Source organism: Lithobates pipiens, unplaced genomic scaffold (assembly GCF_037356315.1).
Source record: "Lithobates pipiens isolate NorthernLeopardFrog02 unplaced genomic scaffold, aLitPip1_a1.2 Scaffold_1, whole genome shotgun sequence".
NCBI lineage: Eukaryota > Metazoa > Chordata > Amphibia > Anura > Ranidae > Lithobates > Lithobates pipiens.
The window spans coordinates 171,822,113-171,966,291 of record NW_027507685.1 but is presented as its reverse complement, the minus strand read 5'-3'; the positions used below and the strand labels follow the sequence as shown (position 1 = coordinate 171,966,291).

The 144,179-nt window shown below is 45.3% G+C and overlaps 1 protein-coding gene and 1 long non-coding RNA gene across 2 annotated transcripts; one reads left to right on the top strand and one right to left on the bottom strand.

Moving 5' to 3' along the window:
* Positions 1-16,766: 16,766 nt before the first annotated feature.
* LOC143988509 (uncharacterized) lies at positions 16,767-25,904 on the top strand. Its single transcript, XR_013276877.1, has 2 exons — positions 16,767-17,050; positions 25,055-25,904. It is a non-coding gene; the product is annotated as an uncharacterized LOC143988509 (long non-coding RNA).
* A 24,602-nt stretch (positions 25,905-50,506) lies between these two features.
* LOC143988504 (uncharacterized) lies at positions 50,507-121,885 on the bottom strand. Its single transcript, XM_077488127.1, has 9 exons — positions 121,611-121,885; positions 107,210-107,383; positions 104,694-104,851; positions 101,688-101,886; positions 97,521-97,614; positions 73,115-73,286; positions 70,082-70,231; positions 66,780-66,904; positions 50,507-50,695 (listed from the first exon to the last, which is right to left on the bottom strand). The coding sequence occupies exons 1-9, from the start codon at positions 121,862-121,864 to the stop codon at positions 50,636-50,638; spliced, it is 1,386 nt and encodes a 461-aa protein (XP_077344253.1). The 5' UTR covers positions 121,865-121,885; the 3' UTR covers positions 50,507-50,635.
* Between the last annotated feature and the right edge of the window lie 22,294 nt (positions 121,886-144,179).

Below are 144,179 nucleotides of genomic sequence, written 5' to 3'. Positions count from 1 at the left end.
CCTTAATATATGGCATAAAAAAACAACAGAGTGCTGAGGAAAAAGATAGGGACTTGCATAAATACAGCCCCGCAAAAATTGATCAAATAATGCGAGATCATATTAAGGCCCCGTGCGCCCGTGCAAGCTTAGTCCAAAGGTGCCCCATAATAGTGGTAAATACCAAAAACAGAAACAAACAGGCCAGAAAAAATCATTTGACCATAATTTAAAAGTACTCTTCAAAATGGACTAAAAAAAAAAAAGGGGGAGTTTGTTTTAGATAAATAATATAGCATAGCAAGTATAGATGGATATTTCAGCCCCCCAGTCCCTCGACCATATTGAAATTAAATATATATAGAATAACATAATGCTTATTTAGTAATGAAATAGGAGAAAGAAATAAAAAAAAAATTCTAAATTACAGCCATCAAAGAAAAGGTTTATAACTCATAGAATCATTTAAACCAGGGGCACATGTAGCCCTTAGGGTGTAAATCCATCGTGCCTCTTTTTGTAAAAGTATACGGTCATAATTTCCACCTCTCTCACCTGGAGGGTATGATTCCAGTGAGAAAAAATGCATGCACATCTCATCAAAAGCATGAAAGAGACCCATATGTCTGCTTAATGGTGTCTCCATTTTCTTGGCTCGGACCAGGGATACATGATCCCTGATCCGGCAGAAAAAGGGACGCTTGGTCTTCCCTACATAGTAGGCCCCACAGTTACATATCATTAGATATACTATTCCAATGGATTGACATGTTACTAGGAATTTAGGTCTATAGACTTGACCATTAGGCAACAAAATATGCCTAGATGCAAAAAGAAAACGGCAGAAATACTTCAAACCAAGGAGAAAAAGTTTATGCGAGACAAGCTTTCATATGACAATGACACAGCCTATAATTGGTCCCCTTACAACAAAAGAAAAGGGAAAAAATCTAAACAATCTGCTTCCATTGACATCCACCCTGAGTTAACTGATTCTGATAATTCATCCTTATCTTTCTCTTCTTCTTCCCAGGTACCGGAACATGTCACTTCGGTTAGGAATCCTTCGGTTCACAGACGTAATGACGGTAACACCAAGTCACATAAAAGTAAATCTAAGGGGCTTCCTAACCCATCGCATACACCCATGAGCACACGGGCTTCATCGGTTAAATTGTCGAGTATCACTAAATCAGGAGGCCAATTAGACATTTCAGGTCCTCCAGAAATCACACCAACTGTATCTGCTCTTCCACCCCCTCTAATTAGAGGGGATGAAAGCACCACTGAGCCAATTTTTTGCACGGCCCCCCATCTTCACACAAACCCTTCACGATGCGAAGAAAGCATCAGATCCCAATCTCACTCAGTCCAAATCCCACAAGAGCACTTCGAAGTAGTCAATCTTTCCTCTTACTCACTCACTGAAGCACAGTTATCAGTTTTAAGTTTGGGCCTGACTTTTTGCCCGACCCAGGACATTGATGAATTTGAGTTGGTTAAAGATATAAATTTGTTTGCACGAAAACTCATGTTTCGGGTCCTTTGTGACAAACCCCAATCGGAGATTGATGCCCATAAACTTGCCAATCCGCATTGGCAAGGAATGAGCTTCAACAATATAAAAGCCATGGAGGAGCTTATGGAGCTATGGGAGGAGGGACACATTGACGAGACTGACTTATTGGAGGCTGAGGCTCTGTCTGCCTCCTCTTCTTCGGCTCGTCTGTCTGTCCCTCCTCCCCTGACTCCTGTGGCCAAAACATAGAAACCCAAATCTACTAACTTCCCAGCCCTTCAGAGGAACCCCAATATTTGTGCCTTCACCCAGCAGGTGATCGGTGAAATCAGAAAAACTCGTTGTCATAAATCTGGGATATAGAATCTTACGGTTGAGCAAAAGGAAGCCCTCCGTTCTTTATAATTACAAACACAAATCACAATTAAGCCGTCGGATAAGGGGGGCAATCTGGTGGTGTTGGACAATCGGCAATATGAGGACATGGTGACACAATTACTATCCAACAGGGAATGGTACAAGAAAATTCTCGACAGCCATGTCAAACATACCATTGATAGATTTAGGCATTTACTCAATGTAACTCATCATCAAGGCTTGATTACCAAACCTGGGAATTCTTGAGTCCCAGAGAACCCAAAACTCCCACCCTGTACGCATTGCCGAAAATCCATAAGCATGCCACCAGACCGCCTGGACGTCCTATTGTGTCTGGCAATGACTGATTGACCGAGAAGGCCAGTGAGCTCATGGATGATTTTATTCATCCTCATGTCGAGCGCCTGGCCTATCTACAAGATACGTTGGACTTATGCCCTCCAGGGCCTTCAATATCAGTCTCTCATGGTACATGGCTTGTTGCCCTCGATGTTGAGGCCCTCTACAACTCTATACCCCATGAGCTGGGGGTGCGAGTTGTGGAGGGCTTCATTTCCGAGGGCGGCAATTGCACCCCTGAATATTCTAATTTTGTTCTGAGTCTCCTTAAATTTATTTTGGAGAACAACATCTTTATGTTTGGTGGCTCCCACTACCTCCAGGTGCAGGGGGTTGTGATGGGGACAAAATGTGCCCCATCGTACGCCAACCTGTACACCTGGGGGGGTGGGAGTGACACCTTTTAGCGCAAGAGAATCTACGGGGTGCCTTTGACCAGGTCCCGATTTGGAGGCGCTACATAGATGATTTTTTTTTTTTGTTTGGACGGGGTCTGAGAAGGACCTTTTGACTTTTTTTGAGAGTTTAAAGATCAATCAGTTCAATTTAAAATTTACGTTGGAAAAGAGCCAAACGTCTCTTACTTTTCTAGATCTTCAAATTTTCGTCAATGTTGATGGCAGTTTGGGGTACACTTTATTTCGTAAGCCCTCAGCGGCAAACACGGTATTACATGCCACCAGTTCTCACCCTCCATCCTTGGTCTCTAGTATACCCTACAGTCAGTACCTCCGAGTGAGGAGGAACTGTAGTGATGATGTACTCTTCGAAAGAGAAGCAAAACTACTGCAAGAGCGGTTGCGGCAACGGGGTTACAGCCATAAGTGCCTCAAGTGCTCTTACCTTCGAGCCAAAAAACAAGATAGATCTACCTTGATCTATGGCAAAAAAACTCCTAAGAAGGATTTGTTCACCAGAGTTATTACTCGCTTTTCGGGGCAGCACCAGCAGATACATGATGTTGTAAACAAATATTGGTACCTGCTGCGTGCAGATCCTAAAATAGTTTGTAGGGGATTGTCCATCAATTACGTATAGACGGTCCCAATCGCTTTGTGACAAGTTGGTCCGGAGTCATTATACCCCGGCAGTTAAAATAAAGAGTAAAGAAACTGGCAGCAGACCTTGCCATAGGTGCAATTTCTTCCGTTTTCTTTTTGCATCTAGGCATATTTTGGTGCCTAATGGTCAAGTCTATAGACCTAAATTCCTAGTAACATGTCAATCCATTGGAATAGTATATCTAATGATATGCAACTGTGGGGCCTACTATGTAGGGAAGACCAAGCGTCCCTTTTTCTGCCGGATCAGGGATCATGTATCCCTGGTCCGAGCCAAGAAAATGGAGACACCAATAAGCAGACATATGGGTCTCTTTCATGCTTTTGATGAGATGTGCATGCATTTTTTCGCACTGGAATCATACCCTCCAGGTGAGAGAGGTGGAAATTATGACCGTATACTTTTACAAAAAGAGGCACGATGGATTTACACCTTAAGGGCTACATGTGCCCCTGGTTTAAATGATTCTATGAGTTATAAACCTTTTCTTTGATGGCTGTAATTTAGAAAAAAATATATATATTTTTTTTATTTCTTTCTCCTATTCCATTAATAAATAAGCATTATGTTATTCTATATACATTTCATTTCAATATGGTCGAGGGACTGGGGGGGCTGAAATATCCATCTATACTTGCTATGCTATATTATTTCTCCAAATCAAACTCCCCATTTTTTTTAGTCCATTTTGAAGAGTACTTTTAAATTATGGTCAAATGATTTTTTCTGGCCTGTTTGTTTCTGTTTTTGGTATTTACCACTATTATGGGGCACCTTTGGACTAAGCTTGCACGGGCGCACAGTGCCTTAATATGATCTTGCATTATTTGATCAATTTTTGCGGGGCTGTATTTATGCAAGTCCCTATCTTTTTCCTCAGCACTCTGTTGGTTGTTTATGCCATATATTAAGGATTCTTTCCCCTTCACCTAGGAGCGTTTAACACGCTCTTCGGTGTAGGTGGACGCGATCCTTTGCTGTGCTGTGTTTTTGGGCAGATGGCTTGTTCTCAGGCATTGCTCCTTCCCTCTGGGTTCGTCTTGGTGGTCAGTGGTTATACATTCTCAATGCCCGCTCCTTCCCCTCTGCTCTTCCATCCCAACCCATACACAGTATATTGTGGGTTTTCCCTCAGTCATTATGGCATATCCTGTGTTTTACCTTCTCACGCAGGCGCAGGAGTTGTATCATAGGAATCTTCCTGTTTGCCATCACTGTGGATGGCTGCAGGATTTTTCAAAATGGCCGCTGTGCACGGGTGACGACGGTCTACGTCATGGCGCGCATGTGCGGAACACTCCTCGGTTCGTTCCGAGACTGATTGCTGAGATACTTCCGCCCGCCCTCCGGCGGCGTTCCCAGACGCCGCTGTGTTGGGGGGGAAATGCTTTACAAGGCAGCGCTTCACTGCCTTTCACTCTTTCTGTGGAGGACTGGGTGCTTGTAAGGTCCATACGTTCGTATAACAAGGTAGGCAGCTGGCTGTCTTTGTTACATCTAGCTTAGCTTGTATCTCTATCTGATTTCTTATTATGATACCTATCAGAACTAACTTGTGGTCCTTGCTTGTTGGTTTGTTTTTTGTCTTTTATTTGTACCAGACTTGATATGCCTTAATGCAATACGAAGTTAATCCAATTCTCTATCTGAGCGGCCGGGGGATAACTCTCCTTTCTATTTATGAAGCCGCAGATCGGCTACGGCAGCCTTTGTCCCCTTTTTATGGGCCCATTTATTCAATTTGATCCCATCAGGTAATCACTTCAAATTATCTATATACCTATGTAGTCTATATATATCCCATTGGAATCGCTAAATTTGGCGATTCCCAAGAGGAATATCATGCTTTTTTTTTTAAACTACAGGGGGTTTGTTTCCCTCTTTCTGATTGTGTATTTAGACTGCTATCCTGAAGCGTTTCCCTGCAAGCACTTATAGCCCGGATGTCCCCCATCCACCATTGAGGCTCTTCATTTTTTGCAATACGGGGTTGCTTTGATTGAATTATTTTGTGAACCTACAGTGGGTGAGTATGTGATCTTTCAGCCCCTTTGATCTTGAACGATCTAAATGCCCTGTTCTTTGTGTATATATATATATATATATATATATAAACATATGATTTTTGATATTTTTTTCTTTTGTAGTAATCATATTTATCTGTTGGTTTCTTTTTGAAAACTTTATTGTGAATACTGGAACATGCACTTTATATTCAACTAATTCTCTTTATGTGTTTATCCATGCAGTATTATACTTGTCAATGATATTCAAAGCTCCTGAAGAAACTCGCCTATGAGTGAAACATGTTGAGCACCATATTACATTGACTGAGTTCGCAAATGATTCTTCAAGATCTCTATGTATTGTATGGATTTGTATCTGTATTGACCGTGTTGTTTTAACAAAATCTGTTATTTTTTTTGTATAATAAATTTCTAAGAATCTTTTTATTCAAAACTCTTTTTGAGTGATTACTATGTGATTCTCTTTATTACATGTAATGCCTGATACCGTTAAAAGTCCCTTGGGGTTGGTTACCTCTCCCTAAGCTTTATATTTCTAAATTAAATATTTGGGATGTGGTATCTTTATGTTTTGATGGTTTCACTTCATTCTTTAAACTTTTTTTTAAAACTTATTTGCTTGCTAATACCAGAACTTACTATCAAACAACAACTCAAAATAAATTCTCCTCCTGACGATGGCAGGAATACCACATGTGTATGTTTGTTGTTTTTTAGGGCCCAGAAACGATATTCACTATTTATTATCCTACCTAAAAATCACTGACACTAATTTTAAAAAATGCTTGGAAAAAAAAAAAAAAAAAAAAAAATTAAAGGAGTTCGATTTTGCCTAAACTTCTACTTTCATCTAGCTTTTTTTTTTATTTATTTTTTATTTATTTTTTTTGCACACTTTTGTTTGTATATATTTTGTCACGGAATCACTTCCCACACTCTGCTTAAGTGCTTAACTTCTTTCCCAACGGCCGGCTGTCGAATGACGGCCAGGCAGCGGACCTATTGTGGTGGGAGGGCGTCATATGACGTCCTCCCGTTTAAACCGAATGCACGCGATCGTGCGTGCGAATCCCTGTGTTTCTTCGGTGGCGGCGTGTCAATGCCCTCTTCTGTTTGTTTCATGATAATAAAGCTCTAGTTTTAAGCTCCACCCACCACAATGGCCCTATATTTATGCCGCTGATCTCAAAAACAACAAGTTTGCAAGTTCAAGTCCTCAAGCAACCACTAGGGATGGGCTTGAGCGTGTTTGCACACTCCACGTGCAGAGCCCGCTAGGAAGTTGGCATGGTGCTGCACTAATCACAGGCAGTGAGACATTTCCCGATCTCTGCATCCTCACATTGGGAAAATGTCTCACTGCCTGTGATTAGCGCAGTGCCGGGCCGACTTCCTGGCGTGCTCTGCACGTGGAGTGGGCGAACATGCCCGAGCCCATCCTTAGCAACCACCTTTTCATTATTAATTTATTAAAGTTACATAATCTGAAGAAGCCCTTAATAATCAACTTTCAGCCTAGGTATTCTTTCATCATGGTTGCTTTGGGTTATTGTACTTTGAAAGCAGCAAATTAAGTTAATGCTCAAGGTAATGTATTCTTGAAAATACAGTTTTACCAGATTTGAATATCCTTTGGAAGGTCAACTGGGAGATTAGTTTTTGTTAGATGATGGCGATTTAGTACAATGTTTGAACATTAATCCTGATCATATGGTATGTCATGATATTACAACTCTGGTTTGAGATACCATCCACCATTTGAGAGTATTGCACCATGGGAATAAAGCTTCAATTAAATGATTTCCAGCCATTTGACCATCAAGGGGATGTCCTTGAAACCATGTAAGTGAAAACCACAAGCATTGGATACAGTGCCACAAGCAAAGGGCAACTTGAACATAGAAAGCATGGGAATGTTAGTACAATGGGTGCTGAAGGTTTAGGAAAGAACCCACAAGCTCAAAGGTCAATAACTGCCAAGCAAAAAATCATCAGACTGAGAAAATAATTTGTGTGAGTTATTTTTAAGCATTTTGCCAATAAAACTCATTTTTCATCCAATTGCTCTTCTCCTTCACAGTATGTCTACCTCAAGTCTAGGCCCAACTGATGGAGGTCCACATCACCAACTTAGTCAAATTCTGACCGTTTAATCTTTACACTTTCAGCTGTCCTTCACACAATCCATAAGTGTTAATGCTATTTTGAGGAACCATCTTTGCTCACTCACAGGAATCAAACCTACAGCCCTTAGATTCAAACTTCACGAGCTTACATGCTGCACCACAGAAAAAGATTATATCAAGAGTAGTTGCTAGTGCACCTATATCATGGATCTAGACTCTCTAAGCCTTTGAAACATAACACTACTACTGAATCACAGATGCAAATAAAATATTCCAGGGCTTTCTGCATTCAACAGCAACACATGCCTGAGGCTCTAGCTGGCAATGCAACTTCTCTGCAGAACTGTATACTGAAGAAAACAGGAGGGAAGCAATTGGAAAACATTGTATGGCCTTGTATGTAAGACACTGGGCTAGCAAGTAATATGGTTGAGTTTGAATCCCCAGATGGCCAACTTTTCAGATTCATTTATTAAAAGTGCAAAAATCTAAAGTAACCAATCAACTTTCAGAGGATGTATCCTTTCTTGTAAATTTCGATGGATTACTGCACTGTGTAGGCAGTAGTTGAGGTAGTGCCCTGTGGTTCATGGCAATGGACTCTTAAAAGTACAGTTTTACCAAATGGGAATTTCCTCTAGGCCAAGTGACAGACTATTCTAGGGTCTGATGCTAACAATTTAGTAAAATATTAATACACTAGTGATATGGTATTCCATTAAATGAAAGGTCTCGTTTTGAACCACACCCACAAGCTGAGCCAGTTGCCTTGTATGTAAAGCACTGGGCTGGCAAGTGAAATGGTGGCAAGTTCAAATACCCAAGTGACTAATTTATTAAAATTGCAAGGGCTTATCCTTTCTTATTAATTGCTATGTGTTATTACACTTTGTAGGCAGCTGTTGAGATAGTGCCTTGTGGTTCACGACAATGCAAAGTACCGTTTTACTAAATGGGCCAAGTGGCGGACTAGTCTATGGTCTGATGGTAGTAACTTATTTATTTTCAAATATTAAGCCCATAGTCATGTTCTATTTCATGATATTAAATCTCTAATTTAACACTCCATCCACCATTCCAGACAGTGGCCTAGCATGTATGCTGCTAATTTCACAAATAAGGAGTCTGCAAGTTCAAAACCTCAAGAAACCACCCTTTCATGATTCATTTCTTAAATTTACATAAACTGAAGAATCCCATAATAACCAATCAACTTTCAGAATAAGTATTATTTCATTATGGCTGCCTAGGGTTATTTTACTTTGCAAGCAGCAATTAAGATTATTAACTGGGAGACTAGTTTCTGTTAGATGATGGCTATTTAGTACGTTGATCCACTGACCATATGGTATGCCATGATATTACAACTCTGGTTTTTGGGCAAAGTCTCCATCTGAGACTACAGCCTTGGGGATATGTTGGTGAACTCACATTCAGATTGTCATGAGTTTGAATCCTCAGGTGGTCACCTTTGTATATTTTATTATTAATGTACAAACCGCTGAAACCAATAGCAACCAATCCTCTTTTGAATCCTCTTCATATCGGTTTCTATGGGTTACTACACTTTGCAGTTTGAATCTTGGTTGAATTTAGTATGTACAGGCACTGCTGCCAGGCTTGAGCATCCTGGTCTGATGGTAGCAATTTAGTAAAATATTCAAATATTAATGCACGAGTATTCTATTAAATGAAAGGTCTAGTTTTGAGCCACACCCACCATCTGAGGCAGTGGTCTTGTATGTAACACACTGGGATAGCAAGTGAGATAGTTGCAAGTTCAAATTTCCAAGTGACTAATTTATTTCATGATATTAAAGCTCTAGTTTTAAGCTCCGCCCACCATCCAAGACAGGGGCCCTGCATGTATGCCGATGATCTCACAAACAATAAGTTTGCAAGTTCAAATCCTCAAGTGACCACTTTTTCATGATTCATTTATTAACGTTACATAAACTGAAGAAGCCCATAATAACCAATCAACTTTCAGACTAAGTATTATTTAATTATGGTTGCTTAGGGTTATTGTACTTTGCAAGCAGCAATTAAGATTATCCTTAGATCATATGATATGTCATGATATTACAACTCTGGATTGGGGTAAAATCCCCATCAGGGATTATAGCCTTGGGGATATTTTTGTGAACTCACATTCAGATGGTCGTAAGTTTGAATCCTCAGGTGGTTGCCTTTGTACATTTATTTATTATGTTGAACAAACTGCTGAAACCAATAGCAACCAATCCTCTTTTAATCCTCTTCATATCGGTTGCTACAGGCTACTACACTTTGCAGCTTGAATCTTGGTCGAATTTAGTATGTATAAGCACTGCTGTCATGCTTGAGCATCCAGGTCTGTCACACAGCATGGAGAGCGGTGAACACAGAATACGAGAGCCATGAGTTCGATTCCCAGAACAGGTGTCTACTTAGAGCTGTTTGGGGCACCAACCATGTGACAAGCAAGTGGATAACCTTGGCACTGTGTGAATGAAGCAAGGTAAGTCATGTAGCCTTGGTACCATGTGTAAATAAACCCTCAAAGATGCAAGGTCCAGCCATCAAGAGGATAAACTTGGAACCATGTGAATCATCCCTCAATGAAGTAAGTGACAAGTGGGTAACCTTGGCACCATGTGAATGAAACAAGCACCAACCATGTGAAAAGCAAGTGGGAACCTTGGAACCATCAATGAAGCAAGTGACACGTAAGTAACCTTGGCACCATGTGAAGCAACCCTCAATGAAGTGAGTGAAAAGTGGGTAACCTTTGCACCATGCAAATGAAAACCACAAGCAAGGAATAACTGTGCAACAAAGGATCCCTGTAATACTGTCCCCAGCTTTAGGGCCACAGGTTCACTCACACCCCACCGATGGTGGTCCGCACCACCAACTTAGTCAAGTACTGACTGCTTCATGGCAGTCTTTGCAATTTCAGCCACCAAAGTCTTGGTGCTACTTTAAGGAAGCATCTTTGCTCACATAGGAATCGAACCTACAACCCTCTGATTCAAACCTCAGGAACTTACAGACTGTGCCACTGAACCAGAAGACATAAGAAGTCGCTAGTGCACCTATATCATGGATCTAGACCAGTGGTTCTCAACCGGGGTTCTGCGGCAATCTGACTGTCAGTCAGGCAACTGACAAGAAGATCGCAGGGAAGTGGCTGGCATCCTATTGGCTGAAGCGCGCTGTTCCCTGCAGGCCCCTCCTCCCCTCTTTTCCTTCCTGAGTACATGACATCATCTGAGGTGGACACTGGACAGGATCGGAGGAGGAGGAGGGGCCCGTGGGGGAACAGCGTGCCACTGGAGAAGTTTAAAATGCGCTCTGAAGCCAGAAGAAGAAGAAGCAGCCGGTACTGTGCCCAGCTGCGTCTCCCCCTCCCCCCCCCACAATATGCCCAACAGTCTGCCCCATTTCATGTCCCCCACCCCATGTCATGTGCTCTGCCCCATGTCATGTGCCCTTTCCCATGTAATGTGCCCTGCCATGTGTCCAGCCCCATGTAATGTACCATGTAATGTGCCCTGCCCCATGTGATGTGCCCTGCCATGTGTCCAGCCCCATGTTATTTACCATGTAATGTGCCCTGCCATGTGTCCAGCCCCATGTTATGTGCCCTGCCATGTGTCCAGCCCCATGTAATGTGCCCTGCCATGTGTCCAGCCCCATGTAATGTACCATGTAATGTGCCCTGCCCCATGTGATGTGCCCTGCCCCATGTAATGTGCCCTGCCCCATGTAATGTGCCCTGCCCCATGTAATGTGCCCTGCCCCATGTAATGTGCCCTGCCCCATGTAATGTGCCCTGCCCCATGTAATGTGCCCTGCCCCATGTAATGTGCCCTGCCATGTGTCCAGCCCCATGTAATGTGCCCTGCCATGTGCCCTGCCCCATGTAATGTGCCCTGCCATGTGTCCAGCCCCATGTAATGTGCCCTGCCATGTGCCCTGCCCCATGTAATGTGCCCTGCCCCATGTAATGTGCCCTGCCCCATGTAATGTGCCCTGCCCCATGTAATGTGCCCTGCCATGTGTCCAGCCCCATGTAATGTACCATGTAATGTGCCCTGCCATGTGCCCTGCCCCATGTAATGTGCCCTGCCATGTGTCCAGCCCCATGTAATGTGCCCTGCCATGTGCCCTGCCCCATGTAATGTGCCCTGCCATGTGCCCTGCCCCATGTAATGTGCCCTGCCCCATGTAATGTGCCCTGCCCTGCCCCATGTAATGTGCCCTGCCCAATGTAATGTGCCCTGCCCCATGTAATGTGCCCTGCCATGTGTCCAGCCCCATGTAATGTACCATGTAATGTGCCCTGCCATGTGCCCTGCCCCATGTGATGTGCCCTGCCCCATGTGATGTGCCCTGCCCCATGTGATGTGCCCTGCCCCATGTAATGTGCCCTGCCCCATGTAATGTGCCCTGCCATGTGTCCAGCCCCATGTCCAGCCCCATGTAATGTACCATGTAATGTGCCCTGCCATGTGCCCCGCCCCATGTGATGTGCCCCGCCCCATGTGATGTGCCCCGCCCCATGTGATGTGCCCCGCCCCATGTAATGTGCCCTGCCATGTGTCCAGCCCCATGTAATGTGCCCTGCCATGTGCCCCGCCCCATGTAATGTGCCCCGCCCCATGTAATGTGCCCTGCCATGTGTCCAGCCCCGTGTCCAGCCCCATGTAATGTACCATGTAATGTGCCCTGCCATGTGCCCTGCCATGTGCCCTGCCCCATGTGATGTGCCCTGCCCCATGTGATGTGCCCTGCCCCATGTGATGTGCCCTGCCCCATGTAATGTGCCCTGCCATGTGCCCAGCCCCATGTAATGTGCCCTGCCATGTGCCCTGCCCCATGTGATGTGCCCTGCCCCATGTAATGTGCCCTGCCCCATGTAATGTGCCCTGCCCCATGTAATGTGCCCTGCCCCATGTAATGTGCCCTGCCCCATGTAATGTGCCCTGCCCCATGTAATGTGCCCTGCCCCATGTAATGTGCCCTGCCATGTGTCCAGCCCCATGTAATGTACCATGTAATGTGCCCTGCCATGTGCCCTGCCCCATGTAATGTGCCCTGCCCCATGTAATGTGCCCTGCCATGTGTCCAGCCCCATGTAATGTGCCCTGCCATGTGCCCTGCCCCATGTAATGTGCCCTGCCCCATGTAATGTGCCCTGCCCCATGTAATGTGCCCTGCCCCATGTAATGTGCCCTGCCATGTGTCCAGCCCCATGTAATGTGCCCTGCCATGTGTCCAGCCCCATGTAATGTACCATGTAATGTGCCCTGCCCCATGTGATGTGCCCTGCCCCATGTAATGTGCCCTGCCCCATGTAATGTGCCCTGCCCCATGTAATGTGCCCTGCCCCATGTAATGTGCCCTGCCCCATGTAATGTGCCCTGCCCCATGTAATGTGCCCTGCCATGTGTCCAGCCCCATGTAATGTACCATGTAATGTGCCCTGCCATGTGCCCTGCCCCATGTAATGTGCCCTGCCCCATGTAATGTGCCCTGCCATGTGTCCAGCCCCATGTAATGTGCCCTGCCATGTGCCCTGCCCCATGTAATGTGCCCTGCCCCATGTAATGTGCCCTGCCCCATGTAATGTGCCCTGCCCCATGTAATGTGCCCTGCCATGTGTCCAGCCCCATGTAATGTGCCCTGCCATGTGTCCAGCCCCATGTAATGTACCATGTAATGTGCCCTGCCCCATGTGATGTGCCCTGCCCCATGTAATGTGCCCTGCCCCATGTAATGTGCCCTGCCCCATGTAATGTGCCCTGCCCCATGTAATGTGCCCTGCCCCATGTAATGTGCCCTGCCCCATGTAATGTGCCCTGCCCCATGTAATGTGCCCTGCCCCATGTAATGTGCCCTGTTCCATGTAATGTGCCCTGCCATGTGCCCTGTCCCAAGTAATGTTTCCTGCCCCATGTAATTCCCATGTCATGTTTCCTGTCCCATGTAATGTGCCCTGCCCCATGTAATGTGCCCTGTCATGTGCCCTGCCCCATGTAATGTGCCATGTAATGTGTCCTGCCCCATGTAATGTGCCATGTCATGTGCCCTGTCATGTGCCCTGCCCCATGTAATGTGCCCTGTCATGTGCCCTGCCCCACGTAATGTGCCCTGTCATGTGCCCTGCCCCACGTAATGTGCCATGTCATGTGTCCTGCCCCACGTAATGTGCCATGTAATGTGTCCTGCCCCATGTAATGTGCCATGTAATGTGCCCTGTCCCATGTAATGTGCCCTGCCATATGCCCTGTCCCACGTAATGTGCCCTGCCATGTGCCCTGCCTCACGTAATGTGTCCTGTCCCATGTAATGTGCCCTGTCATGTGCCCTGCCCCATGTAATGTGCCCTGTCCCATGTAATGTACCCTGTCATGTGCCCTGCCCCATGTAACGTACCCTGCCATGTGCCCTGTCCCATGAAATGTGCTCTGCCCCATGTAAGGTCCTCTGGCATGTGTCCTGTCTCATGTAATGTTCCCTGTCCCATGTAATGTCCCCTGTCATGTGCCCTGCCCCATGTAATGTCCCCTGTAATGTGCTCTGAATGGATCAGCTCTGCAGGAAAAGAAAAGCAAAGTTTCAAATTAAATAGGTACATCTTAATATTTATGCTTTTATTTAATGCTATTTCTACAAATATTTTTTGTTAGCAACAGCTCACTGATCATACCAATGTTCCGTGAGCTGTAGATATGAACATTTCAGGGGTTCATCGAGATCTCAAACTTTTTGCTAGGGGTTCCTCCAAGGTAAAAAGGTTGAGAAACACTGATCTAGACTCTTTAAGCCAGTGAAACATAAAACTGTTACCACATCAGAGATTCGAAGCATGAAATCTAGGGCTTGCAGCCATGGGCGTCCGCAGCAGGGGGCAAGGGGGGTCAAGTGCCCCCCCCCTGGAATCCCCAAGGTGTTGCCACTGCCACCGCCGTCGCCATGCTGCATTATTATTTTTTTCTGAGTCCGCTCTCTCCTGTGTATCACAGCGCTGGATGGCTGTGTTCGGCGGCCGCTCTGTAACACAGTCCCGCCCCCCCAGACCATCTCGTGTGATAGTAGAGAGAATCAACGCTCCGCCTATCACATGAGCCGGTCTGGGGGGGGGGGCGGGACTGTATTACAGAGCGGCCGCCGAACACAGCCATCCAGCGCTGTGATACACAGGAGTAGATGTCCATCCGTGCTACAGTGCCTGGATAGGAGGATCGAGGGGGGGAGAGGGGCTGCAGTGCTCTCCTCCACCACCGCACTCTCCTGCCCCCCCCCTGCTCTTCTCTTCCACCACCGCACTCTCCTGACCCCCGTGCTCTCCTCCACCACCACACTCTCCTGACCCCCCCCCCCCAGTGCTCTCTACCACCACTGCACTCTCCTGCCCCCCCCCAGTGCTCTCCTCCACCACCGCACTCTCCTGCCCCCCCCAGTGCTCCTCTCCTCCACCACCGCACTCTCCTGCCCCCCCCGCTCTTCTCTTCCACCACCGCACTCTCCTGACCCCCCCCAGTGCTCTCCTCCACCACCGCACTCTCCTGCCCCTCCCAGTGCTCCTCTACTCCACCACCACACTCTCCTGCCCCCCGTGCTCTCCTCCACCACCACACTTTCCTGCCCCCCGTGCTCTCTTCCACCACCGCACTCTCCTGCCCCCCCCCCCAGTGCTCTCCTCCACCACTGCACTCTCCTGACCCCCCCAGTGCTCTCCTCCACCACTGCACTCTCCTGACCCCCCCAGGTGCTCTCCTCCACCACTGCACTCTCCTGCCCCCCCAGTGCTCTTCTCTTCCACCACCGCACTCTCCTGCCCCCCCCCCCCAGTGCTCTCCTCCACCACTGCACTCTCCTGACCCCCCCAGGTGCTCTCCTCCACCACTGCACTCTCCTGCCCCCCCCCAGTGCTCTCCTCCACCACCGCACTCTCCTGCCCCCCGTGCTCTCCTCCACCACCGCACTCTCCTGCCCCCCGTGCTCTCCTCCACCACCACACTCTCCTGCCCCCCCCCAGTGCTCTCTTCCACCACCACACTCTCCTGCCCCCCCAGTGCTCTCCTCCACCACCGCACTCTCCTGCCCCCCCCAGTGCTCTTCTCTTCCACCACCGCACTCTCCTGCCCCCCCAGTGCTCTCCTCCACCACTGCACTCTCCTGCCCCCCCCATGCTCTCCTCCACCACCGCACTCTCCTGCCCCCCCCAGTGCTCTCCTCCACCACCGCACTCTCCTGCCCCCCCAGTGCTCTCCTCCACCACTGCACTCTCCTGCCCCCCCATGCTCTCCTCCACCACCGCACTCTCCTGCCCCCCCAGTGCTCTCCTCCACCACCGCACTCTCCTGCCCCCCCCAGTGCTCTCCTCCACCACCGCACTCTCCTGCCCCCCATGCTCTCCTCCACCACTGTGCTCTCTTCCACCACCGCACTCTCCTGCCCCCCCCCAGTGCTCTTCTCTTCCACCACCGCACTCTCCTGCCCCCCCAGTGCTCTCCTCCACCACCGCACTCTCCTTCCCCCCCCAGTGGTCTCCTCTACCACCACACTCTCCTGCCACCCCCTCCAGTGCTCTCCTCCACCACCACACACTCCTGCCACCCCCTCCAGTGCTCTCCTCCACCACCACACTCTCCTGCCCCCCCCCCCCCCCAGTTTTCTCCTCCCCTGTTCTTGCTGCTCTCCAGCTCTCCCCATCCTTCTCTAGCCACCATCCCAGTGCTTCCCCCCCCAGTGCTCTCCGCCCCTGTTCCCCCCAGTGCTCTCCCTCCCCCGTGCCCTCCACTCCCCCCAGTGCTCTCCCCCAGTGCTCTCCTCTCTCCCCCTGTTCTTTCCCCTCCAGTGCTCTCCCCTCCCCCCAATGCTCCCCCCTGTTCTTCCCCCCCCAGTGCTCTTCAGCTCTCCCCATCACTCTCTAGCCCCCACCCCAGTGCTCTCCAGCCCTCCTTACTCCCCACCCCTGTTCTATCTGCCCCCCTGGTGCTCTCCAGCCCCCCCCTCCCAGTGCTCTCTACTCTCCGTGCTCTCCACCCCTGTTCTTTTTGGCTCCCCCTTAGCACCCTCCACTCCCCACCCCTGTACTCTCCTCTCCCCCTGCATTTTGCGCCCACCCATGTGCTCTCCACCCCCCATAGTGCTCTCCAGTCCCCCGTGCTTTCCACCCCTGTTCTTTCTGGCCCCCACTGGTGCTCTCAAGCTCCCCCCCATTGCTCTCCACTCACCCCTGCTCTTTGTGCCCCCCCAGTGCTCTTCACCACCCCACACTCTTAGCCCCCCCAGTGCTCTCAAGTTCCCCCCCCAAGCGCTCTCCGCTCCCCACCCCTGTGATCTCCACTCCCCCTCACTCTTTGCCCCCACCCATGTGTTCTCCAACCCCGCCAGTACTCTTTGCTCCCCCTTCTCTCCAACTCCCACTCAGTGCTCTCCACTTCCCCAGGACCAGAGGGCAGGCTGACTGTGGCCAGAAAATGAGGACGGCTGAAGGTGCAGGTGGCCAGGGACCACTCCATCTCACAGCAGACAGATCCTCTGGAAGGAGCACCGTCCCCATCCAAAACGAGAACAGACCCTGCCTGCTTCTGGCCGTCATGGATATCCTGCTGGCATGCAAGGTACTGTACCGAGCATAAACAACACACCTTCCCACAGACAGGGACTGCAGACTGGGACATGGGGCACAGGAGGGGCTGCAATGATGTGCACAGTGAGACTGCATTCACGGCACAGTAAAGCTGCATTTTATAGACACGGTGAGGCTGCATTTGGTGGGCACAGTGAGGCTGCATTTGGTGGGCACAGTGAGGCTGCATTTGGTGGGCACAGTGAGGCTGCATTTGGTGGGCACAGTGAGGCTGCATTTGGTGGGCACAGTGAGGCTGCATTTGGTGGGCACAGTGAGGCTGCATTTGGTGGGCACGGTGAGGCTGCATTTGGTGGGCACGGTGAGGCTGCATTTGGTGGGCACGGTGAGGCTGCATTTGATGGGCACTGGTGAGGCTGCATTTGATGGGCACTGGTGAGGCTGAATTTGATGGGCACTGGTGAGGCTGAATTTGATGGGCACTGGTGAGGCTGAATTTGATGGGCACTGGTGAGGCTGAATTTGATGGGCACTGGTGAGGCTGCATTGAGCTCTTGCATCAAGTCTGCAGTCTCTATCCATCTCCTGTAGCATGTCTGAAGTCTCTGAGGGAGTCTGGAGAGGAGTCAAAAGTGGGAGCACCGCCGGGATGGGGGTCATGGGAGATGTCAGACTTGTGTGGACTGTGGATAGGAGACTATAGGATAAAACCTCCAAGCTGGAGCCGACTGACTGAGCCCTGCACAGCGCACCTGAGAGGAGGTCAGTGAAAGCACCGCCAGGCCAGTCGGGGGTCACTGATGTAAGGGGGGAGTGAATACGATAATGTAAGGGGCACTGATATAAAGGGTTTCCTACTTATATTAGTAACCCACCCCCCTTACCTTAGAGTATTCTTTCTGCAGAAGGTGGTTCCCCCCCCCCCCCCCACGTTCTGAGTTTCTGGGGTCCCCCTTGATGATTGATCACTTACCACTATTAACTGGAATTTGAATATATATATATAAAAAGCCCTATGTGATTTCATATCTATATCTAATACTCTCTTCATCAAATGTGCTTTAAAATGCATGTTTTTTCCCTTTCATGAACAAGAAAATAATGACGTTATGCTGTTGGGCTGGTATAATAATGCTGTTGGGCTGGTATGAAATTTTTTCCAGGGCTGGTTTTTGAAAGCATGGGCGTCCGCAAGGTTACTCAGGTGGCTGCGTACCATGCCCATATAGCCTAGAGAATGTACATCTTTTTACATTGCAATACATCTGTTGTGGCCATATTTTTATCTTTATGAAAACAGTCTATACAGTGACAGTATGAGATCAAAATATGGCCACAACAGATGTATTGCAATGTAAAAAGATGTACATTCTCTAGGCTATATGGGCATGGAACACAGCGGTCAGAGTAACTTCCAATACAAAGTGAAGATGAATTATCTGGTATATAACACATATGTATTACCAGTGTAAAGATTTTCATGAGATTGTCGAAAAGGGGCGGAGCATGAGTGGCCTTGAAATGATGCCCCCCCTTGGAAAAAGTTCTGCGGACGCCCATGCTTGCAGCATTCAACGGCAGTACACCAATACCATGCACCACAAGCTCTAGAAAAATATAATGAAGATGACATGATGGATACAACTGAAAAACATTTACTAGCCCACAAAACACTTTACCGGTTACAAAAAATTTGAAAGTGAGTGACTAGGGAAAAAGAGAAGGCAAATTTATTAATCCATAATGGAGGTGGTATTGACAAAGCCCCAAATGATTCGCAATGGCGCAAAAGTGATATGGTCCAGAAATATTTAGACAGAATAGAGGTGGATAAAGCACCTGGACAAGATGGCATCCACCCATGAATCCTAAAAGAATTGAGCTCTGTCATTTCAAAGCCATTGTATCTCATTTTTAGGGACTCATTAACCACTTAAGCCCCGGACCATTTTGCTGGCCAAAGACCAGAACATTTGGACTCTATCGCCGCGGGCATACCCGCGATCGTCTCACGGGACGGCTGAATGGAGGAAATGCCGTGTAAACAGCATTTCTCCATTCTGCCTAGCAACTAGTGACGCTGATCTCTGCTCCATGTGATTGGAGCAGAGATCAGTGCTCACTAAATGAAAGCCTAGCCCCCCACAGTTAGTAACACACCCCTAGGAACACTTAACCCTTTCACTGCCAATGTCATTTACACAGGAATCACTGCATTTATATAGCAGTGATTACTGTATAAATGACAATGGTCCCAAAAATGTGTCAAAAATGTCCGATGTGTCTGCCTCAATGTCGCAATCACAATAAAAATCGCTGATCGCCGCCATTACTAGTAAAAAAAAAAAAAATAATAAAAAATGATTAATAAAAATGCCATAAAACTATCCCTATTTTGTAAACGCTATAACTTTTGCGTAAACCAATCAATCGCTTATTGCGATTTTTTTTACCAAAAATATGTAGAAGAATACGTATCGGCCTAAACTGAGGGAAAAAAAATTTTTTTATATATATTTTTGGGGGATATTTATTATAACAAAAAGTAAAAAATAATGCGTTTTCTTTCAAAATTGTCGCTCTATTTTTGTTTATAGCGCAAAAAATAAAAACCGCAGGGGTGATCAAATACCACCAAAAGAAAGCTTTATTTGTGGGAAAAAAGGACGTCAATTTTGTTTGGGAGCCAGGTCGCACGACCGCGCAATTGTCAGTTAAAGCGGCGCAGTGCCGAATCGCAAAAAGTGGTCTGGTCTTTGACCAGCAAAATAGTCCGGTCTGTAAGTGGTTAATGACAGGAATAGTACAACTGGATTGGTGTAGGGCCAATGTGGTGCCTATATTTAAAAAGGGAACAAAGTCCTTACCAAGTAACTATAGACCTGTCCGTTTAACTTCTATAGTTGGGAAGATACCAGAGAGTTTAATAAAAGATCACAGAGGAGTTCTTGCTGGAAAATTTTAAGCAAGACAGCATGAATTCATGAAAGACAAAAGTTGTCAAACAAACCTGATTTCTTTTTATGAGGAGGTAAGTAAAACCTTAGACAGAGGGGTGGCTGTGGACGTGGTATACTAGGATTTTGCAAAAGCATTTGACACAGTTCCCCACACATGGCTAATGTGTAATGTAAAGTCTACAGGCTTGGAAATATCAGTTTGTAAATGCATAGAAAACGGGCTAATTTACAAGCCAACCTCAATGCATTTAATTGGGCAACTATGTGGCAGATGAGGTTTAAAGTGGTTGTAAACCCTTACAAACCACTTTGACCTACAGGTAAGCCTAGATTAAGGCTTACCTGTAGGTCCAAGCAATATCTCCTAAACCTATATGGTTTAGGAGATATTTGCCCAAAAACGGGCACCGCTGTCTACGGCGCATGCGCCGTAGACAGCAGCGCGCAGGCGCACTGAACGCGGCAGTTCCAAGAATGGAGCTGCCGCATTTGTCGACTCCCGTGCGCATGCGCGGGAGTGACGTCATTGCGGCCAGCAAGATGGATGCGGCGGACTACAGGGGACAGCGGCGACTTCGCTGGCTCCTGTGTCAGGTAAGTGACACATAATGGACTACTATGCGATGCATAGTAGTCCATTATGCTTTACCTTTGCAGGGAAAAAAAGAGGAAGTAAACTCATCAGGGTTTACTTCCTCTTTAATGTTGATAAATGTAAAGTTATGAACTAGGGGCTAAGAATATGCATGCATTATACATACTAGGGGGAGTACAACTGGGAGGATTCGTAGTGGAAAAGGATCTGGGGGTTTTGGTAGAGCATACATTTAATAAAAGCATGCAATGCCAAGCTGCGGTTTGCAAAGCAAGCAAAGTCCCTTCTTGTATTAAGAGAGGTATGGACTCCAGAGTGAGAGATATTTTGCCCCTGTACAAATCATTAGTAAGACCTCATCTGGAATATGCAGTTCAGTTTTGGGCACCAGTTTTCAAAAATGATATGGGGGAACTGGAGAAAGTGCAGAGAAGGGAAACCAAACTGAGAAGAGGCATGGAGGAACTCAGCTATGAAGAAAGATCATTAGAGGAACTGAATTTATTCTCCCTTGAGAAGAGGAGAATAAGGGGGATATGATCAACATGTACAAATTTATAAGGGGTCCATATAGTGAACTTGATGTTGAGTTATTGACTATGCGGTCAACACAGAGGACAAGGGGGCACTTTTTACGTCTAGAGGAAAAGAGATTTCATCTCAAACTACGGAAAGGTTTCTTCACAGCAAGAGCTGTGAAAATGTGGAATAGACTCCCTCCAGCGGTGGTTCTGGCCAGCTCAGTAGATTGTTTTTAAGAAAGACCTGGATTCTTTCCTAAATGTACATAATGTAACTGCGAACTAACATTTATAGGTAAAGTTGATCCAGGGAAAATCTGATTGCCTCTCGGGGGTCAGGAAGGGATTTTTTCCCCTGCTGTAGCAAATTGGATCATGCTTTTCTAGGTATTTTCGCCTTCCTCTGGATCAACGGTGGGTATGATGAGAAGAAGTGAAAAGACATTTGGTGGCTTATGAAACACAAAACTGGGTTTTATGCCTACAGATTTTTTTTTATTACTACCGTATTTTCCGGCGTATAAGACGACATTTTACACTTAAAAAAACTGAGCAAAAAGGAGGGGGTCGTCTTATACGCCGGGTCAGCTGCTGGGATGCCTTCTAGATGTCCGGTAATACTGTATGTAGCTTCGGCTACATACAGTATATACCACTGAACCAATCCCAGTGAGCGATGTATTCAAATGAATACAGAGCCTGCTCGGATTGGAGTAGCAATCTCTGCCAATCCGAGCAGGCTACACACAGTAGCCTGCTCCGATTGGCTTTGAGAGTGAGGCGCGGGCTGATGATGTAACAGCCTCCGCCAATCCCAGCAGGCTTTGTATTCATTAATAGAATACATTGCTCGCCGTGATTGGCTCCAGCACCAGCAAGAAGGAAGAAGGAAATGGCTCCATCAAGAACGAAGAAGAGGGATATGAAGCGTCGGAAGCCTCGGAATGGGGGGGTCGTCTTAAACGGTGAGTACGGGCAAAACATTTTAACTGTGCAGGTTTTTAGGGGGTCGTCTTATATGCCGGGTCGTCTTATACGCCGGCAAATACGGTATTATTTATTTTGATTTATATCTACACACCAACACAGCAATAAAGTGCACAGTATACATTTTTCATCCCTTCAAAAATAACACTCCCATCCCCATCCCTATCCCCTCTGACCACATCCATCTCCAGTCTCGTTTTACATATTTTCACCTATTTCTCCTGGTTTAAGCTTGTTTTCTTCCACTTATAGCCTCCACATATCTCTTCATCTTCTTAAACACCTTCCAATCTTTACATCTGTTCACCACTCCCTCTATTTATTCCTCTTCACTATATCTCAGATATTCCAGATTGTGTATCCAATCGTTTAACATGCAAGCTTTAAGCTACAAGACAAGCACTGTACACATTGGGCTACATCAAGAGCACAATTTTCAACTCTGCAGACTTTTTTTTTTTTTGGGAGTTCAAAAATGCATTGCTCACTTCATTTTCTGCAAATCAATGCCGATTTAGAGATTTACTAAGCAGTAAAGCAAAAGGTAGGGCTTCCAAAATTAGAGGCCAGTAGTGGCTACCATATTTTCTTTTTTTTTTATCCTGGCAGGTATCTTTATAGGTACAGGATCAGCTGGAAAGCATTCACATGGACATTGGATGCAAAGCACGTCCAGAAGCTGAGTTTATTTTGGCCAACAACTCAAATTAGTTGCAATTTCTCCTTGGGCAGAAAGCTATTGGCCTAGCCCAGGCCAATACATGCATGTGACATTCAGATTAACAGAGAACTCTTCAGTGCCAGATGAACATATAGGCTTTCCAAGCTGACAGTCTGTGCTTTGCCAACTCTGAAAACTTGAGCAACTTGGGAGCCTCTGATCGCAGATTACACAATATGGAAATTTAAACTTTAGCACTGATTTGGAGAATGTACAGTTCCCACTCTAGAGACAGATGCAGACACTATATACTGAGCACAGGAACCCCATGAAGAACTTCAGATGGAAGAGTACATATAAGCGTCTTGAAGTTTGTACTTTTAGGTCCCTTTCTCTCAAACACAATTATCCAAGCGACAGCCTTGCTTTTAAAAAGCACTTTGTTAAAAAAAAAAAAAAAAAAAAACCTTTCGAAAGACCAAAAGAGCACATAGAATAGGAAAACCTTCAAACATGGCAAAAGAAGTTGCAAGAAATGTAATCATAAGATTCCATAATTATAAAGATAAAGAAGCGACCTGGGAGAAACTGAGAACATCAATAAAATATGAAGAAGCAGTGCTCCAGATATATGCAGATCTCGTTTCAGAAACTTTAATAAAAAGAAAATGTAAGCCTTTACTGGAGCAAATGAGATCATGTAAAATACAATATTTCTGAGGCTTTCCTGCGTGCCCAAAAGGACGGAATGGTCAGGGGTGGGTAGTGGGGTCCCACGAGCGTTTTTTCAGGGGGGGGGGCATCATTTTATTGACACCCACACTCAGCCCCTTTTCAGCAATGTCATGAAAGGGACGGGCTTAATCATTATCACATAAAGCTTAGGCAGGCAGGCAAAGGTTTGAGAAACCTGATGCAAAAGCTTAATAGAAGGATCAAGCTGCCATTGTCTGATTAGCAATTTCTAATCGTTTTTTTTGTTTACACTATTGAATGCACCAAATTATCCATACACACATGATCAAGGCACTACAAGTGAGTTATAAAAAGAAAACACATGTAGAAACTGCATTTGGTGTTAACAAAGGACAAATAAAATATATGATAAATGTATTTATTTTGGAATGTATTAACACACACACACACATATATATATATATATATATATATATATATATATATATATATATATATATATATTTGTTTGTTTAGAACTAAATAACTTATCATCCAAATTGGAAAATAAAACATATAAACTTTAATGGCAAATATCTGCACCCTTGATTAAATTTAGCAATCACATTTTTCAGAGTATTTTTTTTTGTACAATTTTTGTTCACTGGTTAGTGATCTCGAAAAAGAAACTGTAAACGTCTGTGGTCCTGTGCAAATTTATCAATGACTTTGTCAATCAACTGTTTGTTTTCAGCAATTTTTGCTCTATGTATGCTCATCATGCACAAACCAGATAAGCGGTCATCTGCCATTGTCGATCTCAGCCAGGTTTTCACCCTTCTCATTGTGCTGAAAGACCTTTCCACTGTACAAGTGGTCACTGGTAATGTGAGAGCAATGAGAATTGCTTGCTGGACTGACGGAAAAAAAATCTGTGTGGTTTAGCAAATCCAGAAATCCATTGTCAGCATTGGAGCATCACGGTTTATGTATCAATTTAAAATTGTATTTTTATAAAGATCATATTTGGCAGCCTAGTGAAGTTTGCACCACTGGTATATGCACATTGGTAATTAGGATTGCACTATTGGTTTATGCACCTAATAGTAGAGGCACATAGCACCTAACAAGTGAACAGGGTCTGTCACCTTTCATTATATAGGCATTGCCATTTACCCTCATACTTGCACTATTAAAACAAATGGCAGAAACAGCTAGAAGGGAAGTGTTCACCAACCCTGACCAGGTCTGTGCATGGTTTCCTGCTTATACAGGGTGGGGGCTTGAGCTTATGAAACGATTCCACAATTTCACATCCAGTGTGGATGGGATGTTCAATATAACCGTTGAAGCTACAAGGAAGATCCCACAGGAACAGCAGAAAATTAAGACCTTTCTATTAAAAGATGACCCATGATATATGTTGGAATCCAGGGGGGTTTTCTGTGAATTGGTAAAAATTGTTGTACCTGGATTAAGGGTACTAGTAACAAAGTTCAGGCCCATACGGATAAGGGTAGTGAAGGTTGGAATCCTTTTAAGGGTCTGGGAATCTTTGGGTTTTTTATTTTTGAGTGGGTCTTGGTTGAGAGAAGTAGGGAGTATATATACTCATATTTGTTTCTATTCCTTCTAGATGCCCTGATGAGGTGCTACTGTTGCCCGATTTGACAAGTGATCAGAGCCTGAGCAGATAACCCCATCTTCCTTGCTGAGATGCCCCCAAGCCCAACCCATGTACAAGACTCAGAGGATCCCAGATCTCTCATCTTTGTCCTCACTTAAATCATCCCTTCTGAAGAACAGTCTACAAATCAAGCTGTGTTTTCCTTTTTGTATGGACCGATTCATTTACAGGTATAAGAAGATCAAGATTCATCACAGGCCACATGGGAGCATATGACAAAGAGGGACTGTTGTGGACATTATTATTATTATTTTTTTTTTTTTTTTTTTTTTTTAAGATGTTCCCCAGTCAGTTTTGCTGTAATATGTTCATGCGAGCGTGTTTCCATATACAGATGTTGGTGGAAGACAATTGGCTGCGGATACCTTCCCGTGGAGATCGCATATCTGTTTGCGCTTTCAAGGATGTTCATTTATGCCTCATCAAGAGACTGGCCACTTCATGGCAACTGCATTAACGCTCCTAGTTAGCAGATCTGCGTACATGGGAACCATAGCATAACCATACAAAATTATGCCCCACTGAGCTTTGATAGAGTACGGCTTGTGTCATTGGTAGCAGAGGGAGCGTGCACACGGTCGTGGCCAGCCATGTAAGTAGTGTTCAAAATGTGAGACACTTGGTGCATGGCTCTTTACATGTCACTACTGTAATTCTTTGAATATGTACGTGTGGGATTGGTTCTTTTGAAAGAATACAAGTGTCTGGCTGATTCTGAAGCCACAACCTTCCTTTATCATGTTTACTGTATAAATAAAGCAGATCATTCTATTGCAGAATTCTGCTTAGCTCAATGTGATACCAGCGTCTGTTACTTGGACATATAGAAGCATGCTTTAAGCGCAAAGAAATGATTTGCTTATAGGAAAAGCTTAAAATTTACGGGACAAGATGATATATACATATATAGAATTGCATTATTGTTACAACATAATGGAATAAAAATAACTGGCATGATCATGACTGTAAACATGATGGTGGCATCAACGTAGTGTGATATTTCATGGATTACCTCCACTCATCAGGAGCAGAAGAGATGGATATTTTACAATTAAGTTGTACACATTAATAGTCACCATTTTATATTTTCCCATTAAACTTGGATATGGCATTTTCCCATACAATCTCACTTTCACATACTGCCCCTCGGTGATGGCATTGGGCCGCACTTTACCATGTTAAATGCGTACACTTCAAACTATATGCAATACAGTTTCAACACTATTGGGGACCTTACTCCCAGGGACATCAATCTCCTGGGTGTTTTTCCATCAAATGTCTTGGGTTTTCCACCTCAGCTCTTGGGGGTAGTGAATTGTTTGGCTGACCTGCAGCTCTATTTCAGACTCGTAGCTATATATATATAAAAAAATAAAAATAAAAAAACAGGAGCAGGGGTGCTGTAGGCCTAGCAAAGAACCCACACCCTCAAAGGTCAATAAGTGCTAAGCAAACACTTTTTAAGACCTAGCTAAGTATTTGGGAGGAGTTGATGTCCACCCCATATATACTAGGTGCTTCTGCAAACCGACATCCCTATGGAAATATAAACCAAAAACACTCAAATACGAGTGTATACCCTTTGTGGGAATTTAAATTGGGTTGCCAGCACTTGTTGAATAAAGAATTTTAATTGAAATTATATTTAACAAAAAGGCACTTAAAACAAGTGACCTATAACATTGCACATAAACATTACCTAGAAATGTTGTATAATCTTTATTGTACAAATTATTCACAATAGAGTGGGTCATTTACTGTTCCATGTATATATGCTATGTAATTCTAGTATACATCCAATTTTTATGTGCAATGCTATAGGTCACTTGTTTTTAGTGCCTTTTTGTTAAATATAATTTTAATTAAGATTCTTTTTTTTCCATCAATCAAGTGCTGGCAAACCAATTTAAATTCCCACAGAGGGTAAACACTCGTATTTGAATGTTTTTTTGTTTCTAGGTAAGTATTTGTTTTTATTTTTGGCTTTTTACCAATGTATTGCTTATTTTTCCAACTTCGCCTTTCAGGACAGCACCCTGGAGAGAGCGTAGCTCTACCTCTTCACAGCAAACAATGCGTGACAATGCCCCTTTTTAAAAGCAGCTGCTTCCACCATTCCGTCAGTTTTATAGTGTTTACTCTGCCATGGAAGCACTGCTGGGGAACCAGAGGGGCTGCGCTTTCTCCAAGAATAGTGTTTTGGCAGTACCTTCATGATTTTATGCTCAAGACCAGCCCAGCACCTTCCCACATGTGAGGGGGGTTTTCCGGTGTCCCTTCCTTTGTCAGCTCACAGCAGTAATGAACTGCTGGAGATTGTCCGCCCATGGTGTTCAGGGGGCCGCGGTTGTGCTTAGAACGAGCGTTGAATCCTGGATGGCGAGTGAAGCCTGTTCCGGTGCATGCAGACTTCTGGCAGGGCATAGCAGTGATTGGTTCTGGCTGCTGGAATGCAGGCGGCAGGGGCGGGTCCTCTGGCCAGGAATTCTTTTGTTTGGTACATGGAGGATACCATTCAAAAGCACATAGGCAGTGGCTGCAACGTTGGTTATGGAGGAAAAATCGTCAGCAGCAATGGCGGATGCAGGCACCCAGGTTCTCGGCCAGTCCCAGGCAGAAGAGGTACAGCGGTGCCTCTTTCCTTGTATATATCACTGGGTGTTTTTCTTCTTTTGTTGAAACAAAAACCTGCAGCTGTCTGCTTTAGTGTAAACGTTCCATTAGCAGTTCAGCAAGCAGTGAGAATCTGGGTGCTATGCGTTCTTTTTTTAGAGGCTATAGCTAAAGAAGGACCTTGGGGTTCTTTTGTTTTTTGGTTTCAGAAAGCTAGTGCCAAGTCAGAGAACATCAGGGCAAAAATCCTTTTAAGGGACTCTTGGCCCAAACCCCTGTGCAGATCTTGCATTGCCGATTTAGTAAAAGAAGAGCCCTCACAGGAGTGCAAGGAGCTCTTATATTCTGTAAAAAATAAAATAAAAAATAAAATAAAAAATAGTAGGAGGCCCTTGTGCAAAAGTGTGGCCAAAGTTCCAGTCAAGAACAGAGCTCTCAGTCCAGTCTCCATCCAGCCACTTCCATACAGGTGGAAAGTGTGTCTGAGGAAGAAAGGGAAATCATTCCTCCCTCAACCATTGATGAGGAGGAGGAAGAAGCAGCCAGATCATCTCGATACAAACTTTCACTTGAGGAGGTGGATGATCTATTCAAGGCAATTTATACTACCCTGGAGATCCAGGAAGAAAAAAACCCAGCTGTCGGTACATGACAAGATGTGCCAGGGGCTGGAGGAGATTAAACAGTCTTCTGTGTGCATAACGTTTTAACAGACATTATTAAAAAGGAGTGGAAGGATCCAGAAAAAGGGCATTTCTTCTCTAAAGAGGAAAATTAGGAATTTGTGTGGAATAAAAAAAACTAAAATATTTGCTGCCTTTTCACAAGTGTATACGAAGACTGATTTAGCCTTTGAGGATATGGGGATTCTCAAAGATAAGATGGACAAGAGGGCAGATGGGCTACTGAAGAGCCTGGGATTCATCTTTAGCCAATCTGAAACCCGCAATGGCAGCTACAGTTGTAGCTAGGAATTTGGAGTTTTGGCTAGCCCAACTTAAGAGTCATGTGGTAACGGGTACCTCCAGAAAAGATATATTGGAGTCCTTCCCTACATTGCTTAAGGCCATCAAATATATGGCAGATGCCTCTGCAGAGTATATCAGGATATCTGCCAGATCCTCAGTGCTCGTTAACTCAGCAAGAAGAGCCCTCTGGCTAAACACTGGGTCAGGGGATTTGGCTTCTAAAGTAAAACACTGTGGAATTCCCTTTTCAGGGGACCGGATGTTCAGGCCAGAACTGGAGGCTATCCTTGACAGGACTGCAGACAAAAAAAGCTTTCCCACAGAAAAAGTGGAGCAGCAGGGGAAGAATTTGACAAACTGATAAGGAAAAAGACCAGACAAAGAAAAGACCCTGGAATCCTCAGAGAGGCAGAGGCTGGGTACTGTTTAGAAACCCTGAGAAATCCCCTAAAAAACAATGACGCTCTCCCAGTAGGTGGGAGAGTTCAGGATTTCTTGCCAGTTTGGGAAGAAACGACAAGAAGTCCATTTGTTCTGGGGTTTATCAAACAGGGTTATCATCACAGTCGGCTTTACATCACAAACCTGCCAAGGGACCAGGAGAAGGCTATGGCTATGAAATATCTTCTACAAGAGCTGATGTAATAAAGTCAAGAGGGCAAAGGGTTTTACTCCCATAATTTTCTGGTCAAAAAAACATCCGGAAAGTTCCACCTGATTCTCAATTTGAAAGTTCTGAATCGATCCATAAAATACAAAAAATTCAGGATGGATACGATTTTCTCTGTGAGGAACTTACTGACCCCCAAGTGTTACATGGCTTCCATCAACTTGAGAGATGCCTATCTCCATATTCCAATAGCACTCCCATCACAAAGTTTCCTGCGTCTTGCAGTCAATCTGGGGGAAGGGGAGATTTGGCATTTGCAGTTCTGAGCTCTGCCCTTCGGCCTTTCCTCCTCTCCTAGAGTATTCACGAAGGTGATGGCAGAAGCCTTGGAGCCCGAGGCTGAAAGGGATTCCAATAGTTCCAATAGAAACTGCTACTGGTTTGCCGACTCAAGCGGTCAAGTAGAAGTCAATCTTAAAATAACTCAAGCACATCTAAAGAGTTTGGGTTGGTTTCTCAACCTTCAAAAGTCAAACCTAATAGCATCTCGAAGGGTAAGGTTTCTGGGGTACGAAGTAGATTCATTAGAACATAGAATATTTCTGCCCCAGGAGAAAATAGAGAAGATGCAGTTAGATCTGAAAGCACTTCACTTCAACTCTGAGATTTCCGCAAGACAAGCCATGTCGGCTCTGGGCCTGTTGACAGCGGCAATTCCCTTGGTACAGTGGGCCAGGTTCCATGCTCGTCCACTGCAGGCGGATATTTTGAGGAATTGGTTATACCAGGAACCTCTAGAGAAGAAGTTCTTCATAGGGGCAAGAGCAAAAAGATCGCTCTGGTGGCGAAACCAAAGACACATCTCAAAAGGGCTTCTCTGGTCCTTCCCGGTAACCAGAAGACTGACCACAGATGCCAGCGCATGGGGCTAGAAGAATAAAGAGTTCAGGGGGTTTGGTCCAAATGCAAAAGTACCAGACTTCTTCTCCCTTCAGAGGCAAGATCAAGCTCTCGGAATAGATGCATTGGCCCACAAGTGGGACTTTCAGCTGTTTTAAGCTTTTCCCCCATTTCAGCTGATTCCAAGGATTTTAGCCAAATTCAGGATGGAATCTACGGCACTAATCTTAATAGCTCCTTATTGGCCAAAAAGACCATGGTTTTCAATTATTTTTTTTATTTTTTTTACAGAAGAGTGTATTAGACAAATCAGCATTACATCCCAAAACAATACAGTAAGTCCGGTGTCAAAAAGGTATAGATAGGAGAAGCCACCTTCATCCGGCGGTCATCCTTTAGCTAGGGATCCAACAATACAGGTGTCACGAGTACCAATTACACACAATCATAAATGCATGACATCTTTAGTGAGATCTCACATTCATTATGTAGGTCATGTGAGCGCGGGGGTTTGGGGGGAGGGGGGGGAGGAGGTCAGGGTGGTAGTGGACTGGGGGGCGATCTCAACTGGTGTGGTCCAAATCTTAATTAGGGGGAGGGGGGATCGAGGTCAGCAGAGGCATCTATCCAAGAGGACCAGACTTTATCAAACTTCCCTGGGCATTGTCTACTTTCCTAGGTCAGCTTATACAGGGGGATATGGTTTTCAATCTTGATGAACCTCTCAGTGAAACCTCCTTGGAAGTTGTCAAGCAGGACAGATCTGCTGAGTAAGGGCCAGATCCTCCCTCCAGATCCAGCTTACCTCAATTTAACAGCCTGGATTCTGAAGAACAGATCTTAAAGAGGAAGTAAAGGCACTTTTTTTATAAAAATGGAACCTGCAAGGCAAAGGCATAATGAGCTAGTATGCATAGCATACTAGCTCATTATGAATAACTTACCTGAGAACTAAGCCCCGAAGCGGTCCTCCATCTTCACCGCTGCCATGTATCCCAGAGTGACTTCCAGGTCTCGCTGCTCCGGCGCTGTGATTCGCCGGAGCCGCGATGACGTCACTCGCATGCGCACAGGAGCTGACACGAGTGGCATATCGTCGTGATCTGGAGCCTGTTCAGTGCGCCTGCGCGCCGCAAACAGCAGTGCCTGTTTTTTTTGTAAATATCTCCTAAACGGTGTAGGCTTAGGAGATATTTCTTGGACCTACAGGTAAGCCTTAATCTAGGCTTACCTGTAGGTCAAAGTGGTTTGTAAGGGTTTACAACAACTTTAAGACAGAAGGGCTTATCAGAGAAACTTAATACTACCCTTCTTGCAAGTAGGTCAAAAGTGACAAGAGACATTTATTTCAAAGTCTGGAAGGTGTATAATACCTGGTGTTCCAGAAAAAACTTAAATTTGCTTAGTACAATTTCAGTTTTGGAATTTCTTCAAGAAGGATTAGTGAAGGGGTTAGCAGCAAGTACGCTCAAGACGCAGGTAGCTGATTTATCAGTTTGTTTGGAAAGGACCCTGTCAGGGCAACCTTTTAATAATCAGATTTTTTTTAGGGCTATGGCTAAAGTAAAACTGAGACCTATTGTTAGTTTTCCCAAATGGGATTTATCTTTAGTTCTTCGGGGACTGACAAAGACTCCGTTTGAACCTATAGAACAGGGATATGCAATTAGCGGACCTCCAGCTGTTGCAGAACTCCAAGTCCCATGAGGCATAGCAAGACTCTGACAGCCACAAGCATGACACCCAGAGGCAGAGGCATGATGGGACTTGTAGTTTGGCAACAGCTGGAGGTCCGCTAATTGCATATCCCTGCTATAGAAGGAGCATCGTTAAAGTTTTTGACACTCAAAACGGTTTTGTTAGTGTCGGTAACTTCTGCCCCTAGAATCAGTGAGTTACAAGCTCTATCAATTAAAGAACCCTTTATGAGATGTCTACCAGATAGGGTAGTCTTAAGGACGGATCCAGCCTTCCTGTGAAAAGTGGCTTCAGTCTCATCGTACACAGGAGATCATTCTCCCTACATTTTGCCCTTTACCTTTGGGGCCAGGGGAAGAAGCCTTCCATACTCTTGATGTCAGGAGGTGCCTTCTTAACTATTTGGAGACAACAAAGGACTTTAGAAAATCATCTTCACTTTAATGGAAGGTACTCACAAGGGATGTAAAGCTTCCAAAAAGCACCCTCGGAAGATGGTTAAAACAAGCCATTAAAGAGGCATACACCTCTGTGTCTGGAACCTCCAGAAGAGATTTTGCCTCATTCTACTCGAGCAGTACCGGCATCATGGGCAGAAAGGGCCGGGGCATCTCCTGAGCAAATTTTCAAGGCTGCCACATGGTCTAGTTTTTCAACCTTTATAAGGCACTATCGCTTAGATCTGCTTTCAGTCTCGGACCAATCCTTTGGTAGGAAGGTTTTACAGGCAGTAGTCCCACTCTGGAGTAAGTCTCTCGGTTATCCTCTCAAAGGTGCTGTCCTGAAAGGCGAAGGGAGAAAACCTTAGTTAGACTTACCGGTGACTATTTCTACGAGCCTTTCAGGACAGCAGCCTACTTCCCTCCCTAGGTGATTATGTATGTTTAATTATAGGGCTTGGTAACTATCTGCTTATATTTTACAGCATGTCAGAGGATTTCTTGGTAACAACTGATGGCATGGTGGAAGCAGCTGCTTTTAAAAAGGGGCATTGTTGTTACGCAGTGTTTCCTGTGAAGAGGTGGAGCTACGCTCTCTCCAAGGTGCTGTCCCGAAAGGCTCGTAGAAATACCGTCAAGTCTAACTAAGGTTTTTTCCATTAACATGCTATTCTTCCTCACAGAATTTCTACCCCAATTGTAGGTTCACTCAAGCTGAATTAATGGTGGTCTACACCACCAACTTAGTCAAGTTGTGACCACTTCATCGCACTCTTTACAATTTCTTCCACCCTTCACAGAACCTCCAAAGGCCTGATGCTACTTTGCGTAACCATCTTTACTCACTTATGAGGATCTAACCTATAGCTCTCCGATTCAAACTTCAGGAGCTTACATGCTGTGCACCTATATCATGGATCTAGACTCTTTAAGCCTCTGAAACCTAAAACTATTAACACATCAGAGATTCAAGCTAGAAGTCAGGGCTTTCCGTGTTGAACAACCCACACCACAGGCTCAAGTCCGGAATGTTACTCTGTAGAACTATATACTAAAGAAGATATGATAGGAACAATTGAATAACATTTATTGGCCCACAAGGCACAATTATTACCACATCAGATTCAAACTAAGAAATCCAGGCCTTTCAGCATTCAACAACCACCACAGGCTCTAGCCAGCAATCCATCTTCTATGTAGCACTATATACGACATAACAATTGAAAAACATGTGGTGGCGCATGAAAATTTGAACACACCACCTTTAACGCTACAAGACAAGAACTCTACCCATTGAGCTACAGGAAGAGCTCAGTCAGCCACGCTGCAGCCCTTTCTATTTTTCAGGAATTTATAAATGCAGTGCTCATTTTATTGGCTGCAAATCAGTGCTGGCTTAGAGATTCACTATGCATCAAAGCAAAAAGGGAAGGTTGCCGGCTTAGAAAATTAGATGCCAGTGGGTGGCTACTTTTTTTGGATATATCCTGGTGTTGCACTAACCCCCGAAGGAGCTACTGGTTAGATATGGGGTATGTATTGACCTCTGGCAATGGGCATCAACGTCCGCTATGGTAAACAATATTTTGGTAATTTTTATTTTAGTTTCACTTTCTCTTCTGTATCCCATGTATCCCTCCTGTGGCCTACCAATTACTGCCCAGAACTGTGAAGATGGCCTCATTCATTGAACCTAGGCAGTTTGCTTTTTCAAAGATATTGACTATTGTTGGTGAGATAGCTTTTATCTAATCTAGATTTAGATGAATGTACAAATATTTGCTGATTTTGTTATGCCAGGGCTCAAAATTTCAAGCCCTGAGCTACTAGCCAGGCCTTGAGGATTACTTGCCAGCATTTTCCCTACAAATTACACTTATTTTTCATGTAGAATTAAGTTATAAAAATAATTAACTTTTTCCATGTCCACCATGCAGCATACCTGTGCAGGAAAGGCAATTGGATAATCAGAGCACAGGCGACACAGCGATAACAGCTTTCATTTTATTTGCTGTGTTCCCGCTGCTCAATGTCAGTGCTTGCAATATAACATTGGGCCTTGATCAAGTAAGACCTGAGGACGGGGTAGAGGCTTCTTCCCACCCAAATCTACGAAGCCTCCGAGTCTCCAGACCCCAATCTGAGAAAACTAAAAACCTGGAGAAAAATGTTTTCTCCACTCAGAAAACTTTTCTGGAGACCCTCACATATGTGAGACCCCTGTGCTGTACAGTGGCAGGGCATATGATCAGTTCAGGAGGCAGGCAAAAAGCATGGTCATTTAACAGGCCAAGGTCAATTCACATTGATGGCAGAGGCATGGTCGTTAACAGTCCAGGTCATTCACAGAAATGGCAAATAGTGGAAACTAGAAAAAAAAAAATCATCTTCACTTTACTGATAGTGTAGTGAAGGATGATGGCTCCGAGAGCACTCTCCAATACAGAGGTCTGGCTGGGAGGGACATTGGGGACAGTAGTATCGGGTGTCATGGCGAATTCCTCTACTTGAACACACACATTTTTTGGGGGGTTTGCGACCTGTTTGGATAAGAGGGAGGATTTCGGAAAAGTGCCTTTCATGGGGTCTGGCTAATGTAGTGGAGCAAATTAGTTAAGGGGTTTGGCCATGGGGATAGAAAAGGGATGTGATAATGTATTCTTGGAATTTTAGATAGGTTAGAGAACTTTGTGTGCACTTAGAAAAAATATACAAAATTGAACAGTGCTAGTTGCAGCAAATAAATGGCGATTTTCTTGTACCAAAACAGTGATTTCCTGGTGGCCAAGTAGGGCTGCATCATCTGGTCATTCATATCCACCCCCCATGTATAGGTTATACTCATGCACATATTTTGGCTTCTGGATGGGGGTTTTTCTTCTCTAAAGTTCCACCAAGATGTCATCAATTTCTTTTAACCGTTCTCTGTGGGAAGCCTTTGCGGTTGGTCCGTGCTGTCCCACAGACCACAGTCTTCTTTTGGTACAAATGGAGGAAAAGTGGGAGACTCATGTAGAAATTGTCAAATGTAAAATGGTTCAATCAGCTGCCAGACAATTTTGCCACTTGTTCCCACGTAGGTAGGGCATCCAGGGGGGTTTAGCTGTCTTTTCCCTCAGAAATCTTACCCCTTAAATCATAAGTTTGAATTATCACTTGCTGAATCCACTTAGCGACAATGGATTTTGACTCTGCCGGTCCCATTTTAGGACCCTCTGGCAGAATAAAATAATGCCTTTAAAATGATTTCAAGAGAATATCTTGGTTCAGGTGAAAACCTGAGACCACTTTGGCAAAAAGCCTGGACAAAGTCGTAACACCACCCTGTCCTCAAAAAAAAGAAAAAAAAAAAAAACGGCTCTTTACAAGAAAGAGCAGCCAATTCCGAAACCCTCCTTGCTGAGGATATAGCAACCAAAAACACCAACTTCCTTTCAAAAGGACTAAGGGAATATGTTGTATCAGTTCAAATGGCTGTTTTTGTAACACAGACAAAACTAAGTTTAAGTCTCAAGGGTTTGACTGGCGGATTGGTTACCCCTTGTATAAAACCACAGACTAAAGAATGGGTAGCAAGTGGTCTTTGAAATAAGACCAATAAAGCTGAGACTTGGCTTTTAATAGTACTCAAGGCCAATTTCATTTCCACCCCTAATTGTAGAAAGGCAAGAATTCTGCCTATGATATCTTCCATGGGGGCCAACTCTTGGATTCACACCAGGAAACCTAAGCCCTCCAGACTATAATGTATATCCTTGCAGTAAACAAGGTAGAAATAACTGACCCGGAAAGCCCACGTTTCTTCAGAATGTGGGTTTCAATAGCCAAGCCGTTTAATTTAGAGACTGTAAGGAAGGATGGAATATCGTTCCCTGAGAAAGCAAATCTGGCCATAGTGGGAGGGACCATGGGCCATGCTGGTGCCACCAGAATTACCGGCTTTCTTTCCAGCTTGATCCTGCAAAGAAGTCGATGTCACAGATCAGCTGCGGAGCTGGCTGTAGAACCCGGCTTATTCTAATTACGTTGGCTGCAGCCCGCCCTGACCTTGGCTTACTATCCTGCTCTCCTTTGCTTCATCCATCCAACCTTGTCCAACAGGGGGTCATGACCTGGGGTCAGCACGCAGCTATGCCCAAACCCTGGCAGAATACTGGCTGGCCCTTAGAATCCACGCCCTGGGGAATCGCTGTAAGTAGTACTGCGACAGTCGAGGCAGCAACTGACTAGGGGGGAATGAATAGATCAGTGAGAACTGATCCCATGGGGTCACCAGAGCATCAGTTTGGCATGCTAGTGGATCCCTTGTTCTGGCCACAAAGTTGACTAACTTCATGTTGAATCTGGACGCTAGAAAATCTACATCTGGAGTCCCTCATCTTTGGGGAACAGCCCGAAATATGTCGGGGTGAAGAAACCATTCCCCTGGGAATAACTGCTGGCGACTTAAGTAGTCCGCCTGCCAACTCTCTATTCCCGGCATGAAGACTGCTGAAAGGCACGGAACATTCCTTTCTGCCCAAGTTAGAATATGGTTCACCTCTCTCTGCACTAAGATTTTTGGTGCCCCCTTGGTGATCGATATAGGTCACAGCTGTTTTGCTACAGTCTTGAATGAAACTGGGCATAGGGAACTTCTTCGAATGAAGCCACCATGGTTCCTAGTAACCTCATGCAAAGGCGAATGGAGGCGTCGCCATTTGACCTGACCATCCGCACCAGCTCCTTTATGGAGTTGATCTTTGCCTGAGGCAAGAACACCCATTCCTGGGCTGTGTCTATGATCAGACCCAAGTACTCCAGTCTCTTTAGCGGTATAAAGGAAGATTTCTCTAGGTTGAGAATCCAACCCAAACTTTCCTCCAAATGAGCCACCGACTGACCTATTAGCAATAGATCGTCTAGGTATGCTACAACTTATGCCCTGTGCCCTTAACCTGACTAGAGGTAGGGATAGCACTTTGGTGAACACCCAGAGTGCTGTGGCTATCCTGAAGGGCAGGGCTACGAATTGAAAATGCTGCTGTTCTAACTCAAACCGCAGAAACTTTTGACGAGCGGGAAATTTAGGGACATGCAGATATGCATCCCTGATGTTGATTGATGCCAGAAGTTCTCCTCTAAGAAGGATAGGAACTACTGACCTGAGGGGCGCATGCGCGCGATCGCCGAGATGGCTGCTTAGTCTCAGCGCTCCGCGCCACCGGCCGTTCTTCACTCGGTTAGCAAAACACTGCTACGAGCCAGACACACGAAATACAGCGTCCCAGGCAGCGGACAACGGCGGGGTCCCGCCTGAATGCACCATTCGCAGAAGGGCAGGCAGAAAACCCCTAAGAAGCACAAGATACTACAAGCAGCAGGGAAGGGCAAGATGGCGCCTGAGCCTCCCGAGCCAGACACCACGAGGCTCTCCGCAGCAGGACCTGCATCGCCCACTGACAGTCTGTAACAGTTTCCCTCGGATCTGGTATGCCCTAGCCAACAGACCTCAGAGGATATGCTAGTCAGGTTCAGGTCTATAGTGAGATGAAGTCTCGGTAGCCTCACGTAAACGTTCCTCTGACCTCATGCGACGTCTTAAAGAGATAGGCCATCGCACTAACCAGCTATAGCAAAGAATGGACTTAACCACAACAGTGCTAGAGGGCCATGAAGAGGAAATTGAAATACTGAATGGCGAGTTAGAGGGATTGCGGGATAAGTTGGAGGACTCTGAAAATAGAGCCCGCAGGGACAATTTGAGAATCTGTGGGATTCCGGAGGCCATTACAGATCTGCAAGGTACAGCCACGGCCTTTTTCCAAGAGCTGGCTCCAGAGATTCCTGTCGAACGCCTGGAGTTTGACCGCATTCATAGGTCCCTGGCTCCAAAACCCACAGCAGGCCCCCCCAGGGATGTCATTATTAAGTTACACTACTATCGCACAAAAGAAAGACTCCTGCAGGCAGCAAGGGAACGCCAAGACCTCAGCTTCCAGAATCTCCCCCTTCAACTGTTTGCAGATTTATCTCCAGTTATGATTGCCAAAAGAAGGGCCTTAAAACCTTACCTACTGATTCTGCAAAACCAAGGCATAAAATATAGGTGGGGGTTCCCTTTTAAGTTGTCCTTTAACTATCGGGGACACCAAGTTCGCGCTTCCTCTGTGTCCGACCTGAAACGTCACTTCCAAGACTTACAGTTGGATCTCCTACCGTCTCAGAGTGACCCGTCTGTATCGTCCTCTCGCACCCGACAGGGGCACCCCCCGCAACTCCTCACAGGCCTCTCAGCAGGGATCCCAGGCCCTGCGATCGCTTCGGGGCCCAACGCTACCAGGATGTCCCTACAGGATGACGACATTTGTTTTGCCTATGACCGGGTCGTTCATCTGGTCAGTGATGTGAACAGTATTTTTGCCACTTTATATATTATTTTATTTTTTCTACACATCTTGGTTCCAATTTATTTGGAGGTAAGGTTAATACCTACCTTGCCCTGTGCTCCAGGAGCAATTCTGTGGGGGCATGTTATGGGTATTGTACCCTTTGACCAGAGGGTGGCTTCCCTTGTCCCCCATCCCTCCCTCCCGCCTCTCCCTCCCCCTTTTTTTTTTTTTATGTGCTGAGGGCCTCCCCCGGGTTCCCCCGGGGCCCACCTGTTGTGATCATTAAGTTGCAAGTGAACACTCTACAGTTTGTTTGTGTAATACAATAGATGGATGCAGACCAGGGGTTAGGGTCGCCTCCGTCTTATGATGGCGGTCACCACCCCTGGTTCCTATTGGTTCTTCTGGCGGGTTCCTGGTCGCTGGGTTTCTATAACTCCCAGAGTCAATAATTATTACACTGTTCTATTTTTTATTTTTTTTTATTTGTTTGTTAGGCCTGGTTTTAGTGCCAGCTGTTTGTGTCTGACAAAATAACACGTTTTGTGCTATGTTTTTTTGACTACTATTGAGTAATCTAGTGCTTATGTCTAATGCTTATTTCATTTATAACTTTTTTAGATATGCCGAGTGGGCCTGGTGGACCACTGAGTCAGTACTTGCGTGGAATCATGGTCCCGCCCAACCACCGATCTCCAGGTGGACCCGCCAGTCCACGCTTAGTGGCAATGTTGCTTCACTTCATACATCTTGTCCGAGCTCTTCTCGGCTTTATTCTGTCTCTGCCTTTTCTCTCTTTCTACCGTTCCTTTCAGGCCCTCCTGGGCTTCCCTATTCCTATTCGCTTTCCCTCTCTCCCAGAGTCCAAGGGGGTTGCACACAGAGCCTATAATAAGCCTCCTTTTCTCTACTCAAGATGACACTACACTGGTTGTCCTTGAATGTACAAGGTATGAATTCGCCGCAGAAACGGGTTAAAGTGTTTAAATACCTTAGAAAACAACGTATTGACATAGCATGTCTGCAGGAAACTCACTTTTCCTCTGCTTCATATCCCAAATACTTTGATTCCCAATATCCCCAAGTATTCCAGGCCAATGGTCCGACCAAGCAACGGGGAGTTTTGATCGCTTTTCGCAAGACAGTTCCTTTCCTTTGCGATAGGCAGATAGCAGACCCCGCCGGTAGATAACTCCTGCTTTTAGGTAATATCCAGGATACCGAGGTTACTATTTTGACTTATTATGCCCCCAATTCTAACCCAGGCCCTTTCCTGTCCCATATCTGTGCTATGTTGGCATTACACCAGAGAGGGACTCTATTGCTAGCAGGAGATTCAAATGTGGCCCTAAATCCAACCTTAGATAAGTGCCCTTCGGAGAAGATGGCTCTCTTTTCAGCAGCTAAAATGTTTTCCCGCTCTTTACGTTCCCACGATTTAGTAGACCTCTGGCAGGAAATCCAGCCATCGCGCAGGGATTATACGTACTATTCCCACCCGCACCATTTACACTCTAGGATCGATCATGTAATAATGTATAGAAAACATCTTCCTTTGGTAGAGTCGGTATCTATCTTGGCAGCTCCCTGGACAGACCATGATCCCCTTCTAGTAGTCTGCCGGTCTTTAATGCGTAACCCACAACCTTCCCCTTGGGTCATGAATGATTTGTTACCATCGTTGCGAGATATTCAAGACAACTTAATTGAAGCGTCAATTGAGTATTTCTGCCTTAATTCCACCTCGGTTTCTTCCCCAGTGACGCTATGGGAAGCATACAAAGCCATTCTAAGGGGCCATATTATCCAGTTAGCATTGAAACGCAAGACAGACAAAAATTGCAGACAACATTGGAATCCCGCCTGGACTCCATTTCTGCTATTTTTAAGAAAACCCCTTCCCATGCTAACCGTAAGCTCCTGGACCAGGCTCGCATGGAATTAGACCTATGCTTGACTGATCAAGCTGAACGCACCTTGCGCTGGTCTCGCCAACACTGGTACATCAGGGCAAGTAAACCCACTGCGATGCTGGCTAGGAGATTACGGACATTTGATTCTAAGCCGTCTCCCAAAACCTTGCGCACTCGACATAATAAGCTCACGAGTAACCCGGTGTGTATACTGGATGAATTCCGTCAGACTTTCTATTCTATACTCTGCCCAGGACTCTGGATCGGAGCAAGATAGGACGGAATTTCTCCAGCGAATTTCACTCCCCTCCTTAACAGAGGCCCAGAAGGACCTTATGGACCGTGATATTCGGGAACCCGAGGTCAAGCAATGCATTAAGGATCTAAAAACAGGGAAGCGGCCGGGCCCCGATTGCTTTACGGCCCTTTACTATAGGAAGCTAGCAGACGTGGTAGCAGCCCCTTTGACGGCTGTGTATAACTCCATTAAGAATGGGCAGAACCTTTCACCTGAATTGCTAACAGCCAATATAGTGATGATACCGAAGCCTGATGGTGACCATAACTCCTGGGCGAACTTCCATCCTATATCCCTAATATAGACATGAAAATTCTCAAAAAAATACTGGCTAATCACCTGAATTCTTTCCTCCCCGACTAATTAAAAAAGATCACGTAGGCTCCGTTCCGATGAGACAGGCTGGGGACGCTATCCGGAGAATCATTCAAGTGCAGAACATTGCCCATAGCCGATCTTTAGAGTCCATGCTTTTGTCGCTGGATGTGAACAAAGCTTTCGACACGCTATCCTGGCCATATCTTATGACCGTGCTCCGCCACTATGGATTTGGAGTTTCATTTCTGCGTTGGTTGGCAGCACTGTACGACGCCCCTCAAGCCAAAGTTAAATACTACGGGTTTGAATCACCCAAGTTCCCTATCCGAAGGGGCACTCGTCAGGGCTGCCCACTTTCGCCCCTATTATTTGTTCTGGCTATGGAACCTCTAGCAGAGTCGATCCGTTCACATCCTGACATCAAGGGCATCGAAGTGGCCGGTTTTCCACATAAGATTTCGCTATTTGCTGATGATATTCTGTTGACTTTGACTTCACCCAGCCTCTCACTACCCAGCTTGTTTTCTCTCAGAGACTTTCGCGTCCCTTTCGGGCCTACGAGTTAACCCTACCAAGTCCAAAGCTATGTCGGTAAATCTCTCACCTCTAGAATTATCCTCTATAAAAGAAAATTTCCCTTTTCAATGGTTTCCTTCATTACCCTATCTGGGAATTCATATCACCCCTAGGTACGAAGGTTTGTACCAGGCCAATTTTCCTTCTCTTTTCCGTAAACTTGACGCATTGCTGTCCTCCTGGTCCCACTGTCCGATCTCCTGGTTTGGCAGAATTACAGCGGTCCGTATGACCCATCTTCCCAAGTTATTATATTTTTTTAGGGTTCTGCCCATTCTAATTGCCTCCCACGTACTGCGAATCCATCAGCGTAAACTTTTAAAATTTATATGTGGTTCCTCCCGTCCTCGAATCAACAGACAGACACTGTACGCCAGACAGATTGAGGGGGGCTTGTCGGTCCCTAATCTTCAGGCATATTATTTGGCGGCAAACATTGCCCCAATCACCCGCCTCCACGACAATTACCAAATGCCACTATGGACCACTATTGACCTGGTCGACTCACACCCTACACCAGTCTCATCCATACCATGGCTTCCCCCCACGAAGCATCCAAAGGGACTTGGACCCTGTATGGTTCATTCGTTAGGCCTCTGGGACTCGATAAAATATTCAGCAAGTCTCATATCCCCTCATTTGCCTTTACTGCGCCTTGCACACTGCCCAATGTTCCCACCTAGTTGCGAAAATCCTGGACAGTTTTCTTGGTGGGCGGATAGGGGGTTTACGGATGTTCACTCATTGCTTACCCCTACAAAAATAATCTCCTTTGAAACGCTTCGTTCCTCCCATGACATTCCCTTACGGGAACATTACAGTTACCTACAAATCAAGCACTTTCTCCAACTCCTTCGGGCCCAGCCCACTCTGTACACTTTGACCCCCTTTGAAAGGATATGTAGGGCTACTCCTCACTCCCCGGGGACCATATCCCTACTATACTCTTCAATCATTTCTATTAGCAAACCCCCCGTAAATAAATATCTTCAATGGGAGAAGGATCTAGCGAGACGGCTGGACCCGGAGGACTGGCAGACTATGACATTATCTCTGATGAAAAGTTCAAGGAATGTTCTTATTCTAGAAAACGCATATAAAGCCTTATAGGTGGTATTATATGCCCGACAGGCTAGCGAGATTAATCCCCTCATATTCCCCTCACTGTTTTAGGGGCTGCCCAATAACGGGGTCCATGGCACATATTTGGTGGACATGCCCAAAAGTCTGCAGACTCTGGGTCAGGGTCTATGGGCTGCTACGAAATATGTTTCATACCAACCTGAAAAGAGATCCATATGAAGCCCTACTGTGTAAACCTATCCAAGAGCTCCTTCGCCCAGAGCGCCAACTAGCCCAACACCTTTTTAATGCAACAAAACTGACCATTGCGCGCTCTTGGAAAACTCCTGTACTCAGCTTCGAGGCAGTCAAAAACCATATGAATGACATCATAGTCAACGAGAAACTAACGTCCCTAACCTCCGACATGCACAATAAAATTCTTAGAATCTGGAGTCCCTGGATATCTTGTAATCAATCCTCCAGATTTAATAGTTGCTTGCCATCAATCTGAAGGCTCTGTGTGCACCCCCCCTTCCCCTTGTGGGACGGACTCTCTCCCTCCTTTTTCTTCTGGCCTTTCCCATCTATCTTCTTTACCCTCCTTCTGCCTTTTGCTACTAACTTACTCTTTACTTTTTCTGTCTACATGTGTACTCCTTCCTCCGACCTAGGTTGTGAAGGACCCAAATTAGTCTTGATGGTTATGGAGGTTGGAAATAGCCAAACCCGACAGATTGCACTATATTTTAATCTTTTCTCTTCTTCTATATAACGATCTTTTATTCCATTTATAAGCATTTGTTCATTTTGTGTGTGTTTTCGTTTTTCAACGTTTCTCAGCACTCATATTGATGTACACAGTACTATATATGTAATATTTCGCTGTCGGGACTTTTTCTTGGTTGATAGCTAATGTAACCAGCAATCATTTGGATATTCTTGTTATATTTTATTCTTTAATAAAACTTTTGTAAAAGAAACTACTGACCTTATCGTCTCCATGCGAAAGGAGCAGCTCTTCAGGAACCGATTTAGATCTCTTAGATCTAGAATGGGTCTGACTTCTCCATTTGGTTTTGGTACCATGAAAAGATTTGAATAAAACCCCAGACCTTGCTCTTTTGAGGGGATCTGTATAATCACCCTTTGAGATATTGTCTCATCTCTAGATCTTTGGGAACGCTATACCTCAGGAAGTTAGACAGTGGAAAGTCCTGAAATTCCAGCTTGTACCCCAATGTTACCATCGAGATGACCCATCTGTCCTGAATCTCCTTTTTCCAGACTTCTGAAAACTGCAGAAGTCTTCCCCCCACCTTGATGAGAGGGGTTGCCTCTTCATAATGAGGCTTTAGGATTCTGCTTTGCAGGTTTCTGACCTCCAGACTTCTTTTGAGCCTGGGTCTGACCCTGAGGTTTTCCTCTAGAGTCTGATGGCGGAGACCATCGCCACTGTCTAGAGGCAGAAGCACCTGGTGCAGGGGAAAGAGCCGCTTGTTTGGATAGATTTATCCAAGTCTTCTCCAAATAATCGCTCCCCAAGAAAGGGGAACCCTGTAAGGAGGTTTTTACATGGTGCTTCAGCTGATCAATTTTTTAACCACAGTATTCTACACATATGCACAAGCATAAGCGCAAGGCTGGATGCCTGGTGAACAGAATCTTTAAATGGCATCTATTTCAAAGCATAGTGCCTTTGGTAGTTCCGCCAAATCCCTAGCTTGTTGTGCAGGAAGCTCTCCAAGGACCTGTTTAAATTAGTCTTTTAGGGATTGGCAGACACCTATTGAAGCCTATTAAAGAGATAGCTAAAGCGACTTTAGCAGGGATTCCAACATTTTATCTGTTGGATCCTTAAGCATCTGTGCATTGTCTACAGGACAAGTTAGGCTATTCGTCACATTGGAAATCGCACCGTCAACTTTCCATCTTTTGGAAAATCTCTTAGAAGGGAGAAAATGCTTATCTGGGTGATCCCATTCAGCAAAAATAAGCTTTCTAGTAATGCATGTGCAGGAAACACATGCAAAGGATTAGAAGGTTTTAAGGAACCCAACGGAGAAGATGAGCTTTCAGGAGACTCCATTAGGGGTAGCATGAAAGTAGAACAAACCATCTCTAAGAGTTTGTATCAGCAATTTCTACCACTGTTTGCTCCCCAGTGGAATCATCTGTTTGCTTTTCCTCCTGATCAGCTGAGGGTAACACCTCATCCTGTGCCCACTGTTCCACTTACAAAGGTTCAGAAGTTGAATGGAGGATGCGATTAAAGCCGCTTATCTTCCTTCCAGACGCTGCAGGGAGGAGGAAAGGACATCTTCAGTCACATATACAGGGGCTTAGATGTGAGATGCAGCTGCACCATCAATTTGTTCCAATGGCTCACCCCTGGCTTGCCATAACTGGTAATTCAGGCGAGGATGACAGCGTGGAAATGTGACTTTTTAGTATCTTTTTTGGCAGGCATAGTCCTAAGTACAAACAGAGGCACTATACAATTTGCACTTAAAGCGGAGGTCCATCCTAAAGTGGAGCTTCCGCTCATTGGAATCCTCCCCCCCTCCGGCGCCACAATTGGCACCTTTCAGGGGGGAGGGGGGGTGCAGGTACCTGTACAGTACAAGTATCTGCACCCACTTCCGGCATAGATTCTCCAGAAGGTACGCCCTTTCCGCAGAATCTACGCCCCTTTCCGAAGGTCCCCCGCTGCCTGCTGGGAAACACACGGATCCCAGAGACAGCGGGGACCATCCTTATTGCGCAGCGCGACTCGCGCATGCACAGTAGGGAACCGGGAAATGAAGCTGCAAGGCTCCACTTCTTGATTCCCATACCAAAGATGGCAGCAGCAGCACCCGAGAGACGATCGAGAGATCGGCTTCGGGTGCCGACATCGCGGGCACACTGGGCAGGTAAGTGTCATTATTTTAAAAGTCAGCAGCTGCAGTATTTGTAGCTGCTGGCTTTAAAAAAAAAAAAAAAAAAAAAAAGAAAACGGTGGACTCCCGCTTTAATTGCTGAAAATAGTCATAACTTTTAAATCCGCTATACAGTTCAGCCTAGTGCTGGAAAAAAAAAAGAGTATCGTATCTGTATTAGGAATGCCAGTTTTGCAACCCATACATGTCCCACCGCTCGTGTCCTTGTGTTGCAGGGCTGTTTGTCTCTTCCTCATCAGCCGAGGAAAGACTGTCACAGATGTGGTATTTATCTGTTCTTAGCCTGCCGTGCGTCCTCGTGGACATTCACGGCACCGCATTTAGGCCCCGCCCCTCCAAGAAAAAAATCCCCCCCTTTCCCCCCCCCCCATTTAAAATTTCTGGTGCCTGTGCGCTGCGTTTTTCGGATTTCAGACCCGACATGAATGGAGGGAGGCAGAGACCCATCCAGCAGTAGTAGTAAAATAAAATAAAACAGCCACAGTAAAACCTTAGCAGTATTAGCAGGACCTCCAAACCCCCCGGGGGCGGGGGGGGGGTAATGTTAAGGGGAACAGCGCACCTGTCCCCCTAACCCTTTGGTCCCATCAAGGGGGAGAACCCTTTTGCAGCTCTTACCTTGCAGAATCTCCCTCTACACCAGGGGTGCTCAACCTTTTGAGGAGCGAGGGCCACTTTAGCATCTTAGTAACCGACCACAGGCCACAATGAGCGTAGCGGGCAGATAGCAGGCCTGTGCCCACTCTGCATATGTAGAGCAGACACGGATGCAGCCCGCTCTACCCTAAGTGCCCTCCAATCTGCTCAGACAGAAGGGGACAGATCCCCCTTCTGCTTTTTAAGCAGATCTGATTGCAGATAGGCGGGTGTAAGCAGACACGAGTCTGTTTAGTTGTGCCGCTCTATAGAGGTGAATGGAGGGTCCGCCTGAAAAACAGACAGGCAGACCTGATCGGACAGATGATGTGAAAGGGGCCTAAGGCTGCTTTTACACTGATGCACAGCAGTTTACCTGCATCGCAACTGACCTTGATCTTCACTTCTTCCTCAGGATTCCTACAGCTGGTTGCTGCTGTCCCCCAGGTGGTTATAACTGGTGGCTGCTGCTGGCTGTCCTCCAGGGCTGGTACTGCTGTTGGGTACTGCCTGCTGGTACTGCTGGCAGATACCGTTGGCTGGTACTGCTGGCGGGGTACTGGTACTGCTGGCGGGTACTGGCGCTGCTGGCGGGTACTGATAGTGGGTACCGATACTGCTGGTGGGTTCTGATACTGCTGGCAGGTACTGGTGACTGGTACTGGCACTGCTGTCTGATATCACAGGAAGCATGTGGCTGCAGTAGCGAGCAGAGCCAAGGCTTCCTGTCACAGAAGGAGTACATTTGGTATCACTCCGCCTGTGAAGGAGCTGGCGCTATACAGGAAGCATTGGCTCTGCTTCCTTTAGCGGCGGTTGCTCCGAGTTGACGAGTCAGGAACACACGATCTGGGCTTGCCGACCTGCCATCTCAGAGCAAGATGGGGCAGGCCACAGCAGAGGGCGCCGCGGGCCACTGGTTGGGCACCCATGCTCTACACGCTGCTGCAACCACACACAGACTGAACTTACAATGAAGACAACAGAGTAAGGTATGTACATAGACTTCCTCTAGTGGAGAATTAAGGCATGACATTTTTTCCCAAATGGAAGAAATACATAGATATTTTTAATACCCAAGTTTATTCCCTTACCTTATCCTCGCCGCATGATTTGCTGAATTACCAAACAATCCAACCTTCACTCATCACGGTGGGCTGCGTAGCAAACCTTCAGACTGGGTCCCTAAAATGGAATTCCAACTGCATTGGACCTGTAAAGCACCCCATCAGGAAGTTTAGGTAATGTAACAAGACCTAAACCCTGGGTTCCTGGGGTCCAGACCTACAAAGAGAGGCGTTACAGGCAAAACCTTGTACTTTGGGTACAAGGCCCCAGGTACCATCCTTTTAGGCCTCGGTAGCACTTTGGATGGATCTGGTGTATGGAGGCCATTTAAATCCAGTATGGATCCCTCCTGGAGCTCCTCAGAGCACATCTTAACTCGTGACCAACACCTTTAGACACTGGCGAAAAAATGTATGTGCTCTTGGAAGGAGGAGGGGTTATATAGGAAGTAACATTCCTTGATTGGGTTTACCAGTGTCAACACCTGAAGGTAGCCTATAAGCTATTACTTAAGGCTCTGTGTCCCATGATGTACGATAAAGAAAAGGGGAATTACAGGTTGTACTGATGCACAGGGCAACCATGTTGGATACAGTAGAACATCTGGGAGGCTAGTATGGGCCCTGCCTCGTTGATGGGATGCTCCTTTGCAAGCATCTGTCCTATCCTCTAAGAATGTTGCAGAACTGCTGGTGGATGCCTGCCTATCCCGGAGTTCCCTGCTACTCTCGTTCAACATACTCTGGAGTATCTGGAGAGCCTCCTCTGCATTGTAGAATCCTTTAGTCACGTTGGTGGGCAGATGGGCCAAGATGGCGGGAGGCAGATGTGCCAGCTGTTGGCAGGCAGATGTTCACTGTATGACAGGTGCTTTCACAGTTTTGGTGACGCTGTGTTTTGAAGACACTAGCTGGGTGATCAGTGGGTAAACAGCAGACAAACAGCTAAAAACTCACTGATCTCCTGGCTACAGCACAGATCTCTCTTTCTGATGAGAGCAGTTACAACCGCTCTCTATTTACATTACATTACATTGATTGGACACAGTCGTCATGTGATCAGGAAGGCCAATCACAGAGCCCTCCTGCCGTATCAAAAGGAGGTGGGGACACCTGTGCGATCCCGCTCCTTCTGAGCACCTCTCCTGTCTCTGGGGGGCACAGGCAGATTGGGATCCCCTGTCAGATGCCACCCCTCCCCCTCTGTTTACATTACAATGGCTGTGATTAGACATAGCATTCGTGTGGATCAGGAGGGCAAATCACAGTGCCCTCCTGCTTTACCGAAAGGAGGTGTGTCGGGGGGGACACCTGCGCGATCCCGCTCCTTCTGAAGGACATTTGGGAACATACATTCAGAAGGAGGGAGCTCCCACCCGGCCACTGTACATATACGGCTGGTGGTCAATTCGATACCTAGGAGCCAGCTGCATAGGGTTAAAATAATCATTAGTGATCCACAACAATGTGAAGTAAGATTAAATGAAATGGAAGCCAGACTTGTTAAGCGAGGTTATCCAGTTTCATTAGTTAAAAAGGAACGTATACATTTAGCAGAGAATAGGCATCACTATAGAAATGATAGGAGAATTCCATTTGTGTCACAGTATCATCCATATTCACTTCGGATCCATAATATCCTTAAACATAGGGGTTTAGTAAGAGAGAATTATCCGAATATTAATGAATTCCAAGATTCCCCCTTATCCTCATATAGAAAAGGTAGAACACTAAGGGATTTAACCAATATACCCCTCCTAGCACATTAGTAACTTTTTTTAGGATCCCGTCATACCCATGTCTATCGTGTATGCAATGTAACTCCATGATAAAAGGCAAGAGTATATCCCATCCACATAAGGGGTATGATATTAAAATTAAAGGGGTTTACACTTGCCAATCGTCACATGTAATATATGCAATAAAATGTTCATGTGGCTTTACATAGGAGAAACCATTCAGAAAGTTAAAAGGTAGGAGAGCAAGGCACAAATATTCAATCCAAGACAAATTGGTACAGTTGCCTTTAGCAAGACATTTTTTGGAGAAAGGACATTCGATTTCCAAATTAAAATTCATGGTACTGGAGGAAATTAATAAGAATAGTGGATCCATTCTAAAAAAGCAAGAGTTACATTGGATTAATTTTCTTGATACGATTGCTCCTAAGGGTTTGAATAAAGATCTGGATTTAAATTTGTTGATTTAGGTGATAATTCATTCGATGTGATGGCCAGATAGGGATACATTGTGTACATGTTTGTTTTTGACAGATTAAAACGAGTTTAAGGCTTCTGTTGAAATATGGGAGGGCTCTACGTTTTGCTAACCATTTCCCCACCTGTGATATAAGGATGTATAAGAAAAGGATCCAATTTGTATACAATCGATTACTAATAACATACTGTAATTGATTCCAAATGTGTAAAATTATGGTATTTAAGCCATGTGTGTAACTATGACTTTAGATGTGTATGGTCTGAAGAAGGGTGTAAGCTTGTGAGTCCAAAACGTAATGAACTTACGCATCATGTAATGTTTGTTTGAACTTCGGTTCAATAAAGAAATTTTAAGTGCTGCGATCCTCTGGACTTTTTAATATATATATATATATATATATATATATATATATATATATATATATATATATATATATATATATATATATATATATATATATATATATATATATATATATATATACACACACACACACACACACACACACACACACACACACACATACACACACATATATACACCCCAGTGAATTTATTTTCCATTGGAAAAAAATTTTTTTTTGGGGTGGCCGCCCCCCCCCCCCCCCCCCCCCAGTTATTAGCCCAGAAAATTAACATTTTTAACTTGACACATTTAGCTCCCATTGATTTCAATAGGGTTTGGATTTGGCATGTGAACTTCTTTGAAGTTTGCTGAACCCTGCCCAAAACAAACCCAGGCGAGTTCAACTCAACACTATTTACTACAATATAAAAATGTTATGTTGTCCGGATATAAGTTGACAAAAACACATTTATTTCACACAATTAGAAATATATAAAATGAGTAAATCAATGACCTTGTCAGTAGTAACATGCCAGGCTATTCTCTGGTACATTTACAAAGCAGACGAGGACTTGTTCATTAACATGCTACTGCGGAGGTTGTATCGTGGAGTCTGAAATGAAGAGACACATAGGAGCATTTTCAGGAACCAGCTCTGCTTCTCTTATACAACATATAGACATAAAAATGTAATAATCGTGATCTAGAGTTTTTTTTTTTTGTATTATTGAAAACCATACAGAGAGAAATACAGCCATTTCCTATGCCAACTTCTGAAAATGCTAATTGTCAGCCTTTGGTGCATTGAGTGATTGACACCTGGAACTAGCACTCAACAAGTGAGAGCAGAATTCATTAGAATACCTGTTCTATGGTAGCAACTCTGAAAACAGTGAAATTGTTAAAAGGGGTTGTAAAGTTTGTGTTTTTTCACCTTAATGCATCCTATGCATTAGGGTGAAAAACACCTTGCAGTCACTGGCCCCCTAGCCCCCCCTCCATTTTACTTACCTGAGCCCCGAATTTCTGTTGGCACGTCCCCGCCATCCCTCTCTCCACAGGTTTTTTGGCTCTTGATTGGATAGTTCGAGAGCAGCGCAGGCATTGGCTCCCGTTGCTGTCAATCAAATCCAATGATGCTGGAACAGAGTCCTGAATTCGGCCTCTATGGACGCCGAATGCTGGACTCGGGAGTGCGCCCGCAAGGTAACCCCCTCGGGAGAGCACTTTTCCAAGGGGGTTATCTAATGCGGGGGGGGGAGCCGCAAGAGCTGCCGAGGGACCCCAGAAATGGATGTACTGCACAGTGGAAGTAAGTATGACATGTTTGTTATTTAAAAAAAGATTTAAATAAACGATCGTTTAGTATCACTTTAAAGCTGAATTCCAGGTATGGATTTTATTGCAGTTATGTTAGCGCACCTGGATCAATGTAGGAGATTCATATTTCATAGCTGTAGGACTGCTGCATTAGTAGTGGATCGCTTTAGCAGGTTCTGCTACTACAGCGATAGCCATAGTCTTCAGGTCCCTGTGCCCTGTTGCATAGTAACGACAGGGCAGGGGCAGACTGACAACTCATGGGGCCCCGGGGCAATAGGAGATTATGGGGCCACACAGTATACAATCACACAGGTTACACATATAGGTACACACAGATATGTGTCTATTGGCTGAGAAGGTACTGGAGACATGGGACAGCTATAATCTCTGGGTTTTTAGACCAAAAGGATGTTGGTAATGGACATTTCAGAGGCAGATGTAAAAAACAAAAACAAAAAAAAAAAAAACAAACAGATTTTTACATACTATCCCTTGTTTAACTGAGGCTGGCAACTCTGATGGGGCCCCCTAGTGGCCCGGGGGCCCTCGGGCAGTGCCCGAGTAGCTGAATGGTCAGTCCGCCCCTGCCACAGGGGGCACTTACTCAGCACAGATGACATTCACAGAACACCTTGCATTTTTCTCAAATAATTCAAAGTGACTGGACGAGGTGGGGAGTGAAGTGCAAAATTGTAGAGAGGTTAATTGTAAGCTGCCGTGCTTTTGGCAGGCACATTAACCACTTGCCGACTGCCGCACGCCGATGTACGTCGGCAGAATGGCACGGGCAGGCATATTGGCGTACAGGTACGTCCATGCCTTCCCGCGGGTGGGGGGCCCGATCGCCGCCCCCCCCCCAGTGCCAGCGGCGGTCGGATTCAGTGCAGAAGCGATCCGGGATGAGGGGGGCGGCCATTCATTCATGGCCACCCCCTCGCGATCGCTCCTGACGAATGAAATGCTTCCCCTACATCACTTCCTCTCCTGTATTGTAAACACAGGCAGAGGAAGTGATGTAATCTCTCCTCGTGTCTGTCTTTTTCGTTCTGGCACCGATGAGAGATGATCAGTGAGTTGCACCAACACACTACACTAATAGTAGAATATGCCAGGCACACTTTCACCCCCCCTTCACCCCCCCAATCACCCCTGCACCCCCAGTCACAGTGACACCAATTGCATTATTTTTTTTTATTATTGCATTGGTGTCATTTGTGACTGCAATAACTGTTAGGGCAGTTAGGGTTAGCCCCCTTTAGGTCTAAGGTACCCCCCTAACCCCCCCAATAAAGGTTTAACCCCGTGATCACCCCCCGTCGCCAGTGTCACTAATAAGCGATCGTTTTTCTGATCTCTGTATTAGTGTCACAGGTGACGCTAGTTAGGCAGGTAGGTATTTAGGTTCGACAACAGCTTTTTATAGCGTCAGGGACCCCCATATACTACCGCATAAAGCCCCCTAATTTCCCCCTAGTTAACCCTTTCACCAGTGATCACCATATAACTGTTACAGGTGACGCTGGTTGGTTGGTTATTTATTTTTTATAGTTTCAGGCACCCGCCATTGATTACCTAATAAAGGTTTAACCCCCTGATCCCCCGGCGGGTGATATAAGTTTGAGGGTCAGATAGGGTCTGCGTCGCCCCAGGCAGCGTCAGGTTAGTGCCAGTACCGCTAACACCCATGCGCAAAGCATACACCTCCCTTAGTAATATAGTATCTGATCAGATCTATATTAGCGTCGCCAGCAGTTTAGGTTCCCAAAAACGCATTGTTAGCGGGATCAGCCCAGATACCTGCTAGCACCTGCGTTTAGCTCCTCCGCCAAGCCCAGCCCACCCAAGTGCAGTATCGATCGATCACTGTCACTTACAAAACACTAAACACAACTGCAGACAATGAACTCTGTCGTCCTCGTGGAGACCCTGCATACGACCTTAGAAAGCCTGAAGGCGGTGCTTGGCTTTCGGGGCCCCGTACGCAGCTAGGCTCCCAAAAAATCCCACACATGTGGTATCTCCATACTCAGGAGAAGCAGCAGAATTTATTTTGGGGTGTCATTTCACATATGCCCATAGCATGTGTGAGCAATATATCATTTAGTGACAACTTTGTGAAAAAAAAAAAGTTTGTAATTTTCCCACAACTTGTGGCAAAATATAAAATATTCCATGGACTCAACATGCCTCTCAGCAAATAGCTTGGGGTGTCTACTTTCTAAAATGGGGTCATTTGGGGGAGTTTTGTGCCATCTTGGTATTTTATGGCCTTCAAAACTGTGATAGATAGTGAGGAGTGAAAATTACAAATGTATGCCATTAGAAGTCCTGAAGGCGGTGCTTGGATTTCGGGGCCCCGTACGTGGCTAGGCTTCCAAAAAGTCGACCACATGTGGTATCCCCGTACTCAGGAGAAGCAGCAGAATGTATTTTGGGGTACAATTCCACATATAACCATGGCATGTGTGAGCAATATATAATTTAGTGACAACTTTGTGTAAAAAAAATAAAATAATTATTTTTTTTTTGTCATTATTCAATCGCTTGAGGCAAAAAAAATATATATTCAATGGGCTCAACATGCCTCTTATCAATTTCCTTAGGGTGTCTACTTTCCAAAATGAGGTCATTTGGGGGGGGGGGTTTGTACTGCCCTGCCATTTTAGCACCTCAAGAAATGAGATGGGCAGTCAAACTAAAAGCTGCGTAAATTCCAGAAAATGTACCTTAGTTTGTAGACGTGACAACTTTTGTGCAAACCAATAAATATACACTTATTGACTTTTTTTTTTTTTACCAAAGACATGTGGCTGAATACATTTTGGCCTAAATGTATGACTAAAATTGAGTTTATTGGATTTTTCTAATAACAATAAAGTAGAAAATATTTTTTTTCAAAATTTTCGGTCTTTTTACGTTTATATCGCAAAAAAATAAATAAAAAAATATCGCACAGTCAGTCAAATACCTTTAAAAGAAAGCTCTATTTGTGGGAAAAAAAGGACGCAAATTTTGTTTGGGTACAACATTCCATGACCGTACAATTACCAGTGAAAGCAGCGCAGTGCCAAATTGTAAAAAGACCTCTGGTCATTTACCAGCAAAATGGTCCGTTCTGAAAGTGGTTAATGGTTGTCTTTGGGAAGGTAAAATAGAGGATCTCAAGGAAGGAACCGGACAATCAGAATTCTACCAACCTTTCGCTTCTTCTTTCTATCGCAGAATATTAGATTGTATTGCATAAGAATATTGTATTATACTGTATAAGAATATTGTTTAGAGCTTATATTGTTGTACATTACAAGAGGGTCTTCTAAGGTAAGACAACGGCCCTTTGGTAAGTTTGTATAAGTTGTTTGTAACCAAATCAAGAATGGGTAAGGGAGAAAGTAAAGAATACCCCCTATCTAATCCTAGAGAGATGTGTAAAGATATGTAAAGACATGTCGTCAGAGTATGCGAAACTGATTCTTTTTTGATAAATCCATTCATATACGATCTGGCTGGATAAACTGAAAGTATGTGCAGTAATGCGTATGTGTCAAAAGTGTCCGATGCGTTCGCCATAATGTCGCAGCCACGAAAAAAAAAAATGCCATAAATCTATCCTCTATATTGTAGATGCTATAACTTTTGCACAAACCAATCAATATACGCTTATTGCGATTTTTTTAACCAAAAATATGTAGAAGAATACGTATCAGCCTAAACTGAGGAAAAAAATTGTTTTTGTTTTTTAAAATGGGATATTTATTATAGCAAAAAGTAAAAAAAAAAAAAAAAAGAAAAAAAAAAAAAACACAAATTATCAGTCACACAATCAAGTCGTATACAGCGGTGGTTATCCCAGGTCTCATCGGCCTCTGCCTGTCAGTTCGTGAACACTTTGGGAGGAGAGCGGTGAGAATTAACTGATCGCAGCTGGATGATGATGATTTTAATGCAATGACTCAAAAATGTTTAAATGTAAGCAGTTTTTATAGCGCGTGGAGTGTGGTTTTTAAATAAACAGGTTTACACTATGGATTTTCTCGGTCTGTTTTTTCGGATTATGGTAATGAACTGACTGAGTCTAGTGGAATCCTGGGTGGAGTATAAGCAAAAGTTCCTGGGTGGAGACACCTTTGGTGGGCTGATGATTGCAGTGCAAGAGGACTTCTCAGTAAAAACCTTTTACAACGCCTAAGATTAAATCCTTAGGGGTAAGTGCATTGGCAAAGGGGGGATCAAACGGAGCACGAGGCTGTTTATATGCATGGTGTACTGTGGACTCTGAGAAGACTCTCCTATCAAACCTAAGGGCTTTGGGATCACAACACTCCTATTTCCTTTTCCATTCTTTGTCTTCCCTATACTGTAATATTATAATATATATATATATATATATATATATATATATATATATATATATATATATATATATATATATATATATATATATATATATATATTACTCATTTTATTTTTATAGCACTGTTAATGTGTAGGTACTGTGTTCAGCAGAATTTTGAGATTGTACCTGCGCATATATTTTATTTCATTTCAAAAAGTAAAAAATAGTGTTATTTTTCAAAATTGTCGCTCTTTTTTTGTTTATAGTGCAAAAAATAAAAACCGCTGAGGTGATCAAATACCACCAAAATAAAGCTCTATTTGTGGGACAAAAAGTACGTCAATTTTGTTTGGGTGCAACGTCGCATGACCGCGCAATTGTCAGTTAAAGCGACGCAGTGCCAAAATCGCAAAAAGTGCTCTGGTAAGGAAGGGGGTAAAATCCTCCGGGGCTGAAGTGGTTAAGTAATGTTTTTTTTCTCCATCCCTGTTGATGAAAAGACACAACTACTACTATTTTTTCTTCCTATAGAGGGTGCCAGATAACCTGGAATCTCTTGCAATGGCTATATAGACTCACCTGCAGTCTACTCAATAGCTCTCCAGGCAACCTTACAGTCTTAGGTACCTAGCCATGGTTCAGTCCATCTTCAATAACCTACTGTTGTGTAGTCCCTCTCAGGAAGCCTGCCAGAAATACTGTTTTACGGTTAGAACATTTAGCATAGAGAGGTCACAAAATGTCTAAATAAAAGTTGCAATGGTGTCAGGAAACTGTTGAGTGTCTTGATTTTACTCTGTACCATTGTGAAAGGAGAATCAGTCACAAGTGAGCTGCGGCTCTGTGGGTCTGCCCCGCCGATATACCAAGAAGGAAGCGTTAACCTTCTTAGGTATGATTGGTTACTGCCGCCAATGGATACCCGATTGCTCCTACTATGATAACTTGCTGAGACAAGCTGCTCTACCTAACAGTCCTGATCTTGTGAAATGAAATGGTTAATGCTTTTATGTATCTTAAAACTGCTATGGTAATGGCTCCTGGTCTGGGATTACTTGAATATTGTATAATGTTTCATTTTGTTTGCAAAGGACAACTGTAAAACCATGGCTGGGGTCCTTGCACAAGAGCATGGAGGAAAGCTGAGACCTGTGGCATTTTTTCTAGAGTAGTCCCAGTGGCTGTAGGAATGGCTACATCATTTACATTAGGTCACCTAACGGAAGCACACACACACAGTACTGATGACATTTCAAAGGGAAATGCATTGGCCGACGCCACTAAACAAGTTGATGGTCCCAGCTTTTATCCAAATGCCCCCCCCCCCCCCCCATTTACACCCCCAACTTTGCCCTGGGAACACGTTTTGCAGACCCTATAGCCTATGGCTTCACCAGAATATCTGGCTTTTGGGAATAAACTGGGTTTTACAATGTGTTCTGAGACAGGACTCATTGCCAAAGAGGGGAAACCAGGCATACCAAAAGCAAGCGCACCTTTATTCATCTCATAGTACCATGGCATAAGACAAAGGATGGAAAGCTACAGCTGAAATGTAAACACAAGACTTTGCAAATAGAGCAGAAATTCCATATCACCCACCGAGTTCAGGTATAGTGGAAAGAATGAACCAAACAATTAAAGATAAAATAAGGGAAGCTACGGATGGCACATTTGCCAAACGGAAAACTGTGCTGCTTGCGTTTTTAGCAGATATAAGAATGTCCACTTCCAAGACTAATCACTTGTCCCCTTTTAAGATCCTGCTGGGTCAACCAATTCTCACGCTCTGGTTTAAGAAACCATTGGTAATAAAGCAGAGAGATCAAAGTTTGATACAGGAAGAACATTGTAGAAACTTGATTATGAAGTTGAATGGCATCTACGGTAAAGTATTCTTTTTCATTACCCTCACAGGAACCAACACACGAGTTCCAAACCAAAGATGTGGTTGTAATTCACCACCTGAACCAGACCAAGAAGAAACATTATCCTTGCGGTCCCACTTGCGTAGTCAGTGACCAGAACCGCTGTCCTCATGGAACAATCCGGAGCCTGGATCCATGACGAGAGGATAAAGAAAGTACCACAAAAGGACCCCGAAGCAAGACACAGATAAGGAGGTCAAATAGGTGATGCAAATCCTTGAAGAACGAGTGAAACAGGTGATAATAAGACTCTGAAAAAGATGACATGACTTCTCTTACAACAGACTTTGCTAAAGCCTTGTGCCTACTCTTTATGCTGACACTGATGGTGTTTCTGCCCACATGGATCGTCACTAACCGCATCTATCATCCTGAGGACTTGGGCACCCTAAAGGCCATATGCAGCCCCCTTCTAATGGAACAGTAACTACACAAAGAAGGGAATCAAATGTGAAGGGCCAAAAGGACTCATACCCCTCTACTGATAAAATGGTGTTACTTCAGTATAAGTATTCTTTTTCTCAGAGATCAGGTTATGAGAATTGTTGGATATGTAGTAAACTGCATCCATACACACTCCAAATTCCTCTCTTAGCTGCCGCTATAAATATACAGTAACCCAGAACTTAATACAAATTTAAGAACCGTTTTGAATAGGGGACCTAGTACCAACAATCCTGTGAGTTTCATTTTGAACCAGTTGATCATGGCCACCGCTCTGAAAGTTTTCAGGATACTATAAGCCAACAATAACTTTCCCTAGGGGATAGTGTATATGTACGTTGCGGCAAAGAATGCTATCCATGGATACCGGTTGGTACCCATGGGTGGTGTCATTTGGCCTCATCGATTCCAGTTATGGGAATCATAAGGGATGAAAAAAGGAAAACACCAACATCTTTTGAAAGCTAGCACATACCCCAGGTACCTTCGGGACCACTTAACACGTAGTCATTATACACCTATTAATTCCATACGCAATGCTCCTAGGGGCCCATTTAAATGTAACAACTGCCTCCGTTGTCCGTGGGTCATGGAGGGTAAACAATTTGTTCTACCAAATGGTGAATTATTTTTACCACGCACATTCTCCAACTGTAGCACTAAAGGTGTTTATTTATAATTATATATATATATATATATATATACACACATATACATACACACATACATACATACATACATACATACATAGATTTGTAGGTGTAAAGCTTTTTATATTGGAAAGACCATCCGTGAATTTAGACAGAGGATTGGGGATCACCTTTATTACTTGGAAAGTGGTAAACTCATCATGATTGGCACACATATTGGTTTCCACCATCACCACCTCAGTGACCCAATTCTTCGTCCTCGACCTGGTCTTTCCAAATCCTAGGGGTGGCGATTGGGACCGAACGATCCTACAGAGGGAGACCCTGTGGATTGAACGGCTCAACGCCACCCTACCCCCGGGTCTTAATGAGACAATTTTCTATAAGCCCTTCTTATAAACCCTGGCCCAACACTTCATCCCTAACCTACCATGCCCTATCCATCTAAACAGTCACCTGGTCTACTGTGGATGACATAATTATTGGGGTATTATACACCCCCAATATATATTCTGTTCAATTATGTTTGCAAATCATAATTTATCTATTTCATATTATATTATCTTTATTATACAAGGAGCTCCGCTGGATCCTCATACTTGAAAAATAATATATATTTTTTTTCTCCTCTTCCCTCTCTCTTTTCCTTTTCTTTCTTTTTATCTTTTCATTTTTTTTGTCTTCTACTGCAGGTGGGAAATTAGGGACGCCTTCTTTATCCCCCCTCGGTGGACATGTGTTCCCCCTGGTTGGGACGATGTATGACTCCGCCCTAACTTGCAGGGGTTAACGCTGGGATCCATCAGCGTTCTTTTCCCCTGCGCAGCAGGAGTTGAGTACTGCACCTGCGCAGTGTGGAGGAACAGACCACACGACGTCAGACACCACCGGGAACGTCAGACCCGGCGGGCGTCCGGCGTGGAGTGCGTTGGAGAGCCTATTTAGCGGTCGGTTTGACCGCTGAACAGGCAGGTTTGCACGGACTCTCCCAGGGCTTAACACGTGGCAATTTTGACTGACAGGTAACTATTTATACTGGATCTATTATCTGCCAATATCCTTTGTACTTCTCTGGTGTTCGGGCTTTACATTGCTTGTTACTTCTTTGCTCCACAGATATAAATGCTCTAGTCTATCTCTTGCAGCATTGTGGTCGTGTTAGGCTTATTAGCCGCAGACCCAACACTGATATCCTTATAAACGTAACTTCATTGTCCTTAGCCCTTGTGCCCTGGTAATCTGATACTAATGGTTCTTTGGTAAGCCCTTTGTTACTACTACTGCTTTTTGGTGAAGAGTGTGGATCCTGGTGGCTAGTTCCTATATCTTTTTATATTGTTTGCATGTCCCTCTGGGTGTTGGTTTATTTTTTCCTTACAAGACTAGCATGATACATGCCTTTAATCAACTCTAATAAAATTGGTGCTGGTTTATTTATTTTTTCCCCCCAAGTTTTTCTTGGGCCATTTTATGAAACTTACAGTGAAAAAACTTCAATTCTATTAGTTAACCTAATATAAATTCCTTTTATTAGAGCCGGTTTAACCAATCCCCCATGTCTGCCATGGGTGGAAATTATGGGTCCTCCTGTCTGCAATTAATTTTTTAAGTTCAGGGTGAGCTGACCACCTTTAACCACACAATGAATTTGTTTATGTATAAAAGGCTACTTCTATGACATGTTGCTTTTTTTCGTATATGATCTATTTAAATGTTGTCTACTATGTTTTGTATAGATATCCGCCTGAGGAAGCGGTTTCTGCCGCGAAACTAGTAGAGGAAACCCTGTGCAATACTAGGTTTGAACTTTTCCTGTGGAAAACCTGTCAGGAACGCGCTAACTGCAGTGTACACACCATTGTATTTTAATGAGTGATGTTTTGTTATTGTTCTATATCTTTATTAAACTATATGAAATTTTAATAGGTTTTTGCTTTATTTATTATAAAGTATTGGTATAGTCCAATTTATGATATTGCTGTTTGAAACTGCTTAAGGGTTAGCGTGAGCAGCTACCCAGCACTTCTATACCAATCATTTCCTTAATCCCATTTAGGGAACACTTATATTTCATTATTGTGTATTGTTCACTATTCCCAGTCAGGGAACATGAATATTTGATTGTGCAGTCAGTATCTTGCTACATTGCAAGTTAATCATTTATTCTCATTTCAGGATTTATTGGTAGTTATTTAGGAAGTGCAACACTGTTTTGTTATGTATATTCTATATGTGAAGTGAGCGCATTTTCTGTGTGTGCAGCAGCCAGGTGTGTGGGGGGGTATTTTTAAAAAAAAAATTCGTGGGATTTTGTTATATCACCTACTACACATATCACTACATAGTGATTAAGGTTATTATTTGCGCTGATATAAATGAGTTTTATTGTTTTTTGTTTTTTTAAAGAAATCTTTTTATTGGTGTTAAAGCACATACAAATAGCATAGAACACAGTATAGAGGTAGAGTAGTGACTGTGACCAGGAAGCATAGGTGTACAACATCATAAACTCATTACATTTAAGCGGAAGTCACCATTATATTCAAATGAGGTGTGGATCGGAGATATAGCATGGACATTTACCCATTGCTCCCACTTATATGTGGTAGAGTGCAAAGGCCGAAGGAAGACCTTGCTCACAACCATTGACTCTCATGGAGGGTGTAGTGTCATATAGGTGTTCAGGCTAGGGGGGTTATTCTCAGTTCAGACCCATCTAGATTCCTCTAGACTGTAGATGGTTCTTCCAATCATTTGGACCATGGTTTCTGATACTTCAGGGGGCAGCCTCTGTTAAAGTATGTGTCCTTATATAGGGGTAAGCGCTCATTCACCAACTGCCTCCAAGAAGCGACCGTAGGTGGGGCCGACTTTCTCCAGTGAAGTGCTATGCTCTTTCTGGCGTAAAACATTAACAGGCTCACCAACATAGGTTCCGCCACAGTAGGAATCTGCTATTCAACAAGACACAATAGACAGACAAATATGGAAGGCTGCAAGGGGATAGCGCTAATAAGATGGATGCAAGACATAAGCTCCTTCCAAAACACCACGTTAGCTGAACAGGTCCAGAATATATGAATAAAATCCCCTGGGGTCCCCTCGTATCTCCAACATCCTGGGGAGAGATTAGCAACCATTTTATGTAGCCTAGAGGAGGGGAAATAGGCTCGGTGAACTACTTTGAATTGGAGCAGGCGGTCCCTGATGGAGACCAGGGACCTAAATGGGAAATCCCAAATATCATCCCAGTCGTCCTGGTCAAGGTCCGGGAGGTCCTGACAGCAACGGGCCCCAAGTTTATCCAAATCAGGAAGGGAGACTTTAAGGAGATGTAAGTATATCCGAGGGGTTGGCTTGTTGGTGCAGTCTAGCCTCAGGACCTCTTCGAGAGAAGGTTGTCTGTTTTATTGTTTAATAAGTATGGTATCACCTTCACAGGAGAATGGAGCCACCAACAGATTGACAATCTGGATTTGCAGATCTTGGAGTGAGTGAGGATGGTCTGCATACCAGAACATTATTCAAAACAGACCGTAATGGTTATGGTTATATACAAACTTTGAGCTGCCATCACCCTACGTGAAAAGGGAACATCCCTAAGGGCCAATTATTAAGATTGCACAGAAATTGTCATACACTGAAAGATTTTCAAGCACAAGCCGATATCATGATCAACAGATTTCAAGAAAAAGGGTACCAACAATAAAACCTGGTTAAGCTGAAGACAAAAAAAATGAAAACAGATAGGAATGCACTATTCACCAAGAAAACAAACAGCCCTTGAACATATAAAAAAATATTGGCCCATTTTGAAGAAAGATCGAGTACTACCAAAAATGCTACCAAAGAAACCAAAATTCTTATATAGAAGAGCTCTTACACTCCGAAAGCATCTAGTCCACAATGTGATTGACACCCCCCCTAAACTGGTCAAAATATTCTCAGAAATGAAGGGTTTCTACAAATGTCAAAGATGTCTACCATTCAAAGTGAGCAAAAAGCAACCATGAAAAAGAGAAACATGCAGATCAAGGTTCACCACAAAGAATATCAAATAAAATAATTACATGTAACAGCACCCATGTTTACATACGTTATTGAATGTCCATGCCATCTTCAGTATGTGGGCAGAACTACCTGACCCCTGTTCGTGAGAATTAGGGAGCATATTAATAACATAGGAAAAGGGTTCCAGAAACACAACCTGTCACGACACTTCAATGAAGTACATCATAGAGATCCTACAGGGATAATATTCCATGGAATAGACCATATTAAAGATCACTGGAGAGGGGGTAATAAGAAAATTCTCATCTCACAGAATGAAACAATATGGATATAGTGGTTGGGGTCTCTGGCGCCTGGGGGCCTTAACCTGGATATAGGCTTAAATTGATTTATATCCAACCCTTAAAACAACCCCTATTTCAATAAGGCACCCCAATACCATTAAGGCCTAGTGTATATTACAGGTGTGAGTATCCTTAGAGACCCACCATTAAAAGAGCAGAATATTTTGTGGAGTACGGGTTTATGCTCTGGGGATAAGCCAGGTACACGTAGCTCTAATACCCTATTTTAGTAGAACGGGGGCCTATAACCCTAAACATTAGGGCTTGAGCATACTAGCTAGGTTTGCCACTAGCTGGCTTTGGCACCTGCACTTTTATTATGACTATTACCAATGGCAACATCCCACCTGGGTGTGGGAGCCCTGAAGTGTAACTGGGTTATCAAGGTGTAGGTGAACCCTAGTGACAGCTGTTAGCCACTAGACCAGCCATGGCGTGAATTATAGGACTGACTCCACTTATTAACAAATCATATGTTGGGCTTGATAGTACCAGGTTAACTTACAAGTACCCATAAAAACGATAATTAATATTATCTATTAATATCAAAAAAAGCCCGTCATCTATTAGGTTTGCCAGGTAATATCTGGATTGCCAAAGTTTACCTAGCCATTAGCTAGGAACCCCCCAGCTATTTCTATAGCAATTCCCAATCCAACCACTGGGGTGGACTAGAGCAGTGGAATGTAGCTGTGGGAAGGGCGGTGGGGTTAATTTAATGGGGATTTCCCCAACATTGTTATTGCTGAAAGGATGTAGTGGTATTATTCCTAGTAACCTATACTCTATGGACGTTGTAAAATTTCGGGGCTGAAATAGCCCGAATGATTCTTCCCAATTGTATGTCTGTTTTACCTGCTAATACTAGGACTGGAATAGGAGAACGGTGATGCAGGATATTTTTTGATAATTGAACCCAAGGGATATAGTTTAGGAAGTATTGGTACCTGGAGTGCAGGACACTGTGTTGTTCGCACAAGGTTTATTTCTAATTGCCGGCGTATTGGGATTGGCGCAGTTTACTTTCACTGTCCACTCTTAATCAACCAATAGGGGGTGGATCCCGCACGGCCGCTCACCATAAATGACGTTAGGTGCACAAAGATGGCACCGCCTCAAGATGACGTCCAACGATGAAACACATAAGGCGGGGCTGCGCACACACCTCACTTCTGGTTTAGTGACCCGGATCGCTCATCTTTTTAAAAAAAAGCAAATTAGGATCGTCTATGCTGAGAAATCTTTTGTTTTAAATGTAACCTTTTAAATAAAATCATTTTTGGATTTACACTATGGGAACCCATCTTTCTTCTATATGAGGATACACTATCAGGGTCACAGAAAAGGAAACTACTATTTGATCCAGAGTTGAACAGTGCATCTGAGACTATTCCTTGAGGGTCTTGAGGCTCTGGTTTTTCCCAGGACTTGCTGGAAGGGTAAATGACCGGCTCAGCAGACGCCCCACACTCACCACATCTCTATTACTTGGCACAAGGATTAGAAGCAAGAGCCAATACAAGTCACTTCCATATTGCACAGCACTGGAAATATTGTTTTATTAACTTTTAAATTGGACTGCTTGCCTATACACCAATTTTCAATGAAATATTTATTTATATATATATATTATATATATATATATATATATATATATATATATATATATATATATATATATATATATATATATATATATATATATATATATATATATATATATATATATATTATTTTTTATTTTTTTTGGGGACATTGTCGTTGAAGCACCAAGGACACATTAATTTGAACGTGGGTTTATGTTGGTTTTTCCACATATAGTGGACGGTGAAGCACCAAGACACCAGTACTATTTTTAGGTTGGATGCCAATTGCAACATGAGTGTAATTACATCCGAGTACTCTCCCAGTCATGAGTGGATACTCCAAGGACATATATGTCTATAACAGATGTTGGTAACCTACTGGTAGTAGATGGAGTAGCAAGCCTACAAATTAATTTTTTGTCTTTACACATAGGTTTTAATAAGTTCTATCACTTTCGACAGGTGGAGTTTTCTCAAAAACACTTACAGCCAATTTGTGGTTTGTCATGAGAGTGCACTCTCAAATGTGGAGGGAAAATCATTAGAGTATATCATTAGAAGATCATTTAGTATACAGGCAGCAGAACCCCCCCGCCCATTCACCTAAAATTTCATAGAGTAATTCTCTGCTTCCCCAAAGGTGATATCTGCTTACAATAAAATCCATACCTGAAATTCAGCTTTAAAAAGTGTCATGGGAGCCAGGCAGCTAGTATTTTCAGAGGAGCAGCAGCCATTAGTCACCTTCCCATTTCTCTTGGTAAAATTGACCTTTAAATAGAAACCTGTCCTGAGAACAATATGGAGGTTGCCATTGCTGAACACCTACAAAACGATGTCTTGATGATCTTTGGTTACTGTTCTATAACAATCACACAGATCAGGAAAGTCACAAGGAAGTCCCAATCTTCAACTTATTCCAGGTCAAAGATCCTAACTGCCATCAGTATGACAGCCTGGCAACTAGAATGTCCAGATAACACAAAGCAATGGCAGGCCCCATGTTTCTTTCAGAACAGGTTTCCTTTAGTACATGTATTCAGGGATATTTTTTTGCCCTCAGAATAGGTGCAGGAACTACCTCCTTCTGAGTCACCTCGTGTCCACCCCCTACCCACCTCTAAGCACCATTCCTTGGTTCCACCCCCTACCCACCTCCGAGCACCATTCCTTGGTTCCACCGCCTACCCACCTCCGAGCACCATTCCTTGGTTCTACCCCATACCCACCTCCGAGCACCATTCCTTGGTTCCACCTCCCAGTAATGGATAAAGAATCAAGTATCAATTTGTGGTGCTAAGTAATTTGTATGTAATTTGTTAATGATAGGAAGTAAAATAGATCCCCTGCAACAATGGATCACCCCTAGCAACAATAGACCTCTCCCTCAACAGTGGATGTCTCCCAGTAGCATTAGAGTCCATCAGCAACAATAGATCCCCCACCAGCGACAACTGACCTCCCCAGCAACAACAGACTCTCCCCATGTAAAAATAGATCCCCCAACAGCCAACATCAATAGACTCTCCAGTACACCCAGCACCCCTTGCCATTATATACAGTCAGAGCTGGAGGTGCTGAACTGCGTTCCCCCGCGTTCCTGCTGAAGAAAAGCTCTGCATGCATTTCATTCCAGAGTTGCCAACACCGCACACCTACAATCGCCATATCAAGGGCGTTCCATTCTCATCGCTTGCTTCTAATCAATACTCCTAGTGCAACAGTAAGATCTATGATGCTACAGTGAGGTGCAGAGTCAGAAAAACATATATAACCCAGCTTGTCACTACTGGACTTCTACAAATACAAAGTAAACTGAATGTACCCCATGCTGTCGTGATACAAACAAGCAGCAAGTAAGTGCAAAATGCCTGATCTGCATATCTTCTCCAGGACAGCAGTTGGATGACAATGGCAGCCAGGCAGCTAAGATTTTTAGGAGGAGATTATTAGTAGGAGAGGGAATATTTTTGTCAGCACATGTCTCTTTAGATATCCTTTTCCTGCTCTGCCATCTTGAAGGGCAACGCCAATGATAGGGAAACCCAATGACAACTTGTTGGCTAATCATCACTTACTGTTGGTTGGGGGACTTCAATTTTGTAGACCCCTGGTTCCGCGGGTCTGCTGCTCCTCCTTCGTCCTCCACTACGGGATGGAGAGCGAGCTCTTCTCTTCGGTGTGCTGGTCACTTGCTGTGTCTCTGTACAAAGAACAATGAGAGTGAGGTGTATTAGAAAAGCATTTTACACTTTTGACATTCACAGGTCCATTTCTAAAGGTTACTCACAAAATTAAATAATGCCTCGCTATAACTAGGTACCAACCAGGAACCGAGGAGGATCACTGGGTCACTCATCTCTGGAAAGAGGGAACATCTACAGAGCTCTCTGCTGCTTGTGAGGAGCAGAGAGTAGGAGATCAGAGTTGTGAAAACCACTGAAAGACCCAACTGATGGAAGATTGTGGGAGCATGGTGTCGGCTGCCCTGAGCTGGTTCACATTAGGCAATCGGTCTACTGGTTGGGTGCTGGTGGATATTTGCTAAAGCACAAAATAACTCCCTGGGGCCCTCACTGTCCATTAAGGCGATAATTGGCAGCAAGGTGCAGACTGCACTGCTGTCAATACACCAAATAGTAGGCAGAGAAGAAAGGGTGAAGAAGGTCTACTAATACAAAGAAAACATTTTATTGTTGGGTTACATTCCTAGCAGTACAAAACAAAGACCTAATTGATAGGACGCAGGTAGAAATAGGATCTTCCACAATTGGGACCATGGTGTATGGTAGGCCTATGGGCATCTATAGACCCAGGAACCTGCCGCAACTTTATCACTGCTGTCATGAGGTGGCACAGTGGTGTAGTCATTAGCACTCTCACCTAGCAGTAAGAAGGGTCACTGGTTCAAATCCCTAACATGACACTACCTGCCTGGAGTTTGCATGTTCTCCATGTGCCTACGTGGGTTTCCTCCATGTGCTCTGGTTTCCTCCCACACTCCAAAGACATGCAGGTAGGTTAATTGGCTTCTGTCCAAAATTGGCACTACTATATGGATGGGGACCTTGGATTGTGGGCTCCTTGATGGTAGGGACCGATGTGAGTGTGCAATGTACAGGGATAGGGACAATTGTAAACACTCGCTCAGCTTGAACTGGATGGATTGGTGTCTTTATTCAATCTTACCAACTATGTAACTATGTCAGAGCTCCGACACAGAAGAGAGTAGACAGTGGAACAAAAACATAAGAACCCTCAGAAAGAACAGCTGAGAGAAGGAAGGGCCCTCGATCTGCTGTTCAAGGAGCTGAGGGAAATAAGGACCTCAACCTGCTGTGCTCCTATTCCTGGCTCCTCTTTGTCCAGGAGTAGTTTATGCCTGTACTGGCTGTTATGCCCACACATTATATGACTTGTAATCACTGCGATACTGTTCTATCCTGAGGAAGTGGACTCTGCAAAGCTTGCCAATGCTATGAAAACCCAACCCATCTCTCACTACATCATTGAGGAACCTACATTTTAGGTTACATTTTTGCTGAAATTTGAAACATGTTTATTCTGAGAAGGACATTAGACTTACCAGGAGGAATGGAATCTACACATATGTATTATTACGTTGCACCAATTTGTGTATTTATTTTTTACAGGACCACTTGGTACAATGTATTTTAAAATATTCACATCAATAAAAATAATAGTTAAAATTTCCGTCGCTATCTGGTACCAGTAAAGTATGCTCAAAGTTTATTGGAGATGTAGTTTATTGACCAAGACGACTGACTTAGTTGGCAAGTCCAATCCAAATGAAGCCCAAACTAGGGGAAAGGTAAGGTGTGACATGGCTATGCATTCACAGAGTTCTCAGTTTAGTGGGCTGCAGATCTTTCATGATCCTAGCAACACCCTTAAGGGTCTGCCACAAGCCACTCAACTGCCTCCAAACAGCAGGCAATTTGTGTCCCAGAAATATCCAGTCAGAAAGATAATGTACTAACATAACTTCTATGCTCACAGACTTATCTCCATATATCTTACAGCAGTTGTGCAGAAGGTCTAAATATTACTGTGCAGTCCCAGTGCATCCCAACAGACCTGGTCAGATACACTCTGGATAACTGTGATAAGGGATGTGGCTGGTACTCACCTATGCCAGAACACCCCATGAATGACAGGGCCAAATTATTATTTGTGCAAGTTTTTGTAGCTACACAGTGCCCCTCCGAAATTTGAGGGCTGTATTTATGGGCTTCGGTTTGCATCAGATGAGTTCCCATAAAAGTCTACAGCAATTTTGGAAGCAAGTCAAATGCAGGCCAAAAGAATGTCAATTGCATATCAATTACACCCGTCAATGAATTTTAAATGCTTTCAGTGTCTAAATGATATCAAACTGTCATGGACACAAGCCCAAAGCCTGTCGTTACTAGATGTAGGTAAGATGGGTGCTGCAATCTCACCCGTGGTCACATAGACCTGGACATGGCTCACGTGTATCTAGCTGTCCATGAATACACAATAAATAAGAGCTTTTATTTGGCTAGTAGTTCAGCCAGTTAGTAGTTGGTCTTGCATAGAAGTCCTCTGGGGACTCTACTTCTAATGCCGCGTACACACGATTGGACTTTCCGCCAACAAAACCGTGGATTTTTGTTCGAAGGATGTTGGCTCAAATGTGTCTTGCATACACACAGTCACACAAATGTTGGCCCAAAATTCCAAACGTGGGAACGTGGCGACATACGGCGAGCTGAGAAAAAGGAAGTTCAATAGCCAGTGAGGCTCCTTCTGGCTTGATTCAGAGCATGTGTGAACTTTTGTGCATTGGACTTGTGTACACATGATCGGACTTTCCAACAACAAAGTTATGTTGGCTGAAAATTCAGGAAACAAGCTCTCAAACATTTGTTGGCGGAAATTCCAACAGCAAATGTTCGATGGAGCATACACACAGTCAGACTTTCTGACAATAAGCTCACATCGAACATTTCCAGTCTGAAAATCTGACCAGGTGTACGCGGCATTACTGCCTGGAGAGAAGAGCATTAAGCACATTTCTAGTACGATGAACACATTGTATGCCATTTCCAATGAAAAACAGCTAAAAACCTAGAATTTGGCAATAAAAAATAAAAATAAAAATTAGTGAGACTTCAACATCTACAATGTGGCCCTCATGCCATTAGTAAAGGATTTTGTCAAAGTTGAATTGAACAAGCTGAAGCTAGAAGCTGACTGGCTACCATGCACAACTGCACCAGATTCTGATTGCGCCAGTTTTACTAAATCTCCCCCTTGGTGTCAAAACAAAATACGAGATCAGAACCAGGTTTCCAATTATGAATGGACAGTACAATAGTATTAAGCCAAAACTCACCAAGCTGTACACTGTATATTGAATCCAGTACACTGTCCTTCACAGGGAGCTCATTGAGAAATGAAGGATCTGGAATCCCAGAATCCCCAAACAGCTCTTCCTTCATCAGAACCTTGTCCAAAAAATACTCGGGTTTGTTCAACAACTTCTCTGCAGAGGACACAGAATGTACAACAAGCTGTTTCTATGATGGTAGAATTCTGACTTGTAATATCGCTTTACAAACCTCAAGTTAAAAAAGACTGTGTACCGTGTACTGTAGTGCAGCTGGATCTGTTGCCCACTCTGCTTGAGAAGGATACAGGTAAAGAAGGCCTAAAGATAAATTTTAGCTTTAGGTGTGATGCCCCATGGGCCCACTATTGTTATAAGCCTCATGCACCCAACTGTTACATAATTGACATTCTGTTTATAGTCAGAGTTTTAGGCTACTTGACCATCACATCTATACAAGCCTATTGGACATCTCTTTCAAAAACAGTAGACATAAATATGGCTGCACCCCCTCCTTCTCTCAATGTTGTGCTCTTTCAACCAAAACAGCCATTGGGACGTCAGGTACTGATATTGGGAGTTTAGATCTTGCAATTGACTGCCCAGTTTATCCTAAAAAATTTGTTCAGTAGGGTTAACCACCCCCTAGATCTGGGCCTGATTGTTACATTTTGTGCATCACTTCTATTTAAGCTTATTGGACATCATCTTTTTTGAAAATGGTGGGCGTATATATTGATGCGCTCCCTCCTCTAAAAATGTGTGCCTTTTCAGCCAGAAGAGCCTTTAGGGAGTCAGATACGGAGACTGAATGTGAATCTCTAGCTTTCAATTTACCATACATTAACTAGATAACCAAAGTGCCAATAGAAAAACACAGATAAGAAAAATGATAAAATATGTCGTGATACCACAATAGTTAACAGCTGCAGCGAAAATAAATTTGCTGTGCAAATCAATAACAAATGTAAAAAGGAAAAAAATAAAAATAAAAACATGCTCTTATGCTATAGGTATATAAAACAACAACATAGAACACATTGTATGATGGTGGCCTAAAGTTGCTAAAAATTGCAAAGTCACAAAAAAGTGCCGGTGCTCAAACTCGGATGACTTAAATCATTGAACAGTGAAGATTCTAAGTTCCAGATTAAGTGCTCGTGCTCAAAAAGATGCAGGATTCTGTACTCGATATGTGCTCAGACAAAGTGCCCCCACATAGATGTAAACTCACCCTTCAAAATGGACCAACTATCACTAGTATGGTCAAACGCACATGTGGGGCAGCCCCTGTAGACCTTCTTTAAACTGGCGTTTCCTGGGACAAATGTTCCTCATGTGGATAGATATGACAGGAAACACCTCATTGCTCAAATATCATTTAAAAATGTATTAAAAGATAAAACATATTAGTCAACTCACATGTAGGGGTACCTCAAGCCTGGCACCCGGTGTGAATAGCAGGCAAGTAATCCAGGAAATCTGCCCATAGGCAATAGTAGCAATAGTAGAATTGACCTTGACACGTTTCAGCCTATCAGATGGGCCATCATCAGGAAGTTGTGATGACGGCCCATCTGATAGGCTGAAACATGTCAAGGTTAATACGCATCAACAACTTCCACCCTAAGGTTTGTTTCTGGAAATCGAACCACAACCATGGCAGCAGGCTACTATTGCCTATGGGCAGATTTCCTGGATTACTTACCTGTCATTCACACCGGGTGCCAGGCTTGAGGCACCCCTACATCCGAGTTGACTAATATGTATTATCTCTTAATAAATATTTAAATGATATTTGCACAATGAGGTTTTTCTTGTCATATCTATCCACATGAGGAACATTTGTCCCAGGCAATGCCAGTATAAAGAAGATCTACAGGGGCTGCCCCACATGTGCGTTTGACCATACTAGTGATAGCTGATCCATTTTGAGGAGCGAGTTTACATCTATGTGGGGGCACCTTGTCTGATCACATATCAAGTACGGAATCCAGCATCTATTGAGCGCAAGGATTTTAATTTAATCTGGGACTTAGAATCTTCACTGTTCAATGATTTTAAGTCATCTGAGTTTGAGCACCAGCACTTTATTGGAACTTTGCAATTTTTAGCGACTTTAGGTCGCTACTGTACAATGCGGACTGGTGGGGTGGCCATATCTTTTGGACATATAGTAGGTGTGAAGGTCAGGTGTCCATAATATTTTATAGTACCTGACAGCTGGTGAGGGAGAGGTCCTACTAACTGCTGTCCATCATTTTTTCTTAAGGCCTGATTCACACCTATGCAGGTTGCAAATTGCAGGTGCATTTTGCAATGCACGCTTTTGATCCACTGAAGCCTATGGAACCGAAAAACAAGTCCCTGGACATTTACATAAAATGCAGATGTGAACTTTATCCATAGGAAACCATGTTAAATGAACTGTAGTGGGTTTCTGCAAAACTGAAAATGCACTAAAATAAATAAATAAAAAATGCATAGATGTGAACCAGTCTAAAAAGGGTACGTGTAAGGTTTTTATTGTGGTCTACATCCCCACTGGGGTGATCTCCCAGCACTTTTTCCTTCAAGGACTTCTCTTGATGTAAATCGTGAAAAAATAGAAAGAAAAAAAAAAAAAAAAAAAAAACACACACACACACACACACACACACACACACACACACACACACACACACACACCTAACACTACTGACAGAATTAGCGTGTTTTTTCTTTGCGTTCCTCTGTAAAATAAATTCTCATATCTTCAAGTGACAAATGGGAATCTCTGCTATGGGATAGTAGATAGAAACAAAAACCCTGACAGAGGATCTAAACCTTATGGCTTGCTTACCCCATTGCACAGCTGTAAGGTTCACATTCATCCACCTGCAACCGAGCGTTAGTGGCATGCCCTTCATTATAACTGTCACCCTAATGCACCTTTGTACATTTTTCCAGAAATCCGAAGTCAAGGAAGACTTTATTTCACAATTCAAGTAGCGCTGCTGAAATATAAAAAATTGAGTAAACGAGAGGTAGAGTACATACCTGCCTCCCGTATAATGGTCTGCAGTTCAGCTTTTGTTTCCTGAAGCCCCTGGAGCACCTCCAGACTCTGTCGCTGTACATCACGGTAAGTCACAGAGAAGTAGAGGAGGACCAATAGACCAAGTGAAATGGAGATCTTGCGGGCTATTCCAATCCAGAAAGCAACAGTCTCCTGGGAAACAGCCAGAGAAGTGACCATACATAAATAGCTCTATGGAGGTCCTAATAAAGCATTTAGTAAAAATAAATAAAAATGCACACCGCACTGAAAAAGCTATACATTTCCTTCAAAATACACAATGGAGGGAAAATGGAGATGACAAAGCCACATAAAAGGGGGATATTTACTAAAGCTAGTGCACACAGAATCTGGTGCAGCAGCTTATAGTAACCAATGAGCTTCTAACTTCAGCTTGTTCAATTAAGCTTTGACAAATTCTGAGCCCTTGTACACACAGTCGGACATTGCGATGCAAAATGTCTGATCGGACCGCGTTGTCCAATAATCTGACCATGTGTGGGCTTCATCTGACTTTTTCCGTTGGAATGTCCGACCAACAAAGTTTGAGAGCTGGATATAAAAAATTTCCGAACCATTTGTAGAGAATTCCGATTGGACAAAGTGCCACGTATGCTCAGATCGAATTCCTAGACCAAAGCTATTGGCTACTAGCCTGAACGTAGTCCCGTCGTAACGAAATAACATCATCACGTTCTGAACGTTCGGATTTTCCGACAACTTTGTCTGACCGTGTGTGTGCGCGCAACACCAGTTTTGGACAAAATCCGACGGATTTTGTTGTCGGAAGGTCCGACCATGTGTACAAGGGCTAAAAGCCAACTGGTTACTTTGCACAGCTGCACTAGATTCTATGTGCACCAGCTTTCGTAAATCTCCCCTATAGCGTTTCCCAACCCTGCAGTTAAAGGATCGGATGCAAATTATTCCCTGGAAGTTTATGGCTACAGAAGTTTGGGGAATAACTGCTGATATGCTCTAATGCTGCCACCTAAAGTCATTTCTTGCTGATCATGTGACTTAATGTGTTCGTTCACCTTTACCAAAAAACAAACAAACACACTACCTATTAAGATAAGGGGTGTCTGTAGAGAAAAAAAAAAAAAAAATTGTGCAGCTCTGACTAAAGTTGAATAATGCCCTTACTATAGGTGTAGGCCATTTACGTTCCTCATGAAGCCCGACCTGAAAACTCCCAGTACAGTGCAAAGAAAGGCCTAGCTATTAATGCTCACGTTCACCAAAAGGAGTGAGCTCTCAAACTGACTTACTGCATCGGGGCAGAGAAAGTGCATGCAAGACGATTTGGATCAGAGAAAACTTGTATCAGGGATGGTGGAGGTAAACCGTAATAGCTAGGCCTCTTAGCAACAGTGGCGGCTGGTGAGGTTTTTTGGGGAGCGGGGGGGGGGAGGAAAACAACCACCCAACAGGCCACCGGTAGAGCAGCACTATCACAACTGCCACCTACCCCCCACGGCACTAACATCCCCCCCCCCATACCACCTGCTGTCCTTAGCCTGGATGTTGGCGGTGAGAGCAGCTATCAGAACTGATGTGGCCATCTTACAGCCCTATCCTTAACCTCCCTGGCGGTAAGATCATTTCAGCTTTTTGGTGCTGAAAGTGGTACAATTATTTTGCGTGCAAATTTGGCGTTTTATATTTTAGGCCTGGAATTCTTAGGAAAAACTCACTTAAATCCGTCCAAGCCAGAGTCTAGTAGACATCCTGGGTATGATAGAGTTTGAAAAAGGAAATCATAATAAAATAACTATAAATAATTATACCAAATAATAATACAATAATAATAAAAATGATTCAATAATGTAATCAAACACACTGAAATTTGCTCAGTTGCAGAATTGTCACTGTCATTACTTTTCAGTATTTGATGAAGGATCTCCCCACAAATCGCTATCGCTCAATTCTGTGAGTGATTCTAATTTATTATCACTGTTTTCTAGCTGGTCTAAAACCACTGTTGATGTAAAGGGACGGTTTTAGTTGCTATGAACAAACTCCAGTTTCCAGTCAGAAAGAACAGTTTTTATAATATAAAACTGCATGCAGGGCACTGGAGAAACCACTGGGGACAAAAGGGATGTGAAATAATTACATACAGTAATTTAATTTGCAAGATTACAGTGCACTGTATGTATAGTGCGTGTTTCACTATTTGAATTTGGTGCCATTCTCCGTCTCCGTGCGTCACAACTCTCGCACAACTCTTGGCTCCGTGATGAATTGAGCGGAGGACAAGCTTCTCACACTGCGGGCAGGACATCGCAGGATCCAGGGGACAAGGCAAGTTCTTCCTGGATCCTGCGATGCTATCCCAAGTATGGCTCTGGGTTACCGCTTTTGGTTCTGAAATTCCACCCCGAGCCCGACTCGGGAATACAGCTAAGGTGGTTAAGCGTGACAGGCTAGGGGAAAGCTGCTCCAGTGTCCTCTCCTAGAGCAGCTTGTGCAGTGCATCTCCTCTCTGCTCCTCCCGATGCTAGGTGTCCAATAGGATCACCTGACGTTTTGGTCAATCGAGAAAACAGGTTTCATAATCACTTTCCGAATGGCCAGGAGGAGAATTAGTGTTCCAACAGTGAATATTCATTTGCTGCTGCAACACACCTGGGTGGGCTCCGATTGCATCCTCTGCGACCCGAGTTCACCTTATTTTGAAGCCTATTAGAGCATGTGGCTCTAATTGGTTGAAAAGAAACCATGGCTGTTGCAGCAATTCATATGCCCTGAAAGGGGCTGGACACATGAATAGGGGGCAGCCGTGGATAAATTCATGCTATGCATGAATCTATCCACTGCATATAGGGGGTGGGGAGGAGAGAGGGGGCGGCGCTCGGGTACCCCTAATTAACAGGCCGCCACTGCTTAGCAACATCCTGGAGTATTCAGGTCAGGGCTCCTGAGGTAAGTAAATGACCCACACCTATAGCAAGGGCATTATTCAGCTTTGGTCAGAGCTGCAGTCCGTTTTTCAGGCGGACCTTATGGAACCCTCCAGTCTTTTCCATGGAGTAGCGGATGTCACGAAACCCAACGCCATCCGATCCGGTCCGCCAAAAACAGATGGATGGTGGTCCATTGTCCAGCGGATTGGATGGAAACGAAAGGTGGTCTGTTTCCATCCGATAGCCCCATAGAGGAGAGCGGGACTGTGTCTGTGTCCACTCTGCATAGCAAAGTGGACATAGATCCGTCTCCCGTCTGCTCAGTGCCACTTTTAGGGGGGTGGCTTTTAGGGCTATAGCCCACAATCTGGGGCCCAGAGCCCCGAGTCTCTACAGGGGTCCCCAACCACAGGGCCACAGCTGCAGTGTAAATATAAATGAAAGTATAACTAAGAAGACAAAGCTTTTTGGATAGAGTAGAGAGGGATTAGAAAGCTTGTCAGGTTTATATGGCTGTGCAGCCCAGTTGAGATTCACCCTCTCCACTTACCACGATTACCATTATCACTGAAAGTGAAAGAAAATCCCAAATGTTGGGTTACACCCAAACAGTAATAGAGGAGGGGGAACTTGTGTTCCAAAGGGGACACAAGTTCTTATGATACCCTGGGATTCCATTGCTTTGGAGGCAATGCCTCTCACCTGTTGTGGTTAAGGGACAGGAACTAAAAAGGAAGTCTCCCAAAAGGGAAAAAAATAAAAATAAAAAAAAAGAGAATAAGTTGCGCCTTTAGTTTTTACTTTATGGCTTAAGGAGGTGTATGCCACTAGGTATGATTGTAATGTCTAATACTTTCACTAAGGCCAAAAGGTATGGTGAGAGCGGTTATGAGAGCTGCGTTTTTTTTACACGAGGGCCATAGTGGTATTTTTCCACCCCTCTTTCTCCTTGCCTATTTATAAAACAATTTGTAGTCCCAATGGTTCACAGAATACAAGGTGTTCTGTGAATGGGTAAGAGGAGACAAACAACCGTGCAGCTTTAGTGTATGAGAGCCACAGCTCCCTGTCTCCATGCCAGAAGCAAGCGTTCTACTAGTCTGGCCTGGGTAAATATTAAATAAATAACAAAGCTTAAAGCGGCATACACCTTGTGAAAATGACCTTATTTTTATATTAATAAAAAGAAACCTAAAAAAAAAGTTCATATATTTAATTCATGGGTTGAAGCAGCACTTAAAGGCAATATAAATAAACACAGAATGGTTATAAACAGCCCTATGAAGGGCAAGTCCAGCAAAGACTTCAAGGAATCCTAAAGAGTGTTCATAAGGAATCTCGTCAAAAAGGATGACAGGCCTTCACTGCAACGCAGCTCCCCTCAAATTTAACACTCACCAGAAGGATCTGATAACAGCTTTAGTGTATAAAGGGATCTTTAGCCAGCAGTGACTCCACTACGTTGAGTCCCTATTTGTAGTCACAAGGGGTTAGTGCATCATTCCCAATGGGTACGATCAATTATCAAGGATTTCCACATACAGGTTAATTGCTGGCTTATTGGCTGCTACATATGAACCTTCAGCCACAACAAGTATTTCACTTTGCTGCTTGCAGGCTGCTCCTCTTAGCCTCCCTACATACACGGTCAGACATTCCGACGGATTTAGTCCAGAAGTGGTCCGGAAGTGGTGTTGCATACACACAGTCAGACTCAGTTGTCGGAATTTACGGTTTCCAAGAACGCGGTGACGTAAGCCACGTATGACGGCACTAGAAAAGGGAAGTTCAGCACCACGTCTGGCACCCTTTGGGCTCCTTCTGCTGATCTCGTATTTATCTCGTGTTAGTAGAAGTTTGGTGAGAGACGATTCGCGCTTTTCGGATTAGTGCTTCGGTTCATTACTGCTCTTCAGTTTGTGCTTGTCGGTGCGTATCTGATTATCAGTGCGTGTAGTCCGTAAGCATTTGTTGCTCATTGTGGACTATATCTTGGTATAGTACGCTTTGATTTGCATTGCTTATTGTCTGCTCGTTTCTGCTTTACAGGACGTTCTTTCAGGCATTGCTGTTTATCGGTGCTTTCTGTTGTCTGTTCTGACCAGCCAACTTTTTTAAGCCATGTTTCGTGTACGTACTCATCGTAGAGTTTGTGCTGTGCAGGGGCTTGGTGTTGGGCTTTTAGCTTTGAAACAAGCCCGGTCCATAAACAGAGCGAGGAGGAGTTTGTGGACCAAGAATTGGTTGCGCCAGCACCAGTTCTGGCACATGCCTTTGCTCCGTGAGATCCGGGAGAATAATCCCGATGATTTCAGGAATTATCTCCAGATGACGGACCCCGTTTTTCACCGTCTGCTGGCTTTGCTGTCCCCTTATATCAGCAGGCAGGATACCTGCATGCGGCAAAACATCACTCCGGAGCAGAGGCTCATTGCCACGTTGCGCTACTTGGCAACAGGGAGAAGCCTTTAGGACCTCAAGTTCTCCACAGGCATCTCCCCCCAGGCTCTGGGGATCATTATTCCAGAGACCTGTCCTGCCATCTTTCAGGTCCTGCAGAAGGACTATATGAAGGTAAGTTTTCTCCTTTAACATCACATTGTATTTAATGATTGCTAATGTATTGGATTTCGTTCCTCATTCCCCAATTACCATGATTGCAATATGCTCTAATTGATATGCTGTGCCCCTTTGTCCTCATGCATGCTGGAAGCTTTTCAAGTTCCTTTTTTGTCCTTCATGCACATTTGCCTTCACTAACTTCCTCAGCATGCTCTTCTGGGGCCATAAACCTATAGTCTAGTCACTTAGCAATGTATTTTGTCAGCTCCATAGTTTTGCTTTCCCCTAAACACCCCCTAAAATGTGTACAAATGTTATGTGTGTGCTTAAATTCATGCAGAGTGCCAGAATTTTTTTTGGGGTTGGGCCAAACTCATTAGGAAACCCCCTCTCCTCAACTGCTAGGTCAGCTGATAGCAATCCTCTATCTGCTGACTTTGCCAAACCCAATACCCACTATACCTACCTTTTTCCTGGTCAGATTTATGGACGAATTCACCAAAGCTGTAGTGCAAGGGCCTGCCTCAATACTTTCAAATGCTACAGTTTCAAGTATTTTTTCTCCTATTATTATCTTGATAGGTAATAGCAGAATGTCAAAATGTGCTTCCATTTGTTCCACTTTTTTGGTATTATGACACTTCTTACCTGTCCGGTGGGCGGTGGGCTGCCAATAGTGTAAGTAAGGAGGGGCTGGCCAAAGTATCACACATTATTTCTGCATTAAGCTCTCAATGAAGTGGAGAGGGTTACCTGTCCAAAACACCCCCCCCCCCTCATTTTTTGCAAGGGCCCATCAGATGGGGGGGGGGGGGGGATGACTGATAACGGGACCTTATACTTTAGGCTTTAAATACTAATTTCCCAAAATGTTAAACTGATATTGTCCAAAAAAATTTGTGTCTAATCTGCTTGCAATGTTGATGTGTCAAATTACAAAATTTTTTTTCTTGTTTCACTCCACAGTTTCCTTCAATGCCACAGGAACGGCAGACTGTGGCCTCCCACTTTGCCAGCCGTTGGGACTTTCCCAATTGTGGAGGTGCAATTGATGGGAAACACGTCCGCATCGTCCCACCCCCCAACTTGGGGGTCGTCCTATTATAATTACAAGGGGGTTTAATAGTATCGTGATGTTGGCGGTGGTGTCAGCGACCTATGACTTCCTTTATGTGGACATGGGGCAAAATGGCCGGATGTCGGATGGTGGAGTGTTCGCATGGACGGAATTCTACTGGCGTCTCCAGAGTGGCAGTCTGGGCTTGCCACCCCCAGAGGAGAATGTATAAGAACTTCCGTTCGTTTTTGTAGCGGATGAGGCGTTTGCCCTGGCAAACCACCTGATGAGGCCTTTTCCGATGAGGACCCTCACCCTGGATTAGAGGATCTTTAATTTCCGGCTGGCCAGAGCCAGAAGAGTCGTGGAGAACACTTTTTGAATACTGGCCAGCCGGTTCTGCCTATTTTTGATGCCAATCCACATGGCGGAATATAAACTAAATCACATAGTGCTTGCCTGCTGTGTTCTGCAAATTTTTTGAAAAAACATTCCTAAAACATGTGGTCTCAGTTGGCCCAGATGCAGACTTGCCAGAAAATGACAATCTCACGGCCCTTGAAGCTGCTCGTCCTGGCTTGCCCCCCCAAAGCGCCCGCGAGGTCAGAACCCAATACATGGAGTACTTTGTGGGTAGGGGGGCCATTGATATGCCAGATAATGTCTGAGGCATTTTTTTAAAAAAAAATTTCTTTGAAACTACAATAACCTTTGTTTTCATTTACTGCTTGGCTTTGTTTTAGGCGTCTCCTAGGTATTTTTGCTGTTTTTTGGGGGCTTTCTACAACAGTGCAAACCCAAGTTCTGAGCAAGATGAGGTGACAGTCTCTTCTTCAGATAATCTTATTATGTTTTTGTTGCTAATGTATGTAGAGCATTACTGGACAAAAATATTGCTCATTTTCAGCACCATGGCAGAAATATGTGGGGTCAGGAAAATGGCGTGATTGGGGAAATGTAAACATCACTGTGGGTGTTATTTACTAAAGGCACATTCACTATGCACTACAAGTGCACTGCAAAAGTGCACCTGAAACTGCACTTGGAGTGCAAAGTGGATTTGCCTTTAGTAAATAACACCCATTGCCACAGAAACCAACAACTTTACTCCAAATACTGCTTTTGCGCATTGAAAAAGGAAGCCACACATTGTTGATAATTTCACTTTTTACTCAAAGCACATTCACAGGTGTGTTTAGAAAATAGGATTTTTATATACAGCTTACCTGTAAAATCCTTTTCTTGAAAGTACATCACGGGACACAGGAGCTTCATTACATAGTGGGTTATATAGGCATCTCTGGTGAGTGGACACTGGTTAACCCCAATTAAGGAGAATTCCTCCCCTATATAACCCCTCCCATATGGGAGGCACCTCGGTTTTGTAGCAAAGCAATAAGAAACCACGTAAAACCCAAGAGGGGCGGGAGCCCTGTGTCCCGTGATGTACTTTCAAGGATTTTACAGGTAAGCTGCATAATTCTCAACTTCCTCACTGGGAAGGAGGCCAAGCATCTGCTTAACCTGTTCCTTGAGGAACTGACACAATCCCGCAGCTGCGACTGTAGGTTGCACTACAGCGCCAGTCATGGAAAAGGAGGCTTTCAACAATGCTTCCAGCTTCTTATCAGTTGGATCTTTAAATACCTGAGCATTATCCAAAGGACAGGTCAGGTTTCTATTCACGCAATTAACAGCCACATCGACAGATGGGACCCCCCCATTTCTTGGTGAAACTTTCCTCCAGAGGATAAAGCATAGAAAACCTTTTAGGAGGCGCAAACAGTTTATCGAGATGTCCCCAATCCTTATACAAAAATGTATCCATTAAGGGATGAATTGGAAATGTAAAGGCAGTCTGTGGGATTTTCCTGACCCCCAGGGAAGAAACAGAGGATGTAGCAACCTCAGCAGAGGGTATTCTGAATGTGGTACGCACCAATTCAGTATAATATTGCACCTTTTTTCTGAGCGCCTGGGAGGAGGGGACTCTCTCCTCTTCCTCTGATTCATCCGACTGCTCAAGATCCCTGTCCCAAGATAGGGATCTCTCCTCATTGTCAGAAGTGTCACCTGAGAGAGGAATCTCAGCAGAGGGAGGGGATATACCCCTTTTCCTGCTATCTTTCAGGGAAGCTGAAATAAAATTCATGATTCTCCCTTCAAAACCCTCCAATGTAGCCCTAAGGGAGTCCTCAGTGACGTATACCGGGGCTGAAATATTAGGAGAGGCTGCAAAACCTGATAGGGGCACTGACTCATCCTGTGAGGCTGGCTCCAGTCTTGTAAGGGGGGGAAGGTAACCTACAGGCATTTTTAGAACCCCTAGACCTAGGCAGTGATTTACCAGTGCCCTTGTTACCTCCCCCTGAGACCCTCTTAGTCCTAAGCTACAAAGCAGAGGTACTAGTACAAAGTGCAATCACTGTTGTGCTCAAAGTCTCACAATAAATATATATGCTTAAACTGCACAACATGATGCTGAGTAGGTGTCTTAGGTTTGCCTGGATCCAATCCCTTGGAATGCTTACTGCCCACAGCTCCTGTGTCTCCACTTACAGCCCCCTGACGCTCTGGGCTTTTTAAAACTGCCGCCTGGTGCCTGCGCAGTATAGCGCCGTGCACACCGACGTGCACGGCTCGCAACCACACTCCCCCCCCCTCCATTAGCATGGGAGCGCACTCAGCGCACGAGGGCCGCCGGTCACCCAGGGGGGAAGTGGATCGCCATCGGAGCATCGTGGGACCCCCAGACTACGTGGGACCCCTGTATTACCTTCATTGTGGCAGAGATTGCAGTGGAGATGCGAGTCATCTGGGAGAACCAGGCTTCACTGAGATTTTGTATCTGAAAGGCATGCAAGTATGCATCAGGCTGCTCTTACTCCCTCTAGTGGTGGAAACCAGGTAAGACATACAACTACTCAATATAGAAATCCATAATATATAATTTATATAGGATTAACTTTCCTTACCTGCCCTCGCCGCAGAAATTGCTGAAAACAGACAGATTCCAGCCTTCACCCATCACGGCGGCAGAGTTGTGCCAACCTTCAGGATTTTTTGGGTTCCTTCTCAGAGGAACCTCTTACCTGGACCTTGTAAAAGACTCTGCCAGAAACTTTCGTGCCACTAAGTAAATAGTACACCAAGTCTGGTTTTCCCAGAGCCCAGTCTTCCAATAGGAGAGGACTTACAGGCAAAACCTTGTTTCTTCAGATGACGAGGCCCGGGTACCATACCCAGCTTAATTGGGGGGGGTTAACCAGTGTCCAATCACCAGAGGTGCCTATATAACCCACTATGTAATGAAGCTCCTGTGTCCTCTGATGTATGATCAAGAAAAGGGTTTTACAACAAACCAACATATTTGGTGTATAGAAAACATTATTTTGGGTAACATTTTTATAACCTGGCGCTTTTGTGTAAACAGGCATGTATCAAAGCATAACATACAGTACACAGGAACTTACAAAGTTCAACTTTGAAAAGTGAAGACAATATCAGACATGAGTATGTACAAACTGTGCTGATATTGTCTTCATCAGATGGGGTGTCACCCCTGGAAAAGACAAATTTGGAAGAAGCACACACTGAGAATACAAAAGTGGCCATTTTCCTCCTGATCCCATGCCTAATGTCAACATGTGCCATCTCCCATCATGGGGTATCAATGTATATGTTTTGGGGGTGCAACCCCTTCATCTCAGCCACTTTCCACAAAACACGTACATTGATCCCTCATAATGGGAGATAGTACATGTTGACACACTGTGTGCATCTTCCAAATCCGGCTTTTAGAAAAATATAAAAAAAATTGAAAAAATAAAAAACGATGCTAGCTAGTTTCAGACTCTCCCCAAAACATCAATGATGTTCTTCATTTTCTGTTGAACATCATTGATGTTTTTCTGTATACATTTTCTAAATCGCAATTGCACCTCATTATCTCCCCAATGAGGATCTGGGCACTTTCACTGGTAAAATGTGATTCTTCTTCCACATCACCTAAAAAAAATAAAAAATAAACACACCACGTATTATAAATATGCAGACATACATTGATTAGCTTACCAGAAGCTGTGGTCTCCGACACTCACCTGTTGTGGTGACAATTTGTCCAACTTCAACAATCTCTCCTTCCTCCTCCTCCTCTGCTTCTGGTGTTGGAATTTCCCCTTCTTTGGGGGGTGTGGGGTCCCTGGTGTCCTCAGACGTCCCGAGTCTTCTCTCCCCTATGGAGAATGTAAAAAAGGAATACTTAGCACACAGAGGGCAGAAATAGGAATATGAAACATTGCTTGGAAGTGTCGTACAATTGTGTTTTTTGGCCGAGTTCAAAAGGTGAGAACATTATTTTGGACACTTTCTAAAGCTGGAATACTTACCTGCAGTGTGAACAAATGTAGTGAAGAGTAATTTGTGAAAACATTGTTTTGGGAGTGGGCTAATGAGCGATGTTAATTACGAATGATTGAACCCATGAACTTGAAAGTGGCCATTTTAAACTGTACAACATTAAATCAAAGCACATGGAGCACCATGCAAGCAAAAATAATAATATGAACACACGACAACTACTTACTTTTTTGAAGAACTCGCTTGATCCTTCTGTACTGATCGTGCTCCCTCAGTTTCAGGTCTGACCAGCGTTTTCTCAGTTGACCCTTGGATCGTCGTACCCCAAAATTCTTCTGAAGACTCTTCACAACTTTAATCATGATCTTGGCCTTTCTGGTAAGGTCCATACTTCCCATCATAGTCGTTTCTCTTCAATATGTCCACCATCTCCAACATCTCTCTAAGAGACATATTTGAGGCCTTAAATCTTCTCCCCCGGGATCGGGACGTTTCAGGCTCCGGGCTTTCCTCGCCTTCCTCCTCGTTAGTGGAACTATGATTGTGCACCTGCATTGTCTCCGCCATGTGCTCTCCCCACTGCGCCGAAACAGAAGGGACGGGGAATAGTCTAGAAAGAACATCAGGGGCAAGCGGAGTTTCACACATGCACACTGTATATAAAAACACAACACGCGTGTGACGTACATACGATCTGTGAGTAGAGGAAGGAGGAACTGAAACACTGATCGTTCAAACGAAGGTACAATTTTAACTTCGTACATCACTAGCCTATACTGCTTCTAGATTGAGGCCTATATTGGCACAAGATTATAGAGAGTTTAGCCTGACATTATTAGGTTTTGTCTTGTGTTGTGTCTTGCAGACAAGATGGATCCGTTCAAGGAACCTAATTTTCTAGAAATAATCATTGATATGCTCAGGGAGCTGCCCTGCCTGTGGCAAATGAAAAACCCCCTAAAGGACCGAAGAAAGAGGAAGGCAGCCCTGGAGAAAGTGGTTGGTTTGGTTAAGATCATGCTTCCCACGGCAGACATGACCTATGTGATGGCCAAATTTGGTGCCCTGAGGAGTACTTATCTCAGAGAGCACAAGAAGTTCCAGGATTCCCTGAGATCAGGAGATCCAGATGCCATTTATATCCCCAGGATGTTGTACTACGAAATTGCATTGCTGCATTTTCTGGCAGACCAGGGTGAACCCAGGTCACCACTCTCCAGTCTTCTTTCAAGGCTTCCTTCACCCCAGCTGAGGCTTCCGATGTCCAACCTGGGCCTTCCAGGCAACAACATGTGGAGGGGCCCAGCTTGAGACAGGTATAGCATTGTTGAACATATTTCTTGTCGTACATTTAATGAGGTTAACTAGATGTTATTATTGATTAGTAAGTTGTGATTTAACAAAGTGGTTTACATCTCAATAGACAGTAGTGACCAAAAATGATTGGGACAAGAATGAAAAATGCTGGGCTCAGAATGATAGTCTATTTGGCAACATTCAATTTGCAACAGTCATGAACACAAAATTGTGGGATTGATGACCAAAAAACTAAAACTATGTCCTATTTTCCTACACAGGAAGATCTCAGCCAGGAGGAGGCTGTGGCAAGTGGCAGCCGGGAGATCCACCATCGCCCCCCTCCTCCTGTAACAACTATAGGAGCTGAGCCACAGCCTGGAAGGAAGCCTGGCGGGAAGTGCCTAGGGATGGCCTGGGTTCAGTCTGGTCTGACACAAGATGCAGCCTCTTGTAGAACCACAGCCTGGGGACATAGATTGCATCTGCTCTTCCTGATCTCTTGGACTTCTGGACCAGACTGTTCTCCCTGAGATATGTACTCCTCAGGCCACCAATTTAGCATTTTCTAATTAGTTCATGTCTGCCCTGGGGGCCAAAGGCTTCGCCAAATTGACCATTTTCTTCAGCGTTGCCTTCCTGTTTTTTTTGTTTGACACCTAAATAAAGTTTTTTTTGGTTGAAGAAATACTTGTATATGTGTTTTACTTCAAAAAGGACAGTTTGTGAGTAGGCAGGTACATTTCAAAAATACAAAGTCAAATGAATAACAAGGGGCACCCAGACCAAACAACCTCCTGTAGATTTTTTGTGGTAAGTTGACACACAAAACATACCAAAAAAAAATATGCAAAGATGAGCAAACTGTCAAAAAAGGAGATGCTGATTAAAAAAACCAACCACAAAATAAAAAATAAAAAAAATTGGGTAGATGTGACAAATTAAAATATTGTATTGCTGAAATGAGTAAAAAGTATAAAGAAATAAGTTTGGGAGAAGTGTGTGTGAATATGAGCATCAAAACAAGTTCATTCTTGTAGCATTGTAAAGAAAAAGAATGCGCTGCATGAAAGAATTTTTAACATTGCAGCGTGACAAATGTGCTATATTGATTACGAGCGGTGGTTTTACCTGAGCGAGTGCTTACTTCTCAGAATTTTATTGTGAGCATGCGTGGCACCTTGTCAGTCGGACTAGGCTACACACGATCGGAACTGACGTGATCGGATCATGTTGTCGGAAAATTTTATAGCCCAGCTGTAAAACTTGGTCCGTCGGATATTCCGAAGGAAACAGTCCGATGGAGCCCACACACTGTCGGATTATCCGACAACACGGTCCTAACGAACATTGTCCATCGGAATATTCGACCGTGTGTACAAGGGCTTAGGCAGCACTCCTTTTGGAAAGACACCATTAGATCCACAGACTGTATAATCATGGAGGCACTTGAACTGACAATCACATGTCACACTGTCTGATTCTTTTCATCCAAAAAAATAAATAAATAAAAAAATGTATTTTAGATTGGGTACATACAGTCCAAAAATCGACAGTAGTCCATATATAAAAAATGTTTATAATTATATATATATATATATATAGTGCCTTGCGAAAGTATTTGGCCCCCTTGAACTTTTCAACCTTTTGCCACATTTCAGGCTTCAAAACAAAGATATAAAATTTTCATTTTTTGTGAAGAATCACCACCAAGTGGGACACAATTGTGAAGTGGAACGAAATCTATTGGAGATTTTAAACTTTTTTAGCAAATAAAAAACTGAAAAGTGGTGCGTGCAAAATTATTCGGCCCCTTTACTTTCAGTGCAGCAAACTCACTCCAGAAGTTCAGCGAGGATCTCTGAATGATCCAATGTTGTCCTAAATGACTGATGGTGATAAATAAGAATCCACCTGCGTGTAATCAAGTCTCTGTATAAATGCACCTGCTCTGTGATAGTCTCAGGGTTCTGTTGAAAGCGCAGAGAGCATCATGAAGACCAAGGAACACACCAGGCAGGTCCGCAATACTGTTGTGGAGAAGTTTAAAGCCGGATTTGGATACAAAAAGATTTCCCAAGCTTTAAACATCCCAAAGGAGCACTGTACAAGCGATCATTTTGAAATGGGAGTATCAGACCACTGCAAATCTACCAAGACCTGGCCGTCCCTCTAAACTTTCAGCTCAGACAAGGAGAAGACTGATCAGAGATGCAGCCAAGAGGCCCATGATCACTCTGGATGAACTGCAGAGAACTACAGCTGAGGTGGGAAAGTCTGTCCATAGGACAACAATCAGTCATACACTGCATAAATCTGGCCTTTATGGAAGAGTGGCAAGAAGAAAGCAATTTCTCAAAGATATCCATAAAAAGTCTCGTCTAAAGTTTGCCACAAGCCACCTGGGAGACACACCAAACATGTGGAAGAAGGTGCTCTGGTCAGATGAAACCAAAATCGAACTTTTTGCCCACAATGCAAAACGATATGTTTGGCGTAAAAGCAACACAGCTCATCACCCTCAACACACCATCCCCACTGTCAAACATGGTGGTGGCAGCATCATGGTTTGGGCCTGCTTTTCTTCAGCAGGGACAGGGAAGATGGTTAAAATTGAGGGGGAAGATGGACGCAGCCAAATACAGGACCGTTCTGGATGAAAACCTGTTGGAGTCTGCAAAAGACCTGAAACTGGGACGGAGATTTATCTTCCAACAAGACAATGATCCCAAACATACAGCAAAATCTACAAAGGAATGGTTCACAAATAAACATATCCAGGTGTTAGAATGGCCAAGTCAAAGTCCAGACCTGAATCCAATCAAGAATCTGTGGAAAGAGCTGAAAACTGCTGTTCACAAACGCTCTCCATCCAACCTCACTGAGCTCGAGCTGTTTTGCAAGGAAGAATGGGCAAGAATTTCAGTCTCTCGATGTGCAAAACTGATAGAGACATACCCCAAGCGACTTGCAGCTGTAATCGCAGCAAAAGGTGGCTCTACAAAAGTATTAAACGCAAGGGGGCCGAATAATTTTGCACGCCCCACTTTTCATTTTTTTATTAGTTAAAAAAAGTTTCAAAAATCCAATAGATTTCGTTCCACTTCACAATTGTGTCCCACTTGTTGGTGATTCTTCACAAAAAATAAAAATGTTATATCTTTATGTTTGAAGCCTGAAATGTGGCAAAAGGTTGAAAAGTTCAAGGGGGCCGAATACTTTCGCAAGGCACTGTATATATATATTTCTAGATTGTAAGCTCTAACGAGCAGGGCCCTCTGATCCCTCCTGTATTGATTTGTATTGCAAGTGTACTGTCTGCCCTCATATTGTAAAGCGCTGCGCAAACTGTTGGCGCTATATAAATCCTGAATAATGATAATAATATTATATATATATATATATATATATATATATATATATATATATATATATATATATATATATATATATATATATATACACACACACACACACACACACATATATATATATATACACACACATACATATATATATATAATATATTCTCTATGTATATATCACTAACCCCCGAAGGAGCTGCTGGTTTTATTCTGGCATACCGTTACCTCTTCTGCTCACCTCTTCATCCTAGGGGGATCCTGTGGAAAGTAGCCCAAATGAAGATATATCAGACACGTGGTCTTTTTTGAAGATTTATTTAGGGGTAACACCAAGGAGAGACACAGTCCCTCAAAGGGTTAGAGGATAAGGGGGAGTTCAGGTACCTGGTAATTGCGGGTTAGAGGTCTCAGTCAGATCCAGAGGACAAACAGCTCCACAGACTGGATCCAGCAGTCATCGGATAGGCTCCTCTCACTTTACCGAGCAGCCGATGATATCCAAACAAAGTCCCTGCCACAGACTTGTTAATTGAACTTAGAGATTCTTGAGAGTTTTTAGGAAGAACTACCATACAGTACCAGATTCTTTCAGCTGACCTGGTGATACTGTAAGAATATTGATCCTGGATGCATCCTCAAACCGAGCCTCCGGGCTTCTCCAGAGACACGAGCCCTGCGCTCAGTCATCCACTGGAAAAGTCCTCCCCTGGATCCCTCAGCTTTCCTCGGCCTCTCCCCGCAGGCGAGACAGCACAGGACCACCCCCAGATCAGCAGGTCCCAAGACATTCCTGGGCCTACACTCTCAGTTGCAGAGCCTCGGGCCAGCAGGCCCTGAGGCGCAGGACCATGCATCGCAGACCCCAGGCCAAGAGGGCCCTGGGGTTGGGATCACGGAGCCCAGAAAACAACGAACCCTGAAAAAAATGACGTTGGTACCTTAAATACCCTCTCCCAGAATGCACAGCAGGAAAACCACACCCACTGAACCATTCCTGAGCAATACATCCAACCTGATGCTATTCCACTCCCACCGACGGCGACAGTGACACCTACGGTCAGGTGGGAATCAGTGCAACCCAGCTGAACTGGTACAGAAACCATAACTTTAGAGAAATTAGTCTGAGCCAAACTACAGCTTCAGATAATTACATTTAAAGCGGAGGTCCACCCTAAAGTGGACCTTCCGCTCATCGGAACCCTCCCCCCCTCCGGTGCCACAATCGGCACCTTTCAGGGGGAGGGGGGTGCAGTTACCTGGATAATCCAGGTAACTGCACCCACTTCCGGGACAGCTCTCTGCGGAAAGGGGCGTAACTTACGCCCCTTTCCGCAAGTGCCCGCCCCTTCCCGCAAGTGCTCCGCTGCCTGCTGGGAAACACACAGGTCCCAGAGGCAGCGGGGAGCGTCCTTATTGCACAGCACAATTCCCGCATGCGCAGTAGGGAACCGGGAAATGAAGCCGAAAGGCTCCATTTCCTGATTCCCATACCCAAGATGGCGGCGGCAGGACCCGACAGACGACCTAGCGATCGGCTTCGGGTGCCGACATCGCGGGCGCGCTGGACAGGTAAGTGTCACTATTTTAAAAGTCAGCAGCTGCAGTATTTGTAGCTGCTGGCTTTTAAAAAAAAAAAAAACGCGGAGTCCCGGTGGACTCCCGCTTTAAGGAAAAACAAAACAAAAAAAAAAAAACACACAATAGCGTCCGCTCATCAGGAGCAGGGCGCTACATATACATATAGATTATATATACATATATATATATATATATATATATATATATATATATATATATATTATATTATATTATATTATATTATATATATATATATATATATGTATATATATATTATATTATATTATATATATATATATATATATATATATATACACACATATATACACACACACACACACACACACACATATATACATACACACACACACTACCCCCCTAACCTCAGTGATTGCCAACCCCCGACAGGTTGGAACGGTTCTGGTTTTGATGACAGAGAAAATTATCTTTTTCCTTTGTGACACCAATACCATTTGACGGAGAGCGTTTAAGAATCAGTCAGTGTGACATGCGATTGTCGGTTCAAGTGCCCCCATGATTATATACCAGTCTGTGAATCCAATGGTGTCACTTTCTGAAACAAGTAATACCTAAGAGGAGCAACCTGCAAGCAGCAAAGCAAAATATTTGTTGTGGCTGAAGGTTCATGTATGGTAGCCAATAAGCCAACAATTAACATGTATGTGGAAATCGTGGATGATTAATCGTACCTATTGGGAATGATGCACTAACCCCTTGTGACTACAAATAAGGACTCAGGGAAGTGGAGTCACTGCTGGCTAAAGATCCCTTTATACACTAAAGCTGTTATCAGATCCTTCTGGTGGGTGTTAAATTTGAGGGGAGCGGCATTGCAGTGAAGGCCTGTCATCCTTTTTGACGAGATCCCATCTGGACATTCTTGAAGATTCCTTGAAGTCTTTGCTGGACTTGTCCTTCATAGGGCTGTTTATCACCATTCGGTTGTTATTTATATCACTTTTAAGAAGGGGTCAAGTCCTGGGGAAAAAAGTGTGGGAACTCCCACCCAATATCCACTCCCCCACAAAAAAAATAAAAAATGACACACTCATATGCACAAACACTTCAAAAGTGGTATTTTACATCCAATTTTAGTATTGGGCGTATGAAGCTTAACTGTTAGTACATAAAAAACAAACAAACCTCAATAAACATAAATACAGTAATTCTCTGAATAATCAGTATTCATTAAATTGTGCTTCCATGCAAAATGTGAACATCATGTTCTGATCTTTATTGGGGAATTTTATTTTGTATATAGTGTTTATGTGGTGAGTTTACACTTTTCATTGAACAGAGTTTGGATAACAAAGGGTTAAACGGAAAGGTCATAAATTAACTGCACATTATCTGGACAGAATGTTTGGGGAGATAGTGATGTGTTCCTGCTTAGGAGATGTAGGTTAGCTTGGGGGGCTGCAAACTCTGCAGGGCTCCAACACACACTCGCTGCTATTCCAACCCTTCACATATTTCCACATACAACTTCCCTCCTGGCATTACACTTTACCAGGTATTGTGCTCAGCTTACCACCCCAAACTGATGTTCCTCCCTCAGCTCACCTCTCTCCCTGCATGTCCTGTGAGCAGAATAGCTGTGTTCCTCCTCTGGGTTCTCTCATCATATGGCACTGAAGATAGATTCAGTGGGGCACACAAAGCAAGTATGCAGGAGACTGGGGGGGGGGGGGGGGGGGAGATGAGGAGACAGAAAATAAGGAAGGGCCGGCGGGGAGGAGTGCATCATGAGAGATCTAACTACAATCTCTTAGCAGCAGGGACCTGAGCTACCCGTCAGCTAGCTGTGATTGACATGTATATTAAAGAGGAAGCTGTCATGGGGCCCCCTACTGCCAATGCCTGAATGGTCAGTCCACCCCTGGTGTGCAGCACTTACTAATGCGAGCTGTGTCTGCAGCTGCTGGTGTAGCAACTACCACACAGCTTGCATACTTCAAAGTCTTGCAGGACATGGCTGCTAAAGGGAACTGAGTTCCTGTTGTGGAAAAAGTACAGGAACTCAGTTTCCATGCGTTCCCGCAGGACTTGAGCCCTGCTTTTAATTGATGCTTCAATCTATGAATTACATACATGCTTTTTATCAGTAACAGTTTATTATAGCAGCAGCTTACATATTTAATTTATTTGTGTCATTTGTCCAGAAGCGCCGGATCAGCTGACTGTGTTTGCTTTTTTTCTTTTTTTTTTTTTAAACAATCTTTATTTATAGGAGACAGGGTATTACAGCTTGATATACAGTAAAAGAATGAAAAAAAAAATGAAAATGAACAGAGGATAAACATTTGCTGTAGGTAATGCTGGTACGTAATAATCCAGTCATTCCTTTTTTGTTTTTCACTTGTAGTGGGAACAAGAACATGAATAGTCAACAGTCATAAATTAACTTGGTACTAATTAGGTTATTGAGAGAGTATTTACCAGGTGACGGGTCAGCACGGTAGGTCAACTCGATTGTTGGGCTGAGTAATCCCATTCCGCAGTCTATTTCGTGCAGTATAGGACTGGTCTGTCCTCTTGTAAGGGGTTCTCATGCGTGATACGCTTGGTCAGCTTTAACATTCAAGATAACTCACGTGGGGCCGACGCTTCCTAGACGACCGCGTGCGGGGGGGGTCAAGGGGGGCAGTCCTGCGTAACAGCGGCACCAAAGTGCCATTTCCCTGCTCAAGTCAGGTTGTCCCATGGCGTCAGGTCCCCAAATTTTTGTTGGGCCACCCAAGTCCTCCATTCCTCACCCATCACCTGGCACTCAACATAGCAACCATCTGCCCATAGGCAGCCATAACTATTCAAGTCATAAAGTATTAGAAAGTAGTTAAGTGAGAAAAAGAAGGGAAAAGAAAAGTGGTTTAGAGCATACCTGAAGCCTCTCTTCCGACTCCACCTCCTCCCCGAGCTCCGTCAACCTCTCCATACATGTAGGATGCTCAAGGGGGTGAGTGAAGAGAGAGAATAGCATCCTGTCTCCCCGCCCCTGATTAATGAAATGTTAAATTGAGTGTTGGAGTCTCCTCAGCTCCTGGTCCCCATCTGTAAGCCCTGGGGGCGTCCCCTTAGGGATGGCTCCGCCAGTTCCAGGAGGGCCACATCCAAACTGGATGAAATGTGTCCAGGGTTCAAAATATACACTAGCCAGGGCTGCCAAATCGCGGTGAAGCGGTCGTGGGGCCCCCCTGCAAGTGGCAATGCACCCCTCTGCCTCCCTGATGTCGCCCACCCTGCGGCGCCACTCCTCACTTGGGATTTGCAGACGCTTCCAAAAAATAGGGAGCAGTCACTTAGCTGCATTTAGCAAATGAGGCAGCACACTCTTCTTGAACTGGCTCACTGGAATGGGAGGAATGGGTAGCAGGAAGTGAATCGGGACAGAGGAATATCTATGCCTGTGATTTCTTTGATCAGAGATTTAATGTCCTCCCAGTAAGGTCTGATCGCAGGGCAATCCCACCAAATGTGCAGAAGAGTGCCCCTGTGGCCACAGCCCCGCCAACATTGATCTGATGTGGATGGGTATATCCTTGCTAAATCAGCCGCCACACAGTACAAGCGCATCAGTAGCTTGTAGTTCATTTCTTGCGTCTTGGAATCAATCGAGCTGGACCGGGTAAGTTGATAGAGGCAAGATATTTGGGCAGGGGGGAAAGTTATTTCTAAGTCCCTTACCCAGGCTCTGATGTAAGCGGGCTTCACTGTGGGGGGTGCAGAGTTAAGCAGTTGATAGAGTTCAGAGACCATGTGTGAAATTGGTTGTTCCACTATGAAGAGACTTTCGAAGGGTGTGAGGGAGGAGATAACGTATGGAGTCTCCCTGTGTTTTAAAAAAATGGTGGAGTTGCCTATACCGCCAGAAGTCCATAGTGAAGCTCCCCCCTCAGTTCTCGTAGAGTTTCTAGGGACATTAGTTTGCCATTCTGCATTAATTTACCACAACTAGCGTCTCCATCATCTGCCCAGGGGCCGAAGAAAGCAACCTGTTCCCCCAGGGGGAACCATAAGTAACCTCCCAGTGGGGCCAGTGGGGACACAGGGGGCGCCAGTGTCAAATTGGCATTAAGTCGGTCCCAGGTGCTCAGGGCCTGGATCGTCAGCGGGGAAGTAAAGGTGGACAGACTCATGTGTTCCCGTGCTAGCCACGGCGCATAGGTCAAATTTCTCCCTGCCATATATTTTTCAAGAGAGACCCATAATTTGGAATGAGTATGGAAGCGCCAGTTCAGTATTCTCTGGAGGACTATTGCCCTGTAGTATCTTTGGGCGTCAGGGAGGCCCAGGCCTCCTGCGTCTCTATGGCGACTTAATCTAATTGCGATTCTCGGCCTCTTATTGTTCCAAACAAAATTTGATATTAGACTGGATAGCTGGGCAAAGAAGGTCTTAGGTAGGGCCACAGGTAGCATCTGCATAGAGAACAGCACGCGTGGGAGAATGTTCCTTTTGATGATATTGAGTCTGCCCATCCAAGTGAAGGCTGTCTTAGTCCATAGGGCCAAGTCTTTATTCACAGCTTTTAGTAGGGAGGGGAAGTTAGTGGAGTATAGGGTGTCAAACCTGTCTGTCAGCCTTATATACCCAAGTATTTTATGGACGCTTTGGCCCATGTAAATGGAAAGGCAGTACGCAACCCGTCATTCAGGGAAGGCGTCAATTGGATAGGTAATATTTTGAAGTTAGAAAGTGTCCCGAAGCCCTGGAGTTCCCTCATCAGGTTAGGCAAGGAGATCAGGGGTTCTGTGAGGTGGAAAAGTACGTCATCAGCATAAGCCGAGAGCTTATGTTCCATACGCCCCACCGTAAGACCCTTGATATTAGAGTTCGCCCGGACCGTACGAAGAAACGGTTCCAGCACCCGGGCGAACAATAGTGGCGAGAGGGGGCACCCCTGTCTCGTGCCATTTCTGTTTGGGAAGCTGGGGGAAAAGGAAGCCGTTCACTTTGACTTGGGCATTCGGGTCCGAGTACAGAGCCATAATCCAGGTAAGCATGTGTGTGCGTAGGCCCAACGTTTCCAGCACAGCACGTAGGTAGGTCCAGTCCACCCGATCAAAGGCTTTCTCTGCATCGGTAGACAGGATCAGGTAGGGGGGAGATTCGGGGGAGGCACGCGCCCAGTGAATTGCTCTGATAGAGTTATCCCTAGCCTCTCTACCTGTTACAAACCCTGTTTGGCCTGGGTGGACAATTAGTGGGATCAGGTGTTTCAGTCTGGTCGCGAGAATCTTGGCCAGTATTTTTATGTCCACATTAAGAAGGGATATGGGTCTGTAGCTCTGGGGCATAGTAGGGTCTTTCCCTTCCTTGGGAATTACAGATATATGGGCCAACAGGGCTTCACTAGGGATTGCGGTGCCATTCGCAATGGAGTTAAAGTAGTTACACATGGGCTCGGAAAGTAAGGGTAGAAAGAGTTTATAATAGGCCTTGGTGAACCCATCTGGACCAGGGCTCTTCCCATTAGGCAAGGAGTTCACCGTGGTTATGAGCTCGGTGGCGGTGACAGGGGCCTCCAGCGCAGAGCACCGTTCGTCTGTCAGTGGGGGCAGGTCGGATGCAGTCAGATAGGTTTGAATGTCTTTCAGTCTTGCATCTTGGTTCTCTCGGGTTTGTGTGGAGTTCAGGTTATAGAGGGTGTTATAGTAGTCCCGGAACCCAGCGGCTATTTGGGAGGACCTGACCGTGTAGACCTCCGAGGAGAGGCGTAGCTTGTGTACGTGCACGAGAGCCTGTTTCTTCCTTAGAGCTCGAGCCAACATTCGACCGTATTTATTGCCATGCTCATAGTATCTATGCGATAAGTATCGCAATTGCCTGCGTGCCTGCCTGTCCAGCAATCGAGAGAATAACTCTCTTAACTCTGTCAGTTCCCTCAGAGCCCCAGGGCTGCTGTCCTGTTTGTGCTTAAGTTCCGCCAGTTGGAGTGCCTGGAGTAACCTATCCAAATCTGCTTGTCGGGCTTTCTTAAGTCTGGATCCCTGTGAAATCAGTTCGCCTCTCACCACTGCCTTGTGGCCCTCCCAAACAATCCCTCTGCTCCTCCCCTCCGTGCAAATTTTCCTTAAAGTAGTGGGACAGTACCTCTGTGACCCCGGAGACCACTGCTACATCATCCAGCAGGGATTTGTTTAAGCGCCACGACCAGGCCCTATGGGTGGAATGTGGTAAAACCAATGTCGCCGTTACCGGGGCATGGTCAGAAATCGTAATGTTCCCTATAGACGAGGCCTGCAGCAGCTCCAGGGCCAAGTGGTCTACACAGATCAGATCTATGCGGGTATAGACATCATGTACTTTGGAATAGTAGCTATAATCTATCTGAAGGGTGGAGAACTCGCCAGCTACCCAAGAGGCGGTGGGTTTGTAGAGATCTGCGGAAGTGTTTTAGAAAGGCATTTGAGTGGGAGGGGCGTTTGTGCGAGGTGTCCAGTTGTGGGTCTGGGCTGATATTAAAGTCGCCCCCTAGGATTAAAGGTCCTTCCCTGAATTCAGTCAGACTATCGAGGGTGGTATCCAAAAAGGTAAGTTGATTTGAGTTTGGAGCATAGATTGTGGCAACTGTGAGTTTCTGTCCCCTTCAAGAAGACGTATCTACCCTGAGGGTCTACCTTACTCTCTATAGCTTGAAAAGGGCAGGATTTGTGTATGGCAATAGCTTTTCCTCTAGATTTTGCTGCCGGTGAGTTACTTAAGAACCACTGGTTGTATATGTGGGTGGGCAATTTGGGTTGCGATTGAAGGGTGAAGTGTGTTTCCTGCAAGAGGACCACCTGAGCTCCTGTGCGTTTAAGTTCCCACCATAATTTGCTACGTTTACCTGGGGAGCAGAGACCGCGTACATTGTACGAGATTACCTTAAGTGACGCCATGTGTGGGCCAAGGCGTAGAAGGGTCTCCTAGTGTGACTATGGGCGCAGAGCAGGAGGCAGAGCCGGAGGCAATTACTGCGTTTGCTTTTAATTCTTATTTTTATATTGCTGATCGAAATAAACCTGGCATTCCACCTATTTGCAATCTAGTTCAACAATTCAAAGTTCTGAAGCTAACTGATTAGCATAACAGCTTGTATTTTATAGAGGGGGTCATCAATGGCCACCACAACATTTCTGAGTTTACATTCACAATGAAAAAAAAAAACACCCCACAAAAAACACAAGCCACTTACAATTACTCCTCAACCTACATTAACATGAAATATGATATGCTTTAGGAACAACAAGGAACTCACCATCTGATCATTAGGGTGGGTATTCCTCAAGATATAGGAACAGATCGTCCTCTCCACATAGACATTAGCAGTAACCAATGTAAACAGGACCAGTCTGCAAAGAGAGCATTACATCAGGAACCAATATATCCAGCAACAGAAAATCTATCATTAAAAATGGTGACTCCACATAGTCCCCATTGGAGTGGAGAAGTGGAGCAAGAACAGCATGCAGAGACCACCATGTGGCCCATTCCACCACGTTAAGGCACAATTTTGCTCATGCAGGTCAAAAGGGACAGTCTCTCTGAAAAGGGCATCTATAACCCCCATATATTCTCCTTACCTGCGATCCATAGTGGATGCTAAAAACCGGCTGTGTTGACATCACTTCTGTAGACATGCATAGGCCTAGCGATTGGCTGCTGGCAGGGCTGGATTTCCCACAAGGCCACCGAGGCCAGGTGTAGTGGTGCAGGGGCTGAATCTCCTCACTGTCTGTCACAGACAGTCATCAGACAGCTGGCATGAGCAGCACGCACACGCAGTGTCAGTGCTGCTTTTTGATCAAGGAGCGGACCGTGGGGGGGCGGGGCCTTGAGCTCCACTGACCCTTGCTATACTGCCTGCAAGCAAGCATGATCAGACTCGGAGGAACAGAGGCCTTGGTAGGAGGAGTCTGACCTTGGAGCGGAGTGGAGTCAAGGGAAACTAGCAGCAGCAGTGTGGAGGAATTGATCAGATTTGGAGCCAAGTTGGCCAGGAGGACAAGGTAGGTCTTCTTTATGTGTATAACTAAAAAAGAACAACGTTTTAAAATTTAATGGACACACTGGCTGCATTTGATGAGCATACTGGAAGCTGTTTATGGGCACAGTGGTAGCGTTATAGAACATCTTTAGGTCAAGAAAGACTGAACAGTTTAGCTTTACATGCCATTAAGTCAGAACGTTTAAATACTTTGTCCTACGAAGATATTATTAATGCGTTTGCCAAAAGAAAAGTAAGAACTAAAAAAAATTGTAGGGAGAGGGAGAGGGAGGGCATTGAAGTACCTGGCCTTGGGGCAGCAAAGGCAGTAAATCCGGGCCTGGCTACTGGGTTGGGGGACAATCATAAGGAAACAGGTCAAAACGCCCCCCCCCCCCCCTTTACCAGGAAGCACTGGAGGGGGAGGTGGGATGCTTGGCAGGAGGAGCAGCTGCCATGGGTGCAGAATCTTTATGTATTGGGGGGGGGGGGGGTCAATGTCATGAGGCTGCAACCCCATAGAACATATTCAACTAAGCTGAGAGCATATACTCAGCCTGCCCATCCTTTACTGACATGTCTTGCTGTCAGGGGCTACATTACCTGACTTTAGGTGCCCAAGTGGAGGCGAAACAATGTCTCCAATGGTTAGGTCCATCGTCTGCACAGCAGAGACAGTAATTTTGGCCTTCAATGTAGAATTCCAGCCAAAGCTTTATATTCTAGTTCTGGATAAGAGTAAGAAAGGATTAGGTATTTACGCTTTTTTTTGCTCTGTATCCCTTTTAAGGAGATTTACCCCCACTGTTTGTCCTGATGATCACTACTACCACAAGAGGGAAAGGGGATGCAAAATGTCATGGCTCTCCCTGGAAATATGCCCTTTTTACATAAGCTGTTTGATCAGGTCTGCCTGTCAGTTTTTCAGGCAGACCTGATCAAACCCTCCAGTCTCTTCTATGGAGTGGAGGATATCTTGACACCCACTGCCATCCAATCCGGTCCGTCAAAAACAGACAGATGGTGGTCCTATTGTCCAGCGGGTCAGATGCAAACTAACAGGTGGTCTGTTTTCAATCTGATAGCCCCACAGAGGAGAGCGGGACTGTGTCCATGTCAACTCTGCATAGTGGAGTGGACATGGACATGTCATCCATCTGCTCAGCGGAGAGATCCCCACCGAGTAAGCGAATTCCGCTTAGCAGAGGCCTACGACAGCGGTCAGGGAGAGAATATTGTCTCATTGAGATTTCCACTTGCTTCCTATTCTGTCTTTGGGGCAGGAAGTGCAGGCAATCTCACCGATTGGTCTGTAGACAAATATGTAAAAACTATACCAGGGGTTCCTTCCCCTCCCACTCCATGCAAGGTCAGCTTTTTAAATATGCTCCAACATTTAAACAAGGGGTAAAGGGGACACCTTTAAAAAGTGTATAAAGCCCAAAGAATGTATATGTTATAGAGGTGGCTGCATTAGTCCCCCCCCCCCCCCCCCACCTTTTATTTCACCTGGTAATACTGGGAACACCACTTCCTGTTCCTGGGTGGCTACATTGACTCCTATCTATAGAAGAAGCCATGGTTGCCACCCAGGCAAGAATACAAATATATCACTTGTTTCATCTCATTTACTTAGGGGATGGGGGGGGGGATTAGTAGTTTACAAAAGAAAGGCAAGATTGCTTTTACTTCTAATGCAACTCCTAGAAAAAGACAGTAACGCTGCACGTTTGGCAGGATCAACAGGTCGTCTGCTTGCTGAAAATTTTTTTGGCCTGAAGAAAATAAAACCAATACAGCCACCACATCTAAAGACTGGTGAGCTGATGACTGGTGAACATTCTTGTTCTTGGGGTTAGTTATTCTTTAAGAACCAACTTCTCTGTTCTTAGTCAGTCTGGGTTTACAGGGGCATTGCCAGGAACCAGAGGATAGAGAAGTCATTCTGATCCTTCAAAGCCAAATCATTGGAGTAGCATGGACAAATTGGACAGTGACTTTCTGAAGGGTGTTAACACTCTTCTCCAACCATTCCACTAATCAATTACCAGTAATGTTTTTCATTAACAACATTATGTGAAGGGTATTTACATGCAATACCTTTATAAGCAGGCAGGACTGCAGCAGATTTTGTGGTCAGACTAGTGAAAGGGGTTGGGTGCAGTTAGTATGAGTTATAGCAAACCTAAATTATGTGTAGCACCCGCCTAAATAGGTTCTAGGATTAGGTAAATTTAGTTTTGACTCACTGTAACCAGTGCGGCAGTGTTGATTATTCTGGAATGTTCTGTTTCAATGGCTGCAGAACTGACCGCTTCCCCCTGGTAGGTCCAAAAATGTTCTGGAAGTTAGTGGGGAAGAAGATTCTAATCAGCAGGTGAATATTCATACAGCCCTGGCCAATATTTGGGGAGAGGTGCCCAGACGGTGACTGGTAGTTTGTATAAATAAATACTCGAGACTTCGGGCAGCCTGGTCTTTTTTCCTGAGGAGGAGATCACAGCCTATGGGGGCAGTTAGCCTCCTAGGCCATTCTTCCATGAGTCTGTGGGTTGTTGAGGCCTTCGTTAGGCTATCTGGTCTGGTACCGCAGGGTGAAAAAATGTCTTGAGGATATTGGAAAGAGGCAACCAATGTTTCCAAGGACATTTGTGAGTACAGCCAGGTGGGAGAGATCCAAGACCACGTGGGGGTTATTTACTAAAGGAAAATCACTGCAAGTGCACTTGGAAGTACAGTCGCTGTAGATCTGAGGGGGACATGCAAGGAAAAAATAAAAAAACAGTATTTTAGCTTGCACATAATTGGATGATAAAATCAGCAGAGCTTCACCTCATTTCAGATCTACCCCTTAGATTTAGAGCGAGTGCACTTGCAGTGCGAAGTGAATCTGCCTTTCGTAAATAACCCCCTGTGTGCTGTTGCCATTTCTCTTGTGCTAAAGTCAGTGTGTTTAAAGAGGACCTAGTGTCCTGAAGAGCTCAGTCTATTTAATGTTTAGTAAAAAGGGCTCTGCTCGGACTATCCAGAGAGGAAGAGTAATCTCAAGTTGCTGCTACGAAGCCCAGTCCATTCTTTACTTGTGTAAGGACTTGGTTCCCAGTTCTTCAACAAAAAGTTCAGTATCTTCAAATTGTTACTAAGGGTCATTGGAGTATCCTACTGTTAGCCACCACCTATCTACGTTCTTATTAAAGCATCAGAAAAAGCATACCCCTAGACTGGTTATTGAGACTAAAGAGTGACTGGAACTGTGCGTTTTGCTGCAAGGAAACTACTGGGAAAGGGATCTTGACAATTTAGCAGCTCCTACAGGGGTGATGCTACACATATATCGTAAAGAAAAGTTAAATGAGGTACATTTGCAGCAGGCATTTAAAGTAATTTCGTCCCCCCCTACTATTATGTGAAGAAGCACAGTCTTGGATGTGGACATACCTGGCACTGGCAGTTCTTTGGGTGGAGGTTAGCAAGAAGGCAGCAGCACAGCCCATCAGGTTGTACATGAAGGAGTAGAGGGTGTTGGATTCCCCTACAACAAATTGGTGCAGGTAGGTGATGCGGTTGAAGATTTCGGAGAACAGCAGTCGCTGCTCACTGGCAGACTGCTGCATTTCCTCAAAAGCTTGCTTCACCCCTAATGCACAAAAGGAGATTTCACAATGCTGGAGAAAAGCACAAAAATGCATTCCAGGAAAAAAAAAAAAAAAATAAAAAAAAAAAAGGGCAGCAGTCAAACTATGACTGAGAAAAAAATAACTAAAAAATAAATGATTATATGTAGATTATAAAAACGTATGCAGTGAAAAAGTATTCATACCCCTTGACATTTTCCACATTTTGCCAGGTTACAGCAAAAGAAGTAAATGTGTTTTATTGGGATTTTATGTGATAGACCAACACAAAGTGGCACATAATTGTGAAGTGGAAGGAAAATTATAAAAAATGGTTTTCATAATTGTTTAGAAATAAATGTGTGAAAAGTGTGGCGTGCATTTGCATTCAGCCCCCCGAGTCAATACTTTGAAGAACAACCCGTTGCAATCACAACTGCAAGTCTTTTTGGGAATGGCTCACCATCTTAGCACATCTAGAGTAGGGATGAGCTCAGGCGTGTTGGCATGGAAAACGTGCAGAGCCCACCAGGAAGTCGGCGCAGCACTGCGCTAATCACAGGCAGTGAGACATTGCCCGATCTCTGCAGCTGCACATCAGGGCAATGTTTCATTGCCTGTGATTAGCACAGCGCTGCGCTGCGCTGACTTCCTGGTGGGCTCTGCACGTGTTCCATGCAAACACGCCTGAGCTCATCCCTACTAGAGTGACATTTTCGGCCATTCTTCTTTGCAAAACAGCTCAAGCTCTGTCACATTGGATGGAGAGCGTCTAACACATGAATATGCTTTGATCAAAACCATTCCATTGTAGCTCTGGCTGTATGTTTATCATAGTCGTCCTGCTGGACAGTGAACCTCTGCCCCAGTCAAGTCTTTTGCAGAATCTAACAGGTTTTCTTCTAAGATTGCCCTGTATCTGGCTCCATGCATCTTCCCATCAACTCTGACCAGCTTCCCTGCCCCTGCTGAAGAAAAGCATCCCCACAACATGATGCTGTCCCCACCATGTTTCACGATGGGGATGGTGATGTGCAGTGTTAGTTTTCCACCACACATAGCATTTTGCTTTTAGGCCAAAAAGTTTAATTTTGGTCTCATCTGACCAGAGCGCCTTCTTCCACATGTTTCCTGTGTCCCCCGCATGGCTTCTCGCAAATGGGACTTCTTATGGCTTTTTTTTGCCACGCTTCCATAAAGGCCAGATTTGTGGAGTGCACGACTAAGCCCCTGTACACACGGTCGGACATTCTGCCAACCAAATCCGCTGGATTTTGTCCGACGGATTGTGTCCGAAACTGTTGCATACACACGGTCGGACCAAGTTGTTGGAAAATTCGATCGTTCAGAACGTGATGACGTTATTTCGTTACGACGGGACTACGTTCAGGCTAGTAGCCAATAGCTTTGGTGTAGGAATTTGATCTGAGCATGCGTGGCACTTTGTCTGATCGGAATTCTCTACACATGATCGGAGTATGTCCGATCGGACCAGTTTGTCGGAAAATATTTCCAACAAGTTGGAAAATTGGGTCCGACGGATATTCCGACGGAATCAGTCCGATGCATACCACACACAGTCGGATTATTTGACAACACGGTCCGATAGGACACATTCCGACGAATTCTCCGACCGTGTGTACAAGGGCTAATAGTTGTCCTGTGGACAAATTCTCCCACCTGAGCTGTGATCTCTGTAGCCTCTCCAGAGTTACCATGGGCCTCTTGGCTGCTTCTCTGATTAAAGCTCTCCTTGCCTGGCCTGTCAGTTTAGGTGGATGGCTGTGCCTTGGCAGGTTTGCGGTTGTGCCATACTCTTTCCATTTTCGGATGATGGATGGAGCAGAGCTCCGTGAGATGTTCCAAGCTAGGGATATTACTTTAGAACCTAACACTGCTTTAAAAACTTCTCTACAACTTTATCCCTGACCTGTCTGATGTGTTCATTGGCCTTCATTATGCTGCTTGTTCACTAAGTTTCTCGAACAAACCTCTGAGGGCTTCACAGAAGAGCAGCATTTATACCAAGATAAAATTACACACAGGTGGACTTCTATTTACTACTTAGGTGACTTCAGAAGGAAATTGTTTCCACTAGCTTTTAATTAGGGGTATCAGAGCAAAGAGTGCTGAATATAAATGCACGCCACCTCTTTTCAGATCTTTGTAAAAAAAAAAAAAAAAATGAACAATTATTTTCCTTCCACTTTACAATTATGTGTCACTTTGTTTTGGTCTATCACATAAAATATATATAGGTTTTTGGTTGTAACATGACAAAATGTGGAAAATGTCAAAAAGGGGTATGAATACTTTTTCAAGGCACTGTACATTTGCTATGGTATGCAAAGTCATGGCACAGCAGTATGATACCATTTAGGAATCCAGACAAACAATGTATTCACGATGTATAGGATTCTCTGTATTTGACAAATTTGCTTGTGACTGTCTTACTCAAACCTTCTCTGGATTTCCAAACATCTCTGCATGTTCCATTCCATAGTTTGTGGGGCTGGTAACATTACTGATCACAAGTAACAATCTGATAAGCCAATATCAAAGTCATCAGGTTGGAATTTTTGATTCTGGACCGCTCTGCTGATACAAACCGATAATCCCATTGATGGTGTGTTTATTTACGTGCAGAGGCCTCCAGTAACCCAAGTGCCAACTCTGGGGATCAGGTGAAGATTGTAGGCAGACACACTATGGAGTGGCTCCCAATGAGCCTATGAACATACCAAGATACTTCTCTAGAGGCTCATTCCCACTTTTCATCTCTCGCTGAAACGCTACTGCATGCAAATGCATTTTATACCCAGCGACTCACCAGTGGTGGATTCTTGCAGGGTTTGCTTCAGAAGGTGTCCAGTGCGTAAAATTTCCTCCTGAGACTGCAGAGTTGCATTTTGTGTCTGCATCATTTCTTCAGCCATTATATTTGTAGCTTCCAGTTGGCGAGCTACACTGTCAGAGTTGACAGTCAGCCTGAAGGAAGATAATATGTTCATATACTACAGAGAAGAATTCTGTTTAAAGCATAATTTTGGAACAGAAATGCCATTTCACTATAAGTTTTGGGCTGGGAAGACCAATTTCTTTCACCCTGCAGGGTAAATAATTATTATTCCCTTTCTCCATGTTTGTAGCATGTTCAGTTCTCGTCAGTTTGCCCCCCCAAAAAAAAATTATGGTCAGTTTGTAGCAGTCCTCTTAAACACCACACACTCCTCCAAAGACTTAATGCAAGATTTGTTAATCTATGCATGCATGTCAATATAGCTGTCTCACTTCTGAACATCTGACTAACCTTCTGAATCTGGAAGTGATGTTAAAAAGGTAGAGTGAGCCAATCGGTTCATTATAAGATCAAAAATAAAAGTGGCCTATATGCTCAAGTTAATTTTCAGAGTTGCCAAACCCTCCTTGTTTAGCAGCTGATAGAACAGTGGTGGTAGAGGATCTAGGGGGAAGAGGTCAGTTATTGATCAGGAAAGTTCAGTGCTTGATGTTTCTTGGGCACTCTGGTCAGGCCGCACCTGGAGTATGCTTGTCCAGTTCTGGGCAATAGTCTTCAGGAAGGATGTGCTGAAACTGGAGAGAGTCCAGAGAAGGGCAACACAACTAAAAGAGACTGGAGGACCTTAGTTATAAGGATAGGTTATGAGCACTGCACTTATTCTCTCTGGAGGGGAGACACTGGAGAGGGGAGACGATTTCAATGTACAAATACCGTACTGGTGACCCCACAAAAGGGATAAAAGGGAATTTAATAAGACACGCGGCCATTCACTAAAACCGGAAGAAAAGAGGTTTAACCTTAAGCATCATAGTGGGTTCTTTACTGTAAGAGCGGTTAGGACGTGTAATTCTCTTCCACGGGCGGTGATTTCAGTGGGGAGCATCGATAATTTCAATAAAAATTATTAGATAAGCACCTGAATGACCACAACACACAGAGATATACAATGTAACACCGACATAAAATCACACACATAGGTTTGGACTTGATGAACTTGTGTCTTTCTTCAACCTTGCCTACTGTGTGCAACTCCAAGGAGGTAACACAAAGTTAGCGAGCAGATGCCCAGGGTGCCTAATTTATAGAGCTACAGCTATCTTGTGAAGTGAGATGATGTTGTCATAAAGGCCTCTTTTTAGACCTTCATTCATCAGTTCATCTTTTCTGAACAGCAGCTTTGCTAAAATTGAAAATTTGAAAAGGAGTTTGCTGTGTAATTCAATGCCAGACAGCCTGGAGTGACTGACCAAATCAGCAGGAACAATTGCACTTATTTCCCATCTAAGTGGGTCTTATCAAACAGATCAGGTGACAATCACCCTATGTCTTTGGGTACTCTGCCAAACTCCAGCTAAAAACTTTCATATAAAAACTTTCAAATTTTAGTTGTGGTGTCACACTCGACTCGTTTTTACCTCACTTTGTTGTGATATCAACACAGAAAGTGAGAGTATTCTCTCCAGAGGGAAGAGATCAACAAACCCTGAATTTTTTTTTTTTAAATAGAATCTGATTTTATTAAAGCTTTTCACATTTTACTTGGCAAAATGCACGTTTTCTGGTACAGGTCAGTGCGTTAATGTATCTCCTTATAAATGTAAAATCGTTAACAATTGAGCGTTGATTTTAAAACCTACCCTAGATTCCTCCATATGCAAATCTAATGCTCCGCCAATCCAACAAACCAAATATACTGAAGATAATCTTCAGGCAACAACTTGTAGATATCACCGTCTAGAAACTACACTTTCTTCTTTAGCACCCACCAGGCTTAGCAGGAATAGGACTACTTTTTCTGAACCAACATGCCCTAGGGTGCAACAGAACCCTCAATGCTATTTTGAAACCATAGTGCAATTTGACCTCCGATCATTTTTCTCTATGCATTCCACAGCCCTGACTCGTGAATGGACGTTGCGCCTGAATGACTCACTTCTAAATGACCTTACAAGCCATCACCACCAAACTCTCAGATAGTTTTTTTTCTGATCCCTCTTCACCGCCCCTCAATTGGAAGGCTTTAAAATCAGTGCTAAGGGGCATCCTTATTAAGCAGGGTTGTAAGCTTTAAAAAAAAAAAAAAAAAAAAAAAAAAAAAAAACAACAACACTTAAACTACACACAATATTGCCTAGGGCTACCTTTTATCCTAACAGTACAATTATACAACCAGTCTACTCAATGTTGCAGAAACACGCTGTCTTAAAGATATTATGAATATATAGCAAGTCTGCCAGAGGTTTTTGATAAACGATAGGGCTTTCACAGGCTCAATTGTATCCTGAAGAATTAATCATACCAGATCACAGTGCTTGGTCACATACCTGAGAATGATGTCCTGGGTCTTCTCCTGCCACAGCTCATTCTGTAGGTAGTAACAAATACTGTGAGCATGGGTAAAGAACTCTGTATAGGTGTTAAATGCCACTGAATCCATGCCACGTGTACAATGGCGGATAGTGCTGCGTTCTGTGCAGGTGGGGTAGTCTCTCCCTGATCTGAAAGCAGATACATGTTCCTTGTAATTGCAGAATACTTGAAAAAAGAGAATGAATATTAAACTAATAATAATATAAAATTACTACTACTTTTTTTGTAGGTTCAAAATCACATTTTGCTCAAGGAACCCCCAGAAACCTCTGACGGAACCCTGGTTGAGAATCCCAGCTCTAAAATATGAGGCTAGAATTGGAGGCATTCTGGAATGTGGTATGTGTACCAATTCTTTATACCAAGAAAGTTCATGTTAGACCAAATTTATTGATCATTATGCTGTGTATGGCTTGTACCCGTTTCAAGATTTTGAGTGTCCAGAAGGTACAAAGCCTGTATATGGTCCATCTTGTGGTTTCTTCTCTGGTCCTATGAAGGTTCTAGTCTAGTCTGATTGGAGGTATAGGCAGACAGTCTGTAGGACCGTGGCATTGCACCCACGATCTATTGATCATGGGTGGAATGCTTTACAAGCGCCAAACAAAAACAAAAAATGCATATTTTCTGCCTCTCAGATAAGTAGCCACTGACACCAAATATTTAATTTTTTTTTTTTTTAGCTGTCTTTTAGTGGGTAATTGCTACCAATGACTGCAATGCAAGAAGCATTCTTCCCACCTACCATCAAACTAATGTACTGCGAGCTGCAAATTTATGATTAGCAGGGGTTCCCTGAAGCCCCCACCTATAACTGGTGTCCAATGTGCCCCTGTACCTTTGAGGAGGATTGCCCCTTTATCTATCCATTAGAATGCATATGCTCCCACTGTGGAGACTCTCATAAATGTACAAATATAATTAATGAATGTGCCCAAAACTTAATGGATAGAGGCCAACTGCCCACATCCCTCATACACTGTATAGAAAAACACTTATTTCCTCTTATGGGACTTTAAATAGGCAGCAGTCTCAAAAATTTTATCAAAAGTATAAAGTTGTTTGTTTATTATAAAGTTTAAAAACATGAACAGTAAAAGCAAAAGGATGCACAATAATTACTAGCTGATATACACAAAACTACAGTGCTATATACCAATAGAGCTGGGATCATTACACCACATTTATAGATCCCAAATCAATATTAGGACCAAAAAGGTATGACGCATTTCAAGGCTATTAGAAGGTGGAACCTCTTCTTCAGTGGCTGATGGTGCAAAAAGCAATGAACAAACAATATTCACATTTAACCACTGCGATTCAAAAAATACTATAGTGGTATGGGACCATCAAATAAGATATAGGGTATATTCTAACCATATAGTGTTGTACATCACTGTTCAAGGAGCATCCGAACAATAAAACATGTGATAGAAGAATGCCTGCCTGTGAGGATCAGATCCGTGAGGTGATGGGGAGAAATCGGGAAGATACCGCGGAGACTTGTCGTAATGGATAATGGTCAATATGAGGCAATGTGTCAAAATATTGGCCAATAGACAGTGGTACTGTAAGATTGCCTCTGCTGAAATCGAGAAATTTAATCGCAAGTTTTACAAGCTCATAGATGAGTCGTATGCAGTGAATATACTTACTCGTTCTGAACTGAAACTATGTCAGGACCGCTTTGCCGCATATTCCTACCTTTTACGCATTGCCCAAACTACACAAAGATTTACTCCATCTGACCGGTAGACCAATAATCTTGGGCAATGGCTCGCTGACAGAGAAACTAAGTAAATTCGTTGACAGTCATCTACGACCTTATGTACTCAAAGTGCCCAGTTACATTCGAAATACATGACATCTTTTGCAAATTTTGGCGGATATATGCATCCCCCCCGAAGTCCTTATTGGTAGCTTTGGATGTTGAAGCCCTCTATAGTTCTATACCTAACAATAGAGGGCTTGCCTGTATCCAACATGTATTTCGGCAGGACGGGACGTTGGGTGAAGGGAAGATTGGATTTCTGATTGATGCCCTTGATTTAATTTTAAACCACGATCCTTTTTTGTTCCATGGGGACCACTTCCTCCAGGTGCAGGGGGTAGTTTTGCTGTCTGTTCTTTTACAATGTGTACAGATGAGGATTAGGGATGGCCGAACGGTTTGCGGCGAATTTCGGCTGTTCATGGTCCACCCGATCGGCGGACTATTGCCGCTGTTCGCCCGGCAGACTTCCGCGTTTACTGTGTAAAAGAACTTTGACCTATGATGACACATCCATCATGGGGTACAGGACAGCCAATTGAGACATTACAGCACATGGACACTTGGACATTCCCCCTAACTTATAAATAGACCCGATCCGCCGGCCATTTTACATTTTTTTGTATGTCACTATAGGGAGAGGTTGCTGTGTGGAGCAGGGAGAGACTGCAGTGACCCAAATCGCTAGCTATTAGGTCCACAAAAGTTCTTTTAAGGACTGGTATGGTATAGGTGTTCGGTGTAGTTCAGGATATAGGTTTGAGGCACTGCTGTGCTAGTGATTGTTGCAGCAGTCTGTCTTGTCAGTGTAGAGAGAGGGACAGGACGCTGTGTGCAGCAGAGACAGTCAGTTTAATCATTAGCTGTTACTATTAGGTCCACAAAAGTCCTTTTCAGGACTGGTATGGTAAAGTAGTACAGGATATAGTTTTGAATGCTATTCAAGTTATTGTTCCAGCAGCCTGTGTTTTGTCAGTTTAAATAGGGACAGGCAGGAAGCTGTGTGTGGCAGTGAGGGACAGTCAGTTTAATCAGTAGCTGTTACTATTAGGTCCACAAAGGTTCTTTTCGGGACTGGTATGGTAATAGGCTTGTACACGTATAATATTCTTTCTTCCAAATATAGAAAGAATATTATACTTGACTGCTGCCCTTCTGCTGCAGTAGTCCTTTATGAGTATAGGGACTGAGGTACAGTCTGCTAATCACAACCTACTAGTTGCACAAAGGTCCTTATAAGGACTGGTAAGGTATAGCATACTACAGTGCATAGGGTTGAGTAAGGTACAGTCTGCTATTCCTTAAGGACTGGTATAGGTCCACAATACATAGGGTTGAGGTGCACTACTGCTGACCGCTGCCCTATACTGCAGCAGTCCTTCATTGGTATAGGGACAGAGTTTTGTCACAGGGTCATTTAAAAAATGACAGGCAGAGGAAGAGGCAGGCCCTTCCGCAGGGGTGGTAGGGGTAGGGCAGGAGCAACAGGCTTGAGCCAAAGTGGGAAGTTGCAGAAGGTGCATTCAATTACTTTAAAGGACGCAACAGACTTGGTTGAGTGGCTCGCTCAGCCTTACTCTTCTGCACCCTCCTCATCCTCTCGATCTGCACCCTCTTCTTCACTCTCTGCTATGTGCACCCCCAAAGACACTACCACCAACAACACCACCACCACATACCTTCCGCTTGAGTCACAGGAATTATTTTCCGATCCATATGAAGACATTTCTGATGCGCAGCCACTCTTGGCATTGGATCAGGAAGAGGAGGTAGCAACAACCGCTACTCCGCAGTCTGACGACAGTACCCAGATCAGCCCAAGGAGGAGGTTGGTCCCCGGTGTTGCTGCCTACTCCGAGATCTCTACTTATAGCGGTGGGGAAGGCGACGTTGATGATGACATGTCTAGTGATGTCACGTGGGTGCCCACAAGAGAGGAAGAGGAGGGGAGTTCAGAGGGAGATATGGACCAGCAGATAGGGAGGAGAAGCAGGAATAACTTACATTGCACAGGAGGGACAAAGCAGACTGCTAATGTATCAGGAGCGAGGCATCAACCATGTACGGTCACATCTGGCGCTCCCAGGACGCCGACACATGGCTCCGCAGTGTGTTTTTATTTTTTTTTTATTTTAATTTTTTTTACGTGTCCGCTGCTGACAATAGTGTTGCCATCTGCAATCTTTGCAGTCAACGCATTAGTCGCGGTAAGCCCAACACTCACCTAGAGACGACTGCCTTAAGAAGGCACATGAGCAGCCATCACCGAGCCCAGTGGGAGCAAGGGAACACACAAGGCCACACTCCAGGCTCTCACCGTCCAGCCTCGTCTTCTACTTCTCCTTCTCCTCACAATTGTCCTCCACTCCACCTTCCATCACGCCAAGCTCACGTTTTTCTGCAAAAAGGCAGGCTTCCGTGGGCCTAATGTTCGAGCGTAAAATAATGATGACGCCGGATAACCCTCTTGCACAACGGTTGACGGCTGGCTTGTCAGAACTGATCGCCCGCTAACTACTGCCAAACTGGTGGACTCGGAGGCCTTTCGAAAATTTGTGGCCATTGGAACACCACAATGGAAGGTCCCAGGAAGGAAGTATTTCTCAGAGAAGGGCATCCTAGAGCTATATGGCCATGTTCAGCGGCAAGTGAATGTATCTCTGGCACACAGTGTCGGTGCCAAGATACATCTGACCACAGACACGTGGTCTAGCAAACACGGGCAGGGAAGGTATATCACTTTTACTGCCCACTGGGTGAACCTTCTGACGGCCGTCAAGCATGTAACCCGTGACACCGTGTAGATTTGGTTTTACTGCCACGGATTGCATGCAGGCCTGGCTCCTCTTCTCCTCCTACTCCATCCTCCTCCCTCTCCTCCTCGGCTAACTCCTCTTTTTCCGCTGCTAGTGTCTCTTACGCTGCGCCGCCAAAGTTCCCCAGAACCTATTTGACATGCCAGGTGAGACGTTGCCATGCCGTGCTGTGTCTGTTGTGCCTGGAAGCCAAGAGCCACACTGGCCCGGCACTCCTTTCAGCTTTGCGTTCACAGGCAGATCAGTGGCTAACACCGCTCAATTTGACAGTTGGTAAAGTGGTGTGTGACAATGGTGCCAATCTGCTTAGCGCATTGAAACAGGGCAAAATTACACACGTGCCATGCATGACACATGCCTTAAACTTGGTCGTGCAGCGATTCCTTGTCAAATACCCGGGGGTCCAGGACATCTTGCGACAGGCAAGGAAAATCCCGGCCCATTTCAGAAGATCTTACACGGCCATGGCTCGCCTTGGTGAGATTCAGCAGCGACACAATCTGCCGGTCAGACGTCTTATTTGCGATTGCCCGACGCGATGGGACTCAACCTTCTATATGCTTGATAGGCTGCTCCAGCAGAAACATGCAGTTAACGTCTACCTGTAGGAACTCTGCGGCAGAACAGGTTCTGGGGAGCTGTTTTTTTTTTCACCGCGCCAGTGGCTGCTCATGCGCGACGCATGCAGACTTCTGCGGCCATTTGAGGAGATCACCAAACTGGTCAGTTGCAGCCATGGCGCCACGAGTGACATGGTACCTTATGCCTTCTTTATGGAGCGTGCATTGATCAAGATGAGGAAGTCGCAATGCTGGATGAATTCCTGGGGGGGGCTACTCTGAGACAAGTGAACAACAGGAGTCTGAAGAGGAGTCAGAGGAGGATGGTGCCGGGGCGGATGAGGAGGAGCAAGAAGAGCATGCTTTAAACCTTTCTGGGATCCCCGTTTTTGTGCGTGGATGGGGAGAGGAGAATCAAGAGGACAACATTATCCTGGATGATGAGCAGGAGCCAGGCCACCACACTGCTTCCACTTTAGTGCAAATGGGGGCCTTCATGCTCCAGTGTTTTAATAGGGACCCCCGTATAAAAAGCATAAGGGTCAAGGACCAGTACTGGGTGGCAACGTACTTAGACCCCCGGTACAAACACAAAATGGCGGAAATGTTACCGCTGTCGCAGAGGGCTGGCAGAATGGAGCACTTCCAGGCCTTGCTTCGAGAAATGCTGCATTCTGCTTTTGCGTGCGCTGGCAGAGGAGCAATTCCCACTCCCAGAGAAGGAGTTGCGGGTACCAATCCAACAGCGCCTGCCAGAGGCCGGTTTGAAGATGTGTTGGTGACTTCGGATATGAGGTCATTCTTTCAGCAGACCCATCGACAGGTCTCATCCGGATCCAGCATCAGGGAATGCCTAGACCGTCAGGTGTCCGACTACATCGGGTTAACGGCCGATGTGGACGCTCTGAGGAGTGATGAACCCCTGGACTACTGGGTGGGCAGGCTTGACCTCTGGCCAGAGCTTGCCCAATTTGCAATCGAACTGTTGGCTTGCCCCTCATCCAGTGTCCTGTCTGAAAGGACGTTCAGTGAAGCAGGGGGGATCGTGACCGATAAGCGTACTCGCCTAGCTCACGACAGTGTTAACTACCTCACATTTCTAAAAATGAATGAGGCATGGATCTCGGAGGAATTCAACACGTGACCAGTAGACCATGTATATGTCTATAAACAATTTTTTTAATCAAGCACACAGACCTTCTTCCTTCATTTGGCTCACTTCCTTGTCCAAAAAAAGCACACCGTACTATATGCCCGTACCCTCCTGTTTGAAGAGGTTGAGCGGTGTCATATTTCTACTGGGGCTGCTTATTATGAGGGGATCCCACCATCCCTGTGCTATGCTGACATCCTCCTGGGGCTGCTTACGGTGCTGGTGTCAGTGCTGTATGTCACGGCGCTGGTGTCAGTGCTGTATGTCACGGCGCTGGTGTCAGTGCTGTATGTCACGGCGCTGGTGATCATCTCCTGCACCCTCTTCTTTGCCTACCCCGACCTTCCCCTCTCCTCCATTGCCTTCATGCGCTCCACAGTCCTGAATTGGCACAATTTCACATATAAAAAAAAAAAAAGAATGCTTGTAGTTGTCGATCCCAGATTCACTTCATACATGTGTTATGTCATTGGCCATGTGGTGGGACTATGTTTGCACAGCTAGTAATTATTTTGTGGCTGCAAATTTGACTTGTAGGTTTGCAAAGTTCGCCTCCCATTGAAGTCAATGGGGCCCGCCGCAAACGTTACGCGAACTATCGGCCGCGTTCGCGAAACGTCCCGTCGGAAGTTCCACCATCACTAATGAGGATAGACTGCACCATCAGCCCCTTAAGAAGAGGTTCTACCTTCTAACAGCCTTGAAAAGGGTCAGGCCTTTTTGGTCCTAATATTGATTTGGGATCTATAAATGTGGTGTAATGATCCCCGCTGTGTTAGTATATAGCACTGTAGTTTTGTGTACATCAGCTAGTAATTATTGTGCATCTTTTTGCTCTGTTATTCATGTTTTTAAACTTTCTAATAAAAAAATTCATACTTTGATACAATTTTTCATTTAAAGTCCCATAAGAGGAAAAAAGTGTTTTTATATACTCATAAATAGTGATGGACGAACTTCCGACGGGACGTTTCGTGAACGCGGACCACGAACGCGGCCGATAGTTCGCGAACCGGAACGTTCGCGGCGGGCCCTATTGACTTCAATGGGAGGCGAACTTCGCAAACCTACAGGTCAAATTTGCAGCCACAAAATAATAGCTGTGCAAACATAGTCCCACCACATGGCCAATGACATAACACATGTATGAGGTGAATCTGGGATCGACAACTACAAGCATTCTTTTTTATTATATGGGAAATTGTTGTGACAATTCAGGACTGTGGAGCGCATGAAGGTAATGGAGGAGAGGGAAGGTCAGAGACCAGGGTAGGCAAAGAGGAGGGTGCAGGAGATGATCACCAGCAGTGTGACATACAGCAATGACACCTGCACCTTGATAGAGAGCACTGACATCAGCAGCGTGATATACAGCACTGACAGCAGCACCGTGATAGAGAGCACTGACAGCAGCACCCTGATAGAGAGCACTGACAGCAGCACCGTGATAGAGAGCACTGACAGCAGCACCGTGATAGAGAGCACTGACAGCAGCACCGTAAGCAGCCCCAGGAGGAAGTCGGCATAGCACAGGGATGGTGGGAGCCCCGCATAATAAGCAGCCCCAGGAGGAAGTCAGCACAGCACAGGGATGGTGGGAGCCCCTCATAATATGCACAGCAGAGGTAAAGCTCCACGAGGATGTCAGCACAGCACAGGGATGGTGGCAGCCCCTCATAATAAGCAGCCCCAGTAGAAATATGACACCGCTCAACCTCTTCAAAGAGGAGGGTACGGGCATATAGTACGGTGTGCTTTTTTTTGGACAAGGAAGTGAGCCAAATGAAGAAAGAAGGTCTCTGTGCTCGATTAAAAAAATAGTTTATAGACATATACATGGTCTACTGGTCACATGTGTTGAATTCCTCCGAGATCCATGCCTCATTCATTTTTAGAAATGTGAGGTAGTCAACACTGTCGTAAGCTAGGCGAGTACGCTTATCGGTCACGATCCCCCCTGCTGCGCTGAACGTCCTTTCGGACGGGACACTGGACGAGGGGCAAGCCAACAGTTCGATTGCAAATTGGGCAAGCTCTGGCCAGAGGTCAAGCCTGCCCACCCAGTAGTCCAGGGGTTCATCACTCCTCAGAGCGTCCACCTGACGGTCTAGGCCAGTGATGGCGAACCTTGGCACCCCAGATGTTTTGGAACTACATTTCCCATGATGCTTATGCACTCTGCAGTGTAGTTGAGCATCATGTGAAATGTAGTTCCAAAACATCTGGGGTGCCAAGGTTCGCCATCACTGGTCTAGGCGTTCCCTGATGCTGGATCCGGATGACACCTGTCGATGGGTCGGCTGAAAGAATGACCTCATATCCGAAGTCACCAACACATCTTCAAACCGGCCTCTTCTTGCAGGCGCTGTTGGATTGGTACCCGCAACTCCTTCTCTGGGAGTGGGAATTGCTCCTCTGCCAGCGCACGCAAAAGCAGAATGCAGAATTTCTCGAAGCAAGGCCTGGAAGTGCTCCATTCTGCCAGCCCTCTGTGACGGCGGTAACATTTCCGCCATTTTGTGTTTGTACCGGGGGTCTAAGTACCTTGCCACCCAGTACTGGTCCTTGACCCTTATGCCCCGTACACACGAGAGGGATTAAGTCTGACAGACCTCCAAAGGAGTTCCGCCGGAGTTCCGCCGGAGTTCTGGCGGACTTTTCGACCGAACGGACTTGACCACACACCATCACACCAAACTCCGACGGAGTCGAACGTGATGACGTACGACTGGATTCGACGTAGGAAGTTCCTAGACAGTAGCCAATAGCTGCCCTAGCGTCGGTTTTAGTCCGTCGGAGTAGCACACACACGAGCGGATTTTTCAAAGGGGACCGGGTCCGGCGGAGTTCTGTCGGGAAAATTTAAAGCATGCTTCATTTCTAAAGTCCGTCAGACTTTAGCTTCGCTAAAGTCCGTTGCAGCCCACACACGATCGGATAGTCCGCCGGACTCAGTCCGTCGGAGTTTGGATGTCGAAAAGTCCGCTCGTGTGTACGGGGCATTATGCTTTTTATAAAGGGGTCCCTATTAAAAACACTGGAACATGAAGGCCCCCATTTGCACTAAAGTGGAAGCAGTGTGGTGGCCTAGCTCCTGCTCATCATCCAGGATAGTGTCGTCCTCTTCATTCTCCTCTCCCCATCCACGCACAACAGGGATCCCAGAAAGGTTTAAAGCATGCTCTTCTTGCTCCTCCTCATCCGCCCCGGCACCATCCTCCTCGGACTCCTCTTCAGACTCCTGTTGTTCACTTGTCTCAGATAGAGTAGCCCCCCCTGGGAATTCATCCAGCATTGCGACTTCCTTATCTTCCCGCTCCTGCTCCTCCACAGCTTGATCAATGACACGACGCAATGCACGCTCCATAAAGAAGGCATAAGGTACCATGTCACTGATGGCGCCATGGCTGCGACTTACCAGTTTGGTGATCTCCTCAAATGGCCGCAGAAGTCTGCATGCATCGTGCATGAGCAGCCACTGGCGCGGTGAAAAAACCCCCAGCTCCCCAGAACCTGTTCTGCCGCAGAGTTCATACAGGTAGACGTTAACTGCACGTTTCTGCTGGAGCAGCCTATCAAGCATATAGAAGGTTGAGTTCCATCGCGTCGGGCAATCGCAAATAAGACGTCTGACCGGCAGATTGTGTCGCCGCTGAATGTCAGCAAGGCGAGCCATGGCCGTGTAAGATCTTCTGAAATGGGCCGAGATTTTCCTTGCCTGCCGCAAGATGTCCTGGACCCCAGGGTATTTGACAAGGAATTGCTGCACGACCAAGTTTAAGACGTGTGCCATGCATGGCACGTGCGTGATTTTGCCCTGTTTCAATGCGCTAAGCAGATTGGCACCGTTGTCACACACCACTTTACCAACTGTCAAATTGAGCGGTGTTAGCCACTGATCTGCCTGTGAACGCAAAGCTGAAAGGAGTGCCGGGCCAGTGTGGCTCTTGGCTTCCAGGCACAACAGACACAGCACGGCATGGCAACGTCTCACCTGGCATGTCGAATAGGTTCTGGGGAGCTTGGGCAGCGCAGCGGAAGAGACGCTAGCAGCGGAAAAGGAGGAGTCAGCCGAGGAGGAGAGGGAGGAGGATGGAGTAGGAGGAGGAGGAGAATAAGAGTCATGCCTGCATGCAATCTGTGGCGGTAAAACAAAATCTACACGGGTGCCACGGGTTACATGCTTGACGGCCATCATAAGGTTCACCCAGTGGGCAGTAAAAGTGATATACCTTCCCTGCCCGTGTTTGCTAGACCAAGTGTCTGTGGTCAGATGTATCTTGGCACCGACACTGTGTGCCAGAGATACATTCACTTGCCGCTGAACATGGCCATATAGCTCTGGGATGCCCTTCTCTGAGAAATACTTCCTTCCTGGGACCTTCCATTGTGGTGTTCCAATGGCCACAAATTTGCGAAAGGCCTCCGAGTCCACCAGTTTATATGGCAGTAGTTGGCGGGCTATCAGTTCTGACAAGCCAGCCGTCAGCCGTTGGGCAAGAGGGTTATCCGGCGTCATCATTTTTTTACGCTCGAACATTAGGCCCAGGGAAGCCTGCCTTTTTACAGAAAAACGTGAGCTTGGCGTGATGGAAGATGGAGTGGAGGACAATTGTGAGGAGAGAGTAGAAGTAGAAGACGAGGCTGGGCGGTGAGAGCCTGGAGTGTGGCTTTGTGTGTTCCGTTGCTCCCACTGGGCTCGGTGATGGCTGCTCATGTGCCTTAAGGTGGTCGTCCCTAGGTGAGTGTTGGGCTTACCGCGACTAATGCGTTGACTGCAAAGATTGCAGATGGCAACGCTATTGTCAGTAGCGGACACGTTAAAAAAAGCCCACACTGCGGAGCCATGTGCCGGTGTCCTGGGAGCGCCAGATGTGACCGTACATGGTTGATGCCTCGTTCCTGATACATTAGCAGTCTGCTTTGGCCCTCCTGTGCAGTGTAAGTTATTCCTGCTTCTCCTCCCTATCTGCTGGTCCATATCTCCCTCTGAACTCCCCTCCTCTTCCTCTCTTGTGGGCACCCACGTGACATCACTAGACACGTCATCATCGACGTCACCTTCCCCACCGCTATAAGTAGAGATCTCAGAGTAGGCAGCAACACCGGGGACCAACCTCCTCCTTGGGCTGATCTGGGTACTGTCGTCAGCCTGCTGAGTAGCGGTTGTTGCAACCTCCTCTTCCTGATCCAATACCAAGAGTGGCTGCGCATCAGAAATGGCTTGATATGGATCGGAAAATTATTCCTGTGACTCAAGCGGAAGGTATGTGGTGGTGTTGTTGGTGGTAGTGTCTTTGGGGGTGCACATAGCAGAAAGTGAAGAAGAGGGTGCAGATCGAGAGGATGAGGAGGGTGCAGAAGAGTAAGGCTGAGTGAGCCACTCAACCAAGTCTGGTGCGTCCTTTAAAGTAATTGAACGCACCTTCTGCAACTTCCCACTTTGGCTCAAGCCTGTTGCTCCTGCCCTACCCCTACCACCCCTGCGGAAGGGCCTGCCTCTTCCTCTGCCTGTCATTTTTTAAATGACCCTGTGACAAAACTCTGTCCCTATACCGATGAAGGACTGCTGCAGTATAGGGCAGCGGTCAGCAGTAGTGCACCTCAACCCTATGTATTGTGGACCTATACCAGTCCTTTTAGAATAGCAGACTGTACCTTACTCAACCCTATGTACTATAGCACCCTACACCAGGTTATTACCGGTCCTTATAAAGGACCTTTGTGGAACGAGTAGGTTGTGAATGATTAGCAGACTGCAGCAGAAGGGCAGCAGTCAAGTATAATATTCTTTCTATATTTGGAAGAAAGAATATTATACGTGTACAAGCCTATTACCATACCACTGATACCAGTCCTGAAAAGAACCTTTGTGGACCTAATATAGTAACAGCTACTGATTAAACTGACCCTCACGGCCTCACACACTGCTTCCTGCCTGTCCCTATATAAACTGACAAAAGAGAGGCTACTGGAACAGCAGTTTTGTGGGCCCGATAGTAACAGCTAATGACTAAACTGACTGTCCCTACAGCAGACACACCGTTCTGTCCCTTTCTCTAAACTGACAAAAGATGCTCAGGCTACTGCAACAATCAGTAGCACAGCAAACCTATATACACCTAACACCTATCCAAGTCCTGAAAATAACTTTTGTGTACCAAATAGCTAGCGATTTGGGTCACTGCAATCTCTCCCTGCTCCACACAGCAACCTCTCCCTATAGTGACAGAAGAAAGAATGTAAAATGGCCGCCGGATCGGGTGTATTTATAAGTTAGGGGGAATGTCCATGTGCTGTAATGTCTCAATTGGCTGTCCTGTACCCCATGATGGATGTGTCATCATAGGTCAAAGTTCTTTTACACAGTAAACACGGAAGTCCGCCGGACGAAAGGCGGCAATAGTCCGCCGATTGGGCGAATCGCGAACAGCCGAAATTCGCCGCAAAACGACCGCCGGGCAAACCGTTTGGCCATCACTACTCATAAATGTACAAGGGTTAGGGCTGCAGGTAATACAGTGTGCCGTTAAGTGGCTCTGCAGCTTACGCCTGCATTTGCAAATGTGTGCAGACTAAACCCCTGTTTTAGGGCATACTGTTGGACAGGTTAATTTGGTTGGTAAGCAGACTGGTTGGTGAGTTGAGCTGGGGATTTTCTCTGGTTTTGTCTTACTTCAAGGGTTCCCCTATGTTAAAAAGGTTAAGAAAAAAAAAGTTCAATGCTTCTTAGATATACATTTAAATGAATAAAGTTCAACTTTGTGTAAAAAAAAATAAAGAAAAAAACACCAACGCAAAAACCCCACAATAAATGCATATCTTTTTGCAGGTATAAAGGAAATGTGTATTTTTTTTTTTTTTTTACTAGGAGCCTGCAAAGCATTGCACCTGTGATCAGCAGATCATGGGTGCATTGCAGGGCTTCTGCAAACGGTTAGTGTAATCAGTCTGCTGGTACCTCGTATGGGCAGGCAATCACAAAATGACAGGAACAAACAATGAACTACCTAGAGCACTCAACAGCACCCTAGTAGTTCATTGAGAAATACAAGCCAACATCCACAAAGGATTTTTCTGATTTTGTTAAATTGATCTCATTTAAACCCTTAAAGTGATTTTTTTTTTTTTTTTTTAAATAACAATGAAGGTTTACAAACATATCATACCACTCCACTGTGCAGTTGGTTTAGCACAGAGTGGCCCCAACCCTCATCTTCTGGGGTCCCCCCGAGCCTGTGGCTCCTCCTCACATCGGTAAACCCCCTAGGAAAAGCACTCTCTCTGGGGGTTTACCTTGGGGGCACCCTCCCAAGTCCAGCATTTGCGTACATAGACACAGAATGCCAGACTCAGCCCCGTCCCCGTGGCATTGAATTTGATTGACAGCAGCGGGAGCTAATGACTGCGCTGCTATCAATCTATCCAATCAAGAGCCAAGAACCCCAAGCAGAGAGGTAGAGCATGTCTCCACCGAGGGAACAAACAGACTCAGGTGAGTAAAATGGGGGGCTGGGGGGACGGTCACTGTCAGAAGTTTTTTCACCTTAATGCATCCTACGCATTAAGGTGAAAAAACTGAGGGTTTATAACCCCTTTAAATTTAAGTGAATCAGCCTTATTAACTCCTAATTCTCCTTCTCCATTTAATTATTATTTTCCTGCTTTTTTTTATTTTATTTACTTCTATTTTATAAAAAAAATAAAAAAGTGTAATTAAAAAAAAAAAAAAAAAAACAATATTTTTTAATAGTCATTTTTTTTCCCTTTACACATTACATTATTTTCATTACATTTCTTTAAATTTGATTGAATAAGAAAGTAGCATGTCTGATTTTATTGCCATATTCTTTGATAACCTAATGTTCAGGGTTTGTAAATCTTTAAAAATAAAAAAATAAAAAAAGTTGTTCAGAATCATGATCTTTATTTTAAGCAAAAAAAAAAACAAAAAAAAACGAGATGCTCATTTTTTCCCAGAATCATGCAGCTCTAATACATGTGAAACTCTTGGAATTATAAAACACATCTACTTTAATATACATGTGTCTTTACCTTTCTAGATGGCAGTGAGTGAATGCCAGAGCGATGCGGCTTTGCTCCTCCTCATTCAGCTGCTTGCAGCCCACATCCACCCTGTGCAGGGCTCTACGCCAGCAGTCTCCATAGCGGGGGTGCTGAGCAAAGTTCTGAAGAGCCAGCAGCTGGGTCTTCCCCTTCTCCAAGATGCTGGCATCTGGATCACTCCTGACACTCCACAGAAAAAAGGCCGACAATAGCAGGATTTTTATGTGACTCTTATTAGCCATTGCTTCCTCGTTATCACAAACAGCCACCTCAAGTGTAAAAAAAAAAAAAAAATTTAAAAAAAGAAAAAAAAAGAAAAAAATATATATATAAGAAAAGTCAACCAAAGCTTGACCCGAGACCTACATTTAAATCTGTGTGCCAGAGTCACAGCTATGTGTGAATAAAACCCCTAGTAAAAATGTTAAAGCCCAGCTCTGAGCCAAAATGTTTTTAATTTACCGTTCTACCTCCAATCCAGAGCCATCTGCGAAAAAGCCTCTTATTTTGCCACAAGATGTTTCCAGGCTTTTGGCTGAACGATGTCCAACATTACTCAACACAGAAGACCAATGACTCTACAGTGAATGTAGAGTATCATGACCCTGCCCTATGAAGAGAGTCATTGTGGTGCCCTTCATTTACAGTAGGGATCTCCAAACTTTATAAACAAAGTGCCAGTTTGCTGTCCTTCAAACCTTAGGGGGGCCAGACTAACCAGTGAGACTAGAAAAGACCCACGTCTGAGGAAGTAAAAACGGCCTCAGGTTTGGTGGTCAGTTGGAGTACAAATTACTTCGTACCTGCGGTCCATAGGAGGAATAGTGCCGCATTGGTATTGTTGGTACTGGTAGGAGGGATCGTGCTTCATCAATTTTGTCAGCAAGAGGACTAGTACCCAATCAGTGGTATCAGCAAAAAAAAATAAAAAATTGTTGGTGTCACTGGTAGGCATTATGCCCCACTGTTGGTGTCAGTGGAAGGAATGGTGCCTTATCATTGGTATCAGTGGAAGGAATGGTGCTTTTTTATCAGTGGGAAGAACAGTGCCCTAAGAGCCAGATAAAGGCAAGCAAAGGGCCACATCTTTCCCCTGGGCCGCTGTTTGGAGACCAGACCCCTGATCTACAGTAAACCAGTGCAGAGTGGCATACATCCTATATGGCCAGCAAAAAGGAGAGTAAATGACAAAGGGGACCCTGCAGGTTTGCATTACTGGGCTTTAGCCTTCAGAAAAGGCAAGTACAAAAAATACAACAAGGAAAAAAGAACCCCCCCTCCCCGCGGAGTGGGTGATCAATTTTGAGGGAATGGGGGGAAGGTCAGAGCTGGGCTTTTTAGGGACCACCTGGCTCTATGCATCCACCTAGCAGAGAAAAAATAAATAAATAAAAATAAAGGGGGGGGGGGGGCTTTCAAAACAATCATATAGGAGGTATACAAACTGAATACATTTATTGCATCCAAACCTATTTTCTATCTGCTACAGCTATGTAGCCTGACAGTGCTGGGTCCCCTCTGCCCCTTGACCCGTAACAGATACAGTCTGCTACGTCTTTAGTCAGTCCCTTTCCCTTGGTCTATGCCTCTTCCTTCAATATTATTGATTGAAAGCACAAATTTCACAGGGCTATTGTCAAGGCTTGGACCTGCAAGGCCTAGAAGGGAAATGTTTCAGAGAGGCTGTTTTGTAGGTTCCCTTGCTGTCCACATGCTTCACAAATGCACCCATGGGTGGTTGAGGTTTCTGTGCAGTCATTGCACACTCCCAGCACAGTAACTGAGCTGTCGAAACAGCTTCCATGCGCTAGTAATGATAGGCAAATCGCAGTGGTCACATGAGTCGGTGATCTACATGCCCCCTGAGTGAAAATACCCTTTTAAAAAGGAATGCCGGGAAAGTTTTCATACATTAAACTCCAGAGGTCATCTATACCCATCATATAATTTGTAGTGATGGACGACCTTCCAACGGGACGTTTCGCAAACGCGAACGTGGCCAAAAGTTTGCGAACCACAAGGTTCGTGGTGGGCCCCATTGACTTTAATGGCAGGGGAACCTTAAAAACCTCCAGGTCATATTTTCAGCCTCAAAATACTTACTAGCTGTGCACACATAGTCGCACAACATGGACACTGACATAACAAAAGTATTAAGTGAATCTGGGATCGATAACGACAAGCATTCTTTTTTTATTTGTGAAATTTTGACAATTCAGGAGCGCATGAAGGCCATGGAGGAGAGGCAAGGTCAGGGCAGGCTATGAAGGGGGTGCAGGAGATGATCAGTGCCACAGTCAGGGCAGCGCAGTCCTGTGCCAGTGTCCCAGTGTGCCAACCTGTGCTTAAGCCCCTTCCTCTGCCCAGCCCTTAACCCCACCTATGCAGGGCTCCACTGCGGTGGTCTGGTGGTGCCAGTCCAGTGCTGATCCTGAGCCATGGGGCTGGCACTGCCTGTCGATTGGCTTCTCCGCTGCCATCTCTGCCTGAAACCAGCACCGCGATAGAGACTGAGCACCGACGCCAGCACCGCGATAGAGGGAACCGACGCCAGCACCGCGATAGAGGGAACCGACGCCAGCACCGAGATAGAGGGAACCGACGCCAGCACCGAGATAGAGGGAACCGACGCCAGCACCGAGATAGAGGGAACCGACGCCAGCACCGTGATAGAGGGAACCGACGCCAGCACCGTGATAGAGGGAACCGACGCCAGCACCGTGATAGAGAGCACTGAGACCACACCAGCACCGTGATAGAGAGCACTGAGACCACACCAGCACCGTGATAGAGAGCACTGACACCACACCAGCACCGTGATAGAGAGCACTGACACCACACCAGCACCGTGATAGAGAGCACTGACACCACACCAGCACCGTGATAGAGAGCACTGACACCACACTGACACCAGCAACTCGCTGCGGGACCCAAAAATATGACACCGCTCAGCCTCTTCAAACAGGAGCGTATGGGCATATAGTATGGTGTGCTTTTTTTGTACAAGGAAATGAGCCAAAAAGGTAGAAAAAAGGTCCGTGTGCTAGATTAAATAAATCATTTATAGAGTTAAGCATATACATGGTCTACTGGTCACATGCGGTGAATTCCTCCGAGATCCATGCCTCATTCATTTTTAGAAATGTGAGGTAGTCAACACTGTCGTGAGCTAGGCGAGTGTGCTTATCGGTCACGATCCCCCCTGCTGCGCTGAACGTCCTTTCGGACAGGACATTGGACGAGGGGCAAGCCAACAGTTCCATTGCAAATTGGGCAAGCTTTGGCCAGAGGTCAAGCCTGTCTACCCAGTAGTCCAGGGGTTCATCACTTCAGAGCGTCCACATCGGCCGTTAACCCGATGTAGTCAGACACCTGTTGGTCTAGGCGTTCCCTGATGCTGGATCCGGATGAGACCTGTCGACTGGTCGGCTGTAAGAATGATCTCATATCAGAAGTCACCAACACATCTTCAAGACGCCCTCTTCTTGCAGGCGCTGTTGGATTGGTAACCGCAACCCTCTCTGGGAGTGGGAATTCCTCTGCCAGCGCACGCAAAAGCAGAATGCAGCATTTCTCGAAGCACGGCCTGGAAGTGCTCCATTCTGACAGCCCTCTGTGATGGTGGTAACATTTCCGCCATTTTGTGTTTGTACCGGGGGTCCAAGTACGTTGCCACCCAGTACTGGTCCTTGACCTTTATGCTTTTTATACGGGGGTCCCTATTAAAACACTGGAGCATGAAGGCCCCCCATTTGCACTAAACTGGAAGCGGTGTGGTGGCCTGGCTCCTGCTCATCATCCAGCATAATGTTGTCCTCTTCATTCTCCTCTCCCCATCCACGGACAACAGGGATCCCAGAAAGGTTTAAAGCATGCTCTTCTTGCGACTCCTCTTCAGACTCCTCTTGTTGACTTGTCTCAGATCGAGTAGCCCCCCGGGAATTCATCCAGCATTGGGACTTCCTCATCTTCCTGCTCCTGCTCCTCCATGGCTTGATCATTGACACGACGCAATGCACGCTCCATAAAGAAGGCAAAATGTACGATGTCACTGATGGCGCCATGGCTGCAACTGACCAGTTTGGTGATCTCATCAAATGGCCGCAGAAGTCTGCATGCATCGCGCATGAGCAGCCACTGGCGCGGTGAAAAAAAAAAACAAGCTCCCCAGAACCTGTTCTACTGCAGAGTTTATACAGGCAGTCGTTAACTGCAAGTTTCTGCTGGAGCAGCCTATCAAGCATATAGAAGGTTGAGTGCTATCGCGTTGGGCAATTGCAAACAAGACGTCTGACCGGCAGACTGTGTCGCCGCTGAATGTCAGCAAGGCGAGCCATGGCCCTGTAAGATCTTCTGAAATGGGACGAGATTTTCCTTGCCTGCCACAAAATGTCCTGAACCCCCGGGTATTTGACAACGAATCGCTGCACGACCAAGTTTAAGATGTGTGCCATGCATGGCACGTGTGTAATTTTGCCCTATTTAAATGCGCTAAGCAGATTGGCACCATTGTCACACACCACTTTACCATCTGTCAAATTGAGCGGTGTTAGCCACTGATCTGCCTGTGAACGCAAAGCTGAAAGGAGTGCAGGGCCAGTGTAGCTCTTGGCTTCCAGGCACAACAGACGCAGCACAGCATGGCAATGTCTCACCTGGCATGTAGAATAGGTTCTGGGGATCTTGGGTGGCGCAGTGGAATAGACGCTAGCAGCGGAAAAGGAGGAGTCAGCTGAGGAGAGGGAGGAGGATGGAGTCAGAGGAGGAGAAGAAGAGGCAGGCCTGCATGCAATCCGTGGCAGTAAAACAAAATCTACATGGGTGCCACGGGTTACATTGCTTGACGGCCGTCAGAAGGTTCACCCAGTGGGCAGTAAAAGTTATATACCTTCCCTGCCCGTGTTTGCTAGACCACGTGTCTGTGGTCAGATGTATCTTAGCACCGACACTGTGTGCCAGAGATACATTCACTTGCCGCTGAACATGGCCATATAGCTCTGGGATGCCCTTCTCTGAGAAATACTTCCTTCCTGGGACCTTCCATTGTGGTGTTCCAATGGGCACAAATTATCGAAAGGCCTCCGAGTCCACCAGTTTATATGGCAGTAGTTGGCGGGCTATCAGTTCTGACAAGCCAGCCGTCGACCGTTGGGCAAGAGTGTTAACCCGGCGTCATTTTTCTATGCTCGAACATTTAGCCCGCGGAAGCCTGCCTTTTTCCAGAAAAAACGTGAGGACGGCATGATGGAAGGTGGAGTGGAGGACAATTGTGCGGAGAGAGGAGAAGGAGAAGTAGAAGATGAGGCTGGATGGTGAGAGCCTAGAGTGTGGCTTTGTGGGTTCCGTTGCTCCCACTGGGCTCAGTGATGGCAGATCATGTGCCTTCTTAAGGCAGTCGTCCCTAGGTGAGTGTTGGGTTTACCGCGACTTATGCGTTGATTGCAAAGGCTGCAGATGGCAACACCATTGTTAGCAGCGGACACCTTAAAAAAAAGCCCACACTGTGGAGCCATGTGCCGGCGTCCTGGGAGCGCCAGATGTGACCGTACATGGTTGATGCCTCGCTCCTGATACATTAGCAGTCTGGTTTGTCCCTCCTGTGCAATCTAAGTTCCGCCTGCTTCTCCTCCCTATCTGCTGGTCCATATCTCCCTCTGAATTCCCCTCCTCTTACTCTCTTGTGGGCACCCACGTGACATCACTAGACACGTCATCATCGTCGTCACCTTCCCCACCGCTATAAGTAGAGATCTCGGAGTAGGCAGCAACACCGGGGACCAACCTCCTCCTTGGGCTGATCTGGGTACTGTTGTCAGACTACTGAGTGGCAGTTGTTGCTACCTCCTCTTCCTGATCCAATGCCAAGAGTGGCTGCACATGGTCAATGTCTTGTGATGGATCGGAAAATTATTCCTGTGACTCAAGCGGAGGGTATATGGTGGTGTTGGTGGTAGTGTCTTTGGGGGTGCACATAGCAGAGAGTGAAGAAGAGGGTGCAGATCGAGAGGATGAGGAGGGTGCAGAAAAGTAAGGCTGAGTGAGCCACTCAACAAAGTCTGGTGCATCCTTTGACGTAATCGAACGCACCTTCTGCAGTTTGCCACTTTGGCTCAAGCCTGTTGTTCCTGCCCTATCCCTACCACCCCTGTGGAAGGCCCTGCCTCTTCCTCTGCCTGTCATTTTTTAAATAACCCTGTGACAAAAGTCTCTAGAGAAGTGCAGTATATGTGGAAGATGGTATATAACACCCCGCTTCAATCTGTTGTTTTGGGAGGCCATTGGTCCATCACACCAGTTATAATACTTTTTTCTAATTGCATTTGTCACTCTTTGTAGTATCGCTGCAGAACCGCTCAGCAGTCACAATGCTGCACAGTGGAAATGCACTATACTATGCTTTCTATATGTGCAAGTATTTTATACATGTATTACACCCCTATATACTGCACACCAAATAGTACACCTATACCAGTCCTTAAAAAGGACCTTTGTGGACCTAGTAGTAGCTAGCTAGTAGCTAGTGAATTGCACTGTCCCTGCTCCAAAAACCAAACTGTCTCTCCCTACACTGAGAAACGACAGCTGCAGAATCAGTCAGCAGCATTGCATGCAGTGCACTATAATATGTGTTGTGATTAAAATGGTATTTCTATATACCTGACAAAGACCAGCTAGGTGTAACTAACGCAATTACAATACTCACGAAACCCTTTATACTAATGCTGCAGCATTAGGAGACAAACATCCCGACAAAGACAATAAAAGATGAGTTGAGACCAAATGTCAGGAGATGTCTAATTTATTGTGGGAGGGGCTGCACGTTATATGCACCCTTATCAACCAATCATTGCATAGAACACGGGTGTGGTTAAAACAGAGATGTTCATTACATATCATTACTCATGTCATCTGCTTCTGAATCACAGTCATGGGATATGTGGCACAATCTCTTTAATTTAGACAGCATAGAACGAGACTGCTTATGCAAGCTATATTTCCTTATGTGCATGTTGACAGAAAAAAACTGCTACAGTCTGCAGATACAGAATCCAAGCCAGCTAGTAAAGTTAACCAGGTTAATCCTATATGAACTTACAAATATGGAGTCACTTTGGTTCAGCCATATTACTACAATCCCCTCTAAGTCATGACAAACCACGAACATGACTTACTTCTTCTCACGGTGACATACTCATCCCGGTGGCCATAATAAAAGTTAAGATATATTCTATTAGCTGCAGCTGGGTTGGAAGGTCAAGTACCTCGGAAACCATGCACATAATAAACCTGAAGCAGGCATATAAAAGTAATACCATAAGCAAAATTAGTACAACACAGATTGCAATATCCCTAATCCAGGATTAATCCAGGATTCAGCATTGAGACCAAACCCCCCATGTTACCCAGGGGGCTCCCAAGCAATTATTTTGCTTTTTCATCATGTCAATACCCCCTCAGGCTCCTGAGAGGAACCATGCCCAGGTCATGTTCTTTTCCAGAAACAATGACCTAGCATAACGGTGTTTGATGGGGCACCCAGGACGAACACTAGCCTTGAGCAAGTGACGTTCCTCACTGTCCCTGAGAATAACCACTATCAGAACCAATGAGGCCAAGTAACACCATCCCCTGGAATCATTCAGAATCCATGGATGGCATGGTCTTCCACAACAAATGTACGTGCTGTTGTCCAAGGCCAGTGGCTGTCTGCTTAAGGACCTGTTAGGCACCCTCACAGAATCCTGCAAAAGCAAGCTGTGAAAATAGCCTGGCCATCTCAGTATGGGGGCCAGAGGCATGCATGAAGTGTGACGTAGGGCACGATCTAAGGTGTCAAGCACTGTGGAGTTCCTGTAGACTCTGAATGCACATCCCCTTTCTATATTTGAAAGAAAGTATATTATACGTGTATTACAACCCTATATACTGAACACCTATTCCAGTCCTTAAAAAGACCTTTGTGGACCTAGTAGTAGCTAGCTAGTAGCTAGTGAAGTGCAGACTGTACCTGCTCCAAAAACCAAACTGTCCCTCCCTACACTGAGAAACGACAGCTGCAGAATCGGGCAGCACTCAGCAGTGAAGTATAATATGCTTTCTATATTTGAAAGAAAGTATATTATACGTGTACAACCCTATATACTGTACACCTATACCAGTCCTTAAAAGGACCTTTGTGGACCTAGTTATTTGCAGACCGTCCCTGCTCCAAACACCAACCTGTCCCTCCGTACACTGATAAAAGACAGCTGCAGAATCGGTCAGCACTCAGCAGCACAGCAGTGCACCATAATATACTTTCTATATTTGAAAGAAAGTATAAGTGTATTACAACCCTATATACTGTACACCTATACCAGTCCTTTTGTGGACCTAATAGTAATAGCTAGTGATTAAACTGACTGTCCCTGCTCCACACAGTGTCCTGTCCCTACACTGACAAAAGACAGAATGTAGAATGGCCGCTAGATCAGGTCTATCTATAAAGGTAGGGGGTATGTCCAAGTGTCCATGTGCTGAAATGTCTCAATTGGCTGTCCTGTACCCCATGATGGATGTGTCATGGGTCAAAGTTCTTCACAATGTAAACGCATATGTTCACCGCACGAACATCGCCAGAAGTCGGCCGGTTTGGCGAATCGCGAACAAGCAAAATTCACCGCGAACCGACCGCCGGGCGAACCGCAAGGCCATCTCTAATAATTTGAGTCCACTAGTCTGTGATACAGATGTAGCCGTGAGCAGACTACTGTAATATGAAGTAGCAGACTTTATCGCTAACCCTACAGGCTATTCCTGTTTCCCCCCTAGTGCTGGACTCCGATTATCTGCATCACACTTCTGAGCCCCGAGAAGAGCATTGTGGGAGCTGTAGTCCTCTGCAAAGCCATTACTAAATTGCTGAACCCTTTGCAAACTACATCTCCCAGCAAGCAACCCTCTTCATGGGAGAATTATGGGAGGAGCTATAAAAGGAGTTTCTCAGCAGGCCCGCACTCTCTATTCCCCGGGACCCATTGAGTGAGCACCAGTCTCGCTGCCCAGCTGCTGAAGTTGTGGCCTACCACGGCTCAAGGAAGCACTGTTGTTCCTGCCCAAGAGGACCTGCGATGCACTGCAACACGGAGGGCCCACTGTGCCCCACACCGATGATAGGGAGACTGCACAGTAGATGAAAGCCCAGACCGCTGAATCCAAATCTGACGATCCACGGCATCCAGCTCCCTGCTGAGCGGTGTAAAGACCCTGCATTGCTTCCTGTGCGAGTGCCAGCTGTCATCAGGATCTGGGGAGCGGGCTCATGCCAAAACCCTCCCCTCTTTGTCAGTAAAATACAACACATGGACATTGCATGCAGACAACATATCCTGAATGGTCACAGAATCTGCCACTTTGCCACACCTAACATTCCCCTGCTGGCGATTGACACTTTTGTTGTTCACATCTTTAAGCTCAACACTGTCGGAGACGGCAGATAGACTACAGGTCTAACATTTGGGCTACTCCTCCTCTGGGAACTTAGGGAAGTGGGACTGGTTTCTTTACAGTTCAATCTCTTAGTGTAGCACCCTCTACCAGAATGTAGGTGCTAGAATAGGATTTTTCAGGGTCTAAGATATCAGTGTAGGCAAATTTAGACAGGCTTGTGCTTTAGGTTAGGCCTGTTTGTTTTGATTTGAGATTGGGAGTGTTTAGCGTAGTGGTGGGTGTGACCACCTGTGCTTTGACTCAGATGCCTCCTCTGCTTTCAGGAAGATTGTTCTAGAACAGAGGTTGGACCTGAGGTTTGAGTGGCAGGCAGCTCATGTGAGGAGCTCTGACCAATTACCATTCAGTATTGGCAGGGGGCAGCCCTCCCATATAAGCTGGGGTCACATGCTACCCAGGAGGTTCTGACAGTGCAGGAAAAAGGAGAATGGAGTATTATGTAGCTGCCACAGGGCATCCCCATGCGGGGGGCACACAGGACTTGCCCTTTGGAGAAGATCAGTGAAGGAGAAGCGACAGTAGGAATGAGGAGTGTAAAACAAAAGTTCTGTGACCGGGGAACACAGAACTTGCCCTTTGGAGAAGGTCAGTGTGAAAGAAGCAAAAAGGAGAATTATTGAGAGTTTTTGAAAGCCGATGGCATGCAAAATACACTCAAAAACTTCACCCGGTGCCAAAAAAACGTGCACACACATAAGGAGTGATACACAAAAAAGTGCAACAGGTACACAAGCCCTCTGAAAGCCCTTTCTTGCCCTGAATCCCTCGGGGCGTTAGGCTCCAGACAGGGACAAGGGTACTTAAAACATGATCTATCTGCCCAAATCAGACAGGCCCCTTTTCTTTGGAAGGTCTGCTGAAACAGACCCACCCAAGTACTAGGTAGAGCTCCCCCGAAGGGAGACCCCAGAAGAGAGAGGGCGAACTAAGCCAGAAGGCCATGTCCACCCCCTCCCCAGACTTACAGGACAGGACCGAGGCCCCGTGACCCTACTCATTACACAGTGCAGCGTACAACATAAAAAAAAAAAAAATACAAAAACGTCACACACACAAAGGAATAAATTAAATAAAGTGGGGGAGGAATAAGTGGAGAGGAGAGTGAAAAGGTGGCAATTGTCTAAAACAATGACCAGGCTCTCCTGCCAGGAATAAAAAATTCCTCTGGTCCCAGCCAAAAGGCCGGGCGGTGCTCAAAAAGCATGTTATATGGTGCAGTGACCCTCACTTACAGTGATTTGATGGCACCCCTGGACTGCCACTACAGGGGGACATACTCCATAGGTTTTCAAGACCGCCCTGACCAACAGCCCAGACCACAGCAGCCCCCACCCCAGGCAGGAAGGCGTGAAATTCAGAGAGCTTGGTGAGAGTCCTTTGCCATCAGGCTCCACCGTTGCTCCCATCACTCCTACCCAATTACATTGGGGAAGTACTAACCGCTCCTCCCTCGCAGCTACAGAGGAGCCAGTGTTCCCTCCCGAAAAACTGTCAGGGTCTAGAACTACCCCAAACCAGGCCAGAAGGCCAGGTACCCGACCCTCTGGGTCAGACCCAATTCAGCACCCATGCTCACCAGGGGCACCCTTCCGGAAGGCTCAGACTAGAACATGCACTGGCTCCCAGTATCCGTCGGGCAGCACGGTGTGAACCCTAACGAAACAGTCCTTCCAGGTGAAAATGATGCCATTAAATGCTATCCCTCCCCTCTCTACAGGGGTAGCACAGCACCTCATTTGGCAACTGATACAAACAGATTTTTATTTTATTTTTTTACCACTCAGACTGAATCACTTTAACTCAGCTTAACCAAGCACTCGAAACCTACACTGAGCTGTGTTCTGTACATCATCTGTGGCTTTTACGTATCAAAAAAGGTAAAATCATGAATAAAATTTCATATATACATCCTATACAATAAAATTCTTGCCACTCACTCACCGGCCACCTCCCAAAATTCCAAAACACATCAGCCTCCTACACACCCATACTTCTCCTTTCTACCACCAACACATGGAACATCCTTGCCCTCACCCAATCAACGTAATCCTTTTCAGACAACACCATCTTTTTTCTTCACCAGAGCACATCGTGTCTCCCGCATCACCTCCCTTACAATAGCAGACAAAATAAACATTTTACGTTGTTTTCCTTTGTCACCTCCCACCAAACCAAGAACACCGGACTCAAAAGACACACCCTCCAACCCCACCACCCTTTGCACAAAACCACACAGCAACCGCCAAAAGTTTTTTTGCAAAAAGGACATTACTAAAATATATATGTCTCACAGTCTCATTTCCAGCGCATCCATCTCTGGGGCACACCTCCCTCCTCACCAGCGGCTGGTGAAGTTTTTGGATGGGGGGGCGCCAGACCCCGCCCATCATGACCCCGCCCATCATTTTGGCCCCTCCCACTTTTCATAAAACACGCCCCTTACGTAATCTGAAAAAAATTTGACGTGGGTTCCCCCTCCGAGAGCATACCAGGCCCTTAGGTCTGGTATGGATTCCAAGGGGAACCCCCTACGCCGAAAAAACGGCGTGGGGGTCCCCCCCAGATCCACACCAGACCCTTATCCGAGCACGCTACCCGACCGGCCAGGAAAGGGGGTGGGGACGAGCAGGCGGCCCCCCCCTCCTGAGCCGTACCAGGCCGCGTGCCCTCAACATGGGGGGGTGCCTTGGGGGAGGGGGGGCGTGCGGCCCCCCCACCCCAAAGCACCTTGTCCCCATGTTGATGAGGACAAGGGCCTCTTCCCGACAACCCTGGCCGTTGGTTGTCGGGGTCTGCGGGCGGGGGGCTTATCGGAATCCGGGAGCCCCCTTTAATAAGGGGGCCCCCGGATACCGGCCCCCCACCCTATGTGAATGAGTATGGGGTACAATGTACCCCTACCCATTCACCTGTGAAAAAAGTACAAAAAAAAAAACACAACACAGGGTTAAAATATTTTATTGCACAGCTCCGGGGGTCTTCCGTCTTCGGGGGTCTTCTCGTCCGGGCTCCTCCGCTATCTTCTTGTAGCTCTTTTGCTAGCGGAGGAGTCCGGCTTTCTTCCTCGCCGCCGGCCTCTTCTCCCGACTTCGGGGGTCTTGTCCCCCTCTTCGGTTCTTCTGCCGGGCCACCGCGCCTTCTTATAGCTCTTTTAGAGGCGGTGGCCCGGTCTTCTTCTTCTTCAGGAGATGTTGCCTCGACGATCTCCCTGGCCGGAATGCCCGCTCGTCCCCACCCCCTTTCCTGGCCGGCCGGGTAGCGTGCTCGGATAAGGGTCTGGTGTGGATCTGGGGGGGACCCCACGCCGTTTTTTCGGCGTAGGGGGTTCCCCTTGGAATCCATACCAGACCTAAGGGCCTGGTATGCTCTCGGAGGGGGAACCCACGTCAAATTTTTTTTTCAGAAATTTGGCGTGGAGTTCCCCTTCAGAGCTCATTCTCTGATTGGCCACGGCAAAAGTCGCCTGGCCTGGGGAAACCTTTCTGGCTGTGAAAGCTTTTTGCATTCATTCAGCTAAATGCACGAACATTCTCAACAAAGTAGAAGCTAGAAAGCCTTTATGCGGTGACTCACCTCTCATTGTCTGGCAGCTCCGCTCGGGCTAAGGAACGGAGCTGCCTACGTCACTTCCGGGTTTCGTGAAGCAGCCGAAAGCCGGAAGTGAATGCCTGTCTAAGAATGACAATGCTCCCGCCCGTAGAATCACAGTGATTTTACGGGCGGAAGCTAGTCGGCGTTCTGCAGTGCGCCACAAGGCGGGTTTTTAACCCGCAAATGAAGCGCCATGGATGCAATCTTGTGATTGCATCGACGTGGCGCTTCTCATAGTGCACTGTGACCGGCGCCACAGTACACTGTGTTAAATTGTTAAATGAAATTTTTTTTTTTTTTTTTTTTTAAATGTCTTAAAGGGCCCGTTTTTTTTTTTTTTTTACTTTTTTTTTTTTTACACCTAGGGAGAGGGGGGGGGGGGGCGGCGCCCGGGCGCCCCCTATGGGCGGGCCGCCACTGCTCCTCACCAAATCTCTGGATTTAAAAAAAAAAAAAAAAAAACATCGTTGGCAAGCAATTATGCAATGACAGCCACACCACCTCCCTCTTATTCGTTACACCTGTGACCCAAAAATATTAGATGGTAACTCGCCTCTCCTCAGCCATAACCACAGAGACTCTTTTTCGAGCCCCCTCTCCCAACTCTTGTAATTGGTTTCTCTGAAAAAATTAGATCATCTTTAAAATAATATACTGGTGAAAACATGGACATTGGTTTTGTATGATCCTTTTCACACCACCCCCACTTCAGTAAGGGCCATCCAATTAAATAACGCATCAATGCTGCTGCTTTCCTTTCTGCTAGAAAGGTTTTAAAGGTGTACCATCCACCACTGGCCTCCAAAAACAGACCGATATTATGGAAATTGTACCCACCCAACTGTAAATTCTTTATAACGACATCCCTTGTGACCTTCTCCATTTTTGAACCCCAAAAAAATACAAAACAGTATTCTTGTGATTCTCTATACCCACCTTTTCTTTGGAGGAAAGATCACAGAGAAGTACAGTAACAGAGGGAGAATTGCTGCCTTAACAATTAGGGTTTTCCCAGAGAGGGATAATCTTCTGGTTTTCCACCAACACAATTTGTTCTCAATTTTTTCCACGCCTTTGGCTGTATTCACTTGGTTAAATCAGATTTCATTCAAAACGTACTCTTAAAGCGGTCCACCCTAAAGTGGAGCTTCCACTCATTGGAACCCTCCCCCCCTCCAGCGCCACAATTGGCACCTTTCAGGGGGGAGGGGGGTGCAGATACCTGTACAGCACAGGTATCTGCACCCACTTCCGGCATAGATATCTGCAGAAAGTACGCCCCTTTCCGCAGAATCTACGCCCCTTTCCGAAAGTCCCCCGCTGTCTGCTGGGAAACACACGGATCCCAGAGACAGAGGGGACCATCCTTATTGCGCAGCGCGACTCGCGCATGTGCAGTAGGGAACCGGGAAATGAAGCCGCAAGGCTCCACTTCCTGATTCCAATACCCAAGATGGCGGCGGCAGAGATGATCGAGAGATCGGCTTCGGGTGCCAACATCGTGGGCGCGCTGGGCGGGTAAGTGTCATTTTAAAAGTTAGCAGCTGCAGTATTTGTAGCTGCTGGCTTTTAAAAAAAACGAAAACGGTGGACTCCCGCTTTAACACCTCCACCTCCTGCACAGTCTTTAACTTACTTTTGGATACATCACATGTACCACTTAAAAACACATACACTGCTTTTGCCCAATTAACACACAACCTGGACATGCCCCAAAAATCGCAAGCTGAAGCTCTGCCCTCCTCACATCCCTCGCTGTGTTACATAGAAAATTCACGTCATCCATGTAGCAAAGGGCTTTAACCGGTTCATTCCCGCAGCCAGGCACAAACACTCCCTTGAAGCACTTGTCCCCCACCACACGATTAGGAGGGGCTCCATTACACAAATAAATGCGATGGGTGACAAGGGACACCCCTGCCTTACCCCCGACTTCACATTCCTTGGTAAAGACACTCCACCAATTTAAACAAAATCTTCAGGTATCCCCATCTGTCGCAGCACGGTAAACAGAAAACGATGAGCCACGCGATGGTATGCTTTCTCTAAATCAATACTTGCAACGGTCAACGACATGTTATTGCATTGGGCATAATATACGAGATCCCTCAGCCCACGTACACACGGTCGGAGATTTTGCCAACCAAATCCGTCGGATTTTGCCCGTCGGATTTAGTCCGATGGATTGTGTCCGAAACTGTTGCATACACACGGTCGGGCCAAGTTGGCGAAAAATCTGATCTTTCAGAACGTGATGACATAATTTCGTTACGATGGGACTGCATTCAGGCTAGTAGCCAATAGCTTTGATGTAGGAATTTGATCTGAGCATGCGTGGCACTTGGTCCGATGAAAATGCTCTACACATGATCGGATTAGGTCAATCCGGCCCAGTTGGTCGGGAAATATTTCCAACATGTTGGAAAATTGGGTCGGACGGAGATTCGGATGGAATCAGTCCGATGCATACCACACACAGTCGGATTATCTGACGACGCGGTCCGATAAGACTCATTCCGACAGATTCTCCGACTGTGTGTACAAGGCTTCAGGAGGATTAAATTGTCAGAAATCCTCCGTCCAGGTACAGCACAGACTTGCCATTCCCCAATTAGGTTATCCAAAACCCTGCTCATCCTATCCACCAATAATTTAGCAAATATGTTGTAATTACTATTCAATACTGATATTGGGCACCAATTTTTAATATCAGGCTGATCCCCTTTCTTTTACAGTAGGGGGATTATTCCCTTCTTCATAGAAGTCGATACTCTTTTTTTTTCTTTCATACAGGTCTTCATCACTTAGCACAGATCATCCTTAAGCACCGTCCAGAACTCAGCGTAGAAGTCGACAGGTCATCTGTCCCCTCCGGGCGTCTTGTTGCTCTTCATCTTCTTGATCACACTTTCCACCTCTTCCTCGTTCACAGAATCCAACAATGTCTCTGCATCTTCAATACACAAATTCCCTCTCACCACATCCCAGTACTGGTGCATCTCATCCTCCATAGCACCACCGTCACCACTATACAAATCAGCATAGAAGGACCTAATAGATTCCACCATCCTCGCATTCCAGGCTTCACATACTTTTCATTTTTCCTCCCCATCCAGCCCCATCCTCTTACACTGTAATAAGAAATGCATCCTATCCACCAACCTCCTTTCATCCTCACGCTTCCTCCTAGCTGCATCCACACCCAATTGTTTAAAGAAACCACCAATCTTAGATTTCGCCCAATCCCACCATTCCAAAACATCAAACTAACTTTTTGAAAGAGAGCCCCTCAAAAAAAATCTTTAAAAAAAACTTTAAGAACACCCCCTCCTCCTTCAAACAAGAGCAGTTCAATTTCCATGCACCCCACCCGCACATCCTAGCTTAATCAAGATAAAAAAGGAGCCTGTGATCATAGTATGATCCGAGAAGGATATTGGATCCGTCTGGTAACCAAATGACTTTTAGGGCTAAAGAAACAAAAAAAATCAATTTGAAATCTAACTGATCCTTTATCAGAAAAGAAGGTAAAAAGACAGATCATTTTTCTGTACCACCATAGCAGTATCCTGAAAATGAAAATCATTCACCATTTCATTCAGTGCTTTAGATGTCACATCCACACCAACCTCCGTACTGACACCTTGCCTCTCCTCACACAATTGAAATCACCCGCTAGAATAGTAGGCATTCTACCAGGCAGCCACATCTTGAGTATATTAAAGAATACAACACGCTCCAGGTGCATAGCAATTCACCACTCTAACTTTACGCCCCGCCACCTCCAAAATAGCAATCTGCAACCTCCCCAGCACCACCACCTCATGTGAAACATACTGAACATATGGACTCTTGATCAGGATCCCGACCCCTTCATTTCTAGTCTAGATTCACACAAGGGGCACCACAAAGATGCACCATGTTTCCACCCCACATTTCTGCACACAGATGACATCTGAACATACCCCAGCCAAAAGGTCAAAAACAGCAGCTCTCCTCCACTTATTTTTTTTTTAATCAAATAAGTTTTTATTGCAAAACACATATGGTACAAACCAAACATAGGAGTAAAGTACAGTCGTACAGCAGCATTGGTTTTTACATCCAAAGGTATACAGGAAACACAAAGTACAAATAGGCTCGGTTTGTAGACCGCTGAGACATGGAAAATGTCAATGAAACAAAAAAAAAGTAAGAAAAAGGAACCAAGAGTAAAAACAAAAGTAACATTCTCTCAGAGACCACACCGCACCAGGAGACAACCACATAAGTACCATGATTATGCACTGCGGCCCGCATCCCTCCACCCAGTCCTACTGGTATCTCCCTACACCCCCTACAAATACCGGGTGAGGGAGAGACATAGAATTAGCCCCTTACCGGGATCACCAGTATTTATGTACCTCCATGCACAGGTCCTTGGACCTTCAGTCAACCCTGTAGAAGTCTGTCCTGTATAAGTTGGTGGGGGGCTAGTCCCGGAACCTCGAGCCATCCCCTCCACATGGCATTAAATTTGTGCGGTGCATTTCTGTGTTGGTATGTTATCTTTTCCCTGATCAGCATCTGGTTCACCTGTGCCGTCCATTGCTGCCTGGTGGGAACCCTGTGTGTTATCCACAATCGCGCTATTAATTTCCTGGCTACGTATAGCAACCTAATAATGGCCGTATGAGCCGAGGGCGTCAACGATTCTTCATCCAGGGCCCCCAACAGGCAGACCAACGGACACCTCGGAATACCAACAGAGAACACAGAAGATATAGTGTCAAGGATTCCATCCCAATACCGTTTGAGCTTCGGGCACCTCCAGAACATATGCATGAGATCCCCATGGTCCCGCATACATTTAGGGCAAAGGGGAGACCCCCTAACACCCCAACTGTGTAGTTTAACTGGTGTCCTATAAGTCCTATGTAGCTCTCCTCCACTTTGAACATATACTCCTGACATTTCCGGAGCTTACAGTCAAGGCCATGAGAAAAAATATCAAAAATGTTAACATAGCCATAGCAAAGCTTATAAATAATGCAAAGCATTATCCATCCCCTTACTCGCCATACTTGCGTATGTCAGTCTTTTCCTTGTAAAAGGAGAACTGGCAGACTCAGATCCTGAGCCTCCATTATCTGGGAAGGACACACTTTCCCCATCTCCTCCAGCCCCTTCCTCCCCTGCTCTTTTAGTAGAGGATTGAGCCATCTCATCCATTTACTAACTTCTGCCCACATTGCAAACTCTCATTACTGTCCATCGCCTCATCATCTTCTTCCTCCACCTCCTCTGCACTAGATGACAGTCCACTCATTAGGTCAGAAAGAAATCCTGGACTTGTTAAAGCCACACTCCTCCGTTCCAATTCCAGTGTCTTGTCATACAATGTCCTCCATCCGATAGTGTCCGCTGCGTACAGCACATGCGCAGTACACAGCAACACAGATTCCGAAAATTGCCGAGGATGAACAGCGCCTGCGCCGTGAGTCCAGGTTCTATCCCCACTATCCAAGTGGACATAGAGTAGGAATAAAAAAAAAAAAAAAAGAGCCGAGCGCAGCAAGGCCGAGCCCGAAGCGTGGCGAGCGAAGCACGCCCGCGAGGGGCCCTCTAATATTCACAACCCTATCTCCGCTTGGATGGTGGGGCTACCACCTCCACTCACGGCGCAGGTGCCGTTCAGCTTCAGAGATTTTCCGAAGCTTCGTCTGCTCCGTACTGCGCATGCGCAGTACGGCCCGGACACTATTTGATGGCCGGACACTATACGGCAGAACACCGGACCTCCATCCTCCGGGGATCCTTGCACCACCTCCTCCTCTTCCACTACCCACGACTCTGAACCGTACTGACTTCAGCATGAAGCTCTTCCCTTACGGCAGTAGCAGGGCTCCCAGAGCCAGCACCATCATCTGCCACCGTACTAACAGTGGCAGCATCAGATCCATGCATCCTGTTTACAGCATCTACCTGCTCTGTAAGCAAAGCATCATTGGCCTTAGGCCCTGAGGACGCAGCAGGCCAATCCACATCAGCAGGTTCAGCACTGCCACAACCCCCCGGGATTCAGATTGCCTCTGCTGTTTACGTCTTGCCTGAGTCCTTGCCAGCAAACCATAGAACTCTGCTTCTCCTTTTGCCGCAAAATACTCTTCGCATTGCCTTGCCAGGTGACCTGTTCTCTTACAAATGTCACACAACCTAGTCTGTTTGCACCCTTTAGATGAGTGATCTTCACTCCCACAAAACCTGCATTTGATTCTCCGATCACAATCCCCACTTGTGTGGCCATAAATACAGCATTTTCGGCAATAAACCGGTTGTCCTGGGTAAAAAAGGAAACCCCTCTCTCCACCAATATTAAAACACAGCAGGGGGCCTTCTCCCCACACCAACACCACCTAAGTCCGTGCGGGAATTTTCCATAGAATCGGAATTTTCCATTCCAACTGTAAAACTTATTCAAAATTTTGTCACCACCCTGCAAGTTCTCGCAATAGTTATTTAAGAATGCCTTAACCAGGCTTATGTCTGCAAAGGGATTATACATGTGAACAACAATCATTTTTTCTTCCTGCACGAACAAGGGTATAATCTCCATTTTCTGCAGCAATTGACTATCAGAATGCCTCATCTTTTCGTACACCTCCCAGCAAATCTTGACAGAGAGAAAAGTTACATCATATAATCTTTGTTGTGGAAAATCCTGCAAACAAACAATATCCCTTACCCTTAGGCCAAGGAATCCCATCAAGACGTCCACCACGATCGTCCTCAAGTTGATCTCAGCTTTAAATTCTGGCCTCCCCAGGAACCAAATAGAATCCCGCGAATGCCGCGGACCGCCCTCTTGGTACCTACAGGTACCTCGACCGCTCCCACCAACCAGGGGCACCCCAAAAGGGGCCCCTAACGCTGCCTCCAAACTCCTTTAGAAGGGCAATCGCTTCCCGTTGCCCGGGCCCTAAGCCTAAAGCCAATAGCAACAAGGGGGGGGGGGGGTCCTTCGAAAAGGGATGCTCCCCCCCCCCCCCCCCCAAGGCTGACTGTCGGGTACCCCGGGCACCTCTTGTCTAAGATGTAACCGAGCCTACGCCTGCACTGGATCTTAGCCAAAAGGCAGAGAAGCGAGTGCAGAATGCTGTGGCACGCAGCGTTTGCAGTTATGGACTGGCTGGGAACAGTAGTCCGCTTATTGCCGTGTGCTAGGCCGTTGGGGAGAGGTACCGATTATCTCTGGCCTAGTAAAGCATTCTGGTAATATTCAAGAGACTGTGTAGCTACCAAATTCACTGAGCCACTGGGGAGAGTTACTGTATGCCTCTGGCTTATTGATTTGCTCAAGCAACACCATTAAGAGACTTTAGTACAGTAATAAAGTACAGCCAGCAAACTGGGGTTATTCAGCGTGATCCCTTCTTGTCTTACTGGAAGTGAAGCAACAGGAATCTAACAGTTTTGCAGTAGAGGATTTGTACAAGAAGAGAGGAATCTAGAGGAGTGAAAATCTGCAGGAGTGAGTGCAGAAGAAGAGGAGCAATAGTCTGCAGTGGAGATATGCAGAGGAAATGCACTTATAACATTCAGTGTGTATCATTTTTCAGGGCTGAAGCTGCTAATCAATGTTCTACAAACGTGATGACAATTCAAGAAGTGCTATGGACATCCTTTATCTTCCTTTACCCCAACCAAGTTGTATCCCGCAATAAATACAACAAAACTATGCAAATGACTGCTCATGGTCTCAAAGGTGATAGATGGGGTGTCTGGCAGAAGGGTGAACTGGTGGATGTTAGTAACTAGTGGTAACCAACCACTACATTAGGATTAGGGTTACAAATAGGCCAGCCCTTTCCCTCTTAGTAGCAGCATAATACATCTATGTCACCTTGACCATTCCATTGCCAAGTGTCTGTTAGAGCGTCGTACTTGGAGTATTGTTATTTATGGTCTTATTGTTTTTTGTATATACCAGAATGCTGAGTGTTCAATTCAACTGGTTGTTGGGTGTTATCCCAGGATTTGGCTGATTGACGCTTTTATACACCCTTTCTGCTGTTTGGTTAATACAGAAAGACTATTTTACATTGTGTCTGTGTATCATTTAAAGGGGTATACACTGTCTGAACCTAGAGTGTCGTACACTATGTCTGAACCTAGAGTAGGGCTGGGAAGTTCCCAAGGTCAGGGCAGCACAAGATACCTAGTGGACCCCACAGGGGTGGTGCTACATACAATATGGCTGACTGAAAATAAAAATCTTTCTGTACCTCTATAAAACTGCTTTCCGACCGCTGGCTGTCTCTTGTGGCGGGAGGCCGTCATATGATGTCCTCCCATTTAAACAGGGATCGTGCGCACATCCCTGTTCCTTTGGTGGCAGCTTGTCACGGAGACACCGCTCACCACCGAGAGGGGTGAACAGCCATTGGGTATGGCTGTTTATCACGTGATCGTCCGTGATGAAGTCTCGGCCGATCACAGATGGCTACACCCCCACTGTGCACCTCGCGTGATTGCGATCATGAGCGGGCTGCGCGTCGGTGGCGGCATGTTCCGGGGAACACTGCTTGTCACTGACGCTGGTAAACAGCCATTGGCCGGCTGTTTACCCACGTGATCGCCTGTGATCTTTTCACAACCGATCACTAAATGTAAACAAACCGTGGTAACGAGATTGTGGTAACATCTCGTTACCGCTTACAGTGTAAACCAACACACACCGATTGCCCCCCCCCCCCAATAAAGAGGACCTGTCTCGGTCCATCCGAGGACCCGAGTACCTGTCTCGGTCCATCCGAGGACCCGAGTACCTGTCTCGGTCCAGATAAGTACCTGAATACCCGTCACCAGGCCATCAGAGTACCCGTCACCAGGCCATCAGAGTACCCGTCACCAGGCCATCAGAGTACCCGAGTACCTGTCACCAGACCATCAGAGTACCCGAGTACCTGTCACCAGACCATCAGAGTACCCGAGTACCTGTCACCAGACCATCAGAGTACCCGAGTACCTGTCACCAGGCCATCAGAGTACCTGTCACCAGGCCATCAGAGTACCCGAGTACCTGTCACCAGGCCATCAGAGTACCCGAGTACCTGTCACCAGGCCATCAGAGTACCCGAGTACCTGTCACCAGGCCATCAGAGTACCCGAGTACCTGTCACCAGGCCATCAGAGTACCCGAGTACCTGTCACCAGGCCATCAGAGTACCCGAGTACCTGTCACCAGGCCATCAGAGTACCCGAGTACCTGTCACCAGGCCATCAGAGTACCCGAGTACCTATTTGCAGCCCATGCCTCATAGAATATACGCAAGGGCGTTTACTTTCCAAAATTGGGTCATTTTGAGGGTAATTCCATTGTCCTGGTGCTCAAGGACATTCAAAAGTGTGATGGGTAGGAATGAAATGAGATGTGTAATTTATGCTCCTAGAACGCCTGAAGGTACTACAATATTTGGCCTCTCTGTGTGGCCAGGC

Coding starts and splice junctions, on each gene's coding strand:
- LOC143988504 (XM_077488127.1), bottom strand. CDS start 121,864: ATGGCTAATAAGAGTCACATAAAAATCCTGCTATTGTCGGCCTTTTTT. Junction 104,852..107,209: donor ACCCAGGACATCATTCTCAG/GTATGTGACCAA, acceptor ATCTTCCTTCAG/GCTGACTGTCAACTCTGACA. Junction 101,887..104,693: donor CCTGCAAGAATCCACCACTG/GTGAGTCGCTGG, acceptor TTTGTGCATTAG/GGGTGAAGCAAGCTTTTGAG.